General features: G+C 34.5%; 4 protein-coding genes and 2 long non-coding RNA genes across 7 annotated transcripts; 3 read left to right on the top strand and 3 right to left on the bottom strand.

Moving 5' to 3' along the window:
- Positions 1-13,423: 13,423 nt before the first annotated feature.
- Positions 13,424-16,352, top strand: LOC124361300. Its single transcript, XM_046815346.1, has 2 exons — positions 13,424-13,539; positions 15,290-16,352. Exons 1-2 carry the CDS (start codon positions 13,424-13,426, stop codon positions 16,350-16,352), a joined length of 1,179 nt encoding a protein of 392 aa, XP_046671302.1.
- A 21,721-nt stretch (positions 16,353-38,073) lies between these two features.
- Positions 38,074-49,191, top strand: LOC124360665. Its single transcript, XM_046814485.1, has 4 exons — positions 38,074-38,192; positions 39,029-39,186; positions 41,251-41,316; positions 48,491-49,191. Exons 1-4 carry the CDS (start codon positions 38,099-38,101, stop codon positions 48,542-48,544), a joined length of 372 nt encoding a protein of 123 aa, XP_046670441.1. The 5' UTR covers positions 38,074-38,098; the 3' UTR covers positions 48,545-49,191.
- LOC124360667 lies at positions 38,408-50,417 on the bottom strand. Its single transcript, XR_006922265.1, has 3 exons — positions 50,165-50,417; positions 39,018-39,266; positions 38,408-38,567 (listed from the first exon to the last, which is right to left on the bottom strand). It is a non-coding gene; the product is annotated as an uncharacterized LOC124360667 (long non-coding RNA).
- An 18,152-nt stretch (positions 50,418-68,569) lies between these two features.
- Positions 68,570-73,361, bottom strand: LOC124360664. The gene is made up of 2 exons (XR_006922264.1): positions 72,290-73,361; positions 68,570-71,849 (listed from the first exon to the last, which is right to left on the bottom strand). It is a non-coding gene; the product is annotated as an uncharacterized LOC124360664 (long non-coding RNA).
- A 14,454-nt stretch (positions 73,362-87,815) lies between these two features.
- On the bottom strand, positions 87,816-106,645 carry LOC124360663 (muscarinic acetylcholine receptor DM1). Of its 2 annotated transcripts, none has more exons than XM_046814483.1 (6): positions 106,076-106,645; positions 100,009-100,250; positions 98,743-99,022; positions 97,156-97,303; positions 90,191-90,511; positions 87,816-88,475 (listed from the first exon to the last, which is right to left on the bottom strand). In XM_046814483.1, exons 1-6 carry the CDS (start codon positions 106,273-106,275, stop codon positions 87,843-87,845), a joined length of 1,824 nt encoding a protein of 607 aa, XP_046670439.1. In that variant the 5' UTR covers positions 106,276-106,645; the 3' UTR covers positions 87,816-87,842. The 2 variants fall into 2 exon arrangements, with proteins under 2 accessions (XP_046670439.1, XP_046670440.1); XM_046814484.1 differs by having other exon boundaries at positions 97,156-97,285.
- On the top strand, positions 101,814-104,610 carry LOC124360662. The gene is made up of 2 exons (XM_046814482.1): positions 101,814-102,605; positions 102,940-104,610. Exons 1-2 carry the CDS (start codon positions 102,399-102,401, stop codon positions 104,566-104,568), a joined length of 1,836 nt encoding a protein of 611 aa, XP_046670438.1. The 5' UTR covers positions 101,814-102,398; the 3' UTR covers positions 104,569-104,610.
- Positions 106,646-135,017: the final 28,372 nt, after the last annotated feature.

Raw genomic sequence — 135,017 nt, 5'->3', positions numbered from 1 at the left:
TGTCCCAATACAGACCTCTGGAGCATTCTTCGATTTACAGGCAGAGGTCTTGATCTGGTTATTTCTGTAACTCCACTTTTTGCTTGTTTTATTTCTTATTTGTTTTTTGTCTTTGAGATGCCTAAGTTCCAGCTATGCTCTTAATGCCTAATTTGTCTAACTTATGTTGTGTAAGTTCGTGGCTAAAAGCAGTAAAATGCAATACTTAGTTCTAGGAAAAGACTTTTAAAAAGTTTTCCCTCTTCTAGACTGTTTAATGATGCAATGTTAGTCAGGACTGATCTGGTAGATTTTCCCTTGGTAAAACTATCTTTCATTTAGTAAATTGAACTTCTCGCAATGGATCTCGCCTTTTCCTGGATTTTAGAGAAAGTTGGTAATATTGATTTTGACCTGTCATTAATGACTAATGTTTTACTGTCTTTTTTATGTTTTGAGCAAGTTTTAAGGATGAAGAAAATGAACCTTGAGTCAATGATTTGTTAATAATACTTGTGAGAGGGTCTGTGAGTGATTCATTGCAGCATTTTCTTGGAGATGTGTATTGCTGTAGACTTTTTCTGTTTAAAAATTTTTAATAAGTTATGAGCTTTTTTTGCTTTCAAATAAATGGTACTTAACAATCAGTAGACTTTATTTACATTTTGCATGGAACTTCATTTCCTCATAGACAAGAATGAGTTCTATGATGTGAATATTGAGTTTTGCTCCAGTTCACCTTCCTCTTAGTGCAGCGTCTGGAATCAGACTTTGCCACAGACTTGACTCCAGATATATGGAATCATGTTCGTCTGAAGAGATAAAAAAAAGTTAACGAAGAAGCTCAAAATGAACTCTTACATCGTCTCGACATCAGAGACACCACAAATATAGTATAATCTAGGTGAAAAGATGAACAGTTTTCATTGTGTCATGAGATACACAGTAAGTGTACTACAATGTTTTAGACACAATCTCTAAGCAAGGTGGAGCAACCGAATTTTTACACATAACAATAGTAACGTTGCCTTACTTAGGCACGTATTAGCATGTTGTTATTTAAAAATGTAACAACATAATCATTTGGTAAATAATATAAACAACTTGAAACAATCATTTGTAGTGATATTGATTTAAAGGGAGATATAGGAAAGAAGAAAACGTGACTACTTCCCAGCTTTTAATTTCCTTAAACTAAAAAACAATTTTTAGATACTTTTTAAAACTATTCGGATTTTTTAAACGAATTCAATAGATGTATTCCAATTATTTAGCTTCAACCTGTATGGCAACATACAGTGGCATATAACAAAGAGGTGAGGTGTCGCTCCACGCTCAGGCCAGTGGTCAGTGGTCAGTCCGCCTTGGGGGCCGCCACAAGGTCGGTGTCGTGGCGAGAAACTGTCCGAATATCGAGAAAACCAGTTGTTAAATATTAATGTAGTTGTATGTCGTACAAGTTGTACAACCCTGGCGTAGTCGAGCGTACACCGCTCACGTTTTACTATGGTACAGATAAATATTTAGGTGGTGAGTCAAGGCAGCTAACAATAGTACAGCTGATTGAATTATAGTGTTCGTATTTGGCGTGGGCTATTGGTATGCCTGACCTAGAGTGGCAGGGTGCCTTGTATGGCGCGGGCTCGTCATTAGCTGTGGCTGTGCGGCATCGGACCCTCGCTGGCATACAGATCGCTGCCACTGCCACTGCCACACAAAGGGATTCCAACATTTAAATTTATCGCCGCGGTGTGATGTGACGTGCGGTGCGGTGCGTTGCCGGGCAGGACAGGACAGGCCAGCACGTGCGCGGCACCCGCAGCCGCCACTCCCCGCCAGTTGCGAAACTAATAAACTACGAACAGGGCTACTGGTGAAAGTAGGCATCACTGTGATATTTACGTGGAATACTAAAACGATGTAATTGTTTGGTGCATATGTTCTTAGATGTTGTATCACCTCATATTTTTACAAGAAATATACAACGGCAAACATAAGTTAGAAATTCATACCAATGAAGTATAATTAATAGTAAATAAGTGGAATTTGTGAAGACAAGAAACAGCTAATTAATTAATGTTAGGCCGAATGAAATAAAAGGCTGTAACTTTTTTTTAAATACTCAACATTTCACAAATGTTTCATCTTCTTTGATTTGAACAAGAAATAAGAAAAACATGAAATGAAAAATATCTGTATTAGAGGCGAAGTTAGGACTATAAAGTCCTCTGTACCACTTAACCTCGAATGTGCCTCGAAATGTATAGTGAATTTTTTAATAAAAGTAAATGATTAATGTTGTCCAGCAACAAAACGTGCATTTGAGGTGGTTAAATATTCTTATGGGTTCTTTTATCCTCCAGAACAATTAATTTGTGTATGGTAGGTGACGACATAAATAATCGATAATCGTTATGTGGTATCGATGAACCGAATGTTGAACCGATGATGGGAGAGTATGGTGCCTATGTTACCAATGTCTGCTCCGGGTAGATAAACCATTCTAAACATTGATATTGTTTACGATGAAAATCAACAGCAATTAACACGTGTAATTGTAGACGTTCGTATAAAAGGACCGTCTATTAAGCAATCATTCCTTTATTCACAATCAGAAATTTAAACTTTCTGTAAAACTAATGACAAATTTTTTGTTGAGATATCAATACCATTTAGAATTTTTCGATGCCTTACCGATGGTCATTAAAGTTGGCATTGGAATCGAGAAGTGCCGAAATGCGGTAGATTTGACTTGAGAAGTGGTTGATTATTCATAGACGTGTGTATATAAAGCAAATACAGTGTTTATGTAAATGACTGATGCACAGCTGCAGTTTGGCATGGTTCAGTTTTGTAGTTGCTGCTATTTCTATTATGTATCAAATTGATCTATACATATTGAAAATGTGCCTCCGATTCGACTACGGATGTTCGGCATAATCTGTATATGCGTACAAGAAGCCTCGAGTGAGGTAGCCATCCTTCTTTAAACACCAATATGTATTTATCATTGAAACTCTCCAATGAGAGTCTGAAATTTAGAAAACTTGGCAACCAAATTCGCGTTTTGTTCGATCATGTTTTTGTTTGCTTACACATCAGTTAGCTATACTTAGTTATACGTAGTTGAAATAAAAATAGAATGAAGTGACGAATACCGACGCATGTATTGATTATAGCCTACTGATTAATGATTCTGTTGGAAAGTCATAGATTACATGTAACAGACATGAAATAATAAACAACAGTTCCTTCTAATTTCAGAAGTAGGAGCGTGGCTGAAGTATCACTTATCGGTGCTCATGCTCAAAACGCTTATTCCTACAAATAATTGATATTTATGGAATCTTGTATCGACTCAAGAGTTGAAGTGGTGACATGTACGAGTATATTGACTATTTTAAATCCTGAAAATGAACTATGAACTAACATTGTTCGTATACTACTCTACTACACTCCAGGCCAAACTTTTACGATGATGCAGACTACATTACAGTAGTTCACCTGTTACGTCATAGCGCACGAGAATAAAACAGAGAAATTGTGACATGAGTCTTGAATGTTGAGTAAATGCAAGTGATATGATAGCTGTGTTCATTAGTTATCTTATATGTTATAAAATGTAATGGTACATTTCGTAATTTTAAGAACATTAATAATGTACAACACTTTTGTACATAAGTAACAATTCAAGTTACGCAGCTGATTGTAGTCCGTGTATGAAATGGACAGTACGTTTTAGTCCCAAAGTCCGGTTCCAGTCGCTTATGAAAACCTATATAGGAAAATGTTTCACGCATATTCGCCTCTTTTTGTTGGCCTTTTTAGCCCATGCTTAAGGTCACTCCCGTAAATCGTGTATACAATTAATTATCAAGGAGTGATATATTCATATTCTTATTGTTTTTCATTTTTGTTATTTTAAGGTTTTTTCTAAACTGTGTTATGTTGAAAATGTTACTACAAACATTTTTGAAACAAAAAATAATACAAAGGGCAAAACGTATACCCGTTTTAATAATTCAACGTGAATTGCAGAATATGGCCGATATCTCTTTAAAATCCGTGCAACGTTGAACCAATACTTTAAAATAATAGTCTGTTTTTTTTAACATTTTTGAGGTTTATTTTACTTGTAGGCTAGTTTAGCTTGGTGAACTTGATCCATATTAGCCTTCACGTACAAAAAACTTCAAATTTGTTAACATGTGCATTCTTCTAATACTTTTCGAGGCTACATTACTAATAATAGTCTGGCGTTATATGAATAAAACTCTTCAAGTTAATTGAAAAATGTAGCTAGTAGTATTTAAATGTTACGTAACATTTGCGAATTACGAGTTCCTTCTTATTAGGCCAAAACATAATAAAACAATCCGAAATGGGATTGAACAGAAGTAAAAGATATTCCAATACACAAATTTGTATCCAACATTTGTGAGTAGTAATTAACAAATCAACAGCAACAGGCTAGAACTATCAGGATGATCCCATACACAATCGCCATCTTGAGATGTCAGATTGAACTACTTACCAATGACGTGTAGGCCTAAGTACTATCTTAATTTTGCCAAACCGATATATTTACTACATATATCGTGTTCATGAGCCTTTAAAACAATGTCTGCTATGAAATATAGTTACGTTTATGAAGAAACAACAAACAAAATCAACATAGATAATATCTGTATGAAATAAAAAAATTAAAGCGAGGGACTAATAAAGAAGGGCAGAGGAAATAGATTGGTTCATGTGCAGTCAAAGAGAATATCGGCACTTCCTGCAAAAGCCGTGAGGGCTTCACTTCCGCATACATACGTGCATTACTCACAGACCGGAAGTCGGTCACCTATGTCACGTGATTAATGACAGCTGAGCTGAACAATTGATCAGCTGAGCGGCGCATATATCAGCTGTTGAACTTAACTTCCAGTGCTGCCAACACGGCTTTTCCTTGGAAGCCAAAGTCTTACTCAGCGCTGACTAAGATGTTAGTTATAAATTAAACCCATCGCGATTGTTATGTGTGGCATGTTTTACAATAGTTAATGTACAATAGCCCTTTAAGGTAACCTTTGTTCTCTCAAGTCAGAACAAAAGTAAAACGACTTTGTGATTAATCCAATTGAAATTTTATATTTAAAGCAGTAAATTTTAGCAATTAATTAGTAACAAGGGCGAAACAAAAACGGCTGAAGTGAATTTTAACATTATGAACTTTAGATAATTAAGAGGAGTTATTTAAAGAATTTATGACAACAATTTTTCTGGCAATAATACCTGGCAACTAGGTGTGAACTAGTGAATGGGTGTGAAAATTTCCCACTATTCTTTTTCTCAAAAAATCAAATATGAAAATGTAGGTATTTTTTTTACGAATTGAATAGTATATAGTTGCCTTTTTTAATCGTGGCAAGTCTTGCAGTTGCCGCGATTTTAAATTTCAATAATTTTATTTGAAAAGAAATGCTGACAAAGAGCGTTATATACGTTGATATGTGCGTTAAAGAGAGACGCAAGAAACAGCTGCAGAGGAGAAGACGGTCCAATAAGAGAGGGGCGAGCATTCAGTTTTCCATTAGTTAGAGAAAGATCCCTAGGGATACTCTCCCACCGTTTCGTAATTTACAATCCGGAACTCTAAACTGACATTTAGCTATAACAATAAACATGTTTCTATAAAAATGAATATATATATATATATATATGCCATATTATATATATATATATATATATATATATATATATATATATAACTTATCTTTTAATATATTTATCTGGATCAGTGTTACAATTCATTACGCACAGAATTTTGAACGTGAAATTGTTTTACACACATCTACATTCAGTCCCTGTTAGACGTAATTGGGTTTCTCTTGGCACGCAAAAAATTACAAGATATATTATTTAACAAAAATAACAAAATAAATAAAATTATAGTAAAAACTAAAACATGAGTGGGCAAGAAGTAAAAATAGTGTTTATCAGTCTACTCCAATTACAATCTGACGAATTCATGAATTAGTTCTAACAAGTCGGAAGTAACAACACCAACAAAGGTATAAAATTTCAAAGAATATTTTAAAGATTTCATCTCAAAACTAACTCCCAGTCAGATCGTCATGGGTGTCTTTATTATGAATACACCTATTTTATTTGTGGAGTTTATAGGTTACAGATAAACCAGGAGAGGCATACCAAACTAAAAGCCGAATTATGATTTTACAAAGTATATATATATATATATATATATATATATATATATATATATATATATATACATGTTGGTTTTAGAATTGTATTATCAGTTTTTCAAAGGAAAGACAAGTTTGCATTATTTGCATAACCTTATTTGCATTTATTGAGATCCCATGAGAATACAATTATTATTCTTAGATATTTTCTTACTTCTTGAGACGTGGAGCGTGGAAGATTCATGTTCTTGGGCTACGCGCCGGCCATTTTTGGAATTATATTTAATGACACAATCTATTTTTGTAGAACCCTCAAGTTTCTAGTACCAAGTGGAGTCGGCAGCGCGTCTGCCCATTGAGGCCTTTAACAACTTCTAGCTTCTAATCTCCTATGAGTTAGAAAATCTATGTTTAAAACCCCAAGCTGCGGAATCCACTAGAGTATGCATTTTGGATTAAAGTATCAAGACAAACCACTAGTGTGAACTGTAGATGTGATGGCGAACTATCTGTGCAGTAGAAAGACTATCTGTGCTCACTGCATTTTGAAAGACAAACCCTCTGACTCTCTGGCAAATCGGCGAAAACCATTCATTGTGTCTTCAACCTCATAAATGTTTCATATAAGTAATAACCATTATATATATATATTCATTTTTATAGAAACATGTTTATTGTTATAGCTCAATGTTAGTTTGGAGTTCCGGATTTTAAATTACGAAACGGTGGGAGAGTATCCCTAGGGATCTTTCTCTAACTAATGGAAAACTGAATGCTCGCCCCTCTCTTATTGGACCGTCTTCTCCTCTGCAGCTGTTTCTTGCGTCTCTCTTTAACGCACATATCAACGTATATAACGCTCTTTGTCAGCATTTTCTTTTCAAATAAAATTATTGAAATTTAAAATCGCGGCAACTGCAAGACTTGCCACGATTAAAAAAGGCAACTATATACTATTGAATTCGCAATAAAAATACCTACATTTTCATATTTGATTTTTTGAGAAAAAGAATGGTGGGAAATTTTCACACCCATTCACTAGTTCACACCTAGTTGCCAGGTATTATTGCCAGAAAAAAGGTAGGCAACGGTGTTGTAGTATATTGTATATGTATTGAACTTTTCATTCGTACTGAATTTAAAATGAAAAAGAATTATGGTGTTCACGAAAAAAATTAATTAAATAATTTTTAATTAAGAATAGCCTTGCCAGGATATGATATGGCAACTGACCGGGTTTGTGATTATTTATTAATTTTAAAATTCAAAAACATGATTTCATCCGGTAAAAATGAGAGGTCCATGTATACAGCGGGATCTTGTACTACCATGAATGTTGGTTTCGTAAACTTGTACCGTTAGTTAGTTCCATTTTATATAATGCAACATTTCACAACCTAGTTAGCCAGTACAACTTAATATTATTTTTTATCCAATGTTCCGGAACTAAATTATCGACGGATTAACTACCTAATTGGCACGCGTATGAATATTTTATTGTAACCCTTCGTAGCAGCCCAACTACGTGACCGATTTCACCTCGCGCGCTATGTCCGTAAGTAAAATTTATATTTTCGTATTATTAAATTAGCCCCTTGATGCCAAACATATAAAATGAATGTAACGTAGAAGTTGTAAATAGTAAAGTAACTTACCCTTGAAGATCTTTTATTTGCTTGATTGAAATGGATACAAGTTGTGGCGTCGTCCTTCTGACGAGCACGTTGTCGTGATAAGTTTTTTGTCTCATTTAATGGCTAATACCGTCGCGAATTTGTTTTAGGCGAGCTCACGTATTATTTGAGTAGATGGCTACCAGTTTCATAACTTCTACTCCTCTTCTAGTAATTACCGACAAGAAATAACCCTTCTTAGACTACAGCTTCAATGTCTCGTGCCAAGACGCCGACGCACGGGTTGTGAGTCTACATATTGCGAAGAGAAGTAAAATCTTAAAGTTTTATAAAGTAAAATATCATTGGCATAATTACATAGAAAATTGGATATTTTAGGCCCACCTATCAGATATACATTTTTAGTTCTTGTACTGTAATTGGCAGCAACGTGGCAAGGCATACATTTAATTTACCAACATTTAATTAGTGGTGGTTGTAAGTTTCATTAATTAAACTGAACTTATAAGTAAACTTTGCAATTCGAGTATTTATTACTACGACCTCAGAAGTCACCACCCCCGTGTGTTGTCATTCGGTACAAACTGTTGATACCATCACGAGTAAACTGTGACTCATCAGAAAATAAAAGGTACTTAAAGAGTCGACGATGAGTGTTTATCCAAATGCAGTAGTACTCCAAGCGATGGGCATTGTTTACTGGATGTAAATGCTGTATTTTTTGTTTATTGTATTGTAGGGATAGAGCTAGTTATTATTAAATGTTCTCCATACTTTACTTTGCGTAACCGTACCCATGTTTACATAAACTTTTTCATTATTTTTAAATTTTAGAAGAAGCTCCCACAGTTTCTGTACATATTCGTGAATCACCCTGTATATATAATTTCAATAAACATTCATGAATCACAAAAAGTACTTGCTCCGCCGGGACTCGAACAGGTATAAGTATATACTAATTGCTGCAATGCTAATTAAAAGGTTGATCCTGCCTTGTCGTACAAGCCATCTAACAATATAACAACTAATCTACCCAGCATACAGTTATTCCATAATAAAAATGAATCCTACAACAGGATCCTCAAGTCAAAGTGAAGTTAGTAAATTAGGCCTACCTCAAAAATTGTAAACCTTGCAAAATACAATACCAGCGATTATGAAATTTCAGTTTTAAAGAAGGCACTTAATTCGCACCGAAACCCAAATTCAACCACATGAATTTTGTAGCAGACTATCTAATTTGGCTCAACCTGCATTCACTGACGCCTTACAGAAAAAAGAAACTCTTACATTAAATGAAAGAATGGCTCATCTTGCTTGGTTTCATCTTTGAAACAAAACAAGAAAATAGTAATTTTACCTCCCGATGAAGGAGATTCCATTTTCATTTTAGATACTAATGATTATGTATACGAAATTGAGAAACAACTACAAGATTCAAAATTTTTATAAACCAATGTATGAAGGTCCAACTGTTAAATTCAACGATGAAATAAGAGAACAGTTGTTACAAATAGGTCCCAAAGAACATCAATATGGTAATCCTAAATTTATAAGTTCCAAAAACACCACTGACACCGGTTTTTGTACATATAACCCAACATTCACAAACCTTCAAGATCTCCTCCAAGAAGACCGATTGTTCCAGGCTACGGATCTCCAACTGAACAATTTTTCCAGCTACGGTGATGAACGTTAACAACCCCTTGTTAAAGATTTGAACTCTTATGTGAAGAACTCGTATCATTTGATTGAAGGATTAATTAAAATTAAACAACCACTTCCAAATGACATTAGATTAGACTATTAGATGTGTAATTACTATATACCAACATTCCTCACAGTAAAGATAAACAGTATGTAACTTAATTTTTAAACGACAAAGTAATTCTAAACCTAGCACAAATTTTATAGTTACTTTACTTCACATTATACTAACAGTGGATAATTTCTAATTTAGAGATTAAAATCATACCTACAAGTTAATACAGTAATGGGAACTAGGATGACACCTGCTAATGCAAACCAATTTATGGTTAAGCTGTAAGTCTACTTTCTGAAATCTCAGCTACACAAACCCCTTATTTGGCTGAGATTTATAGATGATGTTTTCATGATCTGGGAATATGGTAAAACTTTATTGGAAACTTTTCTAAAACAACTCTATACATTTCCATTTTTAAATTTACCTGGAATTTTTCTTCTAAAACTTTTATTTTTAGACATAGACATTTTTAACACGGCTATCTAAAAACAAAAATCATATAAAGGAACTAATACGATTCATTACCTACACTAAACACTTGCCATCCTGTTCACATTAAAAAAGTCCATACCAACAACCTATTAATTAATCCGAGCAAAACATTTATTTTCAAACAACTTGGATTACGACCATTATATTGAAATATTATCTAGAGTGTTTACTGCTTGGTAAGATTACCAAGATTATTAGAAATCAAATTAACACGTCTAAGAGTAATAAGAACAACAGCATCAACAAGAAAAATTATACAGATAATCCAACATTTTTGACGCAATAATTCCCGGGGCTACAAAAAACTAACAATATATTAAAAACGGCCCACAAGATTTTGGAATCATCTTCCTTGACACACAATTTGTTTTCAAAACCTCCAAGAACTACTTTTAGTAAAGCCTCAAATCTGAAGAACCTTCTGGTAAGACCTAAATTATTGCCTAACCAAATTCCAAATTAAGATACTAATAAAAAGCTTTTAGATTGCCATTCTTGCAAAGACAGGCGTTTGCAAATTCTAAATCCTTCTAAAAATTGTTTACAAGTAGCACAACATAAAACATATCTAGTTTAAAATAACATTTAATGGAAAGAAACATTAACTTTAAATCAAAGAAAGTAATTTATCAGTTGTCATGAAAATTTTGTCCCAAGGACCACATTGGTTTAACGACAAATTCCTTACATATTAGGAGGGAAAACCATCGATCTTTATCCAACAGAAAAGACAGCAAATTGGTTTCACAACCCGCATTGACTCATAATAAAATATTTAATAACTGTTACTCATTAAAAAGGGTATGTGAAGTATCAGAATATTCTTTCAAAATTCAATTGGAAAATTTAGAACAAGCGTATCAATTAGTCACTAAGTCAAAATTACCTTTTTTCTTAACTAAGTAATGATCTGATAAAACTATTTAAAGTAACGTTAAACAGCATGTTAGTCTATTTTGTTGTTCTGAATATTCATAAATATAAATTTAAATTTAGATTAGAACGTTTCAAGCTGATACTAAAAATTCATTGTTTGTTTACTTTTATTCTTTGTTTGCACACACTATGTTTATATCCTTCATAAGAACGACATTATTTCGAAATATTGAGGGTTGTACGAAGTTTTTGTCTTTTATTCTTAAGTCCCAGGTACAGGCTTATCTAGGCTTATCTTAGTCAAAGGCTTATCTAGGATGATTTAATGAGAAGGGATTACCACTACAAATTTTCTGTACTTCCCAGTCAAGCTGGGGTACGTAAGCAACACCCTCCCCCACCCGGAACGTGTTAAATACTACTAATAATAAAAATTGTATGTTTGACAGCCGTCTAAGAGCATTTCAAACTGTTACGGGCATCCTGAGATCTGGACAGGGAAGGCACGGTATAGAGAACATTTTTGTTAACCTTTTTAGATAACAAATTAGCCTTTCATTTAGCATTTTCTTAGAAGCAAGTAAATGAAATTAAAAAAAAAAAAAAAAAAAACTGATAAATTTTAGTCTGAAATGTATCGAGAAACATTGCAACATGAAAATTGGAATAAAGTATTCGATTAAAGAGATGTTCAAAGATAAATCTTGAATTTTTTATAGTAAAAAGTATTTAATAATAAAATTAGAAATTAACCGATGAGAACCGATTAAAAAAAAATTTAAATTAAAAAACCGTGAACATTTAAATGATCACGATATTTACTTACTTTGATTGTGGACTTACAGTTTTGTAAACATTTCATAAAAATATTTTATAAAACAAATTAAATGGGTTATTCCATAACCTCAGATATATCAGAAGTACACCACCAAAAACTTGAAAGTTAATTATTTTCTTTTTGTAGGTAAATCAAGTATAAAAACACGTTTTGATAATATCACGTTTGATCATACGTCTTACACAATTTGGGTTGAAACCATCCCGGAGAAGAGTAATAAATAAAAGCAAGTAACTTTTAATCACTTTTAAGAATTATAAAATGTTTAAATGGTAAACTCCGCAATCTAAAGGTTTTGTGCTTTTATTTTATTCTTGTTAGTACTTCCACTATCGGTATTCATTAATAACAAAATTCACTAATACATGACTAGCAAAAGCTAAACTAACTAAACAACGAAGGCGATGAGAACTACGTTAAGACATTTTACAGATTAGCCGTTCAAAGAAATGACTGGTAGGAAAGGTCATGGCTATTGCTCGCTGTCTCTCTCGCCGGAAGTGAGGTCTGTATTATATTCAAACCCCACGGGTCGCAGACGGACTCATCATTCCGAAAAATTACGAAAGTCTCCAGGACCTTTGTATCAAGAGTTATCGCATAGATAGAAATCAACACGATAACTGTAAGAAAGTTGTAAGAGTGACCTGTACGAGGCTGACAACAGAGATAGAAAGTGAGGGTGGGGTGAATGGCTATTGCAATAATATTTGATGTAGTTGAATGTCCTGTAAATCGCTTAAAATGTACCATACATATGCTATGGTGTTGCATAGGTAATGGGAGGAAGACTTTTTTTAAATCTCATTTAAGCCTCAGCGTCAGCTATTCCGGATTTGAAGTGCACTGGTTTTTTTATTAAAGTACAAAGTACGTGATTGGACCTCCCCGGGATTTGAACCCGTGATTTCTCGGTTAGAGAGCCGAGACTATAACCATTAGTCTACGGAGGAGGACGGGAGGAAGACTGTACTAGCTATGTAGCTTTATTCGTTTGAGAACTGTAAGTTGACAGAGGACATGAGTGATGAAGTCCTGGATTATGTGATAAGTATTTCTATAGGTTACCTTGGAGATAGGTGGATACACAAGTGGGTTAATGTTCTGTATGCGTCTGTTAATATTTTCAGGTCCTTAAATGGTTCACAAGGATATAGGCTCTTTATTGTTTTTGCCAGTGGACACGGGGAGTACTACTGACAGCTCCTGTATTGTGAGATAGTGGAAGTGTGGGTTACCTTGGAGATAGGTGGATACACAAGTGGGTTAATGTTCTGTATGGGTCTGTTAATATTTTCAGGTCCTTAAATGGTTCACAAGGATATAGGCTCTTTATTGTTTTTGCCAGTGGACACGGGGAGTACTACTGACAGCTCCTGTATTGTGAGATAGTGGAAGTGTGGGTTACCTTGGAGATAGGTGGATACACAAGTGGGTTAATGTTCTGTATGGGTCTGTTAATATTTTCAGGTCCTTAAATGGTTCACAAGGATATAGGCTCTTTATTGTTTTTGCCAGTGGACACGGGGAGTACTGACAGCTCCTGCATTGTGAGATAGTGGAAGTGTGGGTTACCGTGGAGATAGGTGGATACACAAGTGGGTTAATGTTCTGCTGACGAGGTTTGACCTCTTGAGACCCATCAATGATTCACAAAGAGCCTATCTGTCAGTGTCAGTGGGTGGTGGTGGTGGTGGTGGCACCACCCGCTACCCCCAGCTGTCCTCCCTCACTTGCCAGCAGTCGGCGGGCACTCCTCAGGTACTTCTGACACTTCACTATTGTTACTGTACTCGCACTCGCACCACCTAGTTACAACAATACCGAATAATATTTAATTAAGATCATTTATTGCATTGAGGTTTGTAAGTACCATTAAGTTTAAACGAAACTATCGTAACATTAAGGCCAAATCCCACGTTGAAATAATGGTATACAAGTTATGCAATGAAATATAAACAGTATTAATAAACCGCGTATAGTTAATTACAACTATTCGTATATCATATTTTCTGACATAAAGAGTTTCTTTCAGAACCAATGCCATATTGTCATCGGCGTAACAGTCTGAAGTTGCTGGTACGTGGACGTGAACAACTTTCCACTTGAGGAGTTTACCCAACAATAACATACAAAAGTAACAGAAATAGAAAGGTAACCACACAATATCAGTTAAAGAAGAAATGTTGTAGGTGAATTTACCTGTCAAGTAAATTGGTTGCAACCGTCCATCCCGGTGACAAGATTATTATTGTGTGGCTAATGATTTGACGAGTTCCATTCCAATAAATCTAGATCGCGCCACATCAGGTCTTCGGCTTGATAGTACCCACGTCGATGATGTAACTGGATTATTTCTGAGAGATTAGTCGTTTATGTTTGCAAACCAGGCTTGCAAACCATTTAACTTATCTGTACAAAGTCATAACATTTTCTACCATGTTATCTCGAGACAATCAATTTTCTACTGTACTAGAGGCCCGTTGTAGCTTCACCCGTTGCGTTTCCATGCAGGATTGGCAAGAACAATTACGCTGATGTCGACCTGTTCCCAAACATCGCTAATATCTGCAATAGTCATTTAGTTGCCATCTCAACTATAGTTGCAGTTGTTTTCTCACCTCGACTCTCCTCGCTGTACCACTGACCAAATCTTGTGGGTTCACATGGGTATTAACAAGCACCACTATATTCATCATTGTTTTCACAATTTTCAATCAATATATCAAACTTCTGTAACCAATATTGTCAACGCGTGTTGTCTTTAATATTTAATAAAGTGATTTATATCGTGGTTTTCCAGAGTTCTCGTCATTGGTTATGAAAACATAAAAAAAACTCGTCTTGAACTTATCTCCAGGACTAATATGGGGTTTTAACAATTCTTAATGTGATAAAAATTGTCGTAAAAATATCGCTTATTTCCACGAAATTTTCAAAACCTTTTCATTGCGAGTACCTAAGAAATTAACACGAACATGTTTACAAAGTTTCATGTAAAATACTTTGTGTCCAAGACTTCGTAAAGAGTCAGTTACTGGTATTTGGCTTTTATAAGTATAGATATTGTAAGTAAGCGTAACTTTTTTTATAGTATGTCATTCATGTTCATTATTACAATAGGCTAGGCTGTTGGTTGTATATTGGCTTAGATACAATTTTGGATATTGTGCAAGCTAGTTATATTTCTGGATGTAAACAGCTCTCATTCCAAACTTTTAGTAAATGAATAGTATACACTTTCCAATAAAATTGTATATTTTCAGGTAGTTAAGGTAGTTTACCACCAAAGTTGTTGGTACTTTGAGGCTTGTGATACAGATTACCAGATAATATGTTGCTGCTACGAGTTTAGTGAGATAGGATGTCACCAAAGTGGTTGCTACTCTGAGGCTTGTGATACAGATTACCAGATAATATGTTGCTGCTATGAGTTTAGTGCGGCAGGATACCACCAAAGTGGTTGCTACTTTGAGGCTGGTGATACAGATTACCAGATAATATGTTGCAGCTATGAGTTTAGTGAGACAGGTTACCACCAAAGTGGTTGCTACTTTGAGGCTAGTGATACAGATTACCAGATAATATGTTGCTGCTATGAGTTTAGTGAGACAGGTTACCACCAAAGTGGTTGCTACTTTGAGGCTGGTGATACAGATTACCAGATAATATGTTGCAGCTATGAGTTTAGTGAGACAGGTTACCACCAAAGTGGTTGCTACTTTGAGGCTGGTGATACAGATTACCAGATAATATGTTGCTGCTATGAGTTTAGTGAGACAGGTTACCACCAAAGTGGTTGCTACTTTGAGGCTGGTGATACAGATTACCAGATAATATGTTGCAGCTATGAGTTTAGTGAGACAGGTTACTACCAAAGTGGTTGCTACTTTGAGGATGGTGATACAGATTACCAGATAATATGTTGCTGCTATGAGTTTAGTGAGACAGGTTACCACCAAAGTGGTTGCTACTTTGAGGCTGGTGATACAGATTACCAGATAATATGTTGCTGCTATGAGTTTAGTGAGACAGGTTACCACCAAAGTGGTTGCTACTTTGAGGCTGGTGATACAGATTACCAGATAATATGTTGCTGCTATGAGTTTAGTGAGACAGGTTACCACCAAAGTGGTTGCTACTTTGAGGCTGGTGATACAGATTACCAGATAATATGTTGCTGCTATGAGTTTAGTGAGACAGGTTACCACCAAAGTGGTTGCTACTTTGAGGCTGGTGATACAGATTACCAGATAATATGTTGCTGCTATGAGTTTAGTGAGATAGGTTACCACCAAAGTGGTTGGTACCACGGTGGCTTTGAGGCTTGTGATACAGATTACCAGATAATATGTTGCTGCTATGAGTTTAGTGAGACAGGTTACCACCAAAGTGGTTGCTACTTTGAGGCTTGTGATACAGATTACCAGATAATATGTTGCTGCTATGAGTTTAGTGAGACAGGTTACCACCAAAGTGGTTGTTACTTTGAGGCTGGTGATACACGTTACCATAGAATATGTTGCTACTATGAGTTTAGTGAAATAGGTTGTCCAAAGTTGTTGCTACTTTGAGGCTTGTGATACACGTTACCATAGAATATGTTGCCACTATGAGTTTAGTGAGACAGGTTACCACCAAAGTGGTTGCTACTTTGAGGCTGGTGATACACGTTACCATAGAATATGTTGCTACTATGAGTTTAGTGAGATAGGTTACCACCAAAGTGGTTGCTACTTTGAGGCTTGTGATACAGATTACCAGATAATATGTTGCTGCTACGAGTTTAGTGAGATAGGATGTCACCAAAGTTTTTGCTATATGAACATGGTGAGACATGTTAGCACCAAACCTGTTATAATTTGTAGGCTGCCGAGTATATATTTAAATATGATGTGGGTTATTTTGTAACAAGTGTGAGAAGTCTTTTACCACTATTTTTTAATTTATAGAGCGAAAGGAAATTATTTATCTTTATAAGTTAGAAATTAGTTTGTAAATACATTCACCTTGAATGATTCGGTGTTACCAATACAAGTTTAAGAACATTTCTAAATAATCCTCCTAAACTTGTGCTGCCGCCGCTATAATATTTAAATAAACACGTGAAAGTAAACTTTTTTCCGTTTTACTTTACGATTCCTAATAAATAAGATGTAAACATTGCTAGTATAAACTTTGTACTACCACTTTCTTAATACCACAACTGATACCAAAGCATGTATGAACATACGTTGGAAATGATGTCAGACTTTTAAAACTCTCATCTTTTTACCCTAAGATCGCTGAGATAAAATAACAATTCCTTTTACATACGACCATTATATTGAAACGTTTATATTAATTTATAATTGTAGGTAGTTTCTTACAGTTTTTATAGAATGTGTAATTATTGTCTATGTTTTGAAATAGTTGAGATAAGAATATTGAACTTATTCTAACGGCTGCTACCTTGAAATTTTCATTGCTGAAACTTGAAGTAATAAGTATTATCAAGTACTATCGAGTCCTTAATATTAAAGTTCATAATGGTGTACAATCATAATTATAAAAATTCAAATGTATTATTATACATTTGGTTGGAACTTTTCGAGGTAGTGGCTGTTTGGTTTGTTTATCATTCTTATCTTATCTAACCTCCGTTTAGGGTTTCGGAGGTTAAGATTGGCAAAAATTAAACAAAAATCGCGGAAAGTCCGTCACGAGTGTAACTGCAATAGGCAGATTTCTATAAAGTAATCCATATACACAGTACAATATTATATGTATTTATTCCCCCAATGTTTCTAGGCCAGAGTTTTAATTAAACCGTATAGCGCAGCCTACAAATATACGTGTTTATTAAAAAAAAAACATATTAAGAAATTATCAGTGAGTAACGAAATCAACTAATTTATATAATAATAAATTCTTAAACATAAAATGCATAATTGCTACATTTTACACATTATAAACTATTTTATTTATCAACTAAGATAAAAACTCTTGAATGTTGAAGATTTATTAATCCAAACGAAGTTGCACGAGTTAAAAATATGGGAATCGCTTTCAAAAACGGAAAGAGGAAGTCTCAGGCAGCTAGTGATTTTGTGTATTACCACTATATTGAAATTTATTATTAATTTATATCTGTAAGTAGTTTTTTACTGTTTTTAAAGAATGTGTCATTATTAGTCTATGTTTTGAAATAGTTAAGATAAGAATGATGAACAAATCGAACAGCCACTACCTCGAAAAGTTTTAACCAAATGAACAATAATGTCATAAATGTAGAGAATGCATTACAGGTATAAATAACATAATAACAATATAACGGTTTAAAAATAGGTTTTGAGTATAATACTAATTTATAACTAGACCAGACCTTTAGAGGTTTCGTATAACATAATAATAAAGTTAAAAATATAAACGATAATCTTTTACGTCGGGTAAATAAGTATGAATCATAAAAACATATTAATTAAAAAGACTTTCGATTATGCTTGTGTGAAAGAATAATTATCACATAAAAATTATTTGTTATATACAATTAATTATAAATGTATGTAGTATAATAGGAGTTTTTAAATGTGCAATACATCTGCTTGCACTGTTTATGCTTCAATCTAATATAATACTTCATGTTAAAAATCATTTTATTGTTACAAGATACATTACATCTGCCTGCACTGCCTTTGGTTTGGGTTTGAGTAGGCAAAGGCTATATGAGGATGTTTCAGTCTAATAATTTCATGATAAAAATAATTTTATTGTTACATGATATCATTATATCTGCATTGCATACAGTAATTCATTCATACCGTAGCAAAAATAATATCTAAGGATAGATCGAATTTTGCTGGCATGGGCACACACTCCTGATCATCAAATTAATGCTGCATAATTATTCCGAGAAAACACAATTCAGAAACGTCTTACTCTTTTCCTCTGTATGGATAAAAAGTATATACATTCTATAACATCTTCCCTGCCAAATAGATACTAGAATCTTAAAATATAGTTTTCGCATTGACATTTATGTACTTTCTTTGTTATATCAATATTAACTACATGAATTATAGCTGTTACTGACATTATTGTACACTACTACTAAATGTATTTGCAAATTCAAATGTAAGAATTTTTCAGTATGACATTCAAATATTATTTAAATGATATAAGTTTTTATTTAATAAATTAATTTTATTTAAATTAATTAATTAATATATATTTTATTTAGTCTTAATATAGATCATCATAAATAATTTATATTACGTGCTTTTTAATAAGAAATAGGTTCGTATTTTACACAATTATAGAAAGAAAAAACTAAATATTTACACTTTGTAAATGTTTACACGTGAAAATATGTATTTATATAAGTACAAAGAAATAAAAATTCTGAAACCAGTAAAGTAAATAAATGCAGTTGTCTAGTTTTACAGTTTTTATGCTTGGTTTATTATGAGGTGGGACTAAAGGGCACTCTAAATACTTTTAAAGAATGTTCAAGTTTCTTCGTTGGAAGGATCAATGAATAGCCTAAGGGCTGACTAAAAACCTTTTCTCTTATTCATGCAACTTTTAACGGTGAATCCGATACTGAAAATTGTGTCTCAAAGTACTCGAGATTGGGTTTTAACAATATTGCAAAATTGACGTAGTTTTAACTTTGTAGGCTCTATTATCGTGCATGCTTTGTCGTAAATCAATGATAATTAATGTGCGTACTTTTTTCGTGAACTGTTAAAGATATTAAATTTATGTTTACTAACGTTTGAACGGATCCTAGACGATATTTTAAAACAGAAATAATAAATAGAGTTTTTAAAATAGTTTTTTAAATAACTCTTTTCACCGAAATTTTAAATAAAAAAATATCTAAAACATTTAATAATTGTTGAATTGAATAGGTCGTGTTCAATACTATTATAGTATGTAAATTAGTAAACACTTTTGGCCAAAGAAGGTTTACATATAAATAGTAAAACTTTACATTATTTTGGCGTGCTCATTTTTATGCGGCTACAACATTGATTTAATCCTTATACCAAATGCAATAATATTTGTGTTAAATCTAAAAACCCAAACTAAAAAAACTTATTCGTGAAAAGTTATTTACTAAAAAAATGGAAAGGCAATCTTGGGACTGACCGACAGAAATGACTTCCTATATAGGGCTGTGAATATTCTTAAAAAGTACGTTTGCTAATTATTAAATAAATATTTTTTTATATTTTAAAATATGATATCAAAACAATTTTATTTTTAAATATAAAATATAAAAAAATACAAAATAATATAAAATAGAAAAGGTAATATTTAAAGTAATAAATATTTATACATTTTCATTATTTTAGTTTATATTAGTTTCTACAATGTTGTCTACAATTTGTTTTCTACAATATTATTTTCTCAACAATCTTGTATTTTCGAAATAATTACTTTATTTTCATTGTCATTATATTCTAAAAATGAAATTATGTTCTTTATAACAACTGAAATAAGAAATAAAAATTAGAGATTAAAATCTTGCTAAATAAATATCTAAATAATAACGCGGCATCTGTTTTTGTTCCATATCACGTTGTGTTTACGTTTTTTATCTTTGAAATTTTTAAAATTAATTTATCTTTTAATAAGTAAATTAATGACGTTTCTTCAGCATAATTTGTATTAAAATCTGTGTTTACGTAATTTATTTTTAAGTGAGTGTAAGATAATGCCCAATGTAATTGATTCAAGATTATAATCATAATCCACTAATTAATTTCTTCTAGGATGAAATTCCACTACGGCTTTGTTAGCTAGGAAAGATTTAATCAATTTATGCTTAATCTTTTATTAAATATCGTCATTACGAAACTAGAAGTGAAATGGAATAGGAATTAATATTAACCGTGCTAAAATTTAATGGTTGTGACTTTAATATTTAGAAGTTAGTGATTATTGTAATATACGACCTTATAAAAATGTTTATAAAATTACCATAAAATATAAAACTTTCTGCGTTAAAGGATCGAGTCTCTAATATTAATTCAAAAATAACCATTTAATAATTAGAAGACGTACTTTTCAAGATTTATGCACAGTCATTCATAAGAAGTAGTCACTTCTGTCGGCCAGTCCCGCCCCTAGAGGCTACAGAGCGAACAAGCGTGACGTTACGTTCCGTGACGAGAAACGAAAGCTTTTCCCCCATGCAAAACAACATCCATAGCCCGCCAAAAGAAGTACTCACTTCAACAAGCTATTCATAAAAATGTACAGTAGAACATCTCATATAGTGTAGAAAAAACTACTGCAATGTAAATCAAAACGTACAAGTAATAGTTCGGTGACTAAAGTCCATCTCGACAAGTTCCTTTATAGTAGTTGCTAATCATGACGCGCAACATATGGCCACCGCGTCGTAGTGATGTGTGTTTTTAATTTTAACGAACAACGAAACTCTAATGTGTTGATACCTGGGGGTGTGACAGTGTTGACGAAACGCGTCGTAATAGTGTGGAACGTTAGAAGATAAATTTATAATTCATTATTGGGATTTCTGAATAAACATAGCTTTCTCCAAGATACTGCGAGAAATGTCTTTTCTACAATTGGATTCTATTCGGAGTCCTAAGTAACATGGGAAGGAACAACGAATAACCGAAAAGTTTTCCAAGTAACCTTGTAGTGCTGACACATTTTTCTGACTATGTATAACATTTTAATTGATGTTCCTGTTCGAGGCAATTAGGAACGCTACATCCTACAACAGTGAAATATGGTAGAGTGCAGAAATTGTGCCCTATAGAACGAACATTGCAGACTTCAAAATTGCATGTGATGTTCGCCGTCCAATGTTATTGTTTCAATGCCGCTGTATTGGGAAGAGCCCATCCATCCATGCTGAGAAAGAGTTTTCAAAGTTCAAAAGATCTTTATTCAATAATTGTATTATATGCAATTATACATTTCATGCATGTTTTATTTTATGGTTTACGATTTAACGTAATAGCGCTAGGGAAATATGTTTTCCCTATTCTTCGAGATGGCACCTTAGTTGTAATATATGTGGAATATATTTCAGGAGCAGTGGGACACGTGAGGGTGCAGAGATTGCGCTTTCACTACGTAACATTGTAAATCTCAAAAACAACTCTGACGAAAGTTTTTCACTTGTGTCAATCTTAGGTGATAGTCCGTCAGAGAGTCTGTTTAATATGATGACAAATAACAAAGATAACATGGAATGGATAACGGATTATTTCTTTTACAAAATAGAGTATCCACGGTAAAACGTCCTTATGTAAAACAAGTTTAAAGTATAAAAGTAGTGCCGGTATATTACTATATATGTAAACTTACTTAAAACATTGTCTTGTGTATTAAATGCTGTCATTAAAGTATTTCGCTGGAAAGGGAGATTATAAATATGATTATTCATACTTTTATAGAGGGCGTATTCTCTTATATACTTAAACATGCAGTATAATGATACAACTACTTAAAACATGCAGTATAATGATACTACTACTTAGTGTATCTATACAGTGAACCTATCGATTTCTACTATTGAATTCGAAGCGTAATGATGTAAAGTACTACACTGCGTGACTGTTTCATTTTGTTGATTATGCAACATTACATACTATAGTTCTGAGGGCTGCAACAAGGGGAAAATGTGTATATAAGGTCTGATATACACAACTTTGATCAATAATTGTACAATTTATGTTTCTTAAAGTTTGGCACAACCTTTAAAAACTGTATACAGTACCTTCAAAGGGTTTCAAAGTCTTTGTAGCCAGTTCATTTTTATTTTAATGCACTAAAATTATCAGTTTTAATTTTTCTTTTTTGTTTAGTTTTTAATAATAAAACCCATTAATATATTTTAGTATGTATTTTTTAAACAGAACAATATTGTTCTAAAAAATCAAATACATTTATTGTAATAATTGTAAATGTAAGTTTGTAAAAATACATATCTCAAACTGTTGACGCTTCCCTGCCTCTATATTCTGGAAACATCTCTTTTTAACATATCTTTTTTTCAAGAGGTAGTGACGTACACTCTCATGACACTAGAGGCAGGAATAACTACCGTACAGGAAGACACAGGACGGTGGCTTATGAACGATTGCCTTCGCACGCAGGAGTTCAGTTCGTTAACATAGAAGGTACATAGAAAGTATATAGAAGGTATTAAGTTTGAGTTGTATTTAATTTGGGCTTTAGACCTTCACAGTACCAGAACATTTTAACATTCAGTCCATATGTTGAATCCTATATAATTCCTGTTTACAATACACTTCACTACTCAATACGGACACAGTTTGTTTGCCAGCCCATACCATCTCGCCGGGGCTATTCGGTCTTGAAATGTCTTTATACGTGCAGGTTGATTGATTATTTTAATAGTGATAAATCGCAAAATTTCTTATTTTCCCTTTATTCGTTATTTAGTAGTTATGGATTTTGCACTACTAATATATACACCAGAGTATTTTGTATTTTCAGTCCCTATTTTATGTTATTTAGAGAGAGTCTAGTATTGCCTAGCTAGCTAATAAATACTATCCATTTCAACAAAAGATAGCCCGAAGCCACTGTATTGGAAAAATTTACCTATGAAACGCTTATTAAAAATGTATATTTACCCAACAGCTGATTGAGGTATTACCGTGTCTCACAACGAACACGGAACTTAAAGAATGCCGATATAATCGTAGCATTTAGTCTACATCCCTAAATGATCATTGAGAGAGATGTGAAAATAAACAAAGCACGCTAACAGAATGTTATTTACCCAACAGCTGAATTGAGGTAATTACCGTGTATTCACAACGAAAACGGAACTGGAAGAACGCCCGATATAATCGTAGTCATTTAGTCTACATTGTTCATTGAGAGAGTGTGAAAATAAAATCAAAGCAACCTAACAGAATGTATATTTACCACAACAGCTGATTGAGGTATTACCGTGTTTCACAACGAACACGGATACTGGAAGAACGCCGAATATAAATCGGTAGCATTTAGTCTACATCCCTAAAGGTTCATTGACATGAGAGGATGTGAAAATAAACAAAGCACCTAACAGAATGTATATTTAACCCAACAGCTGATTGAGGTATTACCGTGTTATCACAACGAACACGGAACTTAAAGAAAATGCCGATATAATCGTAGTCATTTAGTCTACATCCCTAAACGTTCATTGAGAGGAGATGTGAAAATAAACAAAGCACCTAACAGAATGTATATTTACCCAACAGCTGCTGATTGAGGTATTACCGTGTCCTCAACAACGAACACGGAACTGGAAGAACGCCGATATAATCGTAGCATTTAGTCTAACATCCTAACGTTCATTGAGGGAGATGTGAAAATAAACAAAGCACCTAACAGAATGTATAATTTACCCCAACAGCTGATTGAGGTATTACCGTGTGTCTCAACAACGAACACGGAAATGGAAGAACGCGATATAATCGCTAGCATTTAGTCTACATCCCTAACGTTTCATTGAGGGAGATGTGAAAATAACAAAGCACCTAACAGTATGTATATTTTACCCAACAGCTGATTGAGGTATTTACCGTGTTTCAACAAACGAACACGGAACTGGAAGAACGCCGATATAATCGTAGCATTTAGTCTACATCCCTAACGTTCATTGAGGGAGATGTGAAAATAAACAAAGCACCTAACAGAATGCTATATTTACCCAACAGCTGATTGAGGTATTTACCGTGTCTCACAACGATACACGGAACTAAAGAATGCCGATATAATCGTAGCATTTAGTCTACATCCCTAACGTTCATTGAGGGAGATGTGAAAATAAACAAAGCACCTAACGAATGTATATTTACCCAACAGCTGATTGAGGATATTACCGTGTCCTCAACAAACCGAACACGTAACTGGAAAAGAACGCCTACGCCATGATATATCGTAGCATTTAGTCTACATCCCTAACGTTCATTTGAGGGAGATGTGAAAATAACAACAAAGCACCTAACAGAAATGTATATGTTACCCAAACAGCTGTATTGAGGTATTACCGTGTCTCACAACGAACACGGGAACTGGAAGAACGCCGATGATAATCGTGTAGCATTTAGTCTATCATCCTAACGTTCATTTGAGTGGAGATGTGAAATAAACACACAGCACCTAACAGAATGTATAATTTTACCCCAACAGCTGATTGAGGTATTACCGTGTTTCAACAACGAACACGGAACTGGGAAGAACGCCGATATAATCGTAGCATTTAGTCTACATCCCTAACGTTCATTGAGGGGAGATGTGAAAATAAACAAAGGGCTGCACCTAACAGAATGTATATTTACCCAAAGACGACAGCTGATTGAGGTATTACCGTGTTTCAACAACGAACACGGAACTGGAAGAACGCCGATATAATCGTAGCATTTAGTCTACATCCCTAAACGTTTCATTGAGGGAGATGTGAAAATAAACAAAGCACTAACAGAATGTATATTTACCCAACAGCTGATTGAGGGTATTACCGTGTTTTTCCTTTCACAACGAACACGGAACTGGAAGAACGCCGATATAATCGTAGCGATTTATAGTCTACATCCCTAACGTTCATTTAGGGAGATGTGAAAAATAAACAAAGCACCTAACAGAATGTATATTTACTTACCAACAGCTGATTTTAGAGGTATTACCGTGTTTCACAACGAACACGGAAACTGGAAGATAACGCCGACGAACTATAATCGTAGCATTTAGTCTACATCCCTAACGTTCATTGAGAGAGATGTGAAAATATAAACAAAGCACCTAACAGAATAAAGTAGATATTAGTACCAACAGCTGATAGAGGTGTATTAGGAGACCCGAGGTGTTATGGCTCACAACGAACACACGGAGGAACTGGAGGGGGACTCTGAAAACTAGGATGCGATATAATCGTAGGGGGAAGCATTTAATATCTACATCCCCTAACGTTCATTGAGAGAGATGTGAAAATAAAAGCAAAGCACCTTGCTTATTACAGAATGTCATAATTTACTTACTTACAGTATCCGCGCTGATAGATTGATGAATTGCCCTATACGGGTGGAATCGAGTAGCCATGGTGTCTCACAAACGAATACACTGGGCACACTGGAGAACTAGGACATGTTGATGACCGATGAAGGTATATTATGACGGTCGTAGCATTATAATCTACATCATCCTCTGTTAACGTTCATGTTTAATTGATTACAAGACGACATGTGAAAATCACACATACACCTAGATGCATTCAGCACTGACAGATCAGAATGAGACTTTGTATGGTTATATCAATTGGAATAAACCAACAGCTGATAGAGGAATTACCGTGCTTCTCACAACGAAAGCACGAACAGATTACTGCGAACTGTACCTTATAGACGAGATTGAAATTGCCGACATGTACACAAAGGTCTGTATGTGCGCATTGTCTAAGTTCTATTCAGGTAATACATAATCCCTAACGTCTCAATTGCGACAGCTGTAGAGATGTGAAAAATTCTCTCTACTCAACATTGCAATCACGTCACGTTCTAGGCGCTAGAATTACGTATATTATCAACATTGTCACCTCTCAAACAAGATGATAGAGAAGGTACTTACCGTGTCTCAGCGAGACGTAAACGAACACGGAACTGGAGCATCAGAATGCCGATATAATCTGCGCTGCATAGTTACGAATTCCGTAGCTTCCGTATGTTCGCACATCCCTAACGTCCACTGCATTACTACGTCTAGGTCATTGATAGAGATGTTGAAAATAAATAAAAAAGCACCTAACAGAATGTATAATTTTACTCCAACAGCTCGATTGAGGTATTACCGAGTCTCACAACGAACACGGAACTGGAAAGAACGCCGATATAATCGTTAGCATTTTAGTCTACATCCCTAACGTTCATTGAGAGAGATGTGAAAATAAACAAAGCACCTTACAGATTTGTATTTAATTTACCCAACAGCTGATTGAGGTATTACCGTGTGTCTCACAACGAACACGGGGAACTGGCAAGAGATGCGATATAATCGTAGCATTTAATCTACATCCCTAACGTTTCATTGAGAGGACATGTGAAAATAAACAAAGCACCTAACCAGAATGTATATTTACCCAACAGCTGATAGAGGAATTACCGTGTCTCACAACGGAGAACACGGAACTGGAAGAATGCCGATATAATCGTAGCAATTTAATCTACATCCCTAACGTTCATTGAGAGACATGTGAAAATAAAACAATAGTCACCTAACATGAATGTATATTTACTACCACAACCAGCTGATAGAGGAATTACCGTGTCTCACAACGAAACACGGAACTGGAAGAAATGCCGATATAATCGTCACATTTAATCTACATCCCTAACGTATCATTTGTAGAGACATGTGAAAATAAACAAAGCACCTAACAGAATGTATATTTACCCAACAGCTGATAGAGGAAGTTACCGTGTCGGGTCACAGGGGGGAACGAACACGGGGAACTACTTGGGGGGGGAATAAGAATGCCGCTGGGGTGATATAATCGTAGCAATGGTGGGCTGGGGGTGCTACATCCCTAGAGGCGTTGGGCCATTGGATGAGAGACATGTGGGGAAAGGCTAAGGGGGGGACAAAGCAGGTAGGGCCGTGGGGGGTTAGTGGGGAGCGTCAGCGGAAAGAAGTATGTGTTATTCTATGGGCGGTGTAGGAGATTGAGCCCAAACAGCTGGGGAGGGTAGGTGCGGGTTGGGGTCGGGGGGTTACCGGGGGGTAGGGTCTCACAACGAACACGGAACTGGAAGAATGCCGATAAGAGGATGCGGTGGGTGATCGTAGCATTTGGGGGAGTAGTCTAGGGGCCAGGGAGATAGTTGCGTCTGCTTTTGTTCATTCGAGGAGAAGATGTGAAAATAAACAAAGCACCTACAGAATGTATATTTACCCCAAAACAGCTGATAGAGGTTAGACCGTGTCTCACAACGAACACGGAACGGGTGTGAAGAACGCCGATATCAGTCATTTATTACAATTAACGTTCTAAGAGCATAATTTATCATATCATTAACGTTCTGAGAGATCATGTGAACATAAACAAAGCAGTAACAGAATGTATTATTTATCGGGCGCGGCAACAGCTGATTTGAGAGGTATTACCGTGTCTCACATCCTCACGACAACCACCACGAACACTGAACTGGAAGAAACGCCCGATATAATCGTAGCATTTAATCTACATCCCATCCCCAACGTTCATTGAAGACATGTGAAAATAAAGACAAAGCACCTAACAGGAATGTATATTTACCCAACAGCTGATAGAGGAATTACCGTGTCTCACAACGAACACGGAACTGGAAGAACGCCGATATAATCGTAGCATTTAGTCTACATCCCTAACGTTCATTGAGAGAGATGTGAAAATAAACAAAGCACCTAACAGAATGTATATTTACCCAACAGCTGATTGAGGTATTACCGTGTTTCACAACGAACACGGAACTGGAAGAATGCCGATATAATCGTAGCATTTAATTTACATCCCTAACGTTCATTGAGAGAGATGTGAAAATCAACAAAGCACCTAACAAAATGTCATGTGTTACACCAGGGTTTTTAAATAAAAATGGAGGAGATAATCATACAAATAGAAGTATAGAATTTAGCATAAGTGGAGTAATTGCCGAGATGCGATTTAAAAAAAAATTACTACATCTTTCTGCATATTTCCTATTGAAGTTAATGTAAAAAAAATCCTTTCTGTAGCCCCGGAACAGGATAGCGTGGAATATCCTTGTTACCTTAATAAACAAATAGTCCTTAATTAATCCGGGGAGAAATCTAGCACAGTGGAATTGAATCGAGGGATGAAAGATCCATTGTTTAGTTGGATATGTTTGGATAAGTTGGTTTGTGCATAGGATATTATTTGGAAAAAGATTCCAAATAATTTGTTTAAATTATAATTTTATAATTATTATATCATTATTTTATATATATAAAAAAAAGGACCATCCTCATTATGCTTCTATTGCAAATAAGTAGACTGCGTCATCGTAAAATGTTCAAATATGGCAAACTTAAAATAAATCATAAATTTTTATATAAAATATTCTTAATAGTCCTGTGACTTACATTCTGAAGCCAACGTACGTGGTTTTTGTAAGAGACACATATACAGTTTAGAAGAAAAATGAGACGAGGTTTGAATTTCGCCTCAATAACAAAGTTACTACATGAAAGTAGTTATAAAATACAATTTTTTATGTCAGTTTAATTCTACTTTACTAATTTATTGCGGATTTGGTAAATTATTATTTACTGCAAATAATAGCTGAGTACTACGTGTGTTCCGTATGACAGACAGAGGGCTTGTAAAGACCCCACTAACAACACTATTTGGCTGTTTACAACCACGGGGATCACTATTGATAGTTAGGCTACTAATGACACAGCTGTATGGCTGTTCGTGACAAGCTGTATGGCTCACCTGTCTGACGGTGGTGGCGATAGTCATTGTCAATCGATGCGTGTTCAAGGTGACCACTAGCATTAGCGTCCTGCAGTCATACAGAATGTGCTCACTCATATGTGAATACAGGAGGTTTACCCTTGGACATAATCTATGTACTATAAACCATAGCTCAAAACAAGCCATAATTGCCAATTACGGTAGGCCTAATGCAAAAATGTATTTATGGATGGTCAACATACATCTTACAAGAAATCATTATACAAATGTTTAAGGCAAGAAATTGAGTTTTCAACAATATTTTACAAGCGTTTTCGACTTTGGTGAAAAAATGCATTCTGAGATGATTCTAAAATAATATCTTAATTTCCATTTTTGACAGTTTTCAGCAATAAAACGATTCGGAATTCTTAAAAGATCCTTTTTAAATGTTCACATTTTACAAGTTTGACTTGGGGGGGGGGGAGTGGGGCTTAAAAACATTACAAATTATATTGAACAAGAATTGTCAAAATCACGGATCTTCATTAAGAAAGGTAAATCAGTGAGTTTAGTTTTTGTTCACAATTTAGTTGTGAAGCGCCATTCGAAGAAAGATTTCATTTGATTTCAAGGTACGTCGTCATTCTATCTAAGTACTATTTTCATGTTTGGCTATTTCAAGACTTGTCATAGGCATTCAAACACGTCGAGCACGTCGAGGTTACATTTATGAGATTTCACATCCCTTATAATGCAATGAAATTATTTTTAAGTAATAAAAACGAATGAGTTAAATATAATTACTGTAATATTTTATTTATAACTAAATATAGGTAATTAATTAACCTATATCTAAAATACGCTAAAGCAGTAATGGTAAACATTACTCCTATGTTATTTATGAGCCGATTTTAACGATTGAGGTGTGAATAAATGTCCTTGGTTCGTAATTATTACCTCGTGCTGGGTGGTTTTCGATTGTCTTTATTATAGTTTTTAAGTACACACTGTCCTTCAAAAATGTTCCTTCATAAGAATACCATGAAGAATTGAATTCCAAAACGGCTGATTAATTAGTAAAATACAAGTAAGTAATAACAACACAAATTATTTTTACTTCACTTGCACTCTATAACGGGTGGGTGTGTTAGTACTTATATAATATGTAATTGTTTGAAACATAGTAATATAATAATTCTTTAACTTTTAATAAATATAGAGGAAAATTTTATTTTATTTTAACGTTTTCTACAATTTAAATTCTAAACAGGATTTTAATAATTAATAACTAAAATATGTAAAGAAATATAATGTAATATAGAAGATAGAAGAATGAAGAAATTAGTCTTCATAAATTTAGTAAATGAGCCTCCATGATGTAATAAAACCTGTCAAAGCTTTAAAAGGTATGATTACAACTTTGACAAAAAATGTGTTACTCTTCCTGCCTTGTACATGATGGAGTGTGTTTTGAAATTGAAATTTGTAAAATAACTATTTGAATTCGGTAATGGATCACTCACTACATGTAATCTACTCAGTCATTCGTTAGTGACAAAGGTGCTCATATCTAACTTTTACATGGGTTACTGTAATTATGAGTGAGGAAAGTAAAAAAGAGAGGATATAATAATCAAGGCCATTCTTGCACAAGCATTAGCAGAGTGTGAAATTAATCAGTATTGTCTACATTCTCGGAGGAAGAAAGATAATATGAAATTAATAAACATAGTGTTAGATAATATCGACGTAAATTTTGAATTTCAATCTTGTAGTCAGATAGAAGTAATTGATTTTCATTTACATGTAGGGAAAGCAATTCCTTATTATATTGACCTATTAACAGAGACCAAAAACAACAAACGGTTATACTTTCAAAAATTGCTGTAATTCCTGAAATCCATTTTTACACACATGGTGACAATGTATGTCGTTTTGAGGAGAATCAAATATTTAGAAAGCAAAACATAAATAAAAGAAATACAATCTTTAAAATTAAAATAAACCGTCTATAAGAACCTTGTACCAAAATCAAGGAACTAAAACGTCAATTCCACTGTAGACACTTTAGACCAGTCACTGTCACCTGCCTTGTATATACATCGAACCCTCACACCAACGTTCTTGAAGGTATTGTCAATTCCACTGAAGACAGATAGCCAGTCACTGTCGCCTGTCTTGTATATTCATCAAACCCTCACACCAATCACCAATGTTCTTGAAGCTATTGTCAATTCCATTGTAGCCAGATTGCCAGTCACTGTCGCCTGTCTTGTATATTCATCAAACCCTCACACCAACGTTCTTGAAGGTATTGTCAATTCCATTGTAGACAGATTGCCAGTCATTGTCACCTGCCTTGTACATACATCGAACCCTCACACCAACGTTCTTGAAAGTGTCACAGTGAATTCATGCATCCAATTTTTTTCTGAAATCAATTTGAAAACAAAGAGCTCAAAATCAAACACAATTGACTTTTGTCTGAGACAGCGTGAAGGTAGTGCACGACCTGCTGTTCTGGTGGATGACAAACTCTTAGAGGAATCTGATTCCATCAAATTCCTAGGGATGTACCTAGACCGAGGTCTGACTTGGGACATTCATGTCGAAAGTGTTTGTTCCAGAGTAACTTCAGGGTTGTATGCTTTGCGGAATCTGGCAAAACACTGTTCTCACGACATCCTGAGAATGGCTTATTTTGGTCTTGTTTATCCGCACCTTACATATGGAGTAAGACTCTGGGGCAGCTGTGCAAACAACAAACTGGAAAGAGTGTTTCGCCTTCAAAAGAAAGCTGTGCGAATCATTTCAAAATTAAAGAGAAGAGAGTCGTGCAGGGATGCCTTTAGGGAGCTTGGTTTACTGACCTTGCCCTGCCTCTACATCTTCGAGGTGGCTGTGTTCTGTAAATCAAAGAGCACATTGGCTCAGGGAAGGAACATTCACCAGTATGAGACAAGAGGCAGGGACAACTATCGCAGTCAACCCCATCGAACGGTGGCGTCTCATAATTTGCCATCGCAGGCTGGAGTTAGGTTGATGAATAGGCTCCCTGAGGATCTTAAAACATTGGCAAATACCAAAACATTTAAATCTCATCTTACACGCCTATTGGTGTCAGGTGCTTTTTACACGGTGGGTGAATCCATGGAAAGCCGCCTGGGAAATTGAAATTAAAATTAAAATCGAAACACGCTTTAACAGGATCTGATATAGGCACTGCATGTTTGTCTGGATGAGGAACTTATTGTATGTATGATTGTGTGTGAATGAGTAGATAGGCTAATGACTGTTGCTATACAATATTGTATGTTGTTAAAAGACAATAAAAGACTGATTTGATTTGATTTGTTATTGTCAATTCCATTGCAGACAGATTGCCAGTCACTGTCACCTGCCTTGTATATACATCAAACCCTCACACCAACGTTCTTGAAGGTATTGTCAATTCCGCTGTAGACAGATTACCAATCACTGTCACCTGTCTTGTATATTCATTTGAACTTTCCACCGTTCACGAAGGTATCGTCAATTGTCAATTGTATTCAAGACATTTGTAGTAATCTAACCAGTCTGCAAGTGTTGTATGCAATCGCTACCACTGTAGGGTCTACTGCTTCCTAACTCGCACGCACACAAAGCCACATCTCTCCATTCATGTTCACAGTTATTATTACCACACACTCGACAGCAGCAATCATCCCGTCCTAACTGTTTTGTTGACATCATGCTGATCAGAGGTACCGTGTTTCATACACCATACCTTACCTGTTGTACAACAGATGTTTGAAAGGTTTGAAGAACATGTGGCATAAGGGGTATAATAATAATGTTTCAGAGAACCATTATATGCTTAACCGGCTTTATTGGAATATTATGCTTTTTTTAACACAGTGCTCAAAATGGAGAAAATCTATGTCGGAGACGTGGTCCAGTTTTGAAGAAGCCTCTGCAGAATGACTGTGTGTACAGGCAATGTGGACCGATTAGGATGCGGGAGGCGCAAGTCGATAGTGGAGATTGATAAAAGCCAGCGGTACTAATGGCGACAGATGAGGCGGTTTGTATGTATTGTGCGCTATCAACGCAGCGGCACGGCGGCTGGCACAGTACGCGGAATGCGCACTGTATAAGGCATTACGCGCGTGTACAGCCACTGCGCCAGACAGCGGGGCTCGAACTCTGGCGCGGCGATATCTGTCAATAGTTCTTTCTCGCCGTTAACATACAGATTAAGTGGGTTTATCCCGACTGAACGTTTCCCGATGGGGGATGCGATCTGTTTCCACCGTGCAAAGTTTTCACAAACACAGTCGCTTTCGTTATTCGAGGGACACAATTGGAGGAAACGTGCACGGGAACCGACGTCGAATAATTTCCAAAATAGGAAAACGGCACGACACGTTTGGATTAGCTCAGCCAACAGTTGCAAAGTGCAAAGGTGATAAAACGAGAATCTGTAACACACATCTTGTGTATTTAGTTTAATTAATTCTGCTAGTAACGTGAGCGGGAATGGGATGGGTTAAGTTGGAGAGAGAACAAATAGGATAAAAATAGACCATATCATCTATGTCAAAGAACGCATATCATAAAGTGTTATAAGACTGTTGGTGAAGATACTAGGGCCTTGCATCTCTACAGAAATGGCTTGTTAATTTTTACGGTAAAATATGGTTAATGCAGAAGAAAACGGCGGTAGTTTTCTAGAGTCCGAAAAGTGTTTGAGACTAAAATTAAATCATTTGGGATTTCAGTAATTTGATTCATTCAACAGCCGGACCCCAATCTAAGCGTACATGGATGTAGAGATAGTACAACCAATGAAATCCGTATAATGACTCAGCACAACTAAGTGTACTTTAGTGTAATACTGGACTGCAGGCTGAGGGAGTATTTAATGTACAAGAATCTCCCTTGGCCTGGAGTACTATATAGTCAACACTGTAGTGCGGTATGTGGGTGGAGCATATCGACTTTACTTACTGAACGTGACAATTGATTTACTTAAATATAAATACAACATGAACAGGTGGTACTCATGGAGCAGACAGACACTATAAGCTGGACTGTCACGAAGGCGCGCTCAAATCGTGCTCACATGTTTACCAGAATAGTTCATAGTGGTAGCTCAGTTATTCCACCCACGTGGAGTAAAGTGTACAATAGGAGAAAAGTGGGCGTTATTAAACATGATAAGGAGAACTTTTACAAACCGCATCTCTTTTACAGCTTTTATTTAGAAAGTTATATTTGAGCCAGAATTATGATTATTATTTTTTACATTACTTTATATTTGTTTGTAGAGATACGGGTGTTATATATTGTTATATTGTATTTTCAATTGAAGTAAGTCCTTAAAAGTAAGTTTTTAATACTGACTTATAAACGGTTAGGGCCTATAAGTCAATATTCTTAGATATATTGGGAATACTAGCACATACCCCCGCAATTGCAATGCGACATTCCGTGTATTTGGTTCAATAGCTTACACGATTTCAGAAACACTTGGGATATTTTAGACCAGTGTAGTGAGTGGAACTGCAAAGTTTTTTTAGTGAAATAACTTGTGATGTAATAGGAAAGGATTCATGATGTTTTGAAAATTGAATTAGTCATATATCATACACCAGATTCCCGTGCTGATGATTAAGAGGACCAGAGGTTAAGCAAAATTGCGAGTAATTATTCGGATTGATGCGGATTCGCCCGGATTTCTAATGCAAACATTGGAGTTTACTATTTTTTTCCCGAGAAACAATATTTATAACGATATAACGATATTATTAACCAGTTATTTATTATTATTATTATTTATTTACAACGATATTATTAACCAGTATATAATTTTGTAATGAGGTTGGATTCCAAACGATATAGTTTTTTAATTGGATGAATATAGATATTATAATTGAAAATTAAAAACTAAAATCAACCTAAAAATACCATTACATCCCAATGCTTACATTATTACTGTTGTCATCCATATGTGATGCTGCAAACATGATCGATTGGAAATGTAAAGTTGATACATGATACAATAATGTACATGTTTTTACTTCCCAAGCCACGTTCGTTATATCATACTATTTCCTTGGTCCAGTCTAGGAATTATATCAGTATTTATATACCTAATCAGTATCGTATACCTCATCAGTGGGAAATGGAAGCGATTTACCTTCGACGATTTTCTGTCATAAAATTTTGCATTCAGCGTTTCGTGTATTGTGATTCCACCTGCTATAATGACGGACTCACTGCGCTCGCTTGTTTTCTCAAGTTGTAGTAATTGGAGCGAATGGTTTGTTGAATTCAGGTAATGCCAAGTCCCTCTGTTTATGTTTCTTCAGCTACTGTAAAAATGCCGTCCCACAATGTTTAAGGAAACCAAATTCAATACCTGACACGGAAACATTCACAGTTTATTCCATTAAGTAAAGTCCAGAATAAACTAATTGGTTAGCCTTGTTGCCACGACGTTGAAATAAGAAGTGAGAGAAGTGTAGTTACTTTCATTACGCTTTCACTTTATAAATGTAAACAAATTGAAATAGTGGTTAAATTAATGAAACGTATGGTCGTGCTGTCTTAATACAATGTTTACATGGAACAGTTGATGTACATTTAACAGGCTCTTTCAATTCACATTACTCAACTTTAAGAGTCCAAGATGGGATTTGTTGCTGCTTTAGAGTCCGGAGGGGTTTTCTAAATACGAATTCACCCCCGGGACCCTAAGAATGCCCACGTAAAATTTCAGTACACTCGGTTGAATAGTTGATGCGTGAAAGCAAACAAAAACGATCAAACAAAGGCACTTTCGAAATTATAATAATATTATGATTATGATTTTAAAACAAATATAACTTGAATTTTGGATTGTTGTATATCCATTTTGTAGCTTTTAAGCTGGTGGTTGATTTAATTGTCTGAGATAATATTGATTCTCGTTACATTGTTTACGTAAGAGGTGTGAATTACCTGATCATACTAAGCCGCTGCAGCTGTGTCAACTCACTTCTAATGTGCAAGCTTTGCTGCTTAATAAGAATCTTATTCGTTATACCGGGTACCCATAAAGCTCAAATATAAATATTTAAGCTCAAATTCAAACTCGTGACTCCACGTGATTGTGCACGACGGAAGGCCTCAACACTGTATTTCCGAGACAGAAATTCCACTCATCAAATGAATTAAATGATACACAGATTATCGCTTCTTTTACACAATATTACTGTTGTCCATAAGTAATACTGTAAATATGAACGGTTGGTAATGTAAAGTTGATACGTGATACAGTAAAGTTCATGTTCTTATTCCCAAATCATTGTTTGCTATATCATACTATTTCCTAGGAATCATATCGGTATTTGTATACATAATCAGTATTGGTACCTCATCTGTGAGAAATGGAACGGTGTTGCGTCGACGATTTTCTGTCATTTCGTGTTTCGTGTACTGCTTATTATCAAGATTCACTGCACTCTCTTGATTCATCGAATTACTCGTAGTCATGCTGATGCCAAGTCCCTCCGTTTTTTGTTCTTTCAGCTACTGTAAATATGCAGTCCCACAATGTCTAAGGAAACCAAACTCAATACCTGACACGGAAACATTCACAATTTAGACTAAGTAAAATCTAGAATAAACTAATTGGTTAGCCTTGTTGCCACGATGTTGAAATAAGAAGTGTTATTATTTTTGTTATGTTTTCACTCTATAAATGTAATCAAATTGAGTGGTTAAATTAATGAAACATGGTCGTGCTGTCTTAATAAACATACAGTTGATTACATTTAACCAGGCTCTTTCAATTAATATTTCGCAACTTTAGACCAAGATAGGATTTTTAACAGATTCAGAGACCAGTGGGGAGAGTCCAGAGAGATTTTCGAGACAAGAATAGGGCTATATTTATCACATAGACCCAAGAATGTCCATATAAAATTTCAGTACAATCGATAAAACATAACTGTTTTAAGTTTAATGAATACGTAAAACAATATGTGCATTTAATTGATTGATTCCCTTTCAAATTTGGATGATTTTCTATTACTCTAGGTGTTTAGGCAACGTATTAAATAATCTGAAATCAGTTTTAAGTTGAAAACGTTGAAACAAATTTAATCTGCGCTGTTGGAGTCAGGCAATTTAGTCATATGACGTACAAGAGATGCGAAATACTTTTTACAAGATTATTATAATTTATACAGCTCAAGGTGGATAAACTTAAATATTCTTTAGGAAAGGTGATTTATGACGTAGTTTTCACAGATACCACAGTCCAAATCTACTTTTTTTGTTGGTAATTTATCATCGCTTAGTTATTAAAAACCGAATGTAAGCGCTTCAGGTTCAATAATAATATTTGTACGAGGATTACGAATTTAATAATTTTGTCACCTTTTGGTAGAACAGTTTTCAAAACTTTCCGGTGCGATGACCCAAGAAAGTGAAATCCTCCACTTTATGTACAACAATGTGTAGCTTTTTTGTTTTAAAATTAACGATTTATTTACGTTACGATTGCACAACAATAATTTCCCCATCATAGTAGTATTTGGCGTGTTTTACTCAAACTAAGGTCTAAATTAAAAACTTAAGTTAAAGGGATTAAACTTTCTTTCCATCCTGAATTCTGATATATGTGTATTGCTCTTCTGTCTGTATACAGTTTATTACAATTAGCCATGAAAGGTTAATCAGTTAAACTAAAAATGTAAACAGCTATTACAGTTTTATACAACACTGGACCGAGCGCAAACTTCTAGTAGGTAGAATTTAACTCATTGCATCTTGTTAAGAAGTTTGCAATGCGTAGCTACAGGTTTGTGTGTGGTACGTTACAGTACAGAAGACAGATGAGGTAGAGCTGAGATGGGCTGCGGCTCCTCCAAGTCAGCCGTACTACCGCTCACAGACGACGGCGCTCCGCCCTCCTCAGAACACATCACTATCTCATCCCGTACCCGTGAGTAACTAACAACACATATACCACAGAGAAACAAATCTATAATCTTATGTCTGTGCTGTACTCAGCACCTGTACTCGCAGGGATTGGGTGAGTGAGGCAAAGAGCCTCAGCCCCATAACAAAGCATCCTCATGTTGAAATGGGATAAAAATTGATATAGTTATTAGTTATAGGATTAAAAATTGATACAAAGTTACTCATTGTATACATGAGTAACTTATAACATTATTTATTTGTTTGCATCTTTTAAACATTTAAGTTTACCTTGAATATATATCTCATTAGGTGTGTAGTGGTAGCATACTCACCCGGAAAGTGAGAGGTCTGGGTTCGAGTCCCGGTGGAACAAGCACTTTATGAGATTCAATCTTTACTGGAAAAATTATATATATTTATAATGTTTACAAAGAGGTATTACAAGCACTGAAGATGTTAGATTTGACAAGCAAAACATCCATGTAACGTCAAAAACAAATCTCCTCGGTCACATACAAATACTTGGCGGCGTGGCGGTTTTGCCTACACCAAGTCTTAATGCATATCCTTTTCGTTATTTCGTTGGAGATTAAAATATAGTTTACTACTGAATAGGTTAATCACTATTTACTATATTACCAAGTAGTACAAAATCTTTTAATTACAAATAAAAATCAAATTCATGTTGATTTTGATAACCAACCCCAATTTTTAAATATGATTTTATAAACCAACCAATTGAATAAGACCTTTGATTTAGTTACTTGCTTAAGAAAAATAATATAGGTGTGATACTAATTGCTTTTGAAAGCAACCTCAATAGTCCTACAAAACTAACAATTCTTACTAAACTCACAGCTCAAGGACTTGCGTTTGAAGTGCCGTTACATGAAGATAGTTTGATCAAGAAACACCCGCCCAAGCGTCTGCAGCGACTAGAGGAGCAGCAGGTGTCACCACCCTCACTGAGGGATCTGCAGGACAGACTGGCCGAGGCTGAGCAGCGCAGGCAGCAGGTACGATACATCACTTTAATGGGTGGACTTTGGACGTTTGTTGATAATCATACTTATAATTTAGCATGTCCTCCTCATATCTATATCACAATTAGGTACGATTTAACGTCTTCATTCGGAAAATGCAAACTTTACTATATGATCAAAAGCTTAAAGAACTGTGTACAAATATTTTAGCCAATGGCCGTGAAAGTGAAGAATAGTACTAAGCAAGCCGGAGAAACACACATTCTATTTAAATGGATATGTACTCGTACACTGCTACCATGCGGTCTAAGTTCAATACGGAAACTATCATCCCAACTTTTTTGTATTTCAAATCAAATATCAAATAAAATCAATATCAAATTTATTTCAAAATTTACAAACAAGCACAGTACACGTAATATGCATGAAATTAGTCCCACATGGGCCATAGAGGCGTGTGCGTGGTGACGAGTCTGTTTCTAGTTGCTGTGCACAGCGGTATTATAATAGATTTCATAAATAATAATAAACTATTTTGTATATTTTTTAAAACAATTATTATATATAAAATCTAAAATAATCTATGTAATTTGTAGGCCACAGACAACATTAATTATGCCACAAAGCGGTGTATTTGGATGAGCGGTATTGCTTTATGTTTTTACTAGATCGAAAAAAGAATCTGAACCAATAATTTGAAGATGGTAGTGATTTTTGTAATGATATACTATGGTGTATTATATTATGGTGCATAAATTATCAAGGTCTTCGGTCGGACTACAGGGTGTGAGCGTGTGCTTTATTTGCTATTTACCAGCTTTATATCAGTACTATAATAATAAACTATACAAATGTTATATTTATGGAAACCTTTTAAATTATGATAGCACTGTTATCTAAAGGGTTTTACAAGTCGAATAACATGGAAAAGTTGTAGTGCAAAACGTATGAAAAATTAACTTGAAAACGCAAAAATATGGATTGAGTAATTATCTATTAATTACATGTATTATACTTAACCGTATATTGTACAGTAGTTTAAATGATCAAAGTTTATTAAAATAGATTGCACCATATTATTTTTAAAGAATTGAAAGAAAAAGATAAATTCGAAAAGATCATACTTAAACAAATAACTAGCAGTGACTCGTTGCTTCGCACGCAATTTCGCAGGTTTGCACCTGTAAGGGCACTTCTGGTTCCAATGAATTATACATCCGACGCCAATGTTGAGTTTGCCTCTTTTTCACGATGAAGAAAATATGTTAAAAAGTGTATATTTATGGTCATTTTAATTTACTTCGGTCTTAGTATATTTTTGTTCCCAAGATGATTTTGCCTCTCTCCCGATCAAGAAAATATGTAACACAGATCAGAGCTCATTTGGGGCTGGAATTGGTACATTAGTTCAAAAGAACAGTCCAACGTAATTTCGTCTAGCATAGTTTATGCTGTATGCTTCAAAGGGAGTCTTCGGAGTCAAATACTGACCTTCTTATGTTTAGGAGATTTTCTAAGGCAGATTAGTACTTACCTAATCACCGAAATCGAAAACTGCGTTAAAAATTGTGGTTACTTATTATAAAATCAACTCACTACAAAAGTAAACAAATTTAACATAATAAACAATGTTTACACATAAGTGTTTATTACATTTGAAAGACTCATTTAATTAATATTACACAACTTAGAGACCAATATGGGATTTTTCGCTATTTTAAAGACCAGTGGGGCGTATCCCGGAGGGATTTCATAAATAATAGGCCTATATTCCATCCCAGGAACCGCCAGAATGTCCGTGTCAAATTTCAATACAATCGGTTGAGTAGTTTACGCGTGAAAACAAAATAAACAAACTAACAAAAGCACTTTCGCATAATATTAGTAGGATAGGATTAGGATATACACAAAGGTAGTGGCTGTAAACCAAAAGCTTGCAAACGTGGCCTTTAAGGGTGGGTGGGGTTTAGCAAGAGTGGTAAAGGAGAGACATTGGTCACACATTTGTTTCATCGGCTGTTTCACGGAACACATTGACTGAACTATAACACACATTGTTTAGTAAGAAAATTGAAGTAACTTATTTGATTTTTTCAGATTTTGAGCCAACGAGTAGCTTCAGCCCGAGCACGACAGAAATTAAAAAGAAGCGATAATTTGGAGGTAAGAATCCATGTATTCAAACCACCTGCTAATAAAGTAATAAGAAAGGTACAGCATTTAAGACTTTTTTAATGAAGCAAAGGGTCTAAAATCTATCGTGTTACTGTCCGTATATATGTATACGTAACTATGTATAATATAATATATATATATATATATACAGGGTGTAGTATATTTCCTGGAAACACCCAAATATGATACTTTAATAATTTAAATATAAATTTGAAACCACTTACAAATCGTGATAGAGATTGGCATGCTACTTTTTGGAACAATGTTATGAGTTATGTCACAGACACCAACGGGAGGGACGGTCCTGGCCGAGGGTATCGTGAATATTCTTATGGAAGCCTATACCCTTGGTATACATAATTAATAAAGGTAATAGCTAACTGACTTGAATGCCACAAACCGCATCTCAAAGGAATTGATTCGTCAGAAAATAGAGCATTTTTAAGTATTGAAAATTTACGATGTTCAACAATTGTAATTTTAACATGGTTCATGGCACAAAATGTGTTACACTAATTTTTTTAGCATTTTATTTTAAAAGTTCAATTAAATAACACAAAAATTTTCCATTTTAAGCTGGTTCTATTAGCACAAATTTGGCCAGTTTTTATTAACATACAATTATGAAATACTTATGTTATTGATTTCTATTACAAATAAACAATAATGTATCTGTTAGAAAAGTCATACAACAAAAAACGTTTTACCTGCATTGGTGTCAAAGCAATTGTTCAGAACTGTGTTCCTTATCTACGGTTTGACAATGACCAATCTTGTGAAAATATTCGACAGAGTTGCCCTAACATTTCCTTCAGTTTATCAAAGCAATCTCCTCTATAATCCTGTTTCTTAGGTCTCTCTCTATCATATTAATATTTTCTTATCGCACTACATTTTCGTCATAATGAAGTTTCATGTTCTTTTTATTTATTTATTTTGCATCTTTATTTCTTACTCGTTTAGGTCTTTTTTCCCCCTTTATATCAGTTTCCGTTTCACTCTCTGTTTCGCCCGTTCCGGTTATTTTGTGATCAGTCTGATGACCATATGACTCCTATTCTCTTTGTCCACTTAATTTCATTTTGATACTTCAAGTTCCTTTTTTTCTTTTTTGCCGTTATAATCTTTACTTTTGCCTTCAATTTATATCTTATTCTCATATTATCTTGACTTTATAATCTTCTCTTTCTTGTTCTTTTTCTTTATTGACCTTCTTTCTTTTCGTCATGATGTCTCCTATTTCTTCCTTTTATCTTTTCTTTCTTTCCTCTTTTCTTCCTGCGATTATTTTGTTTTCTCATTTTCGCGTTTATTCCCTCAAATGTATGTAGCATTCTCTATAAACATTGATTTTAAATGACCCCATAGGAAATAATCGATTGAGTGACAAATCCGGAGATCTTGGAGCCATTTACGATTTCTCCCCTCTTCGGCCAATCCATTTATGAGGAAACCTTAAATCCAAATACTCTCTTACCTTCCTCCCATAATGGGGTGGAGCACACCCATCCTGCTGAAACCATACATTACAAAGTATTCTCCTGATGCAATTTGAATAGCTGTGTGGATTATATATTCATTTTGGAGTCAATTGTAGTAAAGTTCGGCATTTAAATTTCATTGATGAAAAAGGGTCCAACAATTTTGTTACCTAAAATTCCACACCATACTTCAGTTTTTTGTGGTTGCTGTGAATGGGACTTAGTAATCCCCAATGTGGTTTTCACTAGCCAGTAACGGCAATTGGTCCTTGTTAACATTGGCCAGTTTAGGTAAAAAAGTGCCTCATCAGAAAATTAGTATTTTGGTCAGAAATCTCTATTGGTCATTCGACATTTTGCGCTCACCATTCACAAAACTCAACTCTTCTTCGTAATCATCCTCACTTAACTGTTTGGACTAAAATGAATATTTAAATGGGTTTGTATTTATTAATTTTCAAAATCTAACTCACGAGACATAGGGTGCATACTCATGTTGCCTGTGCAGCTTTTTCTGAGCGCTGTATGTGGGTCTTCATAAATGTTTGCAAAACTATCTAGTGCATGTTCTTCACTGTTGCAGATTGTAATCCTACCCCGACTTTGGCCGATTACGTAACTCCCTGACAATTTTCAAAACGCTCAATAGTTTTTGATATTGTTGAAACACTATGGGATTTCCTTTCTGTGAAAGTGTCTTTAAACAAAATTAACCAACTTCCCCGATAAGATCTTGACGATCGCCATATCCTCGAGCATCATCAACAGAGTTAATTCGTTCTCTTTCAGAGCAATTCCATTAAAATGCCAAATAAAAACTGAACTACAGTAATTATGAATAACTTGTTTGACTCAGCAATGCTTCAGAGACACTGAATTAACTCTACAGTAATGATATGAAGAATATAGTGACAAATGAAGAACGACAATGAAAAACATGACAATGAGCTGAAAGGAGACCAGCAAGAGAACAAGCCAGAGGAAAAAAGAGCAAAAAAAATAGACGAGAAAGAAGGTGAAAAATGAGCCCGACTCACCCTCCCACCCCTCCTCACATCACATCTACCTATCTTTGTCTCCAATGTCCAAACCAACACTAACCCCAGCTATGACCTGACCCAAGTAGAAGTTGCACCATGCTCACCAACCTGAAACCAGTAGACCAGCAAAGATTAAATAACCCCATAATGTTATCTCATAGTCTAGTGACCATTGTCTCTATAACCTTCCTGCTGCACTGGAAAACACAAGTACAGATTCATAAGTAATCAGAGAAAGTTACTCATCAAGTTTATTCATTGAAAAAAACTGGTAAATTTGTACATAATGAATACCAGCTTAAAAATAATTTGTTTATTTTATTTTAATTGAAACATTGAAAAAATGCTAAAAAAAATTAGTGTAACACATATTGTGTGTCAAGAACCATGTTAAAAATTACATTGTTGAACATCAGTAAATTTCAAACCTAAAAATGCTCACTATTTTCTGATAGAATAATGTCCTTTGAGATCGGTTGTGTCATTCAATTCAGTACGCTAGTACCATTAAAATTATTATCACAAGGTATAGGCTTATTCATTAAGAATATTCACGATACCATCTGGCAGAGCACGACCCCCTCGTATGGTGTGACATAAACAAAATCATTGTTCCAAAAAGTAGATGCCCAAACTCTACACGAATGTAAGAGGTTTCAAATTTAAATATTTAAATTATTCAAGGATCTATTGGGTGTTTCCAGACATAATATACACGCCTGTTATATATATATTATATATATATATAGTTTTAATTACAGTAATGTGGTAGTAAAACAATGTTAAATCAAATATGTCACCTATCAAAATATTCCTTCCGGCTTAGGCGGGTGAAATTATTTTGTAAAAGCTGAATTCTTAATAATTTATTCTTATGGTATTTACCATACATATGTAAATGTAAATACAGTACTATGTTTTTGTATCTCTAAAACTGTCGAGATACAAAGACATTTTCTTAACAAAATGTTTAGGAAATAATGTTATAAGCATTCCAGAACAGTTTAGCATTCTATGTTCATAAATAACGGTGTTGTGATTTAAAAGTTTAAATGGCTACCATAATAGAAATAAATGGCATACCAAGCTGGTTAACTATTTTAGTCTAGGATTTGAAAAGATTAATTTTTGGCCAAGTTTTGTTTCAGCATTCCTATCGCCAGGCCTTGGTGATAGAAAAGTTCTTATTGAATTTACATATAAACATTTCGAAAACTGTTTAAGATAGCAAACGTTGTTTATTATAAAACGTTTATTAAATCTTATAAGCATTTCAGAAAACATTTTGTTTTCTCGAAAGATTCATAAATAACGTAGTCGTGAATTTTAAAATAATTTAAACGGCTACCTTATTCAACCAAAATGACGTACCAAGGTGGCTAACGAACTTAACTGAGACATAAGACAAAAGACACATTTTTTACCAAATTTAAACTTGTTTGTGTCGTTTTTGACACAGTTATCGTTTCTACAATTTGAGTTATAGAGCCGCAGAGCCGAGTCATGCATGCCCCCTTTCAAGAAGAATTAATCATCGGGTAGATCATGTTACTCTGGTGGTGAAAGTTGTACTGATGATTAAAGGTATTTTCTGCACAAAGATGGATGTTATTTTAAAGAAAGTAGTAGAAACTTTATGAATGCAGAAAGAGTGAGGAGACTCAGTTTCTGAGCAAGGCTTGTAGTGAAAAACCCCTCGCAAAAACGTGTGTGTATTATATATTTTACTTATAGTATTCATTCAAAATTGAATTACTTCCAATTTCCTGTCTGTCTGTTCCTATAGAATTCGCTTTAAAATTACTGTATCTAAAAAGAAACGACAACTTGAGTAATAACCCTGGTACTTCTATGGTTAGTGATTTTTAGACACGCGTATAACACGTTGTCTGATAAAAAGCAATATGAACGCCTTACTAGTAGGATATATTACTATTAATAATCTGACACAGATTTCGGTAAAATGTTAAGTATTGAGATCTAAGAATAAAATGTAAAGATTGACATATAGTTTACTAAACAAAAATCAATTTGTTACTATACTATAGTCGCAAAATGCATCCTTCGATCATGTTCAGAAAGACAGACTTATCGAGTTCAAAAACAAGAAGAATAGGCCTACATGTTTGCACAGACGCAAAGAATAATCTTTGAAAGGGATTTCATAAATACTCTGTGCACAGAAAGGTAGTCTCCACGCGAGTAACCCTGAAATCCACCACCCGATCCTGACTAAAGACGTTCTTTCAGCTTTGATGTTGTGCTAAGCTTTGATGATAGTGGTTAGCTAATTACAGATGCCAATTTAGCTCGCTAAATAGAAATTTAAATCATACAAGCCAGTATACCAGGGCAAAAAGAACAGATATGTCGACTGTACTGCTCCCAATATATGTGTGGTATACCGGACCATGATAATTCATACTCTTCACATTGTTGAGTCATCATATTGGAATAAAACATACATATTGCCTATACATTGTGGTAGTTCAATAGTTGTCCAAATATCAATCACAAAAACTAAGAATACCTGATAAAAAGACTTGCAATGTGTTGATAAAATTATTGAAAGACAACACCTACAGTATATTCACAAGCTTTTTCACAAAAATACCGCAACAGGTTTATTATTCGACTTAAGGAAATAGTGGAAAATGAAAGAATGTTGAAAATGGTGATATGGTTTATATTATTTTGTTAAGAATCTAATATAATGGATTATAAATAAGTTATGAAAATTAATTAGGATTCATTGTGGAATTTTTTGAAAATTCAAAAGCCATTTGAACCTTAAATAGTTGAATATTTTTACATGATTTATATTATTTTTATATTAAACCCACATTTTTGGAGTGGATTTTAATTTGACGAGGCTAATGCTATTTTGTCAAACATTTAATGGGATATCAGTTTTAAAATGTTATCAGAGTCGGTAAAGCCGTTTTTACAATTTTAATCAATTGGATTTGGGAGTAAGAACCAACACTTGTATCTACTACATTTAAAAGTAAAGATAGGCGATGAAGAGTTTGCCAGTTCAATGAAATGCAAAATTTCTTTAAAATCAGACTAAAAATTTGATTTCTAAACGGGAAACCGAAATACTGATGTGCAGAAAATATGTTTAACAATACCAATTTTCCAATTCCAGGTTTCCAAAAAAATATTTACGACAACATTTCAAAAAATATATTTAAAGTGCCATAAACACATTTCCTTCAATATTAAACGGGTTGTTGAACCCTCCTCAACCCGTAATAATCTATTAAATGTTTTGGCATAGAAATGATCAAAGTTGAAATATGAGCAGAGAGGTATTGATAAATAATAGGTATACTACTGTAAAGTTTGTGGCTTTTCTTTATATAAGCATAATTTCAAACATAAATTGAACAAATTATATCCACAGTAGTATATATTTTTAATTTTAAAACATTTACACAAAGCCCTATTATTGCTGTAGGCTGTACGGTGAGACATACCGAGGATAGACACAGAGGACAGCGGGCACAGCCAGCCAATATTGTCCGTTACCACGCTTTTCTCTTATATGTACGTGCAACCACTACAATAGATCAATATTAGACTTTTATGACAATTTTACTTTATATCAATCCTTAATTATATAAGAAAAGCATTTAAACAAATACAATATTAATGTGAATATTTCATATTTATCGAAACATTTTTAATTTATATACAGTAAGATGAATGAATAAGTACATAACAAATTTTAAGATACATAAAGAGATTCGAGTTAACTGAACCATTAAATATACTATTTGCTTAACATTTCCCCTTTTTTGATATGTCAGAACACAATTTTTGTTTGAATAAATAATAAGATCGCTACTCAGTTACAAAGAAATGTTCGGGTAGGGTACGATAAGCGGACCCGGTTTTTTATATCGAAATTGGCAAACGATATTACTTAATCATAACCATCGATATAATCAATCGATACTGATTAATTATTTTGAACTATTAACTTAAATAATCTATATCAACAGCTGTAAACACTCTAAAATAATACACGTAGGATAATATTTCAATTTTACGTAAGTAATTCTGATTATTAAAAATGGAAGTCAATTTTAGAAAACTATACGACGCGACGTTGCTTTTTCGTGGCTTCGCCATGTTGGACTCGTACAGAAAAACCCATTATGTAAAAGTTGTGGGAAAGAAACAACTGTAACCGTGAGAGGAGTAAATACGGTCGTTTTCAGTTTTCCTAATTTTGGTTATAATTATTTGTTTGATCACTGTGAATATTAAATTCATATTTTAATTTAAAACACATGATTGTTATTGAGGACTATAGGTACTTTTATATCGATTGATAGTCTAAGATTTGAGATGCGAATATTAGGTATCGATGACTATATTCTTCGATATAAAAAACCGGGTCCGCTTACCGTACCCTACCCCATATTGTTTCAATAAAAGATTTATCGACGTGTTCAAGACATTTTACATAAAACTTGTTTTAGTGAAGTCAAAATTGCGTTAAAATGAAAGTGGCTATGCAAAATTTGATAAATCACAGCTGGTGATACTGCAGCAATCATTATTTCTGACCATCAATATTGAGCATGAACTGACACAGTATGTTAGTGATATCACTGTTTGTTTGTGCAGAATGGATTGTTGATCGAGCGCATGCACCAGGAGCCGACTACAGTGGCTCTGTGATGGACTCCTGTAAGCAGAGCTCTGGGTTGTGGTGTGGCCCTGACTGTCCTTACAATGGCAATTCTCACAGCTTACTTTTACTGCAGTAACAGGGCCTGAAGTCACAGTAATGTTTTCACAGTATGATGGAAATTATTTCTTTAGCGATTCTTCTTTTACTACCGGTAATTGTACTTCTAGTTTTTCTCCTCATACCACTATTGTTTTTTGTGTTACTTTTAATAATCTAGTTGGTATCCGTTGTACCTTTAATTATAAGTTAGATAACATCGATGACTAGTCAGTGAAACTATTGGCGTCATACCTGACTAGTAGAATACAAACAGGACAGAATGTCAGGACAAAATCAGGATTAATTGAACATACAAAGTTGGTATAATGGCAAATATACCCTACAGTGCCTTAGAGTGTTATCTTTATGCAGTGTGTTAGATTAGATCTCTAGATCTAAGAATGTACACATATAAAATATGTTTACATTATTGTAGCAACGGAACAGATACACGATGTAAAGTGGTCTTAATAAATATAAAATTCAAGTCTTGCTTTCCATTCAGTTTTAAATCATGAAACTGAACTAATCGTCACCTAACTTTCATTGTAACTCTGAAACTATTCCCAAATCAGTGGATGTCTTCTGAGACCTTTCAAGGTTAAATCTCCCAAATCTCCCAACCTTATCAGTAGTTGCATTTTTCTGAAGAAAATTTTAAAATATAACGGCATTGATTATTCAAATTTTTAGTTTCAATTAACAAAAATAGTTACTTCATACCAGGTCCCATGTGACACCTTGACAGCCATACAACTGACCCACTGCACAGAGACAATGATTGGGGGGTTCCCTCTACGATTGACCACTTTAAACTCTAGGAATTAGATAGGAAGCGTGATTGTTTCCACCAATCGTATTCTATGCAGAAGGTATGCAAGACATATGGCGTAGACAAGAGTATTTATATCACTCAAGGTTACTATCACTGACCTCCAGGCATTTCGTTGTTCATGTCTGGGTTTAGAGTAATAAGCGAGTAAAACTCCAGTGTTGAGACACGAAATGTTTGAAATATTAGCAGGTATACAGATTGTGACACTGATGCTAGGAATTATGTCGTCACATAAAAAATTTAATCTGATTAAAATTATTAATCCTTACAACAGACATAAATACATATTTTTAACATTCTGAAAAACAAGTCCACCTGAAAAACTAAACTCGTCTAACTCTCGTCGAGCGCAGCAAACTATTTACGAGGCTGAAGGATGAAGAAACACGCGAGGCTACAGTATGTGACGGTGCATTGACACCAACTTTTTCCTTCTAATCTAATTTGTTTTTTAATTGTACTTACTGTAATTTCAAATTTAATTACTGCATTAGTTGTATACGGATCTGCATGAAATACAAGTGCAAATCGCTAACAACAGCATGTTAATTCACAATTTTTATCAAGGAAATCAATGTAATAAGATGTTATATGTATTTAACATCAATATTGTTATAATATGAATATTTCTATAATCAATGTGACTACATGTAATGCTAATGTTACATGTAGGCACATGTGGATTAATTAATTGTCAAAGATTACTTTATAACAATTACTGAATAATACTTACGTAGCATATGAAAGACATAACAATCACAAGTTCTAATTCTACCGAGAGGGACATGGAGTAACATTGTAACGGAAGTTAATTCCATTGGCTTACATTTCAAATAATGTATAAAACAGAGAGTATTGTTACTATGTGTGTAGCAGGTTTTATGTAGCGTACTTTTCATAATGTAAACAGAGATAACAGTGAATTACTATAATTATGACTGTTGTGGAACTAACGTACTCGGTACGATAGTAATCTGCTACTCTAATGAGCCATCTCAAACAGTTTATCTGAATGGCTATATTGTACATGAAGCGAACTAAATTCAGTCCAAACTATGAGTTTCATATTATATCTTCCTGTAGCACAACGTGAACGTAGGTTTAAGATTCTTCATCCAATGATAACACTCGATATTACAAAGAAAAATTATATAACCATACAAATCGAGAAAAATAAAATAAGATAGAAATTTCAAAGTGTTTGTTTCAACTTGACAATTAGTTTATATAAACGAAAAAGTTATTCATAAAATCATTAATAACAAATGTTGATTACAACGGCAATATTTGCAAAACTCTTCTTCCTTAGAGCACCCGACAGTCGTAGTCTATAACTACAGTAATTATATTACAGATCTGACCCTCTCTGTTTCATTTTAGTCATTATTTAACAGGAAAATGCGTAACCATGCAACCCAGTTAAGTTCAGATACAGGTGTTTCTGCCACGTACATGCGTACTCTTCATTAACCCTTTGAGTGCCACAGCATTTTTCCCAAGTCATACTCATAAATTGCCGGAGCTTTTCCTTCTGTTTTGCAATCGTGTGGGGAAAAAAAACTATATTAAAAAAAAACTATTCAACCGATTTGAATAATTTTTTTTATAGTTTATGAGTTATAAAAACAAGGTATTTTTTCCATATAATATTATAATTTTATTTTTATTTACACAAAAAGAATATAGGTTATAACAAAAAAACTAAAAAATGAAAAAAAAATACATTTCAAGTTTGAACCAAAAAATTATATATACAATATTTTTTTTATTTTTTTTAGCTATACCGTATGAAAGAGCATGAAAAAACTGAACAAAAATCATGCATAATATGGTGTGTTACAGTAATATTTAACCAGATACTGCAATATATACAAAATAAAACAAAAAGCAATTTTTGTTCAAGTTTGTCAAAAGTTTAGAAACAATATTATAACTATTCTATTTCACTCAATGAAGTAAGACGACTGTAAAATACTAATTATATAAAAAGTATATAAAAATATACACAGGCCTACAATATAACCTTACTTCACCTAAAATCAATAGTCTGATTGGAACTTGCGTTTTACTTCATCACCAATCCAACAATAAAATATACATCACTAAACAAATAAACACGAAAAAAGAAGTTTATAAATGCATTGTAAGTTTTACTGAACACAATTGCAGAATAGCAATAACAACAGTTTTCAGCATAAACACACGAAACTAGCACAATGTAAACACCCAACGAACCAAACTGTGTAGTTAATGGCAACAAGTAGCAGCTGACCAACTATTGCGTCATCTGTTTGTTTCTGATGGCAAATGACTACAAGGAGGCGGTGAACAATAAAAATCAATCACAATCGATAGTTCGAAACTTGTAGATTGCCGTGAAATAAGTTATTTGTCAAAACAAAAATGAATTATATGTGATATTAATTAAATACAAATCGTCTACTGGGTAGATGCCGGCAATTTATGCACATTTCACAACATCTACTATGTAGATGCTGCGGCACTCAAAGGGTTAAGTACAGTAGTACTTTCAGAAATGTTATTAATTACACAATTACTTAAATACTACCCTTTATTTGTAAGTTAATTTGCTAGATTTTAGCTGAATAAATTAAAACCTATTTCAATAGAAATTATTTAATTAGTTCGAATTTAATTGAATACTTTTAAAATACATTTACCAGCTGTAATTTTTAGCTTCCACTTAAATTTATTTATAGGCTATGTTAGGTAGGGAGGTATTTAAACATGTTGATAAGGCATCTAAGTGCCTAACGTTTATAGCACATATAGGTTCATAAAAAAACTGTATATACATAAATTACCAATAAAAATATTATTCTTAATTGTGGTTTATAATTTTACTACCAACTTCTTTTCTACGTAGTTACAATTAGCAAACTAAAGTAAGTATAAGTGAAATTATTTGTTTGTTTATTCTAGTTTCACTTTTTCCAATACATACTTCAGTATATTCAGAAATGTGTTCTACGTGAGTTTGAAGGTAATATATACAAGTATTTGGGAATACGTACACTAATATTTATTCCTTATTCTGACAAACCCCAAGTTGTTGGAAATTGTTAATATTATGAAATCTAAAAATTAACCTAAAGTTAAAACTGAAGGAAAGTTTATTATCAAAGAAATTCGATTTTTTACTATGGTTATTTATGTGATGATCTTTTTGCTAGTAAATATTAATTCATATTTAAGCCACGTCAATTACGATGTTTATCAATAACAATGTACATCTGGATCGTTTTTCGACTGTAGGAGGTCTTGTTCCCCTCTCTAATTTGTCGCCAACACTGGAGAACACCGACATCATCTTACATGATCACTGTAGTGCTTTAAACAATAATCTAGAATACAAATGTCTCAGGTATAGAGTGCATGCTCAAGCCCTATTAGCTCCTGGAAGAGTAGATTGCTCTAACATCACTTGATTGGAGTGCTATATGTAAGAATCCTCACTCTGCTATTGGTTGTGTGTTGCTGATGGTAGAAGCTATTAATGGTTGGTATATCGTTTCTTGTGTCAACTGAATAGTAATTTCTGTAATAATTTTTAATGGATGCAGTGTTTTTATACCAGATCAGACTATGTCAGGGGCGCACACACCAGAATTTTGGTTTGGGGGGGGCTTCGGCTTCCCAAGTATAAAATGTACGCCTATAGTTTTTCCATTACATGAACCTTCAATGACCAGTAATATATAATTAGTTGGCCTATAACATATGCGAACTACAATAATGTAACATTTGGTACATCACTGTATTACATGATCATTAGATAATTGAGTAAGCTAAACTAACCAACTGTCTGTGGCCTGTTTTCATAATCAACTACAAGTTAATCTTATTAGAGAAAAATTTAAGTTAATAGGCTACTATTACATTAAACAGCTTTTAGCTCAATTAAAACCTTATTAAAATTACAAGTTTAAAGCTTTAAATTGATTTTTATTATGAAATGTCATCCTGGAATAAGTTGGACTGTCATTAATTAGTTTTAAGTTTTCAAGGAAAGAAATAATACATTTAAAATTACAAATGTAAATTTAATGATTACAAAATGAGATGTAAGTTAAAGTTAAAATATTTACAAGACAAAATCTAGACGTCTGGTCGATTTTTTTTTGAGAACAGAAACTACCTCTGTATTGGTCACTTCTATTTCACGGTGAATATTCAAAGCCGCCAGTCCACTCAGTCTGTTAGCACCCATGGTATTCCTTAGATAGGTCTTGAGTCTACGTAATGTTGAGAACGACCTTTCTGCTGTACTCGTAGTTACAGGGATAGTGCACAATATTTTCAACATAGAGTGGATGTTAGGAAACATGTCCTTATCACACAAGTTCAAACAAATCAATTACATTTCTTGGTGTGTTGGTAGTGGGTCTTAAAGCTGTTGTGCCACAACTCAAAAACTCGGCTTTGAGCAGGCTTTCGTTGTTTCCCACCACTTTCAATTATGTCATTTTTATATAAAAACAACACAGCTGCAGATAATTAAGTTTTGAGGTTTCTTCCTTTCCACGTGATCCATCGGCTGTAGGCATCAGACACTCAAACCCCTTCAATATGTCTTTTATGTTTCATGAATCGGGATTCCAAAGAACTTATCAAAGATTCAATCCAAGGGATGAAAATAGATCGCCGTAGTACACTTCAGGCGTATCTGCTGGTGTGTTGTTTCTATTTTGTTGTTGTCTGCCAACTGTTCGGGGCATGGAGATTTTACATCCAAAGTTGTTGGCCATATGGGTAGCCTCTTCAAACAAGGAGTGAAACTCTTCATCCGCATTTGTTCTTATGGATTTTAGGCTTTCAAGTACTGTTTCAGCATGTGTGATTGCAGAAGATAGTTCCAAATCACTTCCTTGCAGCTTTTTGCTTAGGTTTACAGTGTAACCAAGGAAGCTTGTCTGATGCCAAGAGAGAAATGATGAATTCGCCTTGACGTAAAAGAGCTGAGTAAAATAAGAGTTCCAGAAGAAGAGTCTCTATCACTCCATTTTTTTATTTCCTCCAACGCTACTTCAAACTGGTTGAAGAAGCTCCTTCATGACAAAAGGACGGCATCATGCCTTTGCACCCATCTTGTTGGACAAAGTTGTAGCAGTTTTTTCCTGTTGGTTTCAACATTTATCTCCGATGCAATTACACTGTTGTAAAACGGCTTGTCTTTTAGGAGTGTTGAAAAAAATTATACACCCTCTCTACTATTCCGAAACAGTTTCTGATAGGTGCAACTTCAGAAGCGTTTTGATTAATGCCAGATTAAGGCTATGAGAAGCGCAATGCACAAATATTGCTGTGGGGGTGAGCTTCTTGGATACAGGCTTGGGTCCCATTAAAAACTTCCCACTCATGGCAGCCGCTCCATCGTACCCCTGGCCACGTAGGTTATTGACGTCAATGTTACTATCTTCAAGTCCTTTTATTACAGTTTTTGCCAACTACCTACCGGTTTGTGGAGGTTAGTGGGCATGAACTTGAGAAATTGCTCACATATTTTGGTAATTATTTGATGCATCAGAATCTACGTATATCGTAGACACAACGAAAACTGTTCAATTGTTTGAAACATCGGACGTTTCATCTGCGAGAATACTAAAAAAACTTAGCCTCTTTAACTTTAGTTGCTATTTTTTCAGTTATGATCTGGTTACAAGCATCAATTATTTGGTTTTGGAAGTTCCAACTTATGTACGTAGCATTTTTTTCCACATGATTCAAAAGTGTTTTTTTTTAAATCTTGATCCCCCGCTTTGTTTTCAATTCTGGCTCTAAGCAGTGCTCTAAAGTTACCCTCATTCTCGGCAGGTCTACGATTTATATCAAACTCCGCCATAATCTCTATGCCCCTAAGAGCAATATTTTGCCTTCCACACAAAATAATAGTGTCTATTATCGGAAGGATTCTTTTTTTCACGTTGTTTTGGGCTTGAAGGTCTTTCCCTTTATCAAGGGATTTGTCGATTGATTTGATTTCACTATCCATTACTCTTTTAAAAGTTAGCTGCGCTTACACAAGAGTCCTTGTGGTACTGTGAGGCTGCATGCTTTTCACAATTTTTCTAATGCTTTTTTCCAGTTAGAAAAACCTTTCCTCAACAAGTTGGCCAGTATGTTGAGCGTTACTCTTGCCTACTTCTTTTTTGGAAAAAAGCATACAATGAACACAGTATGCAGAGTCTTCAATTCCAGAATAAGACAGCCAAGTATATTTATTTAGCCAATGAAAACAAAAATTTTCGTTGTTGAGTCCCGTACGTTCTGTAAGGAAAGTTAAAACTACTTTGAGGGACCCATCTGTCATTCAACATTTTTTAACTTTTCACTGTCTGTCAATTTTTTTGTTTTAAACAAAGCAATGTCTAAGTTATTTTGACTTACATCGGACTGCAGAGTTCTTACGTTAGCTCCCGAACATCCTCCAACACAAACTCAGGCTGTTTCAGCACATGTAGGCAGCTCCTTACTTGCCGAGAAATATTTTTGTGGCATTCAACGGTTTAAAATAGTTTTGTATACTAGGCTTTTCTTTTATCACCCATTAACTTACTAGACTACTGTCCAACCAATTTGTCAGACCTAGACCACAAACATCAGCTTGAACTTGACAGCCGCAGACAACCCATAACACACACTATACTGCAATTCGATAAAACTACGACTGTCAACTGGACAAAAGACAAATTCACTGCCGGGGCGGGCACGGGCGCGTCTGGTGAGAGTTGTGGAAACTAGAAGCTGGTCGCCCATGGCAACGGCACGTAGTCATCGCCATAGAGCCAGGAATGGAATGGAGGGAGCTAACACAGCAGCGCAGGCAGTTATACTGTGAATACATACGTCTAAATATTTGTTTCACAACTCTTGATTTCTATGATTTAATAATCTGTGTTACTTTAATAAAATAGGTTTAACGTTACCATTCATTATAGTTTATAAAAGTACGATAAACATAATATGATGATACATAACGAATGATTAGTCACATTGTACAGTATTTATTAGTCGGATTATCAGGTCCTTGGGGGGGGCTTAAGCCCCCAAAGCCCCCCCCTGGGTGCGCCACTGGACTATGTTACATCAACCAAATGTGTGTTCATTTCTTAGTAACAACTCAAATAAGATGGTGAGGGTTGGGAATACCCACAAACAAGTCTAAAATTTATTCATCCTGAAGCAATAGGACAGGATAAAGTGTGGTTCTTGGGAGGCTTTTAAGTTGACTGATGATGAAAAGGGGTTCAGATGACGCTCCTCTATTAGTCCTTTGAAACAACAAAACGATTAAGTTGCTGATAGTAGTTTTCTTCCAGTTACCATCACTTACCAATACATTGATGATATGTAGTTTTCTTCCAATGAAAACAACATATCTAACAAATGCTAGGGAACATTTTGCTTTTTGTGCTAAGATTCCTAGTGATATAAATACTATGGAATCTAACCTAGAGCAGGGAGCCAGGGTAGAATACAGATAGTGGAATTTTCCTAATAAACATAGTTTACTTCAAAGATACATTAGGAAATTTCTCTGTTATTTCAGTGCTCTAGCTAACCCTCCTCTAGGAGTCTTTTGAAAAATGACCATTTTATCCAACGACCATCAGAGCAGTCAGACGAAATAGATGGCTATCATTAATGTATTTCAAATAAATAAACATAGCTTACCATACAAATATTATGAAAAACTTTCTTTTTATTTCCTTTACAAGACTTTTAAAACATGGCATGGAGCAATGCAATGTAGTAGGTTACTGAGACGTAGATTCATAGCAATGACCTCATTTATATCAGGGATGTAAAGAAATGTTTCACTGTTTATGTTGGAATTTTGACTGATTTCTCTGTTTGAGGCTTTTTGGTATTCATCCTACAGCAATGAAAAGGAATCTTATCCTTAATGTGAAGAACCCAGACAGAATATTACACAGAGAAGAAGATTTACTTAATGAACTACAATTTAATTCAGTAATACAAAGACACTTCAGTTATATACATGTGGAATATATTTCATGGAGCAGCCAGACAGGATATAGTATATAAACACGTAGTATAGATATAGCCAATACTTGTCGGCTAATATAAGGTGAGGTACCAAACCGCATGACTTCCATTTTGCTTCTAAAAGAACACTACGATTACACATTGTAATAGAAAATAATGACTGCAACTAAAAAAGTGTATATAACAGATGACTCAAAAACTAATTTTTTATTATGTATCTTTAAATTTGGCATCACTTTAAAAAATTGTGTTCAGTTATTGTATCATTATCATTTACAGCCATCATTAAAATGGAACTTAACCAAAATTAATTTATTACTAAGTGGTTTAATAATAAGACATCTGAATATCATTAGTTTAATAAAAATACATGTTTTGATATTCATTTTCATTAATAAGCTGAGCTTTAGCTAGGAATTCTCATTTTGCAAGAAAGGTTTCAATTTTTTTTTCTGCCTGTTTATCTATTCACATAATATCGCAAAATGGACTAACCTAAAGACTTGAAATTGTACATTTCATTCATACACTGAATTTGATGATGGTGCATGTCACTCCATTGGACTTAGTTGAGCATAGTTTACATTGGTCTTATGGTTAACCATGATGGCAAAAAGCAAATCATAATAAATAAATGTATAAACAAACTCAGTATACAGATAATAGATTTTATCATGTGACATACATGTAGTCTAACTATCCCAACACATCCAAGATGACATGTGATGTGTGATGTGTCATGTGATACATAACATCTTGTCATGTATCACATGACAAGATGTCTCGAGAAAGATTTCATATGTTTCTTTAAATTTAGAATTAAATCTCACTTCTACATGAAAGAGTTCTATAATACATCATTGTTGTGTCTATACCTATTTTGTATGATTGTCTGTCTGTCTATCTGTTCACAGGATATTTCGAGAATGAAATGAATTATAGATTTGAAATTTTGTATGCAAAAAAGTGAAACCTGACACAATAATGTGGCATTCTCCTTACCTTGTATACAACAGGTAAAAGTTGGTTAGAAAATATTTTGCAAATAAGCATTTAATATAATAAAACATTGTAAATCATTTAAAATTAATTTTACACTATTTAAAATAATTTTATTCTTAATTTTATTATTTCTATTTATATTACGATTTTTTATTGAATTTAGTAAGCCCCTTCAACTCAAGGCTGCGATTTCAGTACAAAACTGTACTGCATATATTGCGTACACAAGGAGTTTTCTACTAATAAAAATCTGGAATAAATATTCAGATCGTAATGAATTTTACATATTTGATTTAATAATACCTTCTAAATTATAGCCTTTTTCAATTTCATGTTGTATTTTTTGTAGAATAAGTTTAATTAAATTTTTTAAGATTTCCAGAGGGAAATAATAATATTAAACTACTTTTAAAATATTATTTTGAAATTTCAATCACATTTCAACACCTACTTAGTTAGAAGAAATATATTATCCTATGATTTTATAAAATATATAATCAATACATTGGTTGGTTTTGAAGTGGTTTTTTATAAGTTTGTTTGTTGCATTTAAAAACAAAACCCTAATTTTATTTTTTCATTAATTTAATTGATCCCTTTCTCTGCCATCTCCAGTGTATCAGTGTTGAGAGTAAAGAAAGAAAAAGAAATACAACATTAACGAATATGGTGTAATGGTTTAAAACAGTCCTTTCAAACCATGGCTTTTAATATACATTAAGGAAAAATCCTTATTCCTTTAAATCTTTTCTGGAGTATTTAAATAAGAATTGTATTAAATTGAAGCTTAAATTTAATAGGGATATGGTATTTTTAAATGAGGGATAAAGTTTTGTTAGAAGAAAATTACTGGATAGAGGTATCTACAGTTGCAGAATACTGCACAGTTTACTCTGTTATGTGGCATTAGTGTTAGTGCGGCTTTACTAATAGTTCAGGTAAAGTGGTTTGTCACTCACATTTTAAAGTGTTTGAAATTTGTTACAATGTAAACAATTACGATGGTGTCAGCACCAGTTATATAGCCTATTGTACAAGTAGTGGTGCTGTACTCAAATGATTGTGTAGTGAGTTTTGCGATAGTTAATGGATTAAGTTTGTTTAGGTCAATTTTTGTAACTTGTCAGTTTATGACATAATCATATTTTGACATCATTAAAAAATCTGTTAGGACAAATATTACGGCATCATATCTGTAAAGAACAACTGTGGTGTGCAAGTTTAGTGATGAATCATTTGTAATTTCCACACGCTATATTTGTCATGCCACTAAGTGTAAAATAATTTTAACTGGGCTGTCACAACTTGTACACACAGTATACAGTAAAATTGTGCTTTAACATTTATGCTGTTACTAGCAGTTACCCGTGGCTTCGCACACAATTTTCTGTTGAAAAACTGGACAATATATCTATGTATTCTTCTTCTATGACATAATAAACAGTCTAGAGATAATCGATAGTCACTCAAAGCTATTCCAATCTCCTGATCCAATTTAGATTTAAGTTTAAAAAACAGAGGTTTGGGATCCTGAAGTCGTAAAGTGAAACAGTTTTTATAAGATTAGTAATTCCCTCCCACATTCCATGATAATTTATTGAAGTTCTTCGATGGCTTCAGTAACAATAAGAGTTAGCCTTTTTATCCCAATGACTAAAGTGTATCGTACAACTAAAAAGTTGCTGCGGTCAATATGGGTCTGTTCTGGTCGTTTAAATTCGCTCCCGGTCTAATCTATTTACAGTTCCACGATTGATTTATGCTGTTGCACTAACCAAAACAATGGTCTCATATGTTGTTTTCGGAATCTAGCTTAGGTTAAATTTTGGTGATTAAGTGATTTTGATTTTTTTACAGATCACTAAATATGTATTAGAGGTATATGCTTCAAGTATTAGGGCAATGTTATCTCCATTTGATTTCAATAACTACAGTAAAAAGGCCATACACAATGTTAAAGGAACTAACCAGATTAGATTACGTTATGTGCAAACATTCACAGCTTTATACAATAAGGTAGTTGTTATAACAGCGTATAAATAGCATTTCTATTGTATTAGATGGATTATTGATCATTGGCGCAATCTAAATTTAAAATTAAATAACTTCGTATTTGCAATCTGTATTACACTACTAATTAAGCACTTTACAATAATTCAATATATTTACTAAAATTTAAATGTAAACACATGTTTCTGCCTCTTTGATGAACTTCAGCTGAAAGTGTTAACAGCTATTAACTATCAGTTCAATTACTGTCCACAATTATTCGAACTGTAATCCATCCACAGCGACACACTGATAACAGCGTTTAAGAAATGAATCGTAAGCTCTTACAAAAGAAATTCTGTGGTATCCGGAGAAGTTCCTCTTCAATTGATTGTTTTAATTCCTCATCATTATTGAAGCTATGAGTATAAGCTTGTTCCTTTTAGTAACCACATAGAAAGAAATCACACATACAGTTAAATCTGGGGATCGGGGTGGCCAATCTAAAAAATCACTACCACGACCAATCCAACAGCCATGACGGTTGTCATTTAGTAATCACTTGACAGGATTTGCAAAATGAGTAGGACCACCATCTTGGAAGATTGCTTGATCCATTTCTGGAACCGTAAAATGAGGCAAGACTTTTTCATACCTATTCCCAATCATTGTACTGTCTGAAATGTCGTAAGATAGCACCCCATTACAACTGACAGCTTGCCTATTTACAGCACCATTGCGGTAGAAAGTGGACTCGTCTGAAAAAACAATTTGAGTATGCCAGTTAGGATCTAGCTCATGAAACTGAACAAAATTGACGAGAACAAAATTCCACTCTCCTGTCCAGATCATCTTCAAAAAGATTATGGACTAGGTGACTTTTGTAAAATTTAATTTTTTTTTTCTTAATTATTCTCTTTACTGAAGACTTTGGAACACCAGTTTCAAGTTCAACCTTCCTTAGTGATTTTGGTTTACCTGGAGAGCGGAGCATTGATGCTCATACTAGTACTTCTCTTTCCTCATTTGATCCTCTAGAGTACTTTTTTACAACACTTCCAGTTTCTAACAAAAGATTTTTCCACTAAGTTATTGTTGGATTGCTATGTGGTTCAACTCCTGGGTAGGCAACCTGAAATAGACTAATTGCTTCTAGTTTAATGTTGCCAAAAGCAATAGCCCATGCATAACACTTAACTTTTTGTTCAACATTAAAAGCCATTTCTCGAACTGTAATATCACAGAAATATCACTGAAGAAACAATTCCTACTTGATAGGCCTAGACCTACTACTGCTGGCTAAGGCTGTATTGTGATTATTTGTACTCAAGTGATCATACTACTGCTTGTGATGTGTCCGATACTTCTATGTACATTCATGCACATAAATAGAATAAATAACCTACATTTTTAATCAGCCAAATTCAATACTTTCGAGACACATTTTATCACAAGATAAAAGAGAAACTTTCAGTGATATTTATATTCTGTTTATATCCAATATTAATGCAAAAAATGTTAAAACTGCTAGATTTATGTTTATAAGTTGGTAGAACAATAATTTTAAACTGAAATAGAATATATGTACTCAAGTTTATTGAAATTATATATAGGATTCTATTTCAGTTTAAAATTGTTCTACCAACTTTGAAACATAAAGTCCCGGCGGAGCAAGTACTTTTTGCAATTCATTGTTTATTGAAATTAAATTAGGCTATTGCCACTTATACAAATTTAATGAATATAAGTAGAAGTCATTTGACAAGTATTTGGTCTTCTGATCATATGTTAGTTTAGTTATTTAAACACATATTATGTGAAAGAAACGGCCAAATACAAAATAATTGAATCGTAAAAAGTGAGGGCTCTGTGGTGTAATGGTAGCACATTCACCCGGCAAGTGAGAGATCCGGGTTCGAGTCCCGGCGGAGCAAGTACTGTTTGCGATTCAATGTTTATTGAAATTAAATTAGGCTGTTGCCACTTATACAAATTTAATTTATATATATATATATATATATATATATATATATATATATATATATATATGATATAATGTGTATAATTAAGATTTGAAGATCAGCTGGTACTTGATAACAGAACAAGTTTGACATCTGCCCACTCTTATCATTGCTACAAGGTCAAGCCATAAGGGTACTGAACTGTCAGTCAGAGTAGCTCAATAGGTGGAGTGCCTGCTTTGAGGAGTTACAATAGTGGGAGGATTCTGGGTCAAAACCACCTGCGAGAACTTACTTTTTGCTGCACAATATACAACATTTATTAAATTTGTGAACATAATTAATTTAATGTTGGTATTGTAGTCTAGATTTTTGTGAATTTATTTAAATATTAGTGAACAATATAACAAAATGTGTGCTTTTATTTATTACTCATTTATTGTACTACTTGGTATTATCAATTCATGATGTTTTATTATTTTAATGACTAGTTTTTGTAATCAAGATTTATCATGTTATCTTTATAAATAAATGTGCCTTAGTGATTTTATCGATTTGTATAAATTAGTGTCATTTTAAATTTAGTAACATATTTATCTGTATATTTGATTTTTTTTTTTTAAACTCAATGCATGTTTATTTTATATCTTAAAAAATTTATTGTGTTAAATATATGTTCAGTAACATACAGTATATGTGTCTCTATCTGTAAATTGCACTGTCATTTTCTTTATGTTTGTCTATTTGTGATATTTTAAATTTTAGTTTTACTTTTTCCTTTACAAAATGACAAAGAGGAAACAGTTACAAAATGATCATGAGTGTCTAGACCAGGGCCTGGGATTCTGATGTGACTGATTTTGCTGTCAGATTGCATTCGGTCTTGCAGGTTCTGATCACCAACCATGGTGAAGATGGTTTGACTGAACTTCTATCGATATGCGTATCTGTTCTTGAGCATTTGAATAAACTGATTGAGGTAAACAAAAATATAACTACAGAGAATTATCGACTACCTCTTCAAAAAGAAGATTTATTAAAAAATTAATTATGGAAAACCGAAGAAGTCAGGATAACTTTGATTTGTCCTTCAACGCTGAGAAAGAAAATTATATAACTTTACAAAAAAACAAAGAAAAAATAGCATGTTTAAACCTTAAAAAACTTATCTGAAAAAAAGATTTCAAAAATTTACAAGTTTTCCATCTGAATGACAACATAAAAAATTAAATTTTAATATGGAAAATCTTTGAGCAAAAAACAGAAACCCTAATAATGAATTGGCTTAGATGCAGCTTCTTCTTGACAACAAGGGTTTGTTGAACCTTCCTCTTCAACTGTCGGCTCCCATGGGTAGTAATGTTGATCCTACCACTAACAACTTTGAGGCTTTATCACTCTTAGATGAGCTTGAGAAGAATTGTTCAACACCCATCTTAAAAATTAATAATTTTAGTAAACTCTCACATAAAAGAAAAAAAGGAAAAATTACAGAAAGAAACCATTTAAAAATATATCAGTTAGTCTGTATAGTGATAGCCATGGACGTGACATGTATCACCTCCTTGAAAAAGAATTTGGCTTTAAATCGTGCACAATAAAACCATCAATGGTTAAACATGGTGCTCATTTAAGTGAGGTAGTGAATGTAGTAAAAAACGAATAGTCTACATTTAAGGATAATGACTATATTGTTATTATAGGAGATACAAACGATGTATCTAGTTGTAGTAATGAGAGCCACATAGTGTCTGTATACTCTGATCTGCTGGTCTCTGTACCTAACACCAGGTTTTTTATCTCTACCATAGCAACCAGATTTGACCTCAGTCCTTTTTCAAAAGAAAATATTTTTATTAGACAGGTCAATACTAAAATTATAAAGTTTTCCAAATCACAAAAAAATGTTGAAGTTCTAGACTTGGGTGAAAAATGATCCTAGAAGCTTTAACAAAGGCGGGATTCATTTCAACAATTAAGAAAGAAATACATCATTTGTAGAGAGATCAGATGCATGGTCAATTCATGGGCGAATGGAGAGTTTGATGGAGCTGTCTTGGGACAGGAGATTGTTGCCGGGGAATCCCATACCTCCCTTTTACCTGCACAGAGTAGCCCTGGTCCGTCAGGACACCCCGTGGAAAGCATTTCATTGCCCCCAACTCCTTGCATACAAAAGGACTCTGCTTTAGGAGATGTCATATCAACTGATAACCTTCCCAACAACCAAATTCTTTCTAATTCTATGTGTAATTTTTGTGACGATTTTTTAGGTCATTTGGGAATAATTTAGATCAGTCTGTTGTGGTTGATTGCAAGAAAGGTATTATGGATCAGTATGTTGAATGCAATGCTAACATACAATCTACAATTAGCGATTCTTTTCAAACACACAACTTTCCAAATAACAATACTTCAAATGTTCGGTTATATCATAAAAATATAAGAGGTAGGTTATAGCAAACAAAATGGGGGAACTTGAGGCTGTGTTGTATGCCGCAAGGGTGGGCTTTGTCTGTCTAAGTGAGCACTGGATGACGATTGATCAGGCAACTTATCTTTCAGTCAGTGGCTACCATCTTGTACCATCCTTGTTGTAGGCAGGATCTTATGTGTGGTGGTACTGCTATTCTTACAAAGGGAAACGTTCCCTGGCTTGTGAAACCTCGAAATGACCTAGTACAGCACAGTCAGGAACTTCATTTTGAGGTGGCGGTGGTCTCTGTCTTGGAACTGCGAACAACGATTATATGTCTATATAGATCCCTGGTTCGACAATTGGATATCTTCCTGGACAAGCTTTCTAATAATTATGTTATCTAAACTTTTGAAAGAAAAGAATAGAATTCTTCTCTCATGAGATTTTAACATTAATATTCTTGAATCGTCCCGGGACACCTTTTCATTCCTGGATCTCATAAATAGCTTTGATCTTATCCCTACAATACATGAAATTACGAAAAAGTCTGAAAAAGGAGGGTTCTGTCTGGATAATATAATCACCGATTTTCATTGCTCTTACTTCAAGTCTCATGTTGTTCCTACATGTTTGTCTGACCATGAAGGTCAAATCATAAATCTTTTCACAGAGGAGCTGCTTAAATTTACTGAAAAGGAAAATGTTCATACGAGAAAATTCACTAATCATAACAAAGCGATTTTCAGAAGATTTCTTTAAAGAGAATCTTGGGATAGTGTTTTACTGGAACCATCATTTGAGACCAAATTTTCTAAATTCAATGACATGCTCATGAACTTCTTTGATATGTCATTTCCTATTGTAAATAAAGTTTTGACTGGTCCTGGGAGGCCACGGTGGTTGACTAGGGAGGTGATGGAGAGCTGGCGGCGGCTGCAGGATGCCTATATTTTGCAGCATTGTGGTCTTCCTAAGCTACAGGCTTATTAGAGACTTCTAAGGGACCATCATCATAATCTTATCGCTGAAAATAAATCCAGACAGGCCTTGCAATCTATTTCTAATAGCAGTAACCCTGTTATTAAGGCAACTTGGGAGGTCATTAATAGCTCCAAACCTAAAGAGATGTTTTCATAAGGGGCGTGTAAACTAGAAATTAAGAGAGATAAATTGATCCTTTCCTGATTGCTTCATCTCTTAATAATACTTTCACCAATGTGGCCGATAGATTGGCTCATTCACTACCCTCCTTCACTAAGCGCTCTCAACATTAGCCCTCTGTCATTTAAAATACTGGCCAATCTTACTTTTTTTTAAATGTAACCTACAATGAAATCACTCAAGCATTTATTTCATTAAAAAATAGCAAATCAAACGATATTTTCAGATTTTCAAGTTTTTTTCTAAAATAGTTTGTTTCTGAACTCTTTACTATTCTCACTCATCTTTTTAATGCTTCTGTGAAGGGATATTTCCATCTGATCTAAAGGTAACCAAGATTGTACCTTTACCAAAGAGTCGGAAAAAGTTGGATCCTGATTCCTTAAAGACCAATAGCCATAATCCAAATATTTGCAAAGGTATTTGAAAAAATCATACATAAAAGACTTTATGATTTCCTTGAAATGAATAAAATTCTAACCCAAAGTAAATATGGCTTTAAACCTGGATCAAACACCAAACTTGCCATAGCTAACTCTATAAAAAGAATTATATCCTCTCTTGGTTCTAGACAGTACACCTTTGGTCTTTTTTGTGACCTCAGCAGGGCATTTGATGTTGTAGATTATCATGTACTTCTTGATAAACTTGAAAGATATGGATTTCAACGATTGGTACTTCAGTGGTTTGAAACTTACTTATTGGGGTGCGTTCAATGTATTGAAATCTGCAATAATTCCCAGCAGTATTTTTTCATATTTTTCTGTTATCAAAACAGGAGTGCCTCAAGGATCTATCCTTGGACCTCTACTTTTCCTCATATACATTAAAAAACTTCCAAAATACATTGAAAGTCATTTCAACAGAGCCATAAAACCTGCTGTCACTCTTTTCGTGGATGACACTAGCGCTATTCTATATAACTGTTACTTTAGATTCCTGTTAGAACATTATACAGCCATATCATCTTTGTTTTCTGACTAGTTCCGCACCAATAACCTGTTTTTAAAATTTTTCTAAAACGAAAATTTTGGAATTTTATTCCCAAACCCCCCAAAATGTTCCTAATATTCATACATTTGGTGGCAATCCAATAAGTAGCAATTTTTCTGTAAGTTTCTTAGAGGTCCATCTGGATTTTGACATGAAATGGAACATATATAAACATATTATCAAAGCAGCTAAATTCAGCTACATTCGCCCTGAGGTACCTTACTACATTTGCCTCAGAACAAGTTCTTAAACTGGGTTACTTAGGCTTGTTTGAGTCAAAGCTGAGGCACGGAATAATATTTTTGGGGATTTTCTAATGTCATCAACTTTGAGTATTCAATCTTCAAAAGAGAGCGTTGAGTTTAAAAAAATTATTAGGCTTACTTGATTGGGAAGGCTTTCTACAGTCTCCACGAGGCTCTCGTGATACCCATGTCTTGATTAGACTGATTTTTTTTTGTAGTAGGAATAACTTTTTTGTTACAAGAATTTATTGTGTTTTACCTTGAAATTATATGCTCTTTTGTAAACAGTTGTTCTGTTGCTCTTTTATAATTACTTTTGATACTGATGTTTTGACTTACACAGAAAACACTTTGAGTTCTATTGTGTGAATAAATTATTCTTATTCTTATCAGTAAAACTGTAATGAAGGAGGTTAGGTTATGTTTTTATAGCACAATCAATATTCTTCAATCAAACAGTTGTTTTCAACAATGAGCGATATTAAACAGCTGTTCTTTAAAACTGCAAAGCAGTAATCAAACCAGGTAATTCTAGAAATGAATTTTTATAGGAAGTAAAATGGTCCAATGTTTAATATGTCACCTTTTTTTACAATATTGTTAGGTAGCTGTAATTTTCACAGAATGTTTTTAAAACCTAGTTAATTAATTATGTAGAGTTTGAAAATGTTCAGTGCATAAATGGGCAAGTAGTATATATTCAAACATTTAAATCTCTTCTGGGACACTCTATGTGTGTGTGTTTATATATTATCTTTTGTAATAAATACAGACAAAAGAGAGACGAATATTTTAGTCGATTTGATAAATTGAAACATGACGTAAAGCGAGTCAATGGATGGAGAAAATTGTTTAAGGTTGAAGTGGACATTTCCTTTGACAAGATAAGGCTAGTGGTAGAGCTACCTGAGTTCCATTCCACCAGAAACCTCACTTAACCTGGAACTACTTCTACTCAACCCTTTGCCTTTAGTTTCCTCACTCACCTCATGGCCACTACTGCTTGTTAGAGGTAAGGCAATTGGACAAAGACCACATTCATATTCAAAAATATTCTAAATCACTTAACACCAAATCAAGCAAGGAATGTACATGTTAGTTATTAGAAAGATCATAAGTTAGTTTCACTAAGAACCATAAAGAGAATTACATTAAAATGAACAAATTGATCTATGTGTAGTTGCACAGCTTTATGCTCAGAGTTGGTGCAGTTTTGATACATCAGCTACTCAAAAACCACTGATCTCTCGAAAGTTGGGGTCCTCTAAACCACATGGATACCAGGTACCACTCAGCTATTTTAAACTGGGAAGGGATTAGGGTGAAAATAAAATGTGTTTTGAGGATTTAATTTATTCAGTCAGTACATCAAATACCCGTATTAAATATGGAATTAAAGCCTTAAATAGTAGGCTCTGTTAGAAACCTTACATTTTATTATTTTTTCTATTTTATATAAAACTCAACAACATTTTATCTTTAACTAATACAAACTTTATTACTATTTTACAAATAATATTTATTTAATACATTTTAACATTTATATTTTATACAAAACAACCTTGTTATTTCTAATGTGCGCTGGTTTTTCATCATTACTAAGTAAGACTAGGCTATACAGGAACTGAGCGACCATCTCGTTCTTTAGTCAAACAAACCAAACATTACACAGTCTTCTAGTAGTAAATGAAATTTGAGGTTATGTCACTAAAAATGTGTATTATTTTGTTTCAAAAATTAATCAGTCAATTTACTTAATAATTTTAAGAGTAGACAATGTGTGACTCCGTATCTGTAAATGTATGTGTTTGTGTTTGTGTGTGAAAAAGATATGGCACATTTTCCAGTTTTCTAGAACAATGTAAAATAAAATAAACAATTGGATTATTTCGCTGTAAAGTATATTCTTTTTTCTGTTATTTAACTACAGAAGATAAGGTATGTAATGTATACAACTTGTTCAAAATGTCCCTTCACAATAGGTTCTAAAAATATTTTAAAATGTTAAACATGCAAATACAATCTAAGGGAAAGCATGCCAATTTTAAATGATTTTTTGAATGCACTACATTTTAAAATAGTCTTGCAATCCATCTTTACAAGTAAGATTTATAACTTCAATGACAGATGAATACACAGGTACAAAGGCTGATGTGATGAGGAGAATTTAGATCAATGTAATCAATTACAAAAACGACAAATGTTTTTTGGTACAACAATTTTCCTAATTTACTTTTTGCCCCCCATCAACAGATATCATTATATAACCAAATATATACATGGAAATGACTACCTGTCATGTAGGTGGCAAGACCCATCAGTTGTCTACATGTGGGAGACATGTTTTGAGAACAAGAGGTTGCTAATCACAAATTATAAGGGAGTTGAACTTTTTAATGAACACCATAATGAACTTCTTACATTTCATATATGGATTTTTCTCTTAATAATAAAATACCTTCATTTATCTTCTACAAATGCATTGTTTTCAGGCATTTCTTCACATACACAAAACATTTTAGTGATAATAAAAGTATACATGTGAAGTTAAATCCATTTTATAAAATTTCCCAAGGTTTAACTATTTATATAAGATAAAATAAATTGAAAGGTAAAATTTAATAAATTATATAACTGATAGTACTAAATATAAATATACTTAAAAGATATATAATCAAGTACAATAATTATTTAAATTACTTCAGTTTATTAATAATTGTAATTTATTAATGGATTAAACGTTTTCTGCTACACCTGCGCCGGAAATATAATTTTAGAACATGTGCCATATAACTTTAGATTTTAATGTGTTGTGAATTAAAAAACCTAACGAGCAAACATTTGTTGAAGAGTATTTATAAGAGGTACAAACTTAAATGATTATGTTTTATTATATTACATTCCGATATTAACTAATATATGTTTAAATCACAAACTTTAATTATGACATTAATACACTGGAAACAGTGTTGAATAATTAATCTTCATTAATTCCTCTTAAAAATAAGTAATTATAAATTACTAGAGTAATTTTAACAATTTTGTTAATTTATTATCATTATTTTAGTGACTAAACGATTTCTGACTCTAACAAGTGCTCAAAGTAAGTTTAGTAATAATTCACAGTCAGTACTTTGACTACATTAAGTTAAATTGAAAAACCAAATTAAGTTCAGTTTTATTTTTGTTTTTATTATTTATAGTATATAATTTCGGCACACTTTTGACTTATAAATACTAAACAATCTTATATACATTGTTTCGATTGTCTTATCAAACATTTACAGGAATCGTTACCAAAATAGGCAAGTATTTACAATTCATGTGTTAAAAAGGGATCACATTAAGTTGGGAACTAGCTAGAATATGAATCGTTGTATACTTGCATTTTATGGGGGGAACATCGTTGATATATCTTAAGGTATACATCAATGTTAAATAATTATTTGTACATTATTAAAGCAAGATAATGGACTATGATAGATGTATATGTTAAAATTAATATTAATCATAGTCCGAAACAAATTAATTTTGATGTTCATGCTTCTTCATTGTATTCAAAATAATTTGATATATTATTTGGTGATAAAATCAATAACATTTATGAGCCTGACTAGAGCTTGATAAACCAATCATTCTGAAACAAATTATATTTGAGAAGAATGAATTTATAAATTAATTGAACTTTTTATGTTTATTGGTAGTCATAGTAATATTAAGTATTATGTACTGCTTTACAAATTCAGATTATCAGATAAAACGCACAACTGGTGCCTATATATTACATCTTTTCATAAAGCAACAGAACTCCATAATAATTAAAGCGTATTTATGTATTTGAAAATAATTATTCCATATAATGTGAATATGCTTAAAACTTTTGTACATGACAAGAATGAACAATTCTATTTAGTTTTCTTCTAACATAGATACAAACAAAAACCCTAACTCAATTAACAAGAATTCAGTTAAAATTAATTGAATTTGTCCTAGTGATATTTTTTTCTGTCATAATCGACTACTATTTGGTTAGTAAAAAAAAACTAAATAGTGTACATCCTGATCATGTACAAATTGTTAAGTTAAAAAAAAATTAAAAACTTCAGCTCCAGATGGAAGCTATTTTAGTAGATAAATACAGTAATTCGTTTAAATTTAGAATAGTCTTTTTATAATATATATAAACGAATGAAATTTAAAGTTGATCAGAAAGTTTTAATAACATTTTGTTTACAATGCAGTCATCTTCACAATAAGTAGGTTCTTAGTGTTTCTGTAATCCTGTCCCCATCAGAATGTAGCTGTAAAGTGATTGGTTTGTATTTTAGTATATCAATGCTCACACATTCACTATCTTAGTATCTCTGTGCCTCTCTGTACCAGTTTCCAATCAGTATGTTATTGTAATGTGAATACTTTATAATTGAGTATCAACAATTAGTGTCAATTAGGAGTATCTACAACCAATATTACTTGTTTCTACGTAACGTCTATCAGTTGTTGTCAATTAACTGGTTTGTATTGGTCATCTACCAATAGTGCACACACATTCATCAGTAGCAGTTCTTAAGTCGTTAAGCCAATGTTATTGCAAAACCTGTTAAATCCGCATTAGAACTGTCATATTATTTTTAATGAAAGAAATCATTGAATCTGATAGGTTTTACATCTGCAAAAAATGATTAACTGTCATACGTAAACAAGTGCTGCCACTACTTATTACAACTGATGCATTAATTAAACTTTCTAAAAAATAACAATAACTATCAAAGGTGTAAAAAATAACTTTTTAGCCAAACAAAATAGAGTAAGAAAATCCAAATAAACTGGCTTACTACTGAATAAAGTTGTATAGCATAATAAAGAACTGGTTTTGCATCTGTTCTTTCAAAACAGCCTTCTTGAACCAATGAATTTAATTTGCTTGGCACTGTAAACATGGCAGATAGATTTGACGTACCTTTGTCCTGGAGCTGTAATGGATATATCTGGTCTTGGAAATTGGTGCAGGTTTTAAATTAAATTTTCATGTATTTTAACAGGTTTATACACATGACAATTGTTTAGATATTAAGTTCCATGGGAACTATAGCTAATATACTATAGTTCTGAATACAGTTTGTGTATAAACCTGTTAAAACACATGAAAATTTAATTTAAAACCTGCACCAATTTCCAAGACCAGATATATCCATTACAGCTCCAGGACAAAGATACGTCAAATCTATCTGCCATGTTTACAGTGCCAAGCAAATTAAACTCATTGGTTCAAGAAGGCTGTTTTGAAAGAACAGATGCAAAACCAGTTCTTTATTATGCTATACAACTTTATTCAGTAGTAAGCCAGTTTATTTGGATTTTCTTACTCTATTTTCTATTTTGTTTGGCTAAAAAGTTATTTTTACACCTTTGATAGTTATTGTTATTTTTTAGAAAGTTGAATTAATGCATCAGTTGTAATAAGTAGTGGCAGCACTTGTTTACGTATGACAGTTAATCATTTTTGCAGATGTAAAACCTATCAGATTCAATGATTTCTTTCATTAAAAATAATATGAAAATTCTGTAACTATAAGGCATTTGACAGGATACTAATAGCATTTAATTTAATTTTATAAAGCATATGCAATCAATATAAAATAGCATAAGAAGAATTCTAAACGTTTTTCCTAAATACTTAATATTTTTGTAAACATGATATAACGGGTTTTGCAAATTACACAGATACTCTGTACATACCTCCTATCACCACTATGTTGTTAACTGACTAGTTTACATTATTACATTAAAATACTAGCAATACAGACACACATTCAAAATAGTACATATTGTTTCTACATTAAGTCCCTGTATTCATGAAGTCCATCAGAATGCTTTTGTGAAGTAGGTGTAAACAGATTTTATTGCAGTATCAACAATGTTGACGTATCCACCAATAGTATTTAGTGTTTCTGTGTCAAGTCCCTGTAATCTGATGTCCATCAGAATGCTGTTCTCAAGTAGGTAGGCATAAACAGATTTGTATTGCAGTATCAACAATGTTGACGTATCCACCAATAGTATTTAGTGTTTCTGTGTCAAGTCCCTGTAATCTGATGTCCATCAGAATGCTGTTCTCAAGTAGGTAGGCATAAAACTGATTTGTATTGCAGTATCAACAATGTTGACGTAATCCACCAATAGTATTTAGTGTTTTCTGTGTCAAGTCCCTGTAATCTGATGTCCATCAGAATGCTGTTCTCAAGTAGGTAGGCATAAACAGATTTGTATTGCAGTATCAAACAATGTTGACGTATCCACCAATAGTATTTAGTGGTTTCTGTGTCAAGTCCCTGTAATCTGGTGTCCATGAGAATGCTGTTCTCAAGTAGGTAGGCATAAACTGATTTGTATTGCAGTATCAACAATGTTGACGTATCCACCAATAGTATTTAGTGTTTCTGTGTCAAGTCCCTGTAATCTGGTGTCCATCAGAATGCTGTTCTCAAGTGGGTAGGCATAAAACAGATTTATTGCAGTATCAACAATGTTGACGTATCCACCAATAGTATTTAGTGGTTTCTGTGTCAAGTCCCTGTAATCTGATGTCCATTCAGAATGCTGTTCTCAAGTAGGTAGGCATAAACAGATTTTATTGCAGTATCAACAATGTTGACGTATCCACCAATAGTATTTAGTGTTTCTGTGTCAAGTCCCTGTAATCTGATGTCCATCAGAATGCTGTTCTCAAGTAGGTAGGCATAAACCAGATTTTATTGCAGTATCAACAATGTTGACGTATCCACCAATAGTATTTAGTGTTTCTCTGTGTCAAGTCCCCTGTAATCTGATGTCCATCAGAATGCTGTTTCTCAAGTAGGTAGGCATAAACTGAATTTGTATTGCAAGTATCAACAATGTTGACGTATCCACCAATAGTATGTAGTGTTTCTGTGTCAAGTCCCTGTAATCTGATGTCCATCAGAATGCTGTTCTCAAGTAGGTAGGCATAAACAGATTTGTATTGCAGTATCAAACAATGTTGACGTATCCACCAATAGTATTTAGTGTTTCTGTGTCAAGTCCCTGTAATCTGATGGTCCATCAGAATGCTGTTCTCAAGTAGGTAGGCATAAACAGATTTTATTGCAGTATCAACAATGTTGACCCCCCCACCCGTATCCACCAATAGTATTTAGTGTTTTCTGTGTCAAGTCCCTGTAATCTGATGTCCATCAGAATGCTGTTCTCTCAAGTAGGTAGGCATAAACAGATTTTTATTGCAGTAATCAACAATGTTGACGTATCCACCAATAGTATTTAAGTGTTTCTGTGTCAAGTCCCTGTAATCTGATGTCCATCAGAATGCTGTTCTCAAGTAGGTAGGCATATAAACAGATTTTTATTGCAGTATCAACAATGTTGACGTATCCACCAATAGTATTTAGTGTTTCTGTGTCAAGTCCCTGTAATCTGATGTCCATCAGAAATGCTGTTTTTTATCTCAAGTAGTAGGCATAAACAGATTTGTATTGCAGTATCAACAATGTTGACGTATCCACCAATAGTATTTAGTGTTTCTGTGTCAAGTCCCTGTAATCTGATTGTCCATCAGAATGCTGTTCTCAAGTAGGTAGGAGTAAACAGATTTGTATTGCAGTATCAACAATGTTGACGTATCCACCAATAGTATTCTAGTGTTTCTGTGTCAAGTCCCCCTGTAATCTGGTGTCCATCGGAATGCCTGTTCTCAAGTAGGTAGGCATAAACAGATTTTATTGCAGTATCAACAATGTTGACGTATCCACCAATTAGTATTTAGTGTTTCTGTGTCAAGTCCCTGTAATCTGATGTCCATCAGAATGCTGTTCTCAAGTAGGTAGGCATAAACAGATTTTATTGCAGTATCAACAATGTTGACGTATCCACCAATAGTATTTAGTGTTTCTGTGTCAAGTCCCTGTAATCTGAAGTCCATCAGAATGCTGTTCTCAAGTAGGTAGGCATAAACTGATTTTATTGCAGTATCAACAATGTTGACGTATCCACCAATAGTATTAGTGTTTCTGTGTCAAGTCCCTGTAATCTGAAGTCCATCAGAATGCTGTTCTCAAGTAGGTAGGCATAAACAGATTTGTATTGCAGTATCAACAATGTTGACGTATCCACCAATAGTATTTAGTGTTTCTGTGTCAAGTCCCTGTAATCTGGTGTCCCATGAGAATGCTGTTCTCAAGTAGGTAGGCATAAACTGATTTGTATTGCAGTATCAACAATGTTGACGTATCCACCAATAGTATTTAGTGTTTCTGTGTCAAGTCCCTGTAATCTGATGTCCATCAGAATGCTGTTCTAAAGTGGGTAGGCATAAACAGATTTTATTGCAGTATCAACAATGTTTTGACGTATCCACCAATAGTATTTAGTGTTTCTGTGTCAAGTCCCTGTAATCTGATGTCCATCAGAATGCTGTTTCTCAAGTAGGTAGGCATAAACAGATTTTATTGCAGTATCAACAATGTTGACGTATCCACCAATAGTATTAGTGTTTCTGTGTCAAGTCCCTGTAATCTGATGTCCATCAGAATGCTGTTTCTCAAGTAGGTAGGCATAAACAGATTTTTAATTGCAGTATCAACAATGTTGACGTATCCACCAATAGTATTTAGTGTTTCTGTGTCAAGTCCCTGTAATCTGATGTCCATCCAGAATGCTGTTCTCAAGTAGGTAGGCATAAACAGATTTGTATTGCAGTATCAACAATGTTGACGTATCCACCAATAGTATTTAGTGTTTCTGTGTCAAGTCCCTGTAATCTGATGTCCATCAGAATGCTGTTCTCAAGTAGGTAGGAGTAAACAGATTTGTATTGCAGTATCAACAATGTTGACGTATCCACCAATAGTATTTAGTGTTTCTGTGTCATGTCCCTGTAATCTGGTGTCCATCGGAATGCTGTTCTCAAGTAGGTAGGCATAAACAGATTTTTATTGCAGTATCAACAATGTTGACGTATCCACCAATAGTATTTAGTGTTTCTGTGTCAAGTCCCTGTAATCTGATGTCCATCAGAATGCTGTTTCTCAAGTAGGTAGGCATAAACAGATTTTATTGCAGTATCAACAATGTTGACGTATCCACCAATAGTATTTAGTGTTTCTGTGTCAAGTCCCTGTAATCTGAAGTCCATCAGAATGCTGTTCTCAAGTAGGTAGGCATAAACTGATTTTATTGCAGTATCAACAATGTTGACGTATCCACCAATAGTATTTAGTGTTTCTGTGTCAAGTCCCTGTAATCTGAAGTCCATCAGAATGCTGTTCTCAAGTAGGTAGGCATAAACTGATTTGTATTGCAGTATCAATAATTTTTACACATCCACCAATAATATTTAGTGTTTATATTTTAAGTCCCTGTACTCATGATGCCCATCAGAATAGTATTGTAAAGTATTCATGAACTGGTTTGTATTGCAGTATCAACAGTGCTCACACATCAACCAACAGTATTGAGTATTTCTGTATGGAGGCTCAGTATTCCTGTTCTCAACAAGAATACTGTCATCAAGTAACCGTTTTTTTTTTTTTTTTGCAGTATCTATCGATAATGTACACACATTTACCAATAATAGTGTTTCTGTTGTAGCGTCTCTGTGCTCTAACCTTAACATGTTGTTAATAAATAACTGGTTTGCCCTAATAAAATCACACTCAGAATATGTTTTTGTTACTTTATCGTGTAGAAAATTGGCATTTTAATGAGCTGGAATACAGATTAAAAAATTATACAGCAAAAGTACACATTTCAAGAATGGATCGCCCTTGTTCTAAGACACATTTATCTACTGAGGATCAGTAGGTTCTAGTTTACATTGTAACTGCCATGAACACTGAGACAACACATAGACACTGTATGATACATGGAGGTTGTGGGAGCACCTCAGGCCTTGGTCCCATCTGCTGCTGCACTTCACCTCACCACAGTTTGTACAATGGAACTTTAAATATGTTTGTTGTTGTTTATTAACGTAACAAATTAAACATATGCATATGATTTAATTAATTACCCCACTCTTTATTTATTACCACTATAATATAACCTTTAGTCCGTGTAAGAGAGTGAAACAGGAAGAAGACATGTGGACCAACTTTCATACTTCTGCTAACACACATTCCATGATATAATAAGCTCATGTCTTTCGTGTCTTGTTCTACATAATTCAGTTTCAATAACCGAAATAAATACAGCAATATACATGTAAATCAATATAAACATGTAAGGTAAGAAAAAAATATTTTAAAAATGTTTAAAAAAGAGTAAAAATAGTATCAAGACAGTTATAAAGAAAATATTTCAGTATCCAAATAAACTTGTACTTGCCATTACTAACTCCAATTATATAGCTTTGTGCGTTTATATGTAGAATCGACTCAAAACCACGTTTTAATTTACACTCATGCAAGGTTATCATCTTTATTTACAAAGCTATACAAACTACTGTGCTGCACAACTCAGTTGTAGACAATGTGATATCACTGGTAATGTTTCACATTTGTTCTCAGACCAATAACAGCTATTCTGCTGCACAACTCAGTTGTAGACAATGTGATGTCACTGCTAATGTTTCACATTTGTTCTCAGACCAATAATAGCTACTCTGCTGCACAACTCAGTTGTAGACAATGTGATATCATTGGGTAATGTTTCACATTTGTTCTCAGACCAATACTAGCTACTCTGCTGCACAACTCAGTTGTAGACAATGTGATATCACTGGTAATGTTTCACATTTGTTCTCAGACCAATACTAGCTACTCTGCTGCACAACTCAGTTGTAGACAATGTGCTGTCACTGCTAATGTTTCACATTTGTTCTCAGACCAATAACAGCTACTCTGCTGCACAACTCAGTTGTAGACAATGTGATGTCACTGGTAATGTTTCACATTTGTTCTCAGACCAATACTAGCTACTCTGCTGCACAACTCAGTTGTAGACAATGTGATGTCACTGCTAATGTTTCACATTTGTTCTCAGACCAATACTAGCTACTCTGCTGCACAACTCAGTTGTAGACAATGTGCTGTCACTGCTAATGTTTCACATTTGTTCTCAGACCAATAACAGCTACTCTGCTGCACAACTCAGTTGTAGACAATGTGATATCACTGGTAATGTTTCACATTTGTTCTCAGACCAATACTAGCTACTCTGCTGCACAACTCAGTTGTAGACAATGTGATGTCACTGCTAATGTTTCACATTTGTTCTCAGACCAATACTAGCTACTCTGCTGCACAACTCAGTTGTAGACAATGTGCTGTCACTGCTAATGTTTCACATTTGTTCTCAGACCAATACTAGCTACTCTGCTGCACAACTCAGTTGTAGACAATGTGCTGTCACTGGTAATGTTTCACATTTGTTCTCAGACCAATACTAGCTACTCTGCTGCACAACTCAGTTGTAGACAATGTGCTGTCACTGGTAATGTTTCACATTTGTTCTCAGACCAATACTAGCTACCTGCTGCACAACTCAGTTGTAGACAATGTGATGTCACTTGCTAATGTTTCACATTTTGTTTCTCCAGACCAATCACAATCTACTCTGATTACAACCCAGTTGTAGACCAGTGTGCTATCTCTGGAATGTTGCACATTTGTCTCAGACTAAATACTAGCTAGTCTGCCTGCACAACAACAGTTGTAGCCAATGTGCTGTCTCATTGTAAAGTTTCAAATTATTGTTCTCATACACCAATACTAAGCCTACCCTGTCTCCACAACCCAGTAGTAGAACAATGTGCTGTCACTGGAATGTTTGCACAATTGGTTCTCAGACCAAAAATAGCTACTCTGATGCCACAACCCAGTTGTAGACAATGTGCTGTCATTGGGAAAGTTTTCACATTTCCTTCTCAGACGACATAAAGAGCTACGCTGCTGCCACAACTCAGTTTTTAGACAATGTGCTGTCACTGCTAATGTTCACAATTGTTCTCAGACCAGTACTATCTAACCCTGCACCACAACCCAGTAGTATACATTGTGCTGTCACTGGAAATGTTGCACTTTTGTTTCTCAGACTAATACTAGCTACTCTATGCACAACCCATTAGACAGTGTGCTATCTCTGGGAATGTTGCACATTGTTCTCAGACTAATACTAGCTTGTCTGCTGCCCAACAACAGTTGTAGACAATGTGCTGTCACTGCATAATGTTTCACAATTGTTTCTCATACCAATACTAGCTACCCTCGCTCCACAACCCAGTAGTAGACAATTGCTGTCACTAGGAAATTGTTGCACATTTTGTTTCTCAGACTAATATACTAAAGCTACTCTGATGTCACAACCCAGTGTAGACAGTGTGCTAACTCTGGGAATGTTGCCACATTTGTTCGCATCTAAATACTAGCTAGTCCTGCTGCACAACTCAGTTTTTTAGACAATGTGCTGTCACTGGTAATGTTTCACATTTGTACTCATACCAATACTAGCCTTACCCTGCTCCCACAACCCCGTAGTGACAATGTGCTGTCACTGGAAATGATTCACATTTGTTCTCAGACTAATACTAGCTACTACTCTGATGCACAACCCCAGTGTAGACAGTGTGCTGTCACTTATGAAATGTTGCACATATGTTCTCCTACTAATACTAGCTACTATCTCTGATTGCACAAACCCAGTTGTAGACAGTGTGCTATCTTCCGGGAATGTTGCACATTTGTTCTCAGACTAATACTAGCTATCGCTGCAGCAACACAGTTTAGACAATGTGCTGTCATTGGTAATCTTTTCACATTATTGTTCACAGACCAATACTAAGCACCCTGCTCCACAACCCAGTAGTAACAATGTGCTGACACTGGAAATGTTGCACATTTGTCTCATACTAATACTAGCTTACTCAGATGCACAACCCCAGTTTGTAGACAGTGTGCTAATCTCTGGGAAAGTTGCACATTTGTTCTCAGACTAATACAAGCTATCTGCTGCACAACACAGTTGTAGACCATGTGGCTGTCATTGGTAATGTTTCACATTATTGTCTCCAGACCAATACTAGCCTACCCTGCTCCACAACCCATAGTAGGACATGTGCTGGTCATGGAAATGTTTGCACCTTGTTTCTCAAAAGACTATTACAGATAGTCAGCTGCACAACTCAGTATTTAGACAATGTGCTGTCACTGGTAATGTTTCACATTTGTTTCTCGAGATCTACAATACTAGCTACCTGCTCCACAACCCAGTATAGACAATGTGGGCTGTCCTGGTAATGTTGCACATTGTCTCAGACTAATACTAGCTACTCTGAATGCACAACCCATTGTAGACAGTGTGCTATCTCTGGGAATGGTTGCACATTTGTTTCTCAGACGAATACTAGCTAGTTATGCCTGCTCAACACAGTTGTAAGACAATTAGCTGTCATTGGTAAAATTGTTTCACATTTTTTCTCAGACCAATACTAGCTACCCTCTCCACAACCCAGTAGTAGACAATGTGCTGTCACTGGGAATGTTTTCAACATTTGTTCTCAGACCAATACTAGCTAGTCTGCTGCACAACTCAGTTTTAGACAATGTGCTGTACTGGTAATGTTTTCACATTTGTTTTCTCAGACCAATACTAGCTACCCCTGCTCCACAACCCAGTAGTAACAATGTGCCAGTCGCTGGAAATGTTGCACATTTGTTTCTCAGACTATACTAGCTAGTCTGCTGCACAACACATTTTGTAGACAATGTGCTGTCATTGGTAATGTTTCACATTATTGTCCTCAGACCAATACTAGCTACCCTGCTCCACAACCCAGTAGTAGACAATGGTTGCCTGTCACTGAAATCGTTGCACTTTGTCTCAGACTAATACTAGCTAGTCTGCTGCACAAACTCAGTTTTTAACAAGGTGCTGTCACTGGTAATGTTTTCACATTTTGTTTCTCAGACCAATACTAGCTACCCTGCTCCACAACCCAGTGAGTAGACAATGTGCTGTCACTGGAAATGTTGCACATTTGTTCTCAGACTAATACTAGCTAACTCTATGCACAACCCAGTTGTAGACAGTGTGCTATCTCTGGAATGTTGCACATTTGTTCTCAGACTAATACTAGCTAGTCTGCTGCACAACACAGTTGTAGACAATGTTCTGTCATTGGTAATGTTTCACATTATTGTTCTCTATGACCAATACTAGCACCCAGCTCCAACAACCCAGTAGTAGACAATTGCTGTCACTGGAATGTGTGCACATTTTGTTCACAGCACTTAATACTAGCTACTCTTGAAGCACAACCAGTTGTAACAGTGTGCTATCTCTGGGATGTTGCCAAATTTTGTTCTCAGACTAATACTAGCTGTCTGCTGCACACCACGACACAGTTGTAGACAATGTGCTGACATTGGTAAAATGTTTTCATCATAATTGTTCTTAGACCAAAACTAGCTACCCTCTCCACAACCCAGTAGTAGACAATGTGCTGTCACTGGAAATGTTGCACATTTGTTCTCAGACTAATACTAGCTACTCTGCTGCACAACTCTGTTGTGGACAATGTGCTGTCACTGGTAATGTTTCACATTTGTTCTCAGACCAATACTAGCTACTCTGCTGCACAACCCAGTTGTAGACAATGTGCTGTCATTGGGAAAGTTTCACATTTCTTCTCAGCTACTCACAAGCTACTCTGCTGCTCAGCCTATTCGAATGTGCTACCACTGGGAATGTTGAAGTCACTGAGTTGGATTGTCATCAACTTTTTGTTTGGTTTTCATTGAGCACAGAACCCTCAGATGCAATCATTTAAGTTTTCTCTAGGATGTGGAGGACATTTATGTTCTACAAAGCCAGATTCGTTGATTGTAGATTAAAAATAATTAGGATTTCTTTAAATTACAGTATCCAAATATGCATAGTAATATAACAGTCACATACAATTTCATATTTCATATTATATTATACAGCCAAAAAAGTCGTGAAATAACAGGTTTGATATTTTATTATGATTTAGAATGACTAAATCTCAGATCTTAACTTTAATTCATAATAGTTCTTTTTCATTTTTTCAATAGTTTGTTTTCATTTTTGCTATTAGATTCTTAAAGCAATACTAGCTATTACAATAGCTATCTATACAATAACATTAATTTTGTTTTTTTAAGCCCCACAAATTTAGATATTCCTCATATATCAGCCTTATTTGGAGGTAAATATTTCCAAAAATATAGCAAAGATCTAAGCAAACTATTACGCAAAGTGATTCCTTCAATTCACATAGATTATTATTATCCACTATATAGTTTGGAAATCAAAGTTAAAATATACTTTTAGTTTATACCCTGTACATATTTATCAGACTTTGCATATAACATGGCTTTATGGACAAAATAATGCCCATAACTAATTTTAAACTGATTTTTAATCAAATTTGCAAATCAATTATAAAGACTCAGATGTGTATCCTTAATGTATCATGTCTAGTTTCACTGTCCTGAGTGCAGTGAACAATTAATAGACCACAAGTACAGCATCATGTCTAGGTTCACTGTCCTGAGTGCAGTGAACAATTAATAGACGACAAGTACAACATCATGTCTAGGTTCACTGTCCTGAGTGCAGTGAACAATTAATAGACGACAAGTACAACATCATGTCTAGGTTCACTGTCCTGAGTGCAGTGAACAATTAATAGACCACAAGTACAACATCATGTCTAGGTTCACTGTCCTGAGTGCAGTGAACAATTAATAGACGACAAGTACAACATCATGTCTAGGTTCACTGTCCTGAGTGCAGTGAACAATTAATAGACGACAAGTACAACATCATGTCTAGGTTCACTGTCCTGAGTGCAGTGAACAATTAATAGACCACAAGTACAACATCATGTCTAGGTTCACTGTCCTGAGTGCAGTGAACAATTAATAGACCACAAGTACAACATCATGTCTAAGTTCACTGTCCTGAGTGCAGTGAACAATTAATAGACCACAAATACAACATCAATGATCTTTGTTCTCTTCATCCATCAGTATTTCCATTTTACTGGATGGAATGTCCATCATATTTTATTGTCATCTTTTTAACTTCAGTTTATCCTCAGATCTGCTTATGCGTATGATAATAAACATTTATTTAAAATGTTGGGTTATTTTGATGATTGATAACTCTTGTGGAAAAGCTCTATCCATTATGCATTACAAGTGGGTTGGTGAAGGTACCTAATTTAACTACATTTTCAGTGCAAATTTCTTGGGTGAAATTTATTTCCATGGAGCCATATAAATATTTTTAACATATCTTATTTAAAGATTCTAATATCTCCATTGCTACAGGGCTAGAATCTGCCTAAATGTTGACAGATTACTGAAAACTCTTTAGTAGATTTGTCAATTGAAACGTAAGCGGGATTGACATGTCGAGCCTTATTGAAATTTGATAAAACCCCTTATAGTGAGAAATTTAAATTTTCTATGTATATACAGAGATAGTTAATTGCCAGGCTGATTATATTTTGTACATAATCCAATATATCATTAGTAAATATATAGTGTAATGTAGGTACACACATAACTTATATTAGTGGTTTAAATATATTTTAAAATTACAATACTCAATATTTTTAGAAGAAAATCAAGTTGTGTATCTGTATACAGATTGAAAATATTACTATGCTGGTTTGAATAATAGTTTAATACTAAATATTAGCATCCAATAAGCTTATAGTGTATTAAAATCATGTTATTTGCATAACGTTTGGTAAAGTTACGCATTTTGTTCAGTTGAGAGAATTTCTAATTATTTTTGTATTGTTTCAAAAAAAATTGTTGTAAAATAGTGGAGAAGTGTAGCAGCAGTTCTGTCTAAACATACTTGTATGCTTCAACATACTCATATGTATCAACATAGATACAATAGTAGACAATCATATTATTATTGATATCACCTACATATTGAGCTGAACACAAAATACCTACACACATAAAATTGTAAAAATACAATAAGTCATATATATACATATTGTAAGTTCAAGTTTATTATATACTATTATGCACCATTTTAAAATTAGTCAACATCTGTCACAAGTTATTTACTTTCATTTTCTTCCATTAATAATAAAAAGTAATATCAACCTATTTCATCAGTGTAATATACATGCATATTTTCTGTCGGCAAAGAAATTCTTCAGATCCTAATGCATATAAATTACTTTTATAAAATTGTTTCAATAATATAGGAGGAGTTCGAATTTAAACTATTACTTTTGATATCTCTGACAGAAGAGTAGAACGGTTAAATAAATAAACTTTAAAACTGCTTCCACAGCAATGTTTAACAATTTTTTAAAACAATTTCCATGTCTGGTATGACTTATTTTAGGTAAAAAAACAAATCCCTGCTTGAACAGCTTATGTAACACATCAGAATGCTCCACAATGTAATTTATAATTCACTGATTTACCCACTGTCAATATTGGTTTACCCACCAGGAACATTGCTTTATCTCTAAGGACCACTGGCTTCTTGCTGACAACACAGTTAGATTAATTTTTGTAATAATTAAAAATTAAATCACTAATTTAACATCATTAAAGTATCAACAATTTAATTTTTCGATACTACATATTGGAATTATTTGAAATTCAGCCTTTACAGAGTAATATTATTATTTTTGTCAAATTATTAAATATTTCTGATTCTGTTAAGAATCGCACCTCGAAGATAATAATGTTACTGCAAGCTAGTATACACATAAATTATTATTTACTTAGTATTGATTAATAGTAATATATCAAGATAATTGAATCAATGATTTAATTAAGTTCAAATTATGGATTGTATTACACAATATATGGAACACATTCAAACAGAAAAAAACTATTTAATACAGGAGGTGGCAAAATCACTTTTTATTTTATCGAAATGAAATGTTTTTAAATAAGTATTCTCTATTGACATGTTGGAAAATATAATAGAACATGAAACGCTATAGGCATGTATTTTGATTAATAATATATATGTTACATTTATATAGCAAAGTTTTACTAATTGTATTTATGTACGAGAATTTTGACTGAATATATTCACCAAGATGTAAACAGGGAGGAGAGTTCTGAACCACATATTCAGTGGATAAGTGGAGCTTCCAAATTATAAGTTTGAATCCCTCTCATAACACTCATAAATTGTGTATTGCTGTTACAGCTGTTCAATTACAGTAATTATTTGGAATTCATAATCATTGATACAATACTTATAATTACATAATTAAGAAACAAACTAAATCAAACTGTAGTAATGGATTTTATGTTTTACTCACAGTGTTGGTCTCATTTCTAAACATACCCGGTCTAAATAACTGTATAAAATATTATTCATTAGTCGAATGTTGAAAAAAATCAATAACAGGGCTTTTTTACTTATGACACTTTCTAAAGTTTATTCTTGGTTAGTTTTTTTAAATGGGATTATACCGGTGTTAAAAGGAACTGCTTTCAGGGGTTTTGGATACTTTATAATGTGACTAATTAGTGTAATATGTAATCTGGAACACCTATTATTCATGGTTTGGATAAATATTTATATTGTTTGGTATACAGCCTGGCTAAATTAAATAATATATATCATGAAGTATTAGTACATACACCTTTTTCATTAAGAAAAATATATTCTTTTAACAATGTTTTTCTTTAAATATATGTTTTAAACTCTATAATTTGATACACAAGAAAACTATCCTTTATAGAATTAATATGAAATTAAACTTGTATGTTGTAACTATTATGATGTGAAAAAGTAGAAAAAATAGTTGACATGTTGAATTACACAGTTAATTAATAAATCTGGTAAAAAAGTTATTTATTGCCTCATCATGTCAAATTATTTTTGGTTAAAGTAGACTATTTATTAATAAATAGTATAAGTTTTGGTGAGAGATATAGGTAATTTTAAATAAAAATGTTAATTTATATGTCAATAGATTGAGTTTTTTTGACTAAGTAAACTGTTTATATATTTTACTTAATAGGTTAGATTATATAAATACAAAATAAATATGAACATTTTACGTATAAAATGAGGAAATCAGAAAGATTTCCATCAAAGTATATAAATTGGCAATCATAATATAGTGCATGAAGATAAACTGAAATGTATTATAACATATTTATCTGATACTACCAATATTTGTAATTTGAAAAGAAATAGTAATAGTTGTAAACCGTAATAATATGTGTAACATAGATTGGGGATACTGGGTGATAGGATGCATCTCTGGCACTAGTGACCTACAGCTCTGAGTACATATTTGGACTTTGGAGTAAATTGTAACCTACAATTTGCCTTTCACATTTTGTGTTTTAAAAATTGTATAAATCTTAGTAGTAAGAGATTTTAAAAACCCAGATAATGTGTATCCAAAATTATATGTCATCTATAGGAAATATAGAGTAGATGTTGTCAATTGACACCTTGACCATGTTAATATCAAGATATTTTGCTACGTACGATCAGAATAATCTAATTCACACATTTTAGACGCTGAACAAGGAAAGTGTATGATGGTAATTACTGAAGAACTGAGCATAATTGTTCGCTGTAATAGCTTTGTAAATTATTTGTAATTATCAGTTTATCTTGTGATGAAATAAAACTGTTTCAAATAAATTATAAAAGACATTCTTAATATAACATTTTTTTAAATAAGTATAATGTTAACAAGTCATAAATATAATATGTTTTGGATCTTAGCATATTTTGTTATTCAATACAGTATAGTCATATTTAGGTATAGAAAGTACTAAAATAAATTTGCAAAAATATATTCGTTTGATATGAACTGTGTAGTTTTAAAAGAATTAAGACTGCACTTAAACATAGTATTGCATTTCAGTTAAATATATAATTATAATTTTTCTTTAAATTATTTGTTAGTAAAATTTTGATAACTGTTTCTGATCTTCAAAAACTATCTTGTTACTAATGAGTATTTTTGTAATGTTTAGTAAATATGATTAAATTAACACTGATGTTAAGCCATTAATTGGAAATAGGCAGGCCTGTACTCAGCATTGGTGCGACCCGGCACCTACCCCCGTACAAGTGTGGCGGGCCTGGGTAAAATTCTCAAAAAACCGGTCTGAGTAAAGGCCTGGATATAGGTTTGATATTTCAATCGTCTAATACCTTCCTCAATACCAAGTACGGTAGCTATTTTCTCATTTCCATTTTCTCATTAACATTTAATTCTTCTCTGTATAAAACAGTGTATGACTTTTATAACAAAATCTTGTCTTTTACTCTTACCGTATTATTACTACTGAATAAACATTCAGAGACAAATATTTAAATTTTATCTTAGTTACGTATTAAAAACATTAGGCCTAATACATCTCAACTCACATAGCATATAACGATGAAAATATTTTAAAGTGTGCACATTTTATGAGCAAACAATTAGAAAATAAAATTTTCTATTTTATTTGTGTCATCTATGCACCACATGAAATTTTATTTTAAAATTCACAATTATTTATATTAAAAAATATTTATAAAATGATATTAAACATTTCTTTTGAGATTTTTTATTATTGAGTTTTTATCACGAACATTTATCACTTAATTATAAAAACCTCTGTTCATTGCTGTTCTGTTCCTATTATGCCATTTACAAGTCAATATACGCAAATACGTCCGGCGGAACGATGCGTTGCACAGCGCGTAGCACACTGGGTTGATTGTACTATTAATGTAGCATAAATAATAGAAGAAATCCCACAGCCCTGGAGGAATACAGTCCGTACAAGCAGTCAAGGGCTTGAGCAACACTAGAATGTTATAAGGAGTCCATGTAATAATGAAAGTCAATAAAATTGCAGACAATGTTTTTGCTGCTTTCTTATCAGCTTTCTTTTCTTGTGTCTTCTTTTTCTTTTTAGCAGGATGGTGTTTGGTTCCAGAAAGTAGAGTTTTTGTACCTCCAGCCAGCTGTTTGGGGATGATCTTGGCGTTGGGGTTGAGAGGTATACGTATGTCCGGGATGTGAGAGGGGCGGCGATTGTGGGGATTGCCACTGGGATGAAGGCTGAGGTTGAAGTCAATGGTAGAGTTGTGGGTGGGACGAGGCAACGCTGGCGTCCGATGAGGTGTGTCCTCGGCTATCATCGTGATTGATGGCTGGTTGTCTGCGGTACCGTCACAGTCTCCTGCTGTGTCCCCTGATCCTGGTAATCGTATCAGGATCGTGTATACCTAAAACCGTTAATTTCACTTTAAGATAGTTAGAAAATCAAAGACCGCAAATTAAATTCTTAAACAATAATATTTAAATACATTCAAAATTCTACATCACCTTAGAAAATCTTTGTACACTATGTTTTCTACACATTTATTTTTGATTCATATTTTATTAGAGAACAAATTTAATCATGCCTTTGTGTTACAATATGGGAGTAAAAAATAATTGGAATTGTTTGTTTATTTGTATAAATAACTATAATCTTGACGTAAGTATGTTATTATTAGGATAACAGCCCAAAAAGCTTTTTAATGTGTAATATAAACAGCTGAGCATAGTTGGTCAGCTGAGCGTATGTTGGCAGAATCGAGATAGATCATATAAACAGTAGAGCATTGTTGGATAGCTGAGCATTGTTGAACAATTGTCGGTATATTGGCACTTCTTGCGATTGCAATCTTTTGTGATGTATGTTGTGTTTCGAAGTTGTATTTAATAAATGACGTTACTGTACCAATTGATACTGTATCAATAGCTTATTGATGTCTTTGGTTTAAGAACGATGAAAACCTAACCATAACTTAAGGCGACAAAAGTCAAGGTTATGAGACCGACATTATCCTAAAATCTTCATTGTTTTCATGATTGATTTTATTTTACTAGAGTCTTGGTACTGGAAACTAGAATTATATATAAGAAACTGGGAAACTTGGAAAAAATAAGTATGTCCTTCCAATATATTCAAAGGGATATAAATGTAGAATCTTAACTAATTTTACACGAGTTTGTATGTGTCTCATGGTGATAAAAAAGTTTATTGATAAATTTCATAAAGATAAAAAACTATACTTATGTATAATCTGACAAAAGTAAATTGTATATGCTGTAATTCCATAAACTAATAAATGAGCTGAGTATAAACCTCTGAGTTTTATTGACAAACAGCTTTCATTTTTATCAAAATGTTGTTTTATAACATGTTAAATAAATACACGAATGTCAATTCATAAAATTATAACCGACTAACTCTTAGAAATTCTGAAACTAAGTGCCATAATTATGAGTTGCAGTTGTTAGTTAGCTAATGAGACAGTTCCGTGGTGAGAGCTCCTGTGTCCACTCTAACTTGTCTTACACTAAGTGGCTTCTAGTTAAAGTAACTGTTACTTTTCACTCTTGTGCTTTGTCGCTCCTTTGAACTCTGTAATAAACAATCAAGATCAAAATAAAACATTTTACTGTACAATAAAAGACAAACAAGTTTTTAATAGTTGTTACATGCACAACTCTAAGAACTTTGGAATTTTACAAGTATAGATGTGATTGATGTAAACAATTAACAATGAAAACCTCTCAAAAGCTGTATATGATTTTAAAATAACCATAGTAATTGTAAATTTGATGTTTCAAAAACTGAAACTGAACTGAGTTATATTTATTAAGGTGGAAATTAATTTTAATTTGACACCCCTACCAATTAAAATATGATTCAATATTAAATATTTTCATATGTTCTGAATTATACATATTTTGGACCAATTTACTCCTAATTTGAGTTAGGAAGCCAAAAAAGTCACGAATATATGCTTGTTATAAATTCTATATATTTTATGAGTTATGTAATTTTTACTTTAATAATTACTTAGGGCTAAAAAGCATTTAATTTACAGTGAAAAATCATTCAAAATGCACAGCTCTATTTCGTTGTCTAATCTTTAACCCTACTCACAGAATCTGTGGACAGAGAACGAGCCTGCAGCCGGTTAGCGGAGGGTAGGCTGCGGGAGTCATAGTGTACGTGGTGGGAGACAATGGGGCCATGGGGATGTATCCTGGAGGGTGGTGTCTGTGGAGGAACATACGGGTCCCGGATAACATTGAGAGATGTGCCGCGAGAAAGGCTGGATGGCAGCGGGGTCTCCACAGACACAGGAGTTGCATACCCCATGTCACTAGGAGTGTCCTCAATGTCGACATCCTCATCTTCACGGCCTGAGTGCCACCAGGCGATACACCACTCTCGTACCCAAGCCCATGTCAGAGGCTTGGCCTATGGCACAAACAATACATCCATTATGAATAATACTTTGAAAAAAAGCAATTCTGTTATCACGAGTATATAAATTTACTTTTTAGGAACTTATTTCTAGGATTTTTGAAAATGTGCTGATTCATTGATGTCTAGGCTTCTTTGTAAATGGATCCGTTAAGCCTGAGCTTAGGGGCACAAGAGATTTTATGGCTTTTTGGGCAGCAAGCAGGAGATTATATTTTAAGCTATGATGTTAATGATAAAACTTTAAGTACAACAAAGTGTGTCCATGGTTGAGATAAAAACATATAGTACTCTTAGTAGTGAACGCTTTTTTTTACTCATACTGTAAAATCATTTAAGAAAGAGCCCCTCTGCTTAAAAACCAAGGAATTTGAAAGTGGGTTAAGGTAATGTTTTATGTTACAACAATTTTTGCTCCCGCTCATGACTTGTCAATCCATCAAGTCTTCTTAATATTAACAACATTTATCTGAATCATTTAAAACATAAAACTTTAGTATTAATTAATTTAATGGTAATTTACATTTTCACTTTATAAAGCAGACACTCTGATTCATGATTGAAGGTGAACAAAGTAAAACTAGACTTTTGTGCGATGCAAATGTGCGTGTTAAATGCCTGTGGCCATTGGGATACTTTGAGTTTGAATGATTGCCTTAGAGGAGGGTGCAAATGTCCCTTCCGGCCTACAGTGTGCCACTTGCTAACCACAGCCCTGAGAGCCAGAGAGAGAGAGAGGAATTGCTCCATAATTTCAATAAATATAAAAACCTTAGGAGAGATTTTTAATGCAAGTTCTGTGTGATAATTATTATCTTGGATCAGGAAGAAAATGGGCTCAAGAATGGTTTCTTGAAGAACTCCAGATTTTACATTTTTTGTAATAATAAATTAATAACTCAAACCCCACAAACTGAAAGGATCTAAGGTAAACTTTTTAAATATTAAACAAACAGTACAAAACGTTGTTGTTGATGGTACACCTTAGTTCAGCAAATGTTATTTCACTCCAAGCCTCTAAATTCCTAAGGCTGGTATAATTAGAAGCAATGGACATATTATTATGAATACAAGTTAATACAGTTTATAACTTTAAAACAGTGTTATAATAGTATAAGTTTTGTTCCTTATGTACTTTATTTCTAACATTAATCTCTTTTGTAAGTCACTTGATAATTCTTTAATATATACAATGATTTAACAAACAGTGATATCAGAATAAATAATATGGTTTGGTAAACATTGCTTTTGCAGTAGTTTTTTCTTATAAAACGTGCCCCTATGAGAATTAGCCTCCTTATTTAATGACCAAGACGAGAACCATTAATCATTACCATATAATATTAGATCTATGCCATTAAAAAACATAAGGTCAGTAACATAGATAAAGAAATGTTTTAAAACCATATGTTTTTGTCTATGTTAATAATATAGACTTTTTTAATATCCCATAAATATTTCTAATATATGACTTTTATATTGTTGATTTGACCTAGTTACATTTTACTAACGGCTTTTTATTAACTTTTTTGATCTTAATATATTGGATAATTTCAATAGTCTTTGAATTGTAATAAAACTTGTTGCTTTATACAATAAAATTCTTGATTCTTGAAATCAACTAATTTGATATAAAACTCATGTTGGTAAATTAAATTATACTTGAAATGTTGTATATTTTGCTTAGCTATCACTAAGTTCCCACAAAATTCCTCTTTTTTTCTGTGGATGGATTTAACATTTGCATATAATATAATTTTTACATAGGCAATGCTGTTTTTGACGATGGATATATGGCTGAGTCATTACATAGCTTAACTATCCACTGGATATCTCAAGAACAATTTCATCTGTAGACTTTAAATTTTGCATGACACTTTAATTATACATAGACAAGAATTATTTTTATGAACGTGCAAGTCTATCCATGGAATTTGAATGTCTATTGAAGGCTCTATCACTTAATAGGCTTGCAGATTTCTTCTGTGTGCCTGGGGCTGCAATCATTTTTCCTGTTTAATTGCCTCCTGTCTGTCTGTCTGTCTGTCGCAAGACATCTCGAGTATGAAATGAGCTGTAGACTTGAGTGAAACCTGTTATGCGAAACTGTAGTGTGGTGTACTCTTACTTTGTTTTATGTGATACTCATGTTTTGTAGCACACAGCACATTCCCCCCCCCCCCAGTATTATATAAGCTTGTTTTCAGCATTTATATATCTGTTTCCCAGGAAGAATAATATAACTTGATGATTTTTTATTGCTCAGTACTAATATAATCAAACTTAGCAATATGTTTAATACACAACTCATATTTTGTAAATATCTTGATAAAAAGACATACTCTAGTTTTATATATTTTTTAAATTTATTTAGTTCATTTATTATAAAATTGTGTGTATTTTATTTTTTTGTGATATCCATCCATAGATCTAACAATAAGCCAAAATATTTTATATATTTTTATACATTTCCAGAAATAAGTTAAACACGTCATGTTAACATAAAAAATATATGTTTATTGATCACTTAATATTTAACTATTAGTTTTCTAGAAAACTACTGGCATTCCCTGTACGATTAATCTCGAATTCTTTATAATATGCGTCACCCGTTCAACTTCGCCTGCTATACCCGTGCATGCTATACCCGCACTACATTGTTGTACGTGAATTGACAGCAACGCCGTGTCAGCACTATCGATGTATAATATATTCCTGGATTGAGTGTTATGTTGTCTAAAAACGGTCCGTTTCCACCACAAGAACTGGCGGACAGGACGTATGAGCCATACATATGGCTCAATCAACCTGCGCTGATAGATTTATTTTTGAACATAACAATTTATAACATTATTAATAGTCCTTAACTGAAAAAGTTCGTGCTTCGAACTATGATTTTTTATTTAACATTTGCATATTTATTTTAATTTATTTTGGTGAATTAAAACTTAAAATCTATTTTGAACGTATACAAATGTAGTACGGTAAGCGAGGAACTTTTTTATTTTTTTGATCAGGAACAAACTTACTGTGGCAAAGTTTAAAATTAAATTCAGAATATTATTTTATATTAAACGCTTTTTTCAAACAAAGTCATTTTACACCGTTTATAAGCGATTACAAAAGCGGAAAACTGGCGCGGTACTGACGCTGGTCCTGCCCTCTTTTCTCAGTTTTGTAGAAGCTACTAACTAGTATATATAATTTTCACGTTAATGCCATTATAATATAGTATTATACGAATAATATAAGAACGACAAGTATTGGAATTTAGATTATAAATTTACAAAGATACTGTTATTGCAAATGTGTACTATGCATTTTATTTATAGATTGCATAATAACAACACAGTTAAAAAAAAGTACTTAATATTGCTTCACATGTTTAACACAAACTCATCACAATATAAATGATTGTATTATTCTAAACCTAACAATTAAGATAAAAATGAACAAAAATCATCTAATCACGCAAAATTTATTATTAGTTTCCACAAAGCTATTTAATTTAATTAGAAGTAGTTCTTAACAATGTTTTATAATCCTAATTTACACATAGCTGAAAAAACTATTTTGTTTAACTTCTGTCTTAATCATAATTTTGACGAGGTCTCCCTAGCATAGGAGTGGCATACAACTTTGTAAAATAGTACACCTATCAATTTAATAAGATTCATCTCACGAATATCTTCTAAATAAAAACTGTTGGGCTTACGTTCATTAAATATTTGTCCAGTAAATTCGGACATGCTAATAAAGGCGGTTCGTATTAAAGTTATAGTCGCTGTGATATGGACAATTATAGTAGTATACTCGTACATCGATGGTCAGCTCTGCACGCGCGTACCGTAGGAACTACGACATTACAGTTTATTCTTTGTAAATACAATATCATCACTAGCTCACTTCTAATTTATGATTGAAACCTTTGTAAGTTTTTATTGTAATTAAAACAACATTTTGTTATACTATTAGTGGTGTATGTGAAGTTGATATGTTAAAAACCAAAAATTGTGAATAATTGATTCTCCTTGGTGGCTATGTACGAGGAAAATATGTAAAATAAATTTAAACATAGTCTAGTTTTCTATTTGTTAATATATTGAAATAATTTTATAAAATACGTTATATCTATGAAAAACTAATTAATATTCAAGCACGACGTAAATGTGGAACGTTCAAGTAGTGGAATAATGAATTCGTGATAGGCTGTTAATGTAAATGTTATCAATGTAGTAAAGAGAACGAATTTGGACCTGTTTTTTATTTTGTTGCTTGAATTTGTAATAAAACTAACCGAATATAAAAGTAATTGATAAAACTGATCAATCCACATCGTAATTACGGTCAATGATTGACAGGGCAGCCCGTCTATTCGGGCAGAGAGAGTGCGTGTGAGAGACCTTGTCGGCAAGGGTTTGAACAATTTCAGGACCACTGTTCTTTAGACACAGTATAATATCACAAACTCTCATAGGGAATGAAGAGGATACTACCTTAAATCATTCTGATTATTGTGGACAGTATTTATTGGTTCTCATTTATTTTTGTTTGTGCTAGTGCATACGCACTTCCTTAAAATGTTAAGTTTAGCCTGATAGTATACTACTTCTAAACGCTGGGCATTAATTTTAGTTAAAGGCGTTTATTTAATTTACTTAATGTTTATTGTGTACTAGTAGAATTAACATCTCGACTTAAAACATATTTGTTAATTAAGGTTAATTATTAAAGTAGTCCAATTTTGAAGCAATAAATGTAATTAATCTTTAAATTTATAACTAATGGGTTGATTTAAATTGGGTTGAAAGTTAAAAGTTAGTATAATAAATGTGTAAAACTATACAGTAAATTATATTCTCTTAATATAATACTCATCTCAAAAGAGTTGCGAATTGACTAAAAACTCGTATCAAGCAAGAAACTGAAAATTCGTTGTCCGAGTTTAGACCTGAGCTTTAGCTAACGATGTTTATGGGTACATCAAAACCTATTATATTAATATGATGGTATAAATAAACGTAGTTTATAAATCATATGTTAGCCGTAATTGCAAATTTTAGGCATTAAAGACTTGAATTATATTAATTAAAAAAAAAAAACTCGAGTAACTGCGTATTACCGTACCAAATCTCGTATCAAACCATGAAATTGCGATTCATTTGCGAGTTCAGACTTGAGCCGTAGCGATCAGCAACAGGCTTGGAGCCAGAATACAAAACTCTCAATCACAAAACAATAATTCATCTAATTTAAAATTTCAAAATATTAATTAATTACATTCTGCTTGAGTGGATTTTTCAATTTTAAACTTTTCACAAAACTTAGTTAAGAATTTCAAACGTTGAAAAACCTCACGCATACCTAAATATACTCGTATTGCCTTAATGCAATTTAAGGGTTTCAATTTATTTTCATTAAACTTGATTCGCACTTGGTGATGTGTAGCGAGGGAGGAGTGGTGGGACCTGAGGAGTTGGCACAGAGAGTTCTTGTTTAATTAAGCGGCAGAGCTCATGTCAAGAATGCGAGGGAGGGCTCCACTAAATACTTTCATTATTCTTTTCTAAAGGCATAAGGGTTGCGCTCGCCACCCTCGGCGTCTTGTCAGCTTTTAGAATGATACAATACGTTTTCTTTCCAAGAACGATAATCTACAAACACAATTATTTATTCCACTGTTAGACGTAATATTCTATTACAAATAACGTGTGAGACTAAATTCGTCTTGCCTTTAGTTATATGGGGAAATGTATACAATCTAGTGAGACATAAACATGTAATTTAGTGAAACCGAATCGTGTCTTATACGTGACGAACTTATAAACTTACCGCGTTAATGACAACTTTATTTCAAATCGACGTTTTCAAGATGCCTGAATAGACCAGTTCTTCTCAGCAACTGACATTCAGCCGTAATGCTTATGAGGGTGCCGGAATCGTCATGATTAGGGAATGCATTACTACCACGCACACATATGTCATGCAATGATAGATTCATTGGAATATAAACTCTGTACAAAGTAATTTAATGTATGAGGATATAATATGAGTAATTTGATGTATCAGACTTCGAGTCAACGTGGGAGGGTTCACGTTAGCCCCACAGCGGACAAACAACATCCTGGCCTGGAGAGGAACTGCAATTGGGCTGATGTTCACCATATTCAATTTCGGTATAGGTATAGTTGGGGAGATAATGGGGATATAAACCCTCTCGTTTGAAATTCGTCATGTATACAGACAAACATACACGAAGATAGAAATTAGATTTTGTTATTAACGGAAGAGACTCGGTCCGATAAACGCTCAGCTATTTAAACTTCGTAGAGGCCAATTAAAGAGAATACGTTAGTCATAACCCTAAGTTTTACAATAAATTGTAACATTTCCTTCTAGGCTACACCTTCTAACCTAAGGTTGGATAGGTTAGGGACTAGGTTAGCTTAGAAGGCTAGGTTAGGTTTGACTTCTGTTAAAATACAGTTTAACCAGAATTACTGTTTGACCGACAAAACTTGAGGCACCAGATGGAACGATCTGTATACCGTTTCGCTATACTGATGTAGAGGTAGAGTTTAACCTCAAGGATTTTCAACCTGGACAAGGATTTTGAAAGTAAAACTTTTCCAGCATACCTTATGGCGGTAGTGGTCGCTGTAGACGGCGGAGCTGACGTAGGCCGAGTCCATCTCGTCGTCGGCGATCACTCTTGCCCCGGACTCTGCTCTTGCTCTCCTCCACTCTTCCAGATCCACGGCCTCGTCACTGCATTTAACCACACTACTGTACACCACACCCACACCATGACAGCGGCACAGAGCAGAACAGAGAAGCAGAGCCGTCATACATCACACACACACACTACTCGAATTTACTAATTGTGTAATAGACGTAAAACATTTCAGAAAACCTTTTAATCAAGTATGTAATAATTTAAAATTCTGTTACAGTTAATCTAATCAAAATGAATTGTAAATATACGTAACACTGTACACGAAATCGAGGTAGTTTATTTGCACAAATGTTTTGTGCTCTAGTTAAGTTGTTCGATTTGAATATTTTGTGTAGTGAACTCAACGTAAAATAAATTGTATATTATTCTCCAAGTGACTTTTTAAGAAAAACTCCGTTCATCCAAAAGTTAAAAAGAACTTCATATTTTTCAAATATCTATGGAACATCACTTCCCCCGCCTCACGGGCCCACCCCGCCTGACGAGATTTCCTTTCTTCATAGTTTCGGTTTTGCAAATTTCGCTATATACTAAAAGAACCGTTATATCATTTGGCACAAGAAAGTTAAGTTAAAAGTATAGGATTTAATTTTTATATTTACAAATAAACCATACAAATTTTGAATTTACTCAGTTAACAGTTGTTAAAAACCAAAAATCCCGATTAAAACAATGTACAGGCTACAAGTGCATGCAGTGCAGTGAGCAAAGCGATGTGCTGGACTACACGAACGATGAGATGGGTTTGAAATGCTCAATGATAAGATGGCAATAATTGTATTGTTGAGTGTGGTTTGATACTCGTATTACAACAATGAAATTTACACAAGAGAAATAAAATCTCTACTACCATGATAGACGTTGTGTAGTTACATTTGGCAAGACATTTGATAATTTTCGTATTTTTATTGAATAGCGTATTGAATTTTTATAATCAATACAGACTACATTGACATTGCTAACGATGTTCGCGGGAAGTGGAATCATCAATTTTTAAATGTACTTTTCAGTTTTCAACATCAATAAACGTAGTTTTACGAATCATACGTAAGCCAGAAACTGTATTTTCCTGTATGTCAGTCCGGTATACATAGAGACATCCGGTTTCCATTTACGTTTTTGCAGCAATGAGTCCAATGCTAGACAAATAGTACTTTAGTAAAGGAATATAGATTACATAAAAGAATACAAATATTATCTATCGTCTAATTAGTTTTCATATAGTAATTTTTTCTAATGTGTATTTTTTTAACAAATACCAACGTTTGCTGTTAATTCGCAATTAAATTTTAAATATTAAAATTTTAATTTAAGAATGTGCGTTCCTTCGAAAATGTTGTTTGGTAGCCTAAGTACTACATTTACAGTAGAATGTATTATAAAGCCCTCGATAGTCCGACAAAACGGTTCGACACTTGACATATAGTATAAGCTGATAATCATGTCAGATGAGTGTGAGATACTGCTACCCTGAGACTATTGTTATTACCTGGAGTTTGACCGCTTGCTGCTGTCCTTTTTGCCCGCCTGCAGGTTGGGCAGGTCTTTCTGTCGCTTCTCGGTCTCGCGCCAGATACGCCAGTACAGGAAGCACATGACAGACACAGGCACGTAGAAGGCGGCTATGGCCGTGCCGAATGTGATGTAGTGGTTCGTCTCGATAAACTGTATGTAACACTCGTGGTCGGGCACCGTGCGCATGCCCTCGATGTACGGCCATGCGTAGATCCAAGGGGGCCACAACAGCAGCGAAATGCCCCACGCACATCCTACGTACATAAATGCTTACACATATGCACACGATTTATACCTCTATGGAAGCCTAAGGAAGATCCAGGCGGTTATATAATGTAATCAAACGCATATGCGACTGCTACTTCTATGAATTCCAAACGTAGACCCACAGCGGCTACAACACCAGCTGGATGTCGCATGCTCGTCCTACATACTCGTACATACAGGTACTGAAACATTTATAACTCTGCTCATGAATAGATCTAAAAAACTGAAGTTGAGTTGGAGGCGTTTATGTTCTACTGTAAATTAAATAATAAATTTATTAAATTAATTAAATAAAAAAAATACATATAACTGCTATTATATCCATACAGGAACATCTTACATGTCAGTTGTTTAGTATAATTTGTCGATAAAGATGTCGTATTTTCATGAGATATTGCTAATATCATGCAGTGTTTAATTAAGTACTTTATATATTACTAGCTGTTCCCCGCGGCTTCGCACGCTTTTTGTAAGCTTTGCTCGTGTATGAGCACTTCTGGTTCAAGTGAATTATATTGTCAACGCCGATGTAGAGTTTACCTTGTTGACACTATCAAGAAAATCTACCAAAAGTGAATGTTTATAGCCATTATACACGTACATGTACTTAATAATAAAGCGGTCTAACATTCAAGCTAAAAGGCCAAACAGAAATTCATTTGAAAGACAAATATCCATAAAAACTTAGCGCCTTCACATAGTGTGTGGTTATTATACACAACTATCTCGTAATTAATTGTAGTTTACAATGTGCAGGCGCTTTGATAACTTATATATTTTGCAGCGCCTCCTGGTGGTGAGTTACATCAATGGGCATAGCATATAAACCTTCTACGTGGAAAAATACATATACATACAAATTTTCATAATGATCGGTCAAATAGTTTCTGAGTCTATAAAGGACAAACATACAAACATTCATTTATATATATATATTTTTTTTTTTTTGTAAATGTTTAGTTGTCCTACTTACCTATCATGAAGGCTGCGCGGTTAGTGGTCCGCTTGGCCCGGTACGTTAGCGGCCGGGTGACCGAGAAGTATCTGTCGAAGCTGATGATGAGCAGGTTGAGTACGCTAGCGTTGCTGGCCAGATAGTCGAGAGCTAGCCACGTGTCGCAGACGTGAGGCCCGAGCGGCCAGTAGCCGAGCAGCGTGGACACGGTGAACAGCGGCATGGAGATAGCGCCGATGGCAAAGTCCGCTACAGCCAAACTACAGCAATCGAAATAATAATCTTTTCAGATGGTATTTATATTCTGAATATGGTGTTTTATTTGTTTGAATTTAGAACCGGACATCCAAAGTATGGAACTTCGGCTACGATAAAACATTTCACATTTTCCTATGAATGTCATAAAGTTGTAAATAAACTCAACCACAGAAAAACTTATTATCAATGGTTCATGAGTTGTCTAATGAATTATAAATTTGTATTTAAAGTTGGTTTACAAAATTCGATCATAAAAGTAATAATCAGACGAACATTACAAGAAAAATATATCCTAAAATTAAATTATAGGCTTTAACAACCAGACTGAGGTTTCTTAAATGTCCTGATAACATCGAGGAAACATACAATAAATTCATAATACGTTTATTATATTCTTCTGTTAATAAATTTTGATCCTATCAAACTTATACGGCTAGAAAAAATACTAAAAGGATTAACAAAAGCGTCCTAGTAGCAAGGAAACCAGAAAATTAATCACAAACAAACAAAACTGTCTAATGACCAAAATTAAAAAACTAATACCGTATAATGTGACTGGAACAACAAAAGTATACGATGTACATAGACAACTTTAGTGGCAATCTTTGGAATATAAAACACACACATACGCGTGTCTGCGCGCTCGCGCGTACACACACACACACACACACACACACACACACACACACACACACATATATGTGGAAAATTAATTTAATATGCAGATGATACAACTCTTTGCTCTAGTGAGAAATCACTGAATGATTTAGAACTGAAAACTGTCATGGAAACTTAAACTCATGTGCACAAATTGTACTAATGTTGATTTAGAAACCAATGTAGCCAAATCTAACCTCATAAAATCTATTAATTGCCATGTTGCTGTTGAGGACACTAACATAAATGTTATGATTGATGAAACCATGATTGAGGAAGTAAATTGTATAACATTGTTACGAATTTATATTGATTAAACAGGTAATGTTAAATAATACATATATTATATATAAATAATTTATGTTCAAAAGTATCCTCTGGCATTAAGAAATCTAAGTAAATATTGTACAAAAACTATATTAAAATGTTCTGTTGTATTATATCCTTACTTATAATACGGTATTGATATTTGGGAATGTTATAATGTAAATAAGTTTTAGAGACTGTTTGCCTTAAAGAATGTCCATAGGAATTATTAAAAACTTCATTTGAGACAAACATGTAAATCTGCTTTTAAAGATTTGACTTCTGGCACTCTGCTTTGTTTATATATCTTAGAGAGAATATTGCATTCAAAATTTAAATGCACATCATTTGAGGGAAGGGATTACCGCAATCACAAAACCCATTATAATCAAATCCCCAGACCTCAGCAATACAGACTACATTTATTTAGAAACTTTCCGCCTCAAGCAGGAGTCAGATGTTATAACTCTCAGAATATATTAAATTACAAACCAATGAAAAATCATGTAAAGAAACCTGAAAAAAACTTTTAGAACATAACCTTATAAATATAACTAAATTAAAATTTTCAGATTAACATTTTATAAATGTTATAGGGGAGACCGGGGCAAGTTGACGACCGGGGCAAGACGACGAATGGTTAGTTTCTCAAATTAGTTGCTAGGTAGTAGCACCGGTCGAATGTCAGTAGCGCTCCACACGGATGGCCTCTGAAATAACTGGCAGTGAAGACAAGTTCGCCATTGTGTGTGTTGTTACAGCGGCTTGTTGTTTTTGGAGTGCGTTTTTGTAACTTTCGGCCTTTGCATCGTAAGGTTTATTGAATACGCAGGTAAGATATGTTAATTTTCAATATTACCTATATTTACCTTATGTATTAGGCTACTCATAAATACCATGTTTGTTTATATTTATCTTAAACTTAATGCCAATAAAATTTACCTACTCTATTACGGCCGCTCGGGGCAAGATGACGTGGGGCAAGATGGCGTGTTCGTCATCTTGCCCCGGTTAATTTTACTGGTGCAAAGCTGAAACTTTTAAGAAGTATGGTTATGCATACAATTTTGATTTAAGTAAACTAATAACTGACGACACTGTGAGACTTAACCACTTATTTAAAAAAAATTTAATCTACACTTTTGTTTAACAATTTTACTTTAGAATTGAATTTTTATTAATTTAATATGCGGGTACAGATTTTTAGTTTTACTTTGGTTCCAGAGATGGTGAGAAACTACAAAAAGACTTCCTCTAGAGGAGAGTGGGAAAAAACCAACATGGATACTGCTTTCACAGAGGTCAAGGAGGGAAGAATGACTTGCTTGGGAGCAGCGAGAACTTACAATGTTCCAGAGGCAACACTTCGACGCCGACTGAAAAAGAACGTTTCGGTAACTATTTTCACCTACACCTTGCACCACGTTTATATTTACAACTTGTTTTAAGTTAAATTATTTACCACCTTGTTTTTGATATTAAAACAAAATTTACTTTGGTATAACAACTTCTCACGTTACAAAGACAAGACTATAATCCGTACCCCAGCTTTTTACGCAAATACACATAACATTTTCATTTACTTCATCACAACATTTCTAAGCAACCTACAACGATTATTATTTACATTTTCCAAACCTTAAAAAGTACCAAACTTTAAAATAATGAAATAAAATAAATATAAATTTTTTACCTTTCCTGCTCCCCTTAAACAAGTTTTTTTTTTAGGATATGCCTGTCCATGGAGGAAGATATAGAGAAGTATTCAATGAAGAGCAGCTCCAAGATTTACACAACTATTTGACGGTAATGGACCAAATGTTTTTTGGAATGACCAAGTTGCAGTGCAGAAAACTCGTTTTTGAATACGCAGAACACTTAGGGATTTCTCATCCGTTTAATAAAGAAACTAAAATGGCTGGTGAGGATTGGCTGGCTACCTTTATGAAAAAACACAACTTTAGTATGCGTAAGCCAGAAGCAACATCTGTTGCAAGAGCAATGGGTTTCAACAAACCTAGTGTTGATAAATTTTTCTCCATTTTGAAGGAAGTGCGAGAAAAACACAATTTTCCCGCTGCTAATATCTACAATGCAGATGAATCAGGACTATCTACTGTGCCCAATAAATTACCTAAGGTAATTTCACCAAAAGGAAGTAGAAGAGTTTCTAAAGTTGTGTCTGGGGAGAGAGGCAGGAACGTCACTATTATTTGTTGCATCAATGCTACGGGAACTTACCTACCCCCTTTTTTGGTATTTGCCAGAAAGCGAATGCGACCTGAACTCATGGAAAGAGCTCCACCAGGTAGTGTGGGCCACTGCAGCGATAATGGCTGGAGCAACGGAGAGTTGTTCGTAAAGTTTTTGAACCACTTTATCCTCAATGCAAAACCCACAGTTGATTCTCCTATCCTGCTACTTGTCGATAATCACAGAACCCACATAACCCTAGAGGCAATCAACTTATGCAGAGATAACCATATTGTTATGGTTGGATTTCCTCCTCATACAACACACCGTCTTCAGCCCTTGGACGTTTCATTCTTTGGTTCGCTGAAAACCTTTTACAGTCAAGCTTGTGACAACTTCATGGTCAATAATCCAGGACAGACCATCAGTGACTTTAAAATTGGTGAGCTTTTGACCATTGCTTATTTCAAGGCTGCAACTGTTGGCAATGCCGTTAGTGGGTTCAGGTCCACAGGAATAGAACCTTATAATCCACTTGTATTCGACGAACATGACTTTGCTGCATCACAAACAACTGATCAGAACCTGGATGTAGGCCTAGACCCTAGCTATAATGAAGATGAAAATCCTACTATCCAATCAACAACATCAAATACAACAGAAACTCCAGGTGAACCTGAAGAAGAAACCATTGAGCTGAGTGAACGCCAAGAAACAGTAGGCCTAGTAGACTGTGCCCCAATCCCGGTAAAGAAGAATACAAGTGTCTTCGACTTTAAGCCTTTACCTAAAGGTAAACCAAAGGATAAGAAAAGAAAAGTTCAGAAGTTAAGTTCTAGTATTATAACAAGCACGCCAGTAAAAATGTGTTTGGAAGTAAAGCAAGAAATGAAGGATGAAAAAGAGCGCTTAAAAAAGAAAAGAGAAGAGCTTCGAGCTTCAAAGGTTTCAAAGAAACTCAAGTTTGGACCCTACAAAAAACGTCCTAGGTGTATGAACACAGCTTCTACTTCAAAAGGCAGTGAAGTTAGATGTCCTGGGTGTGAAGAAAAATACTCCGATCCTCCAGTTGAAGAGTGGATCCAGTGTTCCAAGTGCAGTGAATGGTGGCACGAGAATTGTACAAGCTACGAAGGTGGGGAATTTGTTTGTGACTACTGCTAGTTTGTCAGTTTTTGTACATAAATAAAAATGACTAGCAGCCTTTTCTTTTACAAAGTAGCGTGTTTATTTAAACCTCCATAACATTCGTCATCTTGCCCCTATGCAAAAGTCATCTTGCCCCGGGGGTGGGGCAAGATGACATTTTTGCATTGTTTCATAAGAACTAAAATTTACAAACAAAAAATTGATATTATGATAATTAAAAAAAAATTAAATGTAGGTAAAGACTTATACTTAACTCTTATGTATCGTAAGACTTTTATTTTTATCACAATATTTTATTAAAAATATTTATTCCTTAACGTCGTCAACTTGCCCCGGTCTCCCCTACATTTATAACTACAATTATTCGAATATATTTTTTTATTATATTAAGATATTAGAAGGAAAACACCTGTAAATTAAAAATAAATTGTATTACAATATTGGCATTGGTGACATAACTTAATGTTGTATTATCAATAAAATGAATGTTAGTGTTATTAAAATTATTTCATATTAAAAGGACAAACATTCAAATACATAATTGGAATGCCTTTGGCAGAGATTTACACGGGTGTATTATGTAGGGTGTCGAGAACTATCGCTCGTTGAAGTTGGATGACGTTAAAATTTCTTAGTTAACGTCAACCGTGATGATTTACAGCCGGTTATTTGTCGTATTGTGAACGCGTACCCGTGTAACAAGAAACGTAAGGCCAGTGTAGAGAGCGAGCAGTTCACAGGTGGTCTTGCTCAACGATTATGGCTATCTACCCCACCAACATCAATTAACTGCAGAGGAACTTTTAGCATTTACTTGTAACAACTAATGCAATTTCCAGACATTTATTCGATCATACATATTGAATTTATCAACATTTGTCTTCGTGGTTTAGGTCTACTTTTACATCTGATCGTTAGCTTTCACAATAAAATTATAATACCATTAGCAATTTATTGGGCAAAAACATCTCAAATAAATAAATAAAAAGTGGACCCGTGCACACGTTGAAAATTAGTTAGTGATGGGATTTTTAATTGTCAGTATACCTGTATACAGGTTCTAATCTGATACATAAAATCTGACACTTTTGTCATTATCACTGCGTAAAACCCACTTCTTAGGTCTTAATGACCTAATACCGTAATATATCCAGGAAAAGAGATTTCGTTCGGCATCTCATGAAAAAAGAACATTTGGAAAAGGGGTTATTGAAATGAGACTGTGAAATGGGATGCGCTATATGTCTATTAGTAAGTGATTTATTAAATTAAAACTCTTGTTAACTGTAATAATTTGACCCTTAATGAAATAGTTAAACCATTTATAATTTGTTCATTGTAAATTAGTAACTGGTTGGCTATAGAGTAAGAACAACAACAATAAAAATATAATTATGCTTATTTCTGTTATTCACATTATTTGTGCATTCAGATAAGACATGAGTATATAATAAGCCTGACGTAAACATGAATTACATTTTAAAAACTTATTTTGAATTAACGATAAGAAAGACTAAATTACCTAAAAAGGAAGTAATTACTGATGGTCTGTAGCTGTTTATCTATCTTAAAAGAGATCATAACCATGGAGTTGCCAACAACAGTGGCAATAGAGAGAAGACTTGCGGTGATGGCGATGAAAACTATCTGTGTGATTGTATAGTGACTCTTGCGCTCCAGAGGCGGTGGAAGGGACGAGGTAAAGTTGAGCGCCACATCCATGTCGTCCCGTCCGCCCGGTCACCAGTCAACCATCCTGCAACAGCGATATAGAGGGTAAGCAAGGTGCCTGTGTTCTGTCCGCCCGGTCACCAGTCAACCATCCTGCAACAGCAATATAGAGGCTAAGCAAGGTGCCCGTGTTCTGTCCGCCCGGTCACCAGTCAACCATCCTGCAACAGCAATATAGAGGGTAAGCAAGGTGCCCGTGTTCTGTCCGCCCGGTCACCAGTCAACCATCCTGCAACAGCAATATAGAGGGTAAGCAAGGTGCCCGTGTTCTGTCCGCCCGGTCACCAGTCAACCATCCTGCAACAGCAATATAGAGGGTAAGCAAGGTGCCCGTGTTCTGTCCGCCCGGTCACCAGTCAACCATCCTGCAATAGCAATACAGAGGTTAAGCAAGGTGCGCGTGTTCTGTCCACCAGGTTACAGTTACAGTTAATCAATTTGCAACAGCAATATATAGCATAATAAAGGTGCCCGTGTTTTGTTCAAGTAGTTCTGTTAAAATGTGGAAGCGATAGTAACTGCATTATATTCGTCAACCCCTACAGATTGACTCTTCATGCCATGTCTTCAACACAAAGCATAGAGTCTTGTTTCACTACACGGTATGAGTTAAAAGTATGGATACACTCTGCTTCGTTCTTTATGGATAAAGATCTGGTGGGTTTTACTTTTGAACATTTTGAGCCGCTCCTCCAAAATCCCATTTGGGGGAAATGGGCAAAGTTGTAACAGTAACTAAAAAGTTCACTACTATTTCCTACAAAGGTGTCTCGAGTTCTACAAAAACTAAACAGATTGTATCCATACTCTTAACCCACACTGTATATCAGCTGTTATAGTTCAAATATAAAAAAAAAAAACATAAAAACAAAACTGAACTATGATATACTGTATTTTTCGACTACGAGTAAATTCTTAGTTTAACGCATGTTAAGATATACCTTGAATATTTGTATCAATAGGGGGAGTTGCAACCTCCAAAACACCCACCCCCCTTTTGAATACGCCTAAGGCAGTAAGTGAGGTACTAAACAAACCCAGTACATCCCTAGGCGTAGCAGCTTGTTCTACACGAGTAACAATATAATAATATTGTATAACACTAATACTAAATAATGTTATTTAATATTAGATTAAATAACACTAAAGGTGTTAAGGTTTATTGAAACCTCATAAATCAAATAAATAGATCTTGCCCAGAGAAACGAAAACAGTCAAGTGATTATTAGTGATTTGACAACTATACATAATAAATCGATTAGTAAAAATAAAGATTAAAATGTTTGGGATACAATTTTTGTAGCAAATGTTCAAAGGGGTATGGTTTTTCATTTACTGGAGAAGACGGAAAATCGAAATCCCTCATGTGTTGTACGTGGAGAATGTTTAAGCAATGATAGCATGAAACCTCCCTTAGTTTTGAATCATCTTGAGATTCAACACTCCCAGTAAAAAAGGGGGCAGGGTACGATAAGCAGACCCAGTTTTTTATATCGAAATTGGCAAACGACATTACTTAATCATGACCATCGATATAATAAATCGATACTGATTAAATATTTTGAACAATTAACTTAAATAATCTATACCAACAGCTGTAAACACTTTCAAATAATACTCGTACTGTAATATTTCTAATATACAGGGTTTGTCCGGAAAGTAATAGGACTGAGTCAATTAAAAAAAATGTATTGAGCAAATCGTTACAATTCTTTAAAAACTTTCAAGATAGGCTCCTTCTGCGTCGATGCAGCGCTGCCAGCGCGATTTCCAAGCATTGAAGGCGTCACAGAAGCCATTCTCCCGGAATAGCCTTGAGAGCCGCGGTGCAAGCTGCTTGGATCCTCTCTGTCGTCTCAAAATGCTTGCCTTTTTTAGGCGAGAAAACAAAAAAAAGTCTGGGGGGGGGCCACATCTGGGCTGATAGGCGGCTGTGGAAGAGTTGGGATTGCCGGCCTTGGTCAGGTAGCTATTCACAAGAAAGACGGTGTGAGCCGCAATTTCTGGTCGCCAGTGAGCACTTTTGGGACCATCTTCGCACACACACTTTGCGCATGTTCAAATGCTCCGTCACAATTTCATGAACGACAGATTTCGGTAAATGTAACATCTGGGCAATTAAATGAATACTTAGTCGACAGTCTAGAGTTCAAAAACTTTGCGCACACGAGTCACATTGTCGGTGTTTGTCGAAGTCGAAGGTCTTCCAGCAAGGTCTTCATCAGCGACCTCTTCCCGGCCCTCCAAAAAGGCCTGGTGCCACCGAAACACACCACTTCTTGCTAAAAGCAACATCTGGGTAAGCCTGCTTGATTATATCAAATGTCTCTGCCGCAGATTTACCGAGTTTCACACTGAATCTAATCGTGTACCTCTTCTCTAACGAACGCTGCATTTTCAGCTTGCACCACTCACAAAAACACGTCACTTGAAAATGCCTGTTCTGACTCTTCAGGTGCTCGGAGACAACTGACCAGCCGCTTGTTCGTTGGCTAGGAACACCCTCTCTACCGAATCCAGTCATTGCGCGCACGCTCCGAAGTACAGTCTCGGCAAAAGAAAAATCAGTCCTATTACTTTCCGGACAAACCCTGTATATACAACCGCATGTGTAACTGACTGACTCACTCACTCACGTATACTAATTCTAACCTACTTTCAGATGAGTTAGAGACTTGAAAATTTGGTACACAGATAGCTTTCCACGTGTAACCACCAGGAAAATCCCGAAAAGTGAGAATTTTTCATTTTCAACCCCTCAAAAAAATTCCCAAAAAATCGCGCATTCTTCACCCCTGCAGGCATTTTTTTGTAAGCCCGATAGCGGGCGAACCGTTGGAGCTAGCTCGGATCTGACGGAAAATTCATGGTCAGGAATGAAGTGAACTACAAAAAAAGGTCTAATGACTTTTTTGCTCTATCTTCCATGGTTAAGCGACAAAACGCTCGAACATTTTGAAATTCCAGAGATTTTTTTTCGATAAAAATAATGTTTCAAGCCCGATAGCGGCCGAAACCATTGGTCGTAGCTCAAAATCTGATTGACCCATCAAATTAGCAAATTGCGCGATCTACCAGAAAAGGTCCAGTAATCTTTTGCCCTATCTCGATTGGTTTGGCCGAAAAAACGTGATTATGTACAATTTTGTTGTAACTTTTTACGCGAAACTTTGTTTTTTGGGGTCGATAGCGGCGAAACCATTGGTCGGAGGTCAAAATAAAGACTAACGTTTTATTTAGGAAATAAGATGACCTACAAAAAAGGTCCAGTGACTTTTTTACTATATTTCCCTTAGTTTGACCGCAAAACGCGATTAAGTGAAAATATTGGACATTTTCGCCTAAAAATTTACATTCCGGGCTTGATAGCGGCTAAACGGTTGGTCGTAACTCAAAAACAAATTTTTAAACGGGATTTAGGAAATCACGTGATCTACAGAAAAGGTTCAGTGACTTCGGGAGTTTGGCTGAGCGTTAGCTAAGCGTCCAATAGTAGATAGGGACAGAGGAATATTTATTATGTTCACAGACACAATACCCTCTAAAAAAGGCCCAAGTGTGTCATTAACCCCCGGTAATATTAACCCCCCCCCCCCCCCCGGGGATTTCCTGGTATGACCTGATAACCTCCTGTACATTCAACCCCCTGATGTGTTAACCCCCCTGGTAACATTAAACCCCCCCAGGGAATTTCCTGCCATGACCTCATGTCCCGAATTTTACCAGTCACCAAATCTCTTAACCCCCCCCCCCCCTGGGAAGATCCTGGTATGACCAGATAACCCCCTGGAGACTTATCCCCCGGTAACGTTAACCCCCCTGGGAATTTGTTCATATGACCAGACAATATACTGACGAAATTAAACCCCCTCTTGTCTTAACCTCCTTAACATTAATCACCCACCCAGGGAATTTCTCGCCTTGACTAGATAGTCTCCTGGTGATATTAAACCCCTGTTCGACTTAAAATACTGCCTTGAGGTCGGTTTTTATTATGTTTATACTAAACAATTCAAGATAGCTGACCCGTGCAGACTTTTCTCCCGAGCTCATTTCTGGCTAAACCATAGGTCGTAGATCAGATCTGAGGGCACAATCGAAAGACAAAATTAAATTTCCAACAAGAAAGGTCCAGTCACTTTTTGTCGTTATCTCTAACGGTTTAACCGCAAAATGCCCTCAAAGTCAAAAGTTTTTTACGAATCCGGAAAAAAATCTATGAAAAAGGTCAATTTTTAAATCCCTTGTCATTTACTTAATGTCCGGACTTAACCAGTCACCGAATTCCGCTTATCCCCCGAATTTGCAAGCGTTTACTTTGGGGGGGCCCTGGGGGCGTAGCCCCCAGCGAGCCGAAGGCGAGTCAATTTTATATAAATAACATTTAATTATTAAAAATGGCAGTCAATTTTAGAAAAATACACGACATTGCTTTGAAATATGATGACATGTTTTTGTGACTTCAACATGTTTGACTCGTACCGAAAAACCCATTATGTGAAATTTGTGGGAAAGAAACAACTAGTAACTGTGAGAGGAGCAAATATGGTCGTCCTCAGTTTTCCTAATTTTGGTTAAAATAATTTGTTTGATCACTGTAAATATTAAATTCATATTTTAATTTAAAACATGTTATTGAGGACTATAGATACTTTTATATCGATTAAGGATTTGAGATGCGAATATTAAATATCGATGATTACATTCTTCGATATAAAATACCGGGTCCGCTTATCGTACCCTACGTAAAAAAGAAGTAAGCTATTTTTAAGGTCTTTCAAAATTTATGGCATATATGGTAGAGTTTCATCTTACTTAGTGTTAGGTAACAAAGACAGTGAAATGCTATGGAAGCCTCTTATATAATTATCTACCACATTGCAAAGCACGCAAAAACCACACCATTGCTTAGAATTTGATTGCTCCTTGTATAAAATATGATGTGAAGCGTATGTTTGGTCAAAATTATGTAACTAAAATAAAACATATCCCGTTGTCAAGTAATACATATTCATGATTACATGTCAGACCATATTGAATAAAGGGTAATTTAACAACTAAAAGTAAGCCTAGTGATTTTGCTTATTACCGCAAGGTATTAATCCCAATAAGGTATTTAAAGAACACTTCAAGAAGACTGAACGAACTACTGTACACGAGAAATAATATTCAACGTAATTTATGTTTATCTTTGAGAAAAAGATATATATATATATATATATATATATATATATATATATTTAGCCAAATCGTGTGACAGGCATATGTACAGATGGAGGAAAATCTACTTGTGGCTTTAAGGAATTAATTATGTAAAGTCAGTGCGTTAGTTTAGTTTCAATTGTAGATAGGTCTTGGTTTGCTATATTCGTTTATTTATTTAGATTAAGGACTTGTTTTATGTTTACATTGAACCACATTTTTCTTTTTATTAGGTGGTTTAAATAAAGAAGTATTGTTTAGAAAATACTGAATTTGAAATAGATCTTTATTACGATCGCTGTTTTTAGGTCTTCCATAGAAATAGAGTAATGTATGTCTTCAGCACAACAACCCTATAGGCATGTTCTTGCTATAACTGGTAAGTATGGAAACTGATGTGAGTCCTTTCACTATTTACCTGTAAGCGTCAGGAGAAGATATAACAAGTTCAATTCTGTCTTGATTAAGACACTTGTACGAGTATTTAACTTTACTAACTATTGAGCTCAGAGTTTTGTTCTGTGGTGAAACATTTTTCACTCCTGGCAAAGGTATGGAAGGTGATTTTCTATTGGATTGTTAGGGACGAATATCTTTATACATCTAATTTCCTTTGTTAGAGGAAAGTAATTCATAGCTATTACTATTTCTCATTTAGGAAGAACTATAAAGTATTGAAATTGAAATAATAAATTCTGATAAAATTCTTCACCGGACCATGAAATCAAGCGTCATTGTTTAAGCAAACGTAGGCCTACGGGGCAAAGTAATGATGACCCAGTTCGACTCAATAATATGGAAAGTAACTAAAAGAAATAAGCAGCCTCAAATATCCATTTCCCCTATTTTAAAAATTGATAGAAACTGGGTGAAAAGTAACGTTCAAAAATCGGAGGCATTTGAGAATATTTCACCAATGTTTGTAAAATCGAAGAGTAAATTCACTAGAAAATCCAATGAAACTCTACACTTCAACTTGATTTCCCGTTACGAAACTTCAAATCTTGTGAAGTTCGCAGTAAAAATTACCATTTCCTGAATTATAAAATACTTCAGGGAACTTTTATGATATTTCTCTTCATATAAATCTTCCTCGGACTTCAATGAATATTTTACAAAAAGAACTAGCCAATTTGGTCTACCCGTTGTTGAGATTAGCGCTTAGCAACACATTTTGAGACTAATTTTTATTTATAATACCGCGACTTCAGACGCAAATTTAAAAAACGAAGTCTTTATACTACTGAGAAATAGCGCTTATGATGTAATATGATGCATTCCTATGAAATGTTTCTAACTTTAAGTAGGCAGGATATAGAAGGAAGGAGGATCAGAGTTTAACCTGACTCTTATATCACATTTTGCACGTGTAGGAGCATTTCTGGTTAGAATTATTTTTCGAATATTGCCGTCGTCATATCTGAGTCTGGCATGTCGCCCCGATCAAGCAAATATAAATATTTGTATCTCGAAAACCTACTTCGGTCAAAAAACTTCTACTTCCGCCTTCCGGCTCATGTAATCTACTTTATATCTAAAATATTTCCAGTTCCATAGATGAGTTTGCCTTGTTATACCGGCGAAGAAAATATACATTCATACGTAGGACCGAGAAGCCTATTACGGTTTAGAGGGAAATCCTATCTAATTCCCAATGCTTCTGGCCAATGGCGCAGTGTAGCGGGTACATCGGTTATCTCGAGATAACCGGATCAAGCAACGTCGAGCGTGGTTGCTCCTTGGATGGGTGACCGTTGAGTGATCCTGTTCTTGCAAGCAGCCCGCTCGCCCGGCCATTGATGGTGGTTCGGAAGTCATCTTTAAACCGTTGGTCCCAGTTTAAGTATTAGAGCGGTCTACTTAGCCTTAACTTCGCCTGGTAAAATAAGAAATATTTACTTTTAACTCCTACCTATTTTTTGTATAAGGGGGAAATACTTAATAAGTTCATACATCATTTGAAAATAAGCGTTTATACAGATTTGCGTTAGAGAAGTCTTGTTTTTTCGGAATGTAGTCTGGGAAAAAATGTATCGCTGAGGCATTTTAGTATTTATTTCTCTGTATCTCCATAAGCCACTTTAAAATCCTATATCACAATGCCAAGGAAGCCCTCCAGTTTCGAGCCTTACTTGAAAACATTCACATTCACAGTTCATTATGATTGGGTTGTAAACCATGTTTGAATAGAATCTACAATTGCTTTAGATGTTTTAAATTTGTTACTGGCGCAATCTGGAGTAAAAGTTAGTACATAACGTATTACTATCCATATATTATAACTATAAACTTTGTCTTTGCTATCTGCATCACTACTGATCAACCACTGTTCTATAATTTAAGTTTTAAACAAATTTTTCTGCCTCTTCAACGAATTTGAAAATGTTATCAGCTGTTTAGTTTCAGCTAAAATTTAGATTATAAAACGTAAAGATTACCATTTTTCAAAAATTATAAAATACTCCAGGTAACTTTTCTTATCTTTTTCTTCATAAAAACCTTCCTCGGATTTCAATGAACATTTTACAAAATGAATTAACCGAATTGGTCCAGCCGTTCTCAAGATTTGCGCTTACCAACACATTTTGCGATTCATTTTTATTTATAAGATTAGGATTAAGTACACAGTGCTTGATCAGTAGTGGAAGCAGATAACAGAGCCAAAGTCGCCCTATAACTTCCATTCTAGATTGCGCCAATAACGAATCGAAAACATAATGAATGCACTTAACATGTTTGTTTTTGAAAATACCATTACAATACTGTTATAATCCCACCTTAACGAGCAAAGCTGTGAATGTTTGTACATAAAGTAATCAAAATTGGTTGGCTTCCTTGAAATTGTGATATGGCATTTTTAAAGAGGCTTAAATAAAAACAAATGACATTTAAGTACAATGCATACTGTATATATTTTTTTTATCTAGCCAGAATGAAACAGAAAAAGATTTATTAAGAAGACCGGAACAGATGGCCGCACACGTACACTGTCCTTCCGTCAACTTTGCCAATATCTCCAGCAACATACCTTCCTCCCTCCCTCCCACTCTTCCACTTCATGACAGATGACAAGGGCAACTTTACTATACGTAATATTTTCGGCAAACCATTTAATATTCTTGAGATGAAGCAGAAGACCTTTTATATGTATTTAAGAATTAAGTTAAAGTGTTGAAGTACCTTTCTAAAATAATTGTCATTAGGATACTCTCTCTACAAGTTATTTTTTTCTTAACTCTCTCTCTCTCTCTCTCTCTCTCTCTCTCTCTCTCTCCCCTTACTCTCTCTGCCTCCCTCTCCCCCCCTCTCTCACCCCCTCTCTCTCTCCTGTTCTCACATCTCTCCCCATCCTCTCTCTCTCTAGTGTTTTTTCAGTTCATATACCAATTAAAAGATTGTGTTTTTATCGTCCAGTGTACATTAAGAAAATGTTAGTTTTAACTTTGATTATACCATATTTTGACTAGGCTAACTTAGCATTTTGTTATTCAAATGATACCTTGACTAGTACACTATGAAAGACTTAAAATGCGTGTATTAGGTATATATGTTTAATTTACGTTCAGAGGAGCATGTAACAGGATACTATTTCAGACCAGGAAACCTGATTACTTGTCAAAAGATGTTATGACTGGTTGATGTTAATTTGAAAAAAAAAAACACGAAATGTCCATTATTTCCCCCACCCCCCTTCCACCCACTCTCTCTAATATATATATTGAATAATGTAATTTTGTATATATATATTTATTTTATTTATTTATTATTTATATATATATATATTTTGTATTAAACAATTTTTTACTTAATTATATGCAAATTTTATTACGCTCATTCGATGTATTCATTAAATTAATATACTCTATACGATCCAATTCCGCTATATAGAGGTAAAATTTTAACGGAAAGATGTTATCTGCACGTTCAAAAATATGTTTTTGGAATTTTGAAAATGAATTCCCAAAATTCCTTACTCCAAGGAAAATTTCGTTCCATAGTAGTAGTAAAATGATAAAAATTGCCTTATACGCACCCATCGCAGATATAAAAATCTGCGGCAACCACCAGTTAGACTCTGACGCTAGATTATACAAAAATGGTTAAAACACTGTTTATGTAGTTGTAAATAGATATGATAAATTTATTCTATCACATTGGAGATGAAGAAAAGTTGTAAATTTCCATCTAGACAATTTCAATCAAAGTTTTAGTACGAAATGTCTTTCTATGGAAGACTGATTATAAGAAAGGTTAATAAGTATGGTGAAAAATAGTAATTATAAATAATCTATGTTGTTAACCTAATATATTTATTTATATGTAATATGATCTAAAATGTTATATTATAGGGTTTATTACAATATATTATTAATAATTTATTAAATTATACACCAAATTAGACTAAGTGGTGAGCATAAAGTGCATGCTATCCTTTATCTTTTGATTATAAATTATTGTTTATCCATAAAACACACGATGGAGCCATGCGTTACATTAAGAAATAAGATGTATGGAGCTAATTCTATAGTAATAACTTTAGTACATTTTAACAAACTATATAGAACTACCATGGTAAGAATTAACGATTTATTTCTTTTTGGTGCATTAAGAAAATGAAATTCAGTAAATAATGTAACAAACACAACATTGACTAGCATACGCTCCAAACCACTACTCTACTGCCAAGACAAAGGAACGGGAACGCAGAGCCCGCGGCAATGGCTGGCTTAATACAGCTCCAATGGCAAAAATAACTGAAAATAGCGAACAGAGGCGTATAGACACAGGCGGCTGGTAACTGTTGTGTTGTGCTACAACTGACGGGTTGCCTGCCCGGCTCACTGTGTTGCCACCCTTTACTTCCACTTCAGTATTGGTCTGTTGATAACAATCTCGTACTCCTATATCATTCTGAGTAACAGTCAACTAATAACTGTTGTTATGCGCAACAACTGACGGGTTGCCTGCCCGGCTCACTGTGTTGCCACCCTTTACTTCCACTTCAGTATTGGTCTGTTGATAACAATCTCGTACTCGTATATCGTTCAGAGTAACAGGCAGCTAGTAACTGTTGTTATGCGCAACAACTGACGGGTTGCCTGCCCGGCTCACTGTGTTGCCACCGTTTACTTCCACTTCAGTATTGGTCTGTTGATAACAATCTCGTACTCGTATATCATTCTGAGTAACAGTCAACTAACAACTGTTGTTATGCGCAACAACTGACGGGTTGCCTGCCCGGCTCACTGTGTTGCCACACTCTACTTACACTTCAGTATTGGTCTGTTGATAACAATCTCGTACTCGTATATCATTCTGAGTAACAGTCAACTAATAACTGTTGTTATGCGCGACAACTGACGGGTTGCCTGCCCGGCTCACTGTGTTGCCACCCTTTATTTCCACTTCAGTATTGGTCTGTTGATAACAATTTCGTACTCCTATATCATTCTGAGTAACAGTCAACTAATAACTGTTGTTATGCGCAACAACTGACGGGTTGCCTGCCCGGCTCACTGTGTTGCCACCGTTTACTTCCACTTCAGTATTGGTCTGTTGATAACAATCTCGTACTCGTATATCATTCTGAGTAACAGTCAACTAATAACTGTTGTTATGCGCAACAACTGACGGGTTGCCTGCCCGGCTCACTGTGTTGCCACCGTTTACTTCCACTTCAGTATTGGTCTGTTGATAACAATCTCGTACTCGTATATCGTTCAGAGTAACAGTCAACTAATAACTGTTGTTATGCGCAACAACTGACGGGATGCCTGCCCGGCTCACTGTGTTGCCACCGTTTACTTCCACTTCAGTATTGGTCTGTTGATAACAATCTCGTACTCGTATATCGTTCAGAGTAACAGGCAGCTAGTAACTGTTGTTATGCAATACAACTGACGGGTTGTCGGCCCGGCTCTCTCACTATGTAGCCACCTTTGACTTTTCAGTCCTTGTGCTATTAGTAGCGGTTCGAGGAAACTCCTTATTATTAGAGATCTCTTTCGTGACAGTATACACTTTAACAAGCAAGGGATCCTCGTCATGAGTCATTGTTTTTTCGACGTTGTTGGAGGAAACTCCTTGTTATTAGAGATCTCTTTCGTGATAGTGTACACTATAACAAGCAAGGAGATTCTCGTCCAGAGTCACTGTTTTACGATGTTGTTCGAGGAAACGCCTTGTTATTAGAGATCTCTTTCGTGATAGTGTACACTATAACAAGCAAGGAGATTCTCGTCCAGAGTCACTGTTTTACGATGTTGTTCGAGGAAACGCCTTGTTATTAGAGATCTCATTCGTGACAGTGTACACTTCAACAAGCAAGGAGATTCTCGTCCAGAGTCACTGTTTTACGATGTTGTTCGAGGAAACGCCTTGTTATTAGAGATCTCTTTCGTGATAGTGTACACTATAACAAGCAAGGAGATTCTCGGTTAGAGTCACTGTTTTACGACGTTGTTGGAGGAAACGCCTTGTTATTAGAGATCTCTTTCGTGATTGCGAACACTACAACAAGCAAGGAGATTCTCGTCCAGAGTCACTGTTTTACGATGTTGTTCGAGGAAACGCCTTGTTATTAGAGATCTCATTCGTGACAGTGTACACTTCAACAAGCAAGGAGATTCTCGTCCAGAGTCACTGTTTTACGACGTTGTTTGAGGAAACGCCTTGTTATTAGAGATCTCTTTCGTGATAGTGTACACTATAACAAGCAAGGAGATTCTCGTCCAGAGTCACTGTTTTACGATGTTGTTCGAGGAAACGCCTTGTTATTAGAGATCTCTTTCGTGATAGTGTACACTATAACAAGCAAGGAGATTCTCGGTTAGAGTCACTGTTTTACGATGTTGTTCGAGGAAACGCCTTGTTATTAGAGATCTCTTTCGTGATAGTGTACACTATAACAAGCAAGGAGATTCTCGGTTAGAGTCACTGTTTTACGACGTTGTTGGTGGAAACGCCTTATTATTAGAGATCTGTTTCGTGATTGCGAACACTACAACAAGCAAGGAGATTCTCGTCCAGAGTCACTGTTTTACGACGTCGTTTGAGGAAACGCCTTGTTATTAGAGATCTCATTCGTGACAGTGTACACTACAACAAGCAAGGAGATTCTCGTCCAGACTCACTGTTTTACGATGTTGTTCGAGGAAACGCCTTGTTATTAGAGATCTCTTTCGTGATAGTGTACACTATAACAAGCAAGGAGATTCTCGTCCAGAGTCACTGTTTTACGATGTTGTTCGAGGAAACGCCTTGTTATTAGAGATCTCATTCGTGACAGTGTACACTTCAACAAGCAAGGAGATTCTCGTCCAGAGTCACTGTTTAACGACGTTGTTGAAGGGAACTGCCATGTTATTAGAGATCTCTTCGTGATTGTGTACACTTCAAAAAATGAGACCCTTGTCCAGATTCACTGTTTTACGACGTCGTTTGAGGAAACGCATTGTTATTAGAGATCTCTTTCGTGATAGTGTACACTATAACAAGCAAGGAGATTCTCGTCCAGAGTCACTGTTTTACGATGTTGTTCGAGGAAACGCCTTGTTATTAGAGATCTCAGTCGTGATAGTGTACACTATAACAAGCAAGGAGATTCTCGTCCAGAGTCACTGTTTTACGATGTTGTTCGAGGAAACGCCTTGTTATTAGAGATCTCTTTCGTGACAGTGTACACTTCAACAAGCAAGGAGATTCTCGTCCAGACTCACTGTTTTACGATGTTGTTCGAGGAAACGCCTTGTTATTAGAGATCTCTTTCGTGATAGTGTACACTATAACAAGCAAGGAGATTCTCGGTTAGAGTCACTGTTTTACGACGTTGTTGGTGGAAAACGCCTTATTATTAGAGATCTGTTTCGTGATTGCGAACACTACAACAAGCAAGGAGATTCTCTCGTCCAGACTCACTGTTTTACGATGTTGTTCGAGGAAACGCCTTGTTATTAGAGATCTCTTTCGTGATAGTGTACACTTCAACAAGCAAGGAGATTCTCGTCCAGAGTCACTGTTTTACGATGTTGTTCGAGGAAACGCCTTGTTATTAGAGATCTCATTCGTGACAGTGTACACTTCAACAAGCAAGGAGATTCTCGTCCAGAGTCACTGTTTAACGACGTTGTTGAAGGGAACTGCCATGTTATTAGAGATCTCTTTCGTGATTGTGTACACTTCAACAAGAAATGAGACCCTTGGCCAGAGTCACTGTTTTACGACGGTGTTGTAGGAAACGCCTTGTTATTAGAGATCTCTTTCGTGGCAGTGTACACGAGACATTACATTATACAACAAGACATTAGATACTCGTCCAGAGCTACTGTTTTACAACGCTGTTGTATGGAACTGACATGCTAGTTTTCTTGGCAGTATAACTTAAACAAGCAAGGAGATTCTCGTTTAAAATCACTAAACAGTGCGACGTAGGTCACGAATCCTTTTTAGGTTTGCACCTTCTTATATCACAGATAGGCTTAACCCCAACATAATTTCCGTGATCGGAGATGCCTCTGACGGCTACCTCGGAGCTATTAGAGGTACGGATGTCTCCCTAGACTCTGTAAACTAACTGAAGTTGGTTTTAAGAGCGTCAGGAACGTGCACTTAAAAAGGGCTGGATTTACATTTGGGCTTAAAGGTTATCACCAAGGGTGGTAGCATATTGTAGAGAATAAAATCAAGAAATTTATGTTAATTAAGAAATAAAGTCAAAAGGCAGTGATAAAATGTATTTCAACGAACCCTTCTACTATCATCACTGCAAGAATTAAAATACGGTCTGCCTGCGGCTTGATAGCTTCTGCTAGCCATTGTACATTTTAGTATAGTATTCTCGATCGATTGATGATTTGACTGGACACCTTGAATAAAGTACAGTTTTATAGAGAAAAATAGACATGTTCATTCGGTGTGTCCATCGAAACATATCTACAACACCTCTACAATCTTCTAATATTAAGTGATCGCAGCCCAGATTGAGAATCTATGTAGCGATATTTTCGATGATTGCATAGTGGTTAGGATCCTAACTGGTGTAATCAGTTTTCTCTTTTATAGTAGCACTGTAACTTAAATAGAACGTCAAATCAATTGTTAAAATGGCAACTAGATTGTGTCCCGGAATTGTTTTGTGTGGTAATAGCAGTTTTGTAAGGTGATTTGTAGATACTAACACCACTGCCGCACCATAATAAATCTTTGCTAAGAGTTTGCAATCCACTTCAATCTTGTCTTGCTATTGGGTATTTTTGTCATTGTATGAGTTCAATCAACATAACATATTTTTCTGTAATAATTTATCATTCCAGTTTCTTTTGTTTGCTGCCACATAACGCGACCCGTGACCGAATCAGGTGGCAAAAGATTTTAGCTTGTACGTCATATCGCCTCATAAATTTTTACATTATCAAAAGTGGTGGATTGAGAAAGAGCGATAAGGCAGTTTTCAGTTGTGGGAGGGGGCGACGATATCGTGTAACCCATGGGCGTCAGATTTTCAGATCCACTCATGTATTTAAACATTCGATTGCTTGAATCAACAAGTAATTCGATGAAATGATGCTACTCTTATTCCAACTTAATTTTGATGTGCTTGAGGAAACTAATACATAGCCTCACCCTGGAACCCCTTCAAACAACTACCACACACAATGCTTCGACTTTACCGTTCCGCTAACACTCATTTATGGTGTGGCATTGCGGTTTATCCAAGCATAGCATTCTGTTAAAGCAATATAAGATAGAAGTAATTGGCGTTTTTCTTTAAAATGTAAATAGTTATGTTGTTTGGTGCACTCGAATATTTGACTTATTGTCTGTTACATCAAGTTTACAGAAAGAGACTCCGTATAACAACTAATAGATGAGGCTACGAGAATTGCGGAAAACTAGGCCATATTGTTTAGACGGCAGTAATGTAACTTTTGGACAAACGGACAACTCAGCCGAGATGAGGATCTGCGTTATGGATGCTTCTAACATTACATCACATTACAGATCACAAATGAATTTTCTTTTCAATAAGCTTATAGAAAGCAAAAAGAAGGTGTGTTATGAGGATTTTAGAAAATTTGACACAGAAGAGACATTTGTCCGATTAGCAGACTTACACTGGAATAATGTTTTCATCGATGTAGACAAGATATAAAGATTGAATACATAAAATATCAGTAATATTTAAACTAGTTTGTAAGAAAGTAACCAAGTCAAAATCAGTGTTACATGGCAAAATTATGAAATTAAAAAAATCATTACTAAGAAAAATTAGTTCCCAAACTAGTTCTGTAAGATAGGACTAAATAAATGTATAATTGGGAGTATTAAAAATATATATCATGATGATAAATGAACTTCTTCAGATAACTCTAAAAAGCTGTGTTCTTGTCTTAAACAATGTGAAGTAATTTCTAAACGGACAATTCTGATTTGTTCAACCCTTGTTACAGATAATTACATAAATACATATTGTATGAATATAATTCTAGCAGTCACCGAATCAGATCTTACGTAGATGAATGCGAATGAAACAAAATTTGGAAATGGTGAAATCTCGATTCAGATTTTAAAAGCAGTAATGTTTACAGTTCTTATGCAGTAGGAGTAATAACGTATCTTATTAACCAATCTCTGATTAACAGGAATTCTTCGTACGGCCCGGAAGACAATTCAGTTCAACATAAGACCGACCAATAAATTATTACAGTTAAAACAATTTTCAATTATGTCTGTGATGTCGGAGGTATTTGAGAAACTAGTCTTACGATAGATGATATCCACGTAAACTATATTCAAAACCTGCCGAAACTGCAGTCTGGTTTTGGGAAAGACTATATTTGATTATTAACGTTTTTAGGGGAATTTATGATGCACGGAATGATGAAAGGCAGAGCTCGAGCTTCCTTGTAATGTTAGATTTTTCCCAGAGAATCTAACAGAAAATGTTAGATTTCTGACTGCAGAATTGATGACATATTGATAGTAATGTTTAAATACTTGGAGCTGATTCAGTGTTTTGGATGAATTTAGTCTAAAAGTTCAGATCACTAAAACGGGGAGCGAGACACCTACACCTCTTTTAAGAGAGCGTGGGATGCTACAAAGCACTTGCTTCGGGCCTATTATGTTTAACATTTTCTAATAAGACTGCGTAAAGAACTGCGCAATTATCAATATGCAGACGATCAAACTTGTCGTCTTAACCACAGTTAATAATAAAAGCTATTGAAAAATAAAAATAAACTTTGATTTTATTGCAGTGAAAAAGATAGTAAGATGGTAAGATTAAGTGAGCTCATTAAAACGCAATGTAGACGAGTGCATACAGCATCTCAGTAAGCTATGGAGGCCCTCAGTAATATTGGCTTGTTGGTATGGGACAAGTTCGTGCTGGAAAAAGATCTCAAGCTAGATGAATACGTCTTTAGCAAGGACGTAGACACACCTATCTAGAAAGCAGTGTGTAGACTAAGGAGTTTAAATGTTTGCTGCCTGGGTATGCAAGATTTAGATCATATGCACTGATTTTAACAGTTGTTTATTGGTGCTCAACTTTTGATAACATGATATCGAAGGAGGACGAGAGTACTCATATGATCCAACAAATGCACAACTCAGCCATCTAATTCGTGCATTGTCTCTTCGATTTGACCATATGTCACTGACGGGAGACTGTCATCATGGTTCTAATGATAGAATATAAAATAATGGCTTGATGTGTGATCCAAAAAGCAGTCAAACGAGACAACTCAGTAATTATCGAGAAACGCCAGGCGTGCGGGTACATTCATTTTGCAGTACCCGTCAAAACAACCTTCTTCATCTTCCAATAGTGGGACTAAGAAGAGGCTTTTCCACTTTGAGCTAAAGTCGTATAAGCATAATCGTCAACCCGAGTGTATCGAGCGGCTTAGATGTTTTAAATTTTACAGTTGCAAAGTTTGTTGTGCTCAATTATTAGTTTTTTGTCATGAGTTCTTCTGAAAAATACTAATAGTAACTGAGGGATGCTTTAAAAACTGTAAAACGTCAGTTTTATTGAATATATTCGACCTGTATATTAGTAGATAGTTTTGTCTTGTAATGCATGTTTTCATTTTGTTGCCATAGGCCCATTCAACACACAGGAGGTGAAAAGTTTTATGTTTATCAAATTTAAAAAGTATCAAGCTGTACTTCAGATTTGCTGATTATGTAAAAGAATAGTTTTCAAAATTAATTATACACATTATAATTTCTTACTACTTAATAGGTTTAAATGGTTTAATACATATTCATCCAATTTCCATCTATCTTAGATATCTATCTCAAGAAACACCAAACAAGTTTACTCGTAGACGATCATTTAAGCAGTATTTTATCAAATCTCTAAGTAGAAAGGTTTAACAACGATAATTATGCCTGACAAAATTTCTTTATCTTGTTGGTTAGCTTATTCACGTTGTCGTATAAGTCATTCTTAATTAAAAATGTTAATCTCACTCATGGTTTGTAAACAAATTCCAACAAGAATGACGGATATCGTATTAAATTTAATGGCAATTACCATAAAAGGCATCGAACGCTAAAAATTATCCGAAGATAATCTGTAAATATGCGATAGGTCATGCATACATACATACATTATCATACATTGCATTATTTAGAAATTAACTTTATTTTTTCATATTGAATGAGTCTCCGATGCAGAAATGCGTCTCCGTCTCGTGACCAAGCTTAAAGTTTTAAGTCTATGCAAAAATATGTATGTGAATTGATCCATTCCTTACCGCTTGAAGGAAAGAATTTTTCATTTCAAGTCAAACAATTAGAAAGAGTTAAGGATTTGGACTTCAGTCCTTCCCACACCGTACATCAATCACATGGTTCAATAGCATTTAAAGAAATACTGAGTACTAATCAACCAAATGCATATACAGTACAATATGCCTACATATTCACACCATTTTGAGGTGGTCTTTATGAAACTATTCATATGTCCGCTGAGGGTTTCGTTAATTCAAAACTTAAGTCATTCACACAAATAGTAGTAAGGAATTATTCAGAACTCATCATGAGAGTACAGTGAGGGCGAGATAAGATCAAGTCGTTTTATCATCAAACTGAGCCGTGATATAAACAATGTAACACTGTTATAAAATAAAAGAATAAGGACCAAAAGAAACTGGAGGGTGGGTGTCACAAAGGGAACACCTTAGACAGCAGTAAAGTGACGTCAGCCTCTCGTCTGACACTCGGTTGATCGCTACCTACTGTCACTCTTCTCATCATACTCGTATTGTTGCTTGGTAGTTATGCCTCTTACCGTTCTCAACTCACAAAGGGAACATATTAGACATTAGTACAGTTACGACAGTCTCTCGTCTGACACTCGGTTGATGGCTACCTACTGTCACTCTCCTCGTCATACTCATATTGTTGTTTGGTAATTATGCTCCACACCGTTCTCAACTCACAAAGGGAACACATTAGACAGTAGTAGAGTTACGTCAGCCTCTCGTCTGACACTCGGTTGATCGCTACCTACTGTCACTCTCCTCGTCATACTCATATTGTTGTTTGGTAATTAAGCCTCTCACCGTTCTCAACTCACAAAGGGAACACTTTAGACAGTAGTACAGTTACGACAGCCTCTCGTCTGACACTCGGTTGATCGCTACCTACTGTCACTCTTTTCATCATACTCGTATTGTTGTTTGGTAGTTATGCCTCTCGCCGTTCTCAACTCACAAAGGGAACACATTAGACAGTAGTATAGTTACGTCAGCCTCTCGTCTGACACTCGGTTGATCGCTACCTACTGTCACTCTTCTCATCATACTCGTATTGTTGTTTGGTAGTTATGCCTCTCGCCGTTCTCAACTCACAAAGGGAACACATTAGACAGTAGTAGAGTACGTCAGCCTCTCGTCTGACACTCGGTTGATCGCTACCTACTGTCACTCTTTTCATCATACTCGTATTGTTGTTTGGTAGTTATGCCTCTCACCGTTCTCAACTCACAAAGGGAACACCTTAGACAGTAGTAAAGTTACGTCAGCCTCCCGTCTGACACTCGGTTGATCGCTACCTACTGTCACTCTTTTCATCATACTCGTATTGTTGTTTGGTAGTTATGCCTCTCGCCGTTCTCAACTCACAAAGGGAACACATTAGACAGTAGTATAGTTACGTCAGCCTCTCGTCTGACACTCGGTTGATCGCTACCTACTGTCACTCTTCTCATCATACTCGTATTGTTGTTTGGTAGTTATGCTCCACACCGTTCTCAACTCACAAAGGGAACACATTAGACAGTAGTAGAGTACGTCAGCCTCTCGTCTGACACTCGGTTGATCGCTACCTACTGTCACTCTTTTCATCATACTCGTATTGTTGTTTGGTAGTTATGCCTCTCACCCTTCTCAACTCACAAAGGGAACACCTTAGACAGTAGTAAAGTTACGTCAGCCTCTCGTCTGACACTCGGTTGATCGCTACCTACTGTCACTCTTTTTCATCATACTCGTATTGTTGTTTGGTAGTTATGCCTCTCGCCGTTCTCAACTCACAAAGGGAACACATTAGACAGTAGTATAGTTACGTCAGCCTCTCGTCTGACACTCGGTTGATCGCTACCTACTGTCACTCTTCTCATCATACTCGTATTGTTGTTTGGTAGTTATGCCTCTCGCCGTTCTCAACTCACAAAGGGAACACATTAGACAGTAGTAGAGTACGTCAGCCTCTCGTCTGACACTCTCGGTTGATCGCTACCTACTGTCACTCTTTTCATCATACTCGTATTGTTGTTTGGTAGTTATGCCTCTCACCCTTCTCAACTCACAAAGGGAAGACATTAGACAGTAGTATAGTTACGTCAGCCTCTCGTCTGACACTCGGTTGATCGCTACCTACTGTCACTCTTTTCATCATACTCGTATTGTTGTTTGGTAGTTATGCCTCTCACCCTTCTCAACTCACAAAGGGAAGACATTAGACAGTAGTATAGTTACGTCAGCCTCTCGTCTGACACTCGGTTGATCGCTACCTACTGTCACTCTTTTCATCATACTCGTATTGTTGTTTGGTAGTTATGCCTCTCGCCGTTCTCAACTCACAAAGGGAACACATTAGACAGTAGTAGAGTTACGTCAGCCTCTCGTCTGACACTCGGTTGATGGCTACCTACTGTCACTCTCCTCGTCATACTCATATTGTTGTTTGGTAATTATGCTCCACACCGTTCTCAACTCACAAAGGGAACACCTTAGACAACAGTAAAGTGACGTCAGCCTCTCGTCTGACACTCGGTTGATCGCTACCTACTGTCACTCTCCTCGTCTACTCATATTGTTGTTTGGTAATTATACCTCTCACCGTTCTCAACTCACAAAGGGAACACCTTAGACAACAGTAAAGTGACGTCAGCCTCTCGTCTGACACTCGGTTGATCGCTACCTACTGTCACTCTCCTCGTCATACTCGTATTGTTGTTTGGTAGTTATGCCTCTCACCGTTCTCAACTCACAAAGGGAACACATTAGACAGCAGTAAACTGACGTCAGCCTCTCGTCTGACACTCGGTTGATCACTACCTACTGTCACTCTCCTCGGATACTCATATTGTTGTTTGGTAATTATGCTCCACACCGTTCTCAACTCACAAAGGGAACACATTAGACAGCAGTAAAGTGACGTCAGCCTCTCGTCTGACACTCGGTTGATCGCAACTTACAGTCACTCTTCTCATCATACTTGTATTGTTTTGTTTGGTAGTTATGCTCCTCACCGCCCTCAAGTCACAAAGAAAACACCTTAGACAGCAGTAAAGTGACGTCAGCCTCTCGTCTGACACTCGACTGATCGCAACTTACAGTCACTCTTCTCATCATACTTGTATTGTTTTGTTTGGTAGTTATGCTCCTCACCGCCCTCAAGTCACAAAGAAAACACCTTAGACAGCAGTAAAGTGACGTCAGCCTCTCGTCTGACACTTGATTGATCGCTACAAACTTGTCACTCTCCCCGTTATACTCGTATTAGTTTGTATGGTAGTTACGCCCTTCTGCCGGGCAGAAAATCCCGATTTATATATGTACATATATAGTTATTGTTTTAAATCGCTTACTAAACCTACAACGTTAAGTTGTTTGCACTCAATATTATTATGTAGAATAACGAATTTTGTTTTTATTTGGACTTTTTAAGAAGGACCTGTGCAGTGATCTCTAACTCTAAAACGAGCAGGAGCATTACCTCGATAGTTGACAGTAGGGTAATGATCATTTAATAAACTTAAAAGTCTGAAGGAGGTTAGAATTTCCAACCTTGGTATTTCAGGTTATGCCTGGTAAACCCATCAGCCAACATGGTGAAATGAAAACTGAAATGAAGTATCGATTATGGCTGTTGGTATTATATGAACGAAAAGCAAAGAAGTGTACACATATCTGAACTCTTCCGGCACCACGCTCGGTAATAGGAATCACCAGACACCCACCTGGCTGAATGTTGACAGTGCATGGAGAGCTCATTTGATACGTTCCAAGGCTCACGCTATGTCATCAGATATATGGAATCTTGACTCTTTGAGTGTTTGGGTTGGCGATACAGAGGTTTGTTCTGAGCAAATGGTCAAGTTTTTACGCCTAATTGTCGATAGGAATCTAAGCTTCTCCTTTCATGTAAATCGTGTCGCACGTAAAGTCTGTGCTGATATTTTTGTTCTTCGTAGACTTTCATCTTTCACGGGCACCGATGTGCTTCTGATTTCATATTTTTCATTAGTTTATCCCTACCTTTCATACGCTGTTGAAATTTGGGGTTTTGAAAATTGCAGAACAAACCATGTCTTTCTTTTGCAGAAGAAAGCGGTGAGAGCTATTGCTGGCATCCGTCAATCAGAATCCTGCAAATCACACTTTAAGAAGTTCAATCTGCTTACTTTTCCAAGTATCTATATTTACCGCACATTGGTCTTTTTTAAGCAAAACCAGGGCATTTTCGAGTCACTAATTCCACAGTCCGGACACTATCTTAGGAATAGCAACAAATTAAATATCCCTCCTCATGCAACCTCTTTTTTTAAACATCACTGTTTTTATAATGCCGTAATTTTGTATAATTCTCTTCCTGTGGACCTAAAGAATGTAAATGATGTAATGGTCTTTAAGAGAACACTGAAGGCTTTTTTAATAGAAAAATGTTTCTACACCCTCAGTGAATTTATTGGAAATAAATAGTCTGTATGTATAGATATAAAAACTGTACATGTATTTTTGTAATATTTATGACGCAATCCAATGCATGTTATATGTCTGATGGAAATAAAGGATATTTGATTTGATTTGATTGGTATGGAGATATCATTTTTACTTCCGACATGTTAATGAAAATACTAATATCTAAGCCCACCTTTAACTACTTTAAGATTAAAAAAAAGCCTTCCATTGAAACAAACACGCATTTCTTCCCCGGATGTGAAATAAAAAATACAGACCTTGCAATTACAAGTATTAATGGTTTTCAGAACTGTAAGAGATAATTGAGTACGGTAGTTTCTTAAAATATTGAAATCTTTCTCATAGCTATATTAATAATAAATATTAAATTTCGGACTCAATTTCACTATTGATTTTAAGTGAATGTAAAACTTTGGTTTATATTTTACTCCCCCCCCCTCATATGTATATGTATATATATATATATATATATATATATATATGAGGGGGGGGGTAAAATATATATATACATATTTACAATAAACTCAGTGTTATTTGGATATGGAAAATAATAACTTATTCTCTCAATGAATTGTCCAAACCTAATTTTTAAAAATATTCAAAGATAAAAATTAATGTTAACATAAGGCGCATTTCGTACAATATTTTTGTTTGTCTTTGCAAATTAAACGACATTTATATAATGAACTTTTTCTAGTTTCAATATTATTCACACTCGAAGTTTTTAATGTTATAATTAAACTACTAGTTACCCGTGGCTTCCCACATAATTTTCGAAATCGAAGGCCGTAGTCTTCTTAGTTGAAGTATGTAATGTATGATGACGCCCTATAATGGTTTTTGCCAACAGAAGTAGACAGTGATCTGATACATTTAATTCAGTGTCCACGAGTAAGAGATTCAATAGTTATTGTAATGTTTGTTGGTTCTCATTTCAAGATTTGCACGTGTCAGATTACGCATTGTAGTTCGAATAAATGACATTTCTGACCCCACTGTTTGGTTTTATGCTTCGACCAAGAAAAGAAATACATATAAATGTCTCTGAAACTTACTTCAACCAAAAAATTTTAACTTCCGCCCCTTTAAATTCACTTTTTATTCTCAGATATTTCCAGTAACAAAGTAGTGTCGGCCTTGTTTCCCCCAAGATGAAAAAAATATAGATGAACAGAAACCAACTTCGATCAGTGATTACTTTTTGTCCGTGCAATTTACTTCCGGTCTAAGATATTTTCAGTGTCCCAAGTTGAATTTTACTTTTTGCCCAGATCATAATATATATGTACAATTATCCTCGGCTTCGCAAGCAATTTCATATGCCTTCCACTTGTATGAGCACTTCTGGTTCGAGTTAATTATGTTTCCGAAGTTAAGTTTGTATTGTTGCCATGATAATTTTTATATTTATGGCCATTGTAATTAATGTTGAAAACAAATATTATAAACCAAATGGTTATGCAATTTAATTTAAATGTCATCGAATAGAGTCTCAAAACATTACAAAACTATAATTTTTAATCGGCTGTTTTACAAACAGCTGATTATTATTCGTCACACCAATTTAATCATTTCCATCGCCCGCTGCAAGAAATTGCTGAAGTTTATGCATTTTTCATAAAAAACAATTTCTGTACTTTACTGTGTGACTACATAGTCTCTTTATTTTAGTGTTTTTAGCTTAATTGTGAAGTTTGAAGTCTTTGGTTATAAAATTACTAACACGTATTTTAAGGTTGGGTAGGTTATTTTTCATTGACCTATAACTAGCTAGATAAAGGCGCCATAACTTTTTTTATGTTTTGTGTGATTTTAATAAATCAAATTGTGTCCTGTTGATTTTGGCATGAAATGAAAAAGGCCGCCATTTTTAATGTTAACAAGAAAATAGTTCCGATTTTCAATGATAGCTCTTTATAAGCATATATTGTTAAGAGCTTTTCTAAATCTGTAACGGTTATTTATTAAAATTTGCTTATTATTATTTTTATTATTACTAAGAGAGTTTGAATGCCTTTATATTAAGTTTTTGAGGTATTATTTTTCAGTTTGTTCTTGTAAAAGTGTACTTATATATTTTTCAAAATCAGATTGTTGACCATAAATGTTTTTTTTTCTGTAAGAGATTTTGGGATTTTCACGATTAACACGCGTTGTATGTTAATAACTAGTGTAGTGTATTGCATGTTGTGTTTTCTTTGAAATTTAATTGTTTTAAATCAAATATTTTTTTAATAACATCTACATCTAGGAAAATTACAGAATTTATATGAAAAATTCACCGTTTATGTAAAATTTAGTGAACTGGTTTCAATGGAGTAAAAATTGTCGTAGTGAGTCCACGTCATGTTTCCAGATTACAAAGATGTAAATATTGGTTTTATAACATTTTGGGGCTGCGGTATAATACGCGTTCACTACGACAATCTACTGGAATCGTCGATACGCATGAGTAACGATCCTCGATGTAACTACGGAAACCAAATTACATTGTAGGTATTTCGAGTTACAGTACATATCCTTCGGCTGTTTTTATATCTTCAAAATATTAATTTAATGATGAATAAAAATCTATACAGGCTATGTATATTTAAAAAATGTATCAAAAATAGAGTAACATTTAGTAACTTTTGACTATTGTACTTGCGGGCAATCGGAAATCACTCAAACTATACACACGATTTTACTTTGTTTGAATTAATTTGGATTAATGGTGTCTAACTGAATTACTTTATAGGCTTTTAAGATTGTACTAAATAATATTGTTATTCTATAGAGTAAAAATAAATGGTAATTATTAGTTATGAATATCTATAAACAGAATTTTGTTAAATAAAAATAATAGTTTAGATACTTTTAATCCATCGAAATATCGATTGTCGTGGAAACAATTCGATTGTCGCGGTGACCGTTTATTTTACTACAGTCTATTGGCTTAATTTACGAGACTTTAATCCCCTTATCGAACTAAATCCTACAATTCTAATATATATATATATATATATATATATATATATAAATAACAGATTTTTATTAAATTTGTCGTGTGTTTTCAGGTGGATTCGAGAATGGTTTAGATTCGGTCCTGTTAAAATGGTTTATGTAATTAGTTTTTTATTTACTCTTAATTAATTTACTATTTTTTGTTGAGTCAATTTTAACGACCGGAACAAACTCATATTACCCTTAACAACTTTTAGTTGTACGATATACTTTCGTCAATGGTACAAAAAGGTAAACTGTTATTGTTGCTGAAATCGTCGGATCAATTCAATAAATTATCTTGGAAAATTGGAGGGAAATTCTAATCTTATAAAAACTGTTTTACTCTACGACTTCAGGATCCCAAAACACTGTTCTTTCAACTTACATCTAAAACGGATCAGAAGATTGGAATAGCTTTGAGTGATTATCGGTTATTTAAGGAGTGTTAAGTATGTCATAGAAAAAGAATACCTGAATATAGTGTCCTGTTTTCAACAGGAAATTTGGTGTGAAACCGCGGGTAACTGCTAGTAATACTATAAATACCAGAGAGCCTTTATTTGTTTGTTTTACTTTCACGCGTAAACTATTCAACCGATAGTACTGAAATTTTACATGGAAGTTCTTACGGTTCCTGATATGAACCTATAGGCGTACGAGTAAAATCCCTCTAGGCTACCCTCTACTGGTCTCTAATGCAGTGAAAAATCCCGTTTTGGTCTCTAAAGTTGCAGAATATTAATTGAAATATCCTCTTAAATGTATTAATCTGTTCTGTAAAAACATTATTTTGCAACGGGCACAATCGTATGTATGTTTAATTAATTCAACCAATATTTTCAATTTGTTTACATTTAAAATGTGAAAGTAGAGTAAGCTTCGTAGTAACAACAATTCTCATTTCAACCCTCTCTGCAACCACCGCTGAGCACAGAAAAAGAAAAAATCTAGATAATAAAATTACAAATTTGATTAAAAATTTAAACTGTACATTTTTAACAAATATTAGGTATTAGAATATATAAGCTATAACCTATCTTAGTTGTATATTGACAGAAGTAGGCTTATTATATATTTGTTCTTGATCATGAAACAAGGTAAATCAAGTTGGAGTGCCGATGGCCGAACGGTCTAAGTCGTTGGACTTTGGGTCTGAGTTAGAGATAGCGCAGGTTCAAATCCTGTCTGTGACCGTTGCACTTTTTATCAGTACCATCAACCTCGTACTGTATCGACTCTCCCCCTTATTCTGTTTGATAAGATCCTCGCACAGGCCAGTGAGTGGCCCATGAGGACGGACAGAATAAGGCTTAAAAGGGGATCGGTCTCTCCTTAAAAAAAAAAAAAGTATGGAACAAAAAATACCAAGACCAGAGAAGATGTTTTAACAGCATTTGTTTTAGAAGACTGTTGATGGTATTTAAAGAAGAATGAACATTTCTTTCTAAACTAATTTAGTTTTCTGTTATACTAGATAGTTTATCCAAACAAGATTTTCTTTTACAATTTGAAGGGCTAAATACATATATATTTTTTCAGTGCATTTAAACCATACATGTATGTGGAATATGTGTGAAATGTGACGATTTACTTATTTATTTTTTAGGTTCTAATTTTTGTTGAAGGTAATTTTGACACGCTACTCATTCGAGAGATTAATATCAGTACCAGTTTGTAACTTGAACTGCTCATGCTTTGACAAAAGCCTTTATCAGCGACACAGGCGCGGTGTTACACAATACGCAGACACATACACAGACATGCAGCGCCACACCGCGTCAGCTGCCAAGGTATTTCATTTCCCGTCGGTTGTTGTGGGTGCAGTCGATAACTCTCTTCCTTCGCCCCATTTCCGCCAATTATTGTTACCCTGTCGAGATACCACCCTTCACCTTCTGCCATAAGTCCTAAACTCCTGGTTAGATCATAAGATTTAGCTTTTGTTTTACACTTGTTTCGTACATATTTATTAAATATGCTACGGATTCGTCCGACCACTTGGCCCTACTTTAAAATAAATGTTTATGAATGGTTTCCAAGTTTTGGTTTACTCAATTTAAATCTTAATGTAAAACACTTATTTATTTAATAATTAAAGTGGTGAATGAACTTTGAATATAAAATATTAAAATTCGTAGATCTGATATATGTTTTACTTTCCAGTTTGACATTAGTTTAGCAAAACTACTTTCAAAACTCGACTGTTTCAGATTTTTAAGAGATCGTTTTACATAAACATTAATATGCAAGGTTTGGAACATTTCTTGCTCGTCCGGCAAGTGAGAGACCCAGGTTCGAGTCCCGGCGGAGCAAGTATTTTTTGTGAAAATTAAATTAGGCGATTGACGCTTATATATAATATATAATTATTATCACACACACACACACACACACACACACACACACACACACACACACACACACACACACGCACGCACGCACGCACGCACGCACGCGCACACACACACACACACACACACACACACACCAATACCTCCAATAAAATAAATTTGCGTGTGTGTCTAAAACGCGTTTTTAACCAAAAAATTGATGTATTTTATTTACTACATAACCCTCTATCTAGTATGATACACTGCTTAAGTACTATAAGTCACGATCATGAATCTGTATGACTGTAGTATGAATCGTTTACTCTTTTTATTTCTGTTTTAAAATATGTTATCAAAAGTGTTTTATGTTCTGCTTTTTAGTCTTGTTTTGCCATTTATCACAATATATTTTATTTAATACAATTATATTTACCTTAAATTATATTAATTAATATGTAGTTAGTTTACAACTCAACTAAAATAGCAAATAACATTATTTTTAGACACTTTTTATGTATACTGTACTGCAACAAATAAAAAACAAAATTCACCACGGTATTGCAATAAATGAATAGCATAAATTATGAATCTAAGAATATTAAATGTGATAATTGATTGCACTGAAATGAGTAGTTTTAAATATATGAATTTAGTTTTAATTGCCTAGATGTTACAGCCGTGTCATTTCCTTTTGTATATTACGTCCACTGTTAGGCAAGTTTCTAAACCGGGCTATGTAATGGTATAATGTTTGGTACGGTCTATAAAAATATATGTTAGGTGCATATTATAGCGTCGTCGCACGTCAGCAATGTTCGAGTGTTAAACAAGTCATCACGAAATTAGTTTTAAATTGATTATAATTAAACACTTAGAATTAAATAAATAAATAAATGGACTTTTACAGGTGAAGTTGCAACGATTAAGCTTTTTATGAAAACAAACCAATTTAAGGAAGATCACAGTGTTGGTAAGTCGCAGAAAAGGAAATGCG

This window comes from Homalodisca vitripennis, chromosome 4 (genome assembly GCF_021130785.1).
Source record: "Homalodisca vitripennis isolate AUS2020 chromosome 4, UT_GWSS_2.1, whole genome shotgun sequence".
Lineage (NCBI taxonomy): Eukaryota > Metazoa > Arthropoda > Insecta > Hemiptera > Cicadellidae > Homalodisca > Homalodisca vitripennis.
Note: the sequence above shows the minus strand (reverse complement) of the source record. Positions and strands in the feature narration are given on the sequence as shown.

Bases quoted from the DNA above. Each gene is read 5' to 3' on its own strand.
- LOC124361300 (XM_046815346.1), top strand. From the start codon at position 13,424: ATGATTCACAAAGAGCCTATCTGTCAGTGTCAGTGGGTGGTGGTGGTG. The intron at 13,540-15,289 runs GTACTTCTGACA...AATATGTTGCAG, and splicing joins AGTCGGCGGGCACTCCTCAG to CTATGAGTTTAGTGAGACAG.
- LOC124360662 (XM_046814482.1), top strand. From the start codon at position 102,399: ATGCGGGTACAGATTTTTAGTTTTACTTTGGTTCCAGAGATGGTGAGA. The intron at 102,606-102,939 runs GTAACTATTTTC...TTTTTTTTTTAG, and splicing joins GACTGAAAAAGAACGTTTCG to GATATGCCTGTCCATGGAGG.
- LOC124360663 (XM_046814483.1), bottom strand. From the start codon at position 106,275: ATGGATGTGGCGCTCAACTTTACCTCGTCCCTTCCACCGCCTCTGGAG. The intron at 100,251-106,075 runs GTAATTTAGTCT...CGATTGCTGTAG, and splicing joins AGTAATTACTTCCTTTTTAG to TTTGGCTGTAGCGGACTTTG. The intron at 90,512-97,155 runs GTATGCTGGAAA...TTTGTGCCATAG, and splicing joins GCGACCACTACCGCCATAAG to GCCAAGCCTCTGACATGGGC.
- LOC124360665 (XM_046814485.1), top strand. From the start codon at position 38,099: ATGGGCTGCGGCTCCTCCAAGTCAGCCGTACTACCGCTCACAGACGAC. The intron at 38,193-39,028 runs GTGAGTAACTAA...CTAAACTCACAG, and splicing joins CACTATCTCATCCCGTACCC to CTCAAGGACTTGCGTTTGAA. The intron at 39,187-41,250 runs GTACGATACATC...TGATTTTTTCAG, and splicing joins CTGAGCAGCGCAGGCAGCAG to ATTTTGAGCCAACGAGTAGC.